This window comes from Drosophila grimshawi, unplaced genomic scaffold, assembly GCF_018153295.1.
Source record: "Drosophila grimshawi isolate 15287-2541.00 unplaced genomic scaffold, ASM1815329v1 contig_1377, whole genome shotgun sequence".
Taxonomy (NCBI): domain Eukaryota; kingdom Metazoa; phylum Arthropoda; class Insecta; order Diptera; family Drosophilidae; genus Drosophila; species Drosophila grimshawi.
This window is the reverse complement of record NW_025062900.1, coordinates 18,644,575-18,761,648: the sequence shown is the minus strand read 5'-3', so window position 1 is coordinate 18,761,648 and position 117,074 is coordinate 18,644,575. Positions and strand designations below refer to the sequence as shown.

The 117,074-nt window shown below is 39.2% G+C and overlaps 21 protein-coding genes across 34 annotated transcripts; 13 read left to right on the top strand and 8 right to left on the bottom strand.

The window, feature by feature from the left end:
* Window positions 1-1,014: 1,014 nt before the first annotated feature.
* On the bottom strand, window positions 1,015-22,625 carry LOC6566667 (trafficking kinesin-binding protein milt). 4 transcript variants are annotated; one of them, XM_032739619.1, is made up of 6 exons: window positions 22,597-22,625; window positions 19,324-19,620; window positions 19,047-19,256; window positions 5,962-6,240; window positions 4,142-5,738; window positions 1,015-3,713 (listed from the first exon to the last, which is right to left on the bottom strand). In XM_032739619.1, the coding sequence occupies exons 2-6, from the start codon at window positions 19,487-19,489 to the stop codon at window positions 2,591-2,593; spliced, it is 3,375 nt and encodes a 1,124-aa protein (XP_032595510.1). In that variant the 5' UTR covers window positions 19,490-19,620; window positions 22,597-22,625; the 3' UTR covers window positions 1,015-2,590. The 4 variants fall into 4 exon arrangements, with proteins under 4 accessions (XP_032595510.1, XP_032595509.1, XP_032595511.1 ...); XM_032739618.1 differs by lacking the exons at window positions 19,047-19,256; window positions 19,324-19,620; window positions 22,597-22,625 and adding an exon at window positions 12,607-13,397; XM_032739620.1 differs by lacking the exons at window positions 19,047-19,256; window positions 19,324-19,620; window positions 22,597-22,625 and adding an exon at window positions 7,937-8,015.
* Window positions 22,626-23,153: 528 nt separating this feature from the next.
* On the bottom strand, window positions 23,154-29,702 carry LOC6566637 (RNA-binding protein 39). Of its 2 annotated transcripts, XM_032739228.1 has the most exons (6): window positions 29,615-29,644; window positions 29,423-29,537; window positions 26,821-26,984; window positions 25,531-25,950; window positions 24,303-24,912; window positions 23,186-24,242 (listed from the first exon to the last, which is right to left on the bottom strand). In XM_032739228.1, exons 2-6 carry the CDS (start codon window positions 29,474-29,476, stop codon window positions 23,604-23,606), a joined length of 1,887 nt encoding a protein of 628 aa, XP_032595119.1. In that variant the 5' UTR covers window positions 29,477-29,537; window positions 29,615-29,644; the 3' UTR covers window positions 23,186-23,603. The 2 variants fall into 2 exon arrangements, with proteins under 2 accessions (XP_001992854.1, XP_032595119.1); XM_001992818.2 differs by having other exon boundaries at window positions 23,154-24,242; window positions 29,423-29,702.
* Window positions 29,703-30,007: 305 nt separating this feature from the next.
* LOC6566636 (ras-related protein Rab-30) lies at window positions 30,008-31,703 on the top strand. Of its 3 annotated transcripts, none has more exons than XM_032739236.1 (2): window positions 30,008-30,187; window positions 30,548-31,703. In XM_032739236.1, exon 2 carries the CDS (start codon window positions 30,574-30,576, stop codon window positions 31,252-31,254), a length of 681 nt encoding a protein of 226 aa, XP_032595127.1. In that variant the 5' UTR covers window positions 30,008-30,187; window positions 30,548-30,573; the 3' UTR covers window positions 31,255-31,703. The 3 variants fall into 3 exon arrangements, with proteins under 3 accessions (XP_032595127.1, XP_001992853.1, XP_032595128.1); XM_001992817.2 differs by having other exon boundaries at window positions 30,024-30,283; window positions 30,548-31,489; XM_032739237.1 differs by lacking the exon at window positions 30,008-30,187 and adding an exon at window positions 30,353-30,482 and having other exon boundaries at window positions 30,548-31,489.
* Window positions 31,704-32,027: 324 nt separating this feature from the next.
* LOC6566635 (guanine nucleotide-binding protein subunit alpha homolog) lies at window positions 32,028-36,030 on the bottom strand. The gene is made up of 6 exons (XM_001992816.2): window positions 35,531-36,030; window positions 33,974-34,112; window positions 33,707-33,912; window positions 33,205-33,336; window positions 32,992-33,131; window positions 32,028-32,923 (listed from the first exon to the last, which is right to left on the bottom strand). The coding sequence occupies exons 1-6, from the start codon at window positions 35,915-35,917 to the stop codon at window positions 32,563-32,565; spliced, it is 1,365 nt and encodes a 454-aa protein (XP_001992852.1). The 5' UTR covers window positions 35,918-36,030; the 3' UTR covers window positions 32,028-32,562.
* A 574-nt stretch (window positions 36,031-36,604) lies between these two features.
* Window positions 36,605-38,473, top strand: LOC6566634. 2 transcript variants are annotated; one of them, XM_001992815.2, is made up of 4 exons: window positions 36,605-36,854; window positions 37,149-37,637; window positions 37,770-37,983; window positions 38,105-38,473. In XM_001992815.2, exons 1-4 carry the CDS (start codon window positions 36,770-36,772, stop codon window positions 38,316-38,318), a joined length of 1,002 nt encoding a protein of 333 aa, XP_001992851.1. In that variant the 5' UTR covers window positions 36,605-36,769; the 3' UTR covers window positions 38,319-38,473. The 2 variants fall into 2 exon arrangements, with proteins under 2 accessions (XP_001992851.1, XP_032595039.1); XM_032739148.1 differs by lacking the exon at window positions 37,770-37,983.
* A 717-nt stretch (window positions 38,474-39,190) lies between these two features.
* LOC6566633 (monocarboxylate transporter 13) lies at window positions 39,191-49,831 on the bottom strand. The gene is made up of 5 exons (XM_001992814.3): window positions 49,452-49,831; window positions 45,066-45,171; window positions 42,660-42,890; window positions 42,471-42,597; window positions 39,191-41,256 (listed from the first exon to the last, which is right to left on the bottom strand). The coding sequence occupies exons 2-5, from the start codon at window positions 45,166-45,168 to the stop codon at window positions 39,723-39,725; spliced, it is 1,995 nt and encodes a 664-aa protein (XP_001992850.1). The 5' UTR covers window positions 45,169-45,171; window positions 49,452-49,831; the 3' UTR covers window positions 39,191-39,722.
* Window positions 49,832-50,414: 583 nt separating this feature from the next.
* On the bottom strand, window positions 50,415-62,231 carry LOC6566632 (protein lev-9). Of its 3 annotated transcripts, XM_032739460.2 has the most exons (17): window positions 61,972-62,228; window positions 61,074-61,376; window positions 60,831-61,010; window positions 60,576-60,767; window positions 59,179-59,355; window positions 58,467-58,649; window positions 56,636-57,429; window positions 56,570-56,572; window positions 55,880-56,087; window positions 54,781-55,637; window positions 54,603-54,710; window positions 53,682-54,013; window positions 53,477-53,622; window positions 52,628-52,742; window positions 52,445-52,563; window positions 52,213-52,372; window positions 50,415-51,549 (listed from the first exon to the last, which is right to left on the bottom strand). In XM_032739460.2, the coding sequence occupies exons 1-17, from the start codon at window positions 62,021-62,023 to the stop codon at window positions 50,619-50,621; spliced, it is 4,860 nt and encodes a 1,619-aa protein (XP_032595351.1). In that variant the 5' UTR covers window positions 62,024-62,228; the 3' UTR covers window positions 50,415-50,618. The 3 variants fall into 3 exon arrangements, with proteins under 3 accessions (XP_032595351.1, XP_001992849.1, XP_032595352.1); XM_001992813.3 differs by lacking the exon at window positions 56,570-56,572; XM_032739461.1 differs by lacking the exons at window positions 50,415-51,549; window positions 52,213-52,372; window positions 52,445-52,563; ... (7 more) ...; window positions 56,636-57,429; window positions 58,467-58,649 and adding an exon at window positions 58,786-59,098 and having other exon boundaries at window positions 61,972-62,231.
* Window positions 62,232-62,846: 615 nt separating this feature from the next.
* Window positions 62,847-72,016, top strand: LOC6566631. Its single transcript, XM_001992812.3, has 10 exons — window positions 62,847-63,195; window positions 65,424-65,576; window positions 65,644-65,873; window positions 65,941-67,237; window positions 68,200-68,305; window positions 68,364-69,181; window positions 69,239-69,956; window positions 70,019-70,209; window positions 71,003-71,478; window positions 71,547-72,016. Exons 2-10 carry the CDS (start codon window positions 65,506-65,508, stop codon window positions 71,765-71,767), a joined length of 4,128 nt encoding a protein of 1,375 aa, XP_001992848.1. The 5' UTR covers window positions 62,847-63,195; window positions 65,424-65,505; the 3' UTR covers window positions 71,768-72,016.
* Window positions 72,017-72,024: 8 nt separating this feature from the next.
* LOC6566620 (dolichol-phosphate mannosyltransferase subunit 1) lies at window positions 72,025-73,012 on the bottom strand. Its single transcript, XM_001992811.3, has 3 exons — window positions 72,844-73,012; window positions 72,570-72,780; window positions 72,025-72,499 (listed from the first exon to the last, which is right to left on the bottom strand). The coding sequence occupies exons 1-3, from the start codon at window positions 72,945-72,947 to the stop codon at window positions 72,089-72,091; spliced, it is 726 nt and encodes a 241-aa protein (XP_001992847.1). The 5' UTR covers window positions 72,948-73,012; the 3' UTR covers window positions 72,025-72,088.
* A 224-nt stretch (window positions 73,013-73,236) lies between these two features.
* LOC6566618 (centrosomal protein of 104 kDa) lies at window positions 73,237-80,490 on the top strand. Of its 2 annotated transcripts, none has more exons than XM_032739349.2 (8): window positions 73,237-73,416; window positions 76,056-76,223; window positions 76,277-77,324; window positions 78,433-78,571; window positions 78,648-79,636; window positions 79,695-79,840; window positions 79,903-80,004; window positions 80,063-80,490. In XM_032739349.2, exons 1-8 carry the CDS (start codon window positions 73,377-73,379, stop codon window positions 80,197-80,199), a joined length of 2,769 nt encoding a protein of 922 aa, XP_032595240.1. In that variant the 5' UTR covers window positions 73,237-73,376; the 3' UTR covers window positions 80,200-80,490. The 2 variants fall into 2 exon arrangements, with proteins under 2 accessions (XP_032595240.1, XP_001992845.1); XM_001992809.3 differs by having other exon boundaries at window positions 73,238-73,416; window positions 78,457-78,571.
* On the bottom strand, window positions 73,913-75,795 carry LOC6566619 (transmembrane reductase CYB561D2). The gene is made up of 3 exons (XM_001992810.2): window positions 75,554-75,795; window positions 74,488-74,680; window positions 73,913-74,416 (listed from the first exon to the last, which is right to left on the bottom strand). Exons 1-3 carry the CDS (start codon window positions 75,728-75,730, stop codon window positions 74,094-74,096), a joined length of 693 nt encoding a protein of 230 aa, XP_001992846.1. The 5' UTR covers window positions 75,731-75,795; the 3' UTR covers window positions 73,913-74,093.
* A 231-nt stretch (window positions 80,491-80,721) lies between the features above and the next one.
* On the top strand, window positions 80,722-85,206 carry LOC6566617 (ethanolaminephosphotransferase 1). 3 transcript variants are annotated; one of them, XM_032739478.2, is made up of 6 exons: window positions 80,722-80,789; window positions 81,080-81,207; window positions 81,325-81,393; window positions 81,465-82,087; window positions 82,152-82,332; window positions 84,344-84,824. In XM_032739478.2, exons 2-6 carry the CDS (start codon window positions 81,127-81,129, stop codon window positions 84,653-84,655), a joined length of 1,266 nt encoding a protein of 421 aa, XP_032595369.1. In that variant the 5' UTR covers window positions 80,722-80,789; window positions 81,080-81,126; the 3' UTR covers window positions 84,656-84,824. The 3 variants fall into 3 exon arrangements, with proteins under 3 accessions (XP_032595369.1, XP_001992844.2, XP_032595370.1); XM_001992808.3 differs by having other exon boundaries at window positions 80,763-80,789; window positions 81,087-81,207; XM_032739479.2 differs by lacking the exon at window positions 80,722-80,789 and adding an exon at window positions 80,844-80,955 and having other exon boundaries at window positions 84,344-85,206.
* On the top strand, window positions 83,217-84,022 carry LOC116805715. Its single transcript, XM_032739481.1, has one exon. It carries the CDS (start codon window positions 83,353-83,355, stop codon window positions 83,797-83,799), a length of 447 nt encoding a protein of 148 aa, XP_032595372.1. The 5' UTR covers window positions 83,217-83,352; the 3' UTR covers window positions 83,800-84,022.
* A 998-nt stretch (window positions 85,207-86,204) lies between the features above and the next one.
* Window positions 86,205-88,176, top strand: LOC6566616 (uncharacterized protein DDB_G0283357). Its single transcript, XM_032739445.1, has one exon. The coding sequence runs from the start codon at window positions 86,609-86,611 to the stop codon at window positions 88,040-88,042; it is 1,434 nt and encodes a 477-aa protein (XP_032595336.1). The 5' UTR covers window positions 86,205-86,608; the 3' UTR covers window positions 88,043-88,176.
* A 2,090-nt stretch (window positions 88,177-90,266) lies between these two features.
* Window positions 90,267-90,773, top strand: LOC6566615. Its single transcript, XM_043214421.1, has 3 exons — window positions 90,267-90,610; window positions 90,674-90,692; window positions 90,767-90,773. Exons 1-3 carry the CDS (start codon window positions 90,331-90,333, stop codon window positions 90,771-90,773), a joined length of 306 nt encoding a protein of 101 aa, XP_043070356.1. The 5' UTR covers window positions 90,267-90,330.
* A 484-nt stretch (window positions 90,774-91,257) lies between these two features.
* Window positions 91,258-95,714, top strand: LOC6566614 (protein ref(2)P). The gene is made up of 3 exons (XM_001992805.3): window positions 91,258-91,710; window positions 92,969-94,705; window positions 95,282-95,714. Exons 1-3 carry the CDS (start codon window positions 91,527-91,529, stop codon window positions 95,428-95,430), a joined length of 2,070 nt encoding a protein of 689 aa, XP_001992841.2. The 5' UTR covers window positions 91,258-91,526; the 3' UTR covers window positions 95,431-95,714.
* LOC6566524 lies at window positions 95,703-97,297 on the bottom strand. Its single transcript, XM_043214502.1, has 4 exons — window positions 97,126-97,297; window positions 96,591-97,021; window positions 96,305-96,527; window positions 95,703-96,241 (listed from the first exon to the last, which is right to left on the bottom strand). The coding sequence occupies exons 2-4, from the start codon at window positions 96,882-96,884 to the stop codon at window positions 95,943-95,945; spliced, it is 816 nt and encodes a 271-aa protein (XP_043070437.1). The 5' UTR covers window positions 96,885-97,021; window positions 97,126-97,297; the 3' UTR covers window positions 95,703-95,942.
* A 646-nt stretch (window positions 97,298-97,943) lies between these two features.
* Window positions 97,944-107,133, top strand: LOC6566523 (CD109 antigen). Of its 2 annotated transcripts, XM_032739624.2 has the most exons (8): window positions 97,944-98,069; window positions 100,332-100,404; window positions 101,687-102,352; window positions 102,428-102,854; window positions 102,923-103,248; window positions 103,317-103,870; window positions 104,601-106,735; window positions 106,808-107,133. In XM_032739624.2, the coding sequence occupies exons 2-8, from the start codon at window positions 100,379-100,381 to the stop codon at window positions 107,042-107,044; spliced, it is 4,371 nt and encodes a 1,456-aa protein (XP_032595515.2). In that variant the 5' UTR covers window positions 97,944-98,069; window positions 100,332-100,378; the 3' UTR covers window positions 107,045-107,133. The 2 variants fall into 2 exon arrangements, with proteins under 2 accessions (XP_032595515.2, XP_001992839.2); XM_001992803.3 differs by lacking the exon at window positions 97,944-98,069 and having other exon boundaries at window positions 100,162-100,404.
* Window positions 107,134-109,573: 2,440 nt separating this feature from the next.
* LOC6566522 lies at window positions 109,574-110,345 on the top strand. The gene has a single exon (XM_001992802.2). It carries the CDS (start codon window positions 109,625-109,627, stop codon window positions 110,291-110,293), a length of 669 nt encoding a protein of 222 aa, XP_001992838.1. The 5' UTR covers window positions 109,574-109,624; the 3' UTR covers window positions 110,294-110,345.
* Window positions 110,346-111,836: 1,491 nt separating this feature from the next.
* On the top strand, window positions 111,837-113,597 carry LOC6571112 (transmembrane reductase CYB561D2). Its single transcript, XM_043214485.1, has 3 exons — window positions 111,837-112,521; window positions 112,590-112,782; window positions 113,100-113,597. Exons 1-3 carry the CDS (start codon window positions 112,186-112,188, stop codon window positions 113,408-113,410), a joined length of 840 nt encoding a protein of 279 aa, XP_043070420.1. The 5' UTR covers window positions 111,837-112,185; the 3' UTR covers window positions 113,411-113,597.
* Window positions 113,598-115,407: 1,810 nt separating this feature from the next.
* LOC6571111 (transmembrane reductase CYB561D2) lies at window positions 115,408-116,568 on the top strand. The gene is made up of 3 exons (XM_001997281.3): window positions 115,408-115,601; window positions 115,666-115,858; window positions 116,058-116,568. The coding sequence occupies exons 1-3, from the start codon at window positions 115,425-115,427 to the stop codon at window positions 116,366-116,368; spliced, it is 681 nt and encodes a 226-aa protein (XP_001997317.2). The 5' UTR covers window positions 115,408-115,424; the 3' UTR covers window positions 116,369-116,568.
* The last annotated feature ends 506 nt before the right edge of the window (window positions 116,569-117,074 follow it).

The following is a 117,074-nucleotide window of genomic DNA, read 5'->3' as shown; positions in this document are numbered from 1 at the left end:
TAGCAACTATCTTAAGCCGATTGCCGATTACCAATTACCGATTTAATGTTATTTTTTTTACCATCGCTTACTGCTGCTGTGAACTACTCGGATTTTATATTGCCAACTTTCTTTTATGTTCTAAATGATGGCATAATGGTAATGCTCCTATAAATACGTTTTTCCTTATTTCTCTGTAAAATACTAAGCTCAGCTGGATAACTATTTATATAAATCTAATTATTATTATTATTATTATAATTAAAGCATATACAATATATACATTATTCAATAACTACAGTGCATATAAATTTTTACATTAATGACTACATACATTTAAATTAAATATATATGCAGCAGTTGCAATACAAATACAACACAAAACAGCAAATATATATATATATATATATATATATATATACGTACATACATATATATATATATGTATAAACATAGGAACAAACAAAAAAAAACACACTGAAGAAAATTGAGAAAATGAACATGAAACAAAATGAAACAAACCTTATATAACAAATTTAACAAATTATAGTGAGGATAAAGCAGAAATTAAACAATTAAATGCTTACAATTAATTTATCCAATATTGAATTGTAATTTTTTAAAATGTTAGTCATTACAATGAAATAAAAACGATATATAAAAAATCAAACAAATTTGTATTAAATGCCCAATCACGAAATATTCATTTAGTGCTGCCAACGATTTTCAGAAAAAGGAAACAGTCGCCGCGAACATAACCGATCAGCACTGCCAACGCACAGTGACTAAATCCACTCTTTAAGCCCGTCGCTAAATAAATAATTCCTGCCCATGGCAAGTCTCCAAATTATTGCCCATGCCCACACCATTGATAAGGCTCGCTCTTTGCAGTCGGAGAGTACTCAAATCTTGTACGAGGAACCAGCGCAGATTCCGCTCATTATTTTGTATCTATGAGTAACAATTGTGGAGACTTCTTCAACATACTCCTTGCCATTTTGTTAGCCTTTGCCAAATTGAAAATTACGAAATCAATTAGAATTTAACGATGTTCTCTTTATTTGTTGCATATGTAAATAAATATATGTATTGATAATAATTACAACTAATAACTTTTACATTTGTTGTGGGCACACACTCGATTAGCACTGATGCCAGTTTTTTTTCTTCTATTTTTTGTTGTTTTTTGTGTACATAATTACTTATTACATACTGTAAACCTAAATTCTCAAAGCGTGTACAATTTCGTCAATATATGTTGCTTTTCATTTTATAATATTCATTTCGATAGTGATATATGTATGTGTCTTCAAAGTCAAAAATGTCTAATAATGCAAAATATATTTCAAATGTATTGTTCGTTTTTTTCTTTTCTTTTTGCCTTTTTTAATTGCGCACGTTTCGTTTGAGAAGCACGTTGACAGAAGGCAGACGCTGTTAGCTAACGGTGATTTGGTAACATGTGTTGCGAACTGTGTTCTGTTAGTTAACAGCGCCGCTAACCAACATCCAAATGTAAATGGGGTAGTTGGATTTTTGTTGTTTTTGTCGAAATAAAATAAAAACTAGCATAGCTTCTAAGTAAATGTTTGTTAAATTTGGTTCAGTGCACTCTATTTAGGAGCTATGCATTGAACAAAATATGGGCCGCATAGCCAAACGAGTGCCGAGCCGAGTAAGTAGAGACTAGAAACAAATGGTTTAGTTTCGGATATAGTATTCCCTCCTATTTGTATGGCTGAGCACCGAAAAAAAAGAACACAAAAGCGTTTTAGAATATATAATGCAAGCAGTTGAAAGTTTCCTCAATTTTGTGATATATATACGTACGTAGGTATAAAGAGTGTGTGGAAAGCAAAAACCTAAACGATATATACAATGTGTAAAAAAATATATGTTCCCTTTTGCAAATCCACCATTCAATTCAGTTTAATTATCTTATATACATTCCGCACCTCCTTGAAATGAAGTAAAAATCAAAATTAATTAATTACTCTACGCATCGTTTAAGTAAACACACATATATATGGAAATAAATACAAAATTGGCAAAAATAATTATAATAGTACATTATTTGAGTAAATAAAAATAAAAATAGCTGCTGCTGCTGCCTTTGAACTGTTTTTTTTTCTCTCACAACAACTGTTCTGTTGGCCTAATTGGCCGCCGTTGCAAAAGCCAAAAAAACCAAGTGAATTTCATTAATAATAACTACTAAATTTAAACGTTTTACTACAAGTATTTACAAATCACAGCTACAAACACTAAGTCAGGCGGGCGGGCCAGTGTTGCATAACATCGTCGTTAAAACAAGCAAGTGTTGCAAATTGGCGACGGCAGCGAGGCGGTGACTAACAAAAGAATACCCCTTTTCTTTACTTGCTCCAGCGTGTATATGATATATATATATATATATGTATATATAATGTAGAACTAAATAAAAAATAGTATATCGCTTAAGGCTGATTTGTTTGCTGGCGGCTTTGCTTTGCTTTGCGTTGCTTTGTTTGCTTCAATGAAATCAGAGTGCGTCGCGCGCTAATCTTTATCTAGTTCTCTCGCCTAGGTGTGTGTGGGTGTGTGTTGTTGTGTGTGTGTTTGTGTGTTACGCTTACAGCCAGCCGCCCTTGCGGCCAAACAACAAGGAACTAACGGAACCCACAAAACTCTGCGTAATGCTCGGCGCTGCCGCCTTTGATTCATTATCGCTGCTCATCCTGCCGGCAGCTGTTGAGCTGCTGCCGGTGTCCGTCGCCACCTTGCCCAGATCGGGTCGCACACGTCCACCTAATCCTCCGCTACCAGCACCAGCAATGGTGCCCAGATCGGGTCGTTGTGCGGCGAGGCCATTCTTTAAATTGCGTCGCGACTTTTGTCGCTGCATTTGCTTCAAGCGCGTTTCACTCGCACTCGCACCATTCGCAGCTGAGGAGGAGGTCGAGCCACTGACTCCAGTTGCTCCAGCTGGGGGCTTGGACACCACTTTCGTTGTTGTCTTCGACTTGAGTTGGATCACAATGCCCTGATCATCGCTATCCTCGCTGTTGTATGCGCTGCTTGTTGCACTGCTGTTGCTGACTGCAGCAGCAGCGACGCCTCCGTCTCCTCCCTTTCCACCCAGCACTGTTGGAGCTGGTGATTTGAGGCCACGATGGAGTACGCCCTTGATTTGTGCGCGATCAAAGTGAATGTCATCCACGATGCTATTGCTGCTCGTGTGCAAGCTCTGCAGACTGTCGCCGGATGAGGAGCCACAGCTGCTCAGCTGGGACAGGGGCGAACTGCTCCGATTGGCGATGCCGGCGCCCCGGCCACGCTGTGCACTGATTATGTTCTCCAGTCCGATGCTCTCCACCTTCTCGATCAGGTTGAGCGAGCGCAGCGCTCGTCGCTCCAGCTGTGACAGCATCACCTTCTGCTGATGCTGCTGCTTGGTCAGCGTCCGCTGCAACTGCTGATCACTTGGTCCGACCAATTTGCGCCGTATCAAATCGGCGCCCGATGAGAGCAGACCGAACAGTGGCTCGGGGGATTGGCCTCGTGGCGGAGAACCCTCGGGACTGTTGCAGGGCGTCACCGTCGGCGAATAGTTGGGACCGGCGGGCGTGTTCAGAGCACTGGGCGTAACCGCCTTGATGCCGCGCTCATTCAGCATGCCAGCGAGTCCAAGATTCACCGAGAACGTCGAGCAGGAGTTCTTGCGAGACATTCCAGCGCGTGGCGTCGCGGGACAACTGTGGAAAGAAGGTTAGGATTAATATTAATTGATATGATATAAATATAAATATAATTAATTACGTCATAATTATAAGTATTTAATATATAATCCGTAATAAATACGTAATTGATTTATATTTACAAATATAAATGCAATATATAATATATACTTAACTATTTATATATAAACCATAAATACATAATATATTTAGTAAATAATATAAATATATACATATAATTATATATATAAATATATATTATATATTTAATTAATTAATTAATATAAATAAATGTAATTAATTTATAATTATAAATATAAATACATATTTCATAAATTTACAATTACAAATATAAATATTTAATAAATTGAATTCATTCATTATTATAAACATAATTCTTCTTAACTTATTGTAAATATAAATATATAATAATATTTCAGACGTACCTTGGCTGTCTTGATGTCGATGTGGAGGCCATGCGTGAGGACATCTGCGATTGGGAGAGGAAGGACAGATCGTTGACGAACCCATCGTCGGGATGCATGACCATGCTGTTCGTGTAGGTGTAGGTGCAGCCGGGCGCTTCGAATTGTTTGCCCAGACCAAGTTCCTCGCTGACATCCTCCTCGACGTCGGACAGCGTGTACACCTGCATGCCCAGATCGTCGAGGCCACGTCCGCCACGTATTGTCACACCTGGTCGCTCCTCGAGCAGGCCGCTGAGCGTTGGCGTCGCGAGGCGCGACCAGTGGTGCAGTGTCTGTGACCCCTCCATGGGTTTCACGATCTGCAATTTCTCTGGCAGACGCCACTGATGCGTCGTCGTCGCTGCCAGACCCGAGGAGCCCATCGAACCCACCGACATAATGCTATCCGGCGTACGCACGCCCATCGGCAAACCTGTCGCACCCAATCCGCAGCCACGCGTGTGCTGCTGCTGGGGCTCGTCGTAGTTGTAGGTGCCGATTGGCGCATACGAGAGCATGGCACGGCGGGCCAAGACCTCGGCGGGCGTCAATCGCTTGAGTGCCGCCTCCAGCTCCTTCGCACCTGGTGCGCCAGGTACACCCGATGGCTGTGCGGGATAAACGTCGTCCGATTGCGCCGAGTTCAGACTCTCATTCGATAGCGTCTTGAGGCCCAGGGATTGGCTGCTGCCACCGCTGGCGCCGCGATAATACGAGCCAGCTGGATACGCCATCGAGGCCATGCGCGGACCGGAGGCACTGCTCATGGACATGGCGCCCAGTTGGGTCATCGACACATTGCCACTGTCCATGTAGTTGCCACCCTTGGTGGCACAGCGAACCGTGTCAAAGGCACGCTTATATGGCGGCGGACCATAGATGCTACTGGCTGCCATCATGTTGCCACCACCCGGCAGCTGCGGCAGATGGGACATCATGCGTCCAATGCGATCCGCACAGCGTTGGCTATCACCCGAAATGCCCGAGTCGAGGCTGTTCTCCGAGTACAGCGATGACTCCATCAACTCCGATTGCAACGATTCGATGGCGACACAAGCCGCAGCACCATTTGTGCCCAGACCGCCGAGGAAGGAGCTGCGTGCCTGGGGCTGTGTGCGTTTCCTCTGCTGCTTCAGTTGATCCTGAGCGGAGTGAAGCAGGGCCAGGACCTCCTCGTAGCGCTGCTTGAACTCAACCAGCTCGAGAGCGAGCGCATTCTGATTCTCCTTGGTCACGTGCAGCAGCGACAGATGCTCATCGTTGTCCTGCGTCAACTGATGCAATCGCATCTCAGCCTCCGCCAGACGAGCCGTCAAACTGATAATCTGTTCGTGCTGCAGGCGATTCTCTTCCCGTTGTCGCTCCAGCTCCAGACTAATGTTGTCATACTGTGAATTGGCATCGTTCAGCTGCGCACTGATGTCCGCCATCAGTCGCCGTTCGTGCTCCTCCACCTCATCGGTCTGGTGGGCCAGTTGGGTGGCCTCGCACTTCAGCGATTTGTTCTCATCCAGCAGAGAGTTGACCTTCTTCTGCAGCAGATCCAGCGTTATCGACTTGGACATCGTTGGCGTATCTAATTGTTACGAGAAGTTGATCATTATTATTCGCTTATAGTTCGTTAATATAGTTTAAAAATCGTACTAAATTTTAGTAAATCGTTAAATTATTTCTAAAGCCTAAAAACTATTCTTAATATTTATTAATTGTTTCTAAAATCAAGAACAATTTTCCATTTTGTAAGGCGATTTACACAAATTTAGCTGATTTTTTTCCGAGTGTAGCTGATGCTGACTTACCCCCATCGGTGCCATCGTCTGCATCGTTGGTTAGCACCGAAATCAGTTCATTTTTCTTGTGCAGCTCGTGCAGTAGCTGGGAGCGATCATCGTTGGAGGATTTGAGATCTGTTTCCAGATCACTGACACGCGCCTCGAGTGCATTATTTTGGGTGAGCAGCTCCTTGCCAATTTGCACCGTCAGCTCCAAGTCCTTCTCCTTCTCCTCGAGCAGACGCGTCACGGCTTCAATGTCATCGTAGGCGCGAGTCATCTGGCTAACACGGTTACCACATAGAACTGCAAAGGATAAAAAAGAAAGAACTTTAAAATAAATATATACACATAATAAATCAATTTAAAATTAATACACATAAATAAAGATCAACTCTAAACTATCGATTTGAAGTCTATCGTTTATCGGGCTGCAAAGGGAGCGCCATTCACAGGCTTTAAATATCAACATTTCATTTAGTTTGGCAACGCTGCCCGATCATTACGTAATTGCAAATACCCTAAGAATACCTTCCATGAGTAATTGCTCATTTTGCTGCTCGCGCTCTCCTGCTAAGCCAAAGGCTGCTAGCAGACTGAATTCTTGTTGCGCTGGCGTCGCTGCTGCCGTTGACGCCGCTGTTGTTGCTGCAGCTGCTGAGAGTTCGAGTTCATCTTCGTATTCAAGTTCATCGTCTATGATGCAGAAGAAGTCGTCGTCATGCCAACTGCCCGTCGCTTTCGTTTGGCATGCAGCAAATGCACATTCCTCCATTTCTATTGTTGCTGCATCAATGGAATCCACAGCATCCACTTGATGAGAGCTGCGGCTGCTGCTGCTGCTGCTCTTCTTGGTGGTTAAAAATCGATGCAGACTGCTGCTGCCGGCAGCAGCCGTCTCCGTCTCTCTCTCCATTGCCTCTTTCTCCTTCTCCTTCTCTCTCACCATCTCTGCTGTTCCTTCGGCATTGTTTACGTGCGTCATGTTTTACCGTATTTTATTTGTTTCTTTTATTGCTGACTCTTGCCTTAGTCACGCTGCATTTTTCGCATTTTGCGCATTGATTTGAAAATTGTTTGCGTGTAGTTGCTGCTTGTGTTCTTGAGTATCTTATTTGCTAGCGTATTATGTAATAAACAATTTCATTGTAAAATTCGCTGTCAAGGCACTCGGATTGTTTTGCATTATTTTGGTGGTGTGTGCAACACTTATTCTCTGGTGGTTGTTATTTTTTAATTAGCAGCTTTTCCTTGTGGTCTGTGGTTGATGTTTTCTCTCTCCACATGTGTCACATGAGTTGTATTTTTTCAAAATAATTACGTTTTGCCATTACTCTTTGTATAAAAATGATTTGAAACAAAAACTATATATAGGCGGCAAAACACTTAAATTAATTGCTAAATTAATGCGAATTGTCTGAACTCAGCAGAGCAACTGAAAAGTGTGAAATGACAATTGCTGTTTTCGCTCTCATTGGCGTCGTCTCTCTCTCTCGCTCTCTCTTCCTCTCTCCTTTACTCGATTATTTGCCACCCACTTTGCCGTGCTGAGCGTGCGCAATAAAGATCTGGTTTTGCGACAGACCCAGCATAAAAACCTAGCTTTGAACTTCTAAACAAGTATTTCCGATATATTTTTAGCCATGAGCGAGCCACGCTGCTCTGCTCTGCTTTAAATAAAAACTCTCAATCTCAATTTCAAAGCCACTTCTTGCAAGCGCGACGCACACACACACACTGACACCAACATTAACAGCAGCTCAGCAGCAGCAGCGCGATTGGCGTCGACACAACAGAGCAGCAGCAGCGCAGCAGGCTGCAGGCTAAAACTGCAGCAGCAGCATCGCAAAAGTAAAAGGCGAGTAGTGAAAGGAAAAGGAGCAATAGAAATGTTTTTTTTTGTTGTAGCTGCCGGTTCGACGGGAAATTCAAGCCACAAATACACACATTTACATATGTATAGACATATATATGTACAAATGCACAAATGGGCATAACTCACGTGTCGAAAATATCCAAACAGATTTTGGCTGCACAAATAACTTTGACGAGCGTTTCACTTCACTGATTATTGGCAGTAGCAACAACTACAGCTAATAATCAAAACAAATGCCACAAGGTTTTGTGGCCAGTCCAAAGGTTGTGAGACATTAACATTTAAAAATTCAATTCTAAAGTAAAAACACAAAAAAAGAGTCAGCTGGGCAGCAAACGGCGCTCCAAACTCGTGACGGAGCAGAACAACGTAGTCAGTCACACACGCACACACACATACTTGCAGACTCACGAAAATACACACAGCTCACCACTAGTTGTAGCTGTTGTTGGACGGGAGGGTTTTTATAATTTTTTGCTTGCAATTTGATATTGAGAAACAGCGCACAATTGCTTTTGTACGTATTGTATTTAGAAAATATATAGCAGTATAGTTGTTTTAAATTCTCGTTTACATTTTGACAATATATTTTGAGTTAAATTTCACATTCACAATTGGCACTGAAATTGTGTAATTTGCAGATTAGCAGCAGATACAAGACGAACGATGAGTGAATTTTATTTGCTGTCAGTTTTTGTTGCTGTAGTGGAATCCACCACCAAAGTTGGCATCCACATACAAAAGAGAGAGCTTGTTATTGCTCTGTTATGAAGCAGCTCTGTTAAATTGGTATTCATTTAACAGTGTGAGAGACTAAACGGCATTGCCAGCATTGAGAAATTGAACGCTCACAATACCCTAACAGACTGTTTATTATTTTATCATGAAGTAGATCAGTCTACACATGTCATTATATATATCTAAGACTTGTTCTATGCAAACACATTAAATTGTATTGCTATACGCTAAATATCTCTGTCAACAAACTAAGTTTATTTTATTATAGAGCAGAGTATAAAAGGGTATAAAGGGGTATTCAATGTGCGGCACTCTGAAGTTTAGTTGTTACTTCAGATATCTGAGACTGCATTATAACACTAATGCTAACGAAGCGCGTAAATAAGCTCTAATTGTTTATTTAACTGCCATATATCATTTTTTCATATCGTATTCACATTTTATTACTTCTTCACGATGCATATAAAAGCAAGCAGAAAAACCGGAACGAGCGTCCCTAAAACTAAACAGAAATCCCATTCATGTTCAGGAAGATGGAAGACCTAATACCTTTGCGGGTATTTTTCCGGGTATTCGGATGTCTGGCAACAGGGATAACCAATTTCCCTAGAAGCGGTCCTTCAAATAAAATCCAGGTAGATGTTTGACTCAAGTTTAAATGTACGCGGGAGATTTAAAATGCTCCGGAAAACGAAGAGCAGAATGTGAGAGATTAAAGTTCGTTTTGGCCTTTTGACAGTTTGATCTGGTAAATATATATAATAATATATTTCTGCTAAATTCTTGTGAACAAAATTAGTTTATGTCTTCAATTCTCACAGTCCAGTCGAATATTCTGTGATGAAATTTTAATGGTAATCAGTTGAACTTTTATACTTTTATTTGATCTTGTTCTTTTGACCGTTTGACCTGCTAAATAAATAATTAATCTGCTAAATTCTTGTTTGCCCAAATAAAAATAAAACGTTTATATGAAATTAGTTCAGGCCTGCGATTCTTACTTAATCTTATTCTTACTTACAATCAGATGAACTTTAATATTTTTATTTCTTAACAATTTGTTTAATAACAAATCAAAATAAAACTATGGAATTAGTCAAAATCTGCGTTTACTGCGACTACTTTATAATGTAATAACATGTTTAATCAGTTGTATTTTTTTTTATTATTTTCATTTGTTCAATCTTTAACTGTGTAAATGCAATTATCATTAGTTTCTTGTAAAATCAGATTGCCCTGAGAACCCATACTGACTCAGTTTTTCCGCTGCATAAAAAAGTCAGCAATTTTTTTTTTCTAAATTAAAAAAGTCGATTTATAGCAAGTTAAATGTCTTAATTATAGTCGATCATTAAGCTACACATTTAATGACTCTTTTTTTTTACTTTTTACGCCAAATAGAACTGATTCCCAGACACAAAGGGTTTTTCGCATTTTATTGCGAATAGATCTTAAATGAACCGCTGCAGTACTTGAACATTAGTCGTAATAATCAGCAAGTCACGGCATCGATAAGGTCGAAAAGTACAACTAAGATAAACGCAGCAAAATGCATTACAAGCCATGCAATTTAAGGAATAAATGCCTATCACTGTGTAAATATCATGTGACTTGGGGGGCCCTTAATAGTTTTTTCAATGTAACTTGCGAAAAGCTGTGAAACACAGTTGGCATAGTATATTTTTATATATATGAATATATATACAGAATATACATATGCCATTCAAACAGTAATCCATAATGATTTGTGCAAATATCAACAAAACTTAGCGGCGATATCTAATGAATGCAGAACAACAACAAATACAAAGTCTAGAAAATTTTAACAATTAATAAAATTGAAGAAAAAAAATAAAAGCAATGGCAAAAATGGATGTCGTGCTGTTTCACACGTCGACCATAACAAAGAAAATAGCGAAAAGCAAACAAATCAACAAAACAAACTTCAAATTATTGAGAAAACAATAATCGTCTGGTTGAGTAAATTTAATACCGATCGAATCGATAAGATAAATTAGAACTTATCAAGTCCATGTTAAATTTTGCACAAGCAAATGCAACGAGGCAAGGGATGGGACAGGGGGCATGGTGGGGGAGAAAGATTAGGGGGTTTTGCTGCACTTCACTTCAAGTGGGGCACAACAAACAAAACAGCTGCGGTCAACATAATACGTCTGCTGCTCGATAAAATATAAAATCTTAAATGTTGAATCTTTGTATAATTCTAATTTATTGATAATCCCTTTTCATATTCTCTTTGATTTTTTCACACCTTTTTTTTAGATTACCTATTCATTTTATATATTTTCTGTTTTCGGCTCTTTTAGCTAAGTATCTCAAATTTTTATTGCTTTATATAGTTTATTTACATTTCATTGAGTAGAATAATACAAAAATAACTTATCCGCCTTTTTAAGAGCATTCCAAATAAAAGCTTATCAATTTATGGTGATTTAATTAGGCTTTTTAAGGACAAAGCAATATTAAACAATTTCAATCCGAAGCAAAATCCCATTTCGCACACCAAAAATTGTTTAAAATTACTCATGGAAGATCTTAATATTGTCAAAAATATTTGTCGGGATAATTTATTAAAATTACTCGCTCGAATTTCAAGAAAATCAAAACTATTAAATAAATGAATGAAATAAAAAAAGTTAAAAGTTTGCCAAGAAACATTCGATTCTCCCACAGTTGGACGAAAGATAAATAATAAGCACTTATAATAATAAATACAACAAAAAGAAAACAATTAACATGTCAAAGTGTCTATGTTAACTTCCATGTACTAGTGCTATTATTTTGACCTCAACTGTATAAAAAAGGCAATCACAGTTTGACGAATTTTTAAATATATTTATAACCTATAAACTATAATAAATATTTACCGCTAAAAAGAATGTGATATAGATGGAAATATGTAGAATGTTTGTTTAGCTAATAAACATTAGAAATAATAAACATTAGAAAATAGTAACTACTATTAATATTTTTGAATTCAATATTCTTGAAGAAGTTCGCTCAATTTCCACCACTTTTTATTGTTCAGCAATATATATTAAATGGCTTCAAAAATTTAATTCAAAGCGCGGCTAAAATTTAGTTTCAGCTTTTCTAATTTTTTAAAATTGAGATCAATTTTGTGAAGTGCATTAATTTTACGGCAAAATAGTTGAACGAATCAGCAAAAAAAGTACAAAAGTTAAATTTGTTGCAGTGTTCTCAAATATCAACGCGATTCGGGCAAACTGCTCTAGAAAGTATGTCTACAAATGCGCTAAGCACTAATTCTTAAGTGGCTATTTCGAATTTTAGTCAACAACTTTTCTCTTTTTAATGTGTGTCTAATTTTGTGGAATGAATTTGCAGCAGTATTAAACAAAATTATTCACTTATTATTATCGCGGTGATTGTTTAAATATTTATATATAGCAAGAACAAAATTACCCACTTTTATGCGGTTTTACTTGCACAATAAAATATAGAAAAATCTGTTTAATGTAATTTTTGCATTATTTAAAGTAATTGTTTTGTTGAGTTTTTGAATACACTCATTTATTTAAAATATTTTTGGGGAAATAAAAGCTCTCAAAAAATGGGTTCTTGCTATAATAGGAGAAATATTTTCTTTATGATTTTTATTTCCATGACAATGTAGAAAAATTATTTTACGAATATTTATTGGAAGTATTTGGTTTGTGAAGTTTGTCATTATTAAAATATTCACAAATGACAAGAGGATAAACGCCTTTTTGATCCAAAAATTAGTTTATACATTTTATTTACCCCATTTACCTAAGTTTTCCAACACTGCATATTATTAAAAAATTCAAGCATGTCAAGAAAAGTATAAACATGTTTTTTTGTAGAAAAATCAGTTCAAAAATAAATGACAATGACCCTAATGAGCTTTAATTGCAAATTTAAAGATTTCAACACATTTTTGTGCGCTTTTATTTGCACAAAATGATACAAAAATCAGTTAATAGTTAATGGCAATAAATGATTGATTTCCACACCTTTTCATAATTATTTGTTGCAGAATGTGTGTTGCTTACCTTTGTTGGTCAACAGACTGCGCACAACTTTCAGACAATTCCGGCCATCGACATTCTTGGAAGCATAGTACATGAGCTCCCACGAGTTAGCCTTGTCCAGCAACTCTGGGGGCAGCTCAAAATTGGGTCCATCCGCCGCAATGGCGCCCGTGATGGGACTTGGCACAGGTGTGGCCGTATTTGAGTGGGACTCTGGCTGCCCCTTGGCGGCAAAGTCATGCAAGAGGGCGAGTAGCGGTGCCGATGCCGTTGTCTCCACGCTGGACGACACCTTCAACTGCTGCACAATGATGCGCATGCGCTCAACGGCCTCCAGTTCGAGTTCGAGGCGTGTCGGTGCCGGTCCCGTGCCATGGACAATCGCCGACATCATGGAGGAGCAGCAACTGCTATCCAGACTCGAATCGACTGATTTATCCAATTGCTGCAGTTTCTCTGCAGTCCGCTGGCAATTGTTCTCCAGCTGCTGACCAAGCAGTTTGTACGTGTTCTCAAAGTGTTTGCTGGCATTCGACGGCTTCTGGCTGATGGTGGTCAGCGAGTCCGCTGTGGAATTGGAGCTGCAGTTGGACATGAGGGAGTTGAGGGAACTGCTGCTTACACTGTTCGCTATGCTGTGCGTGGTGCTGTTCAACAAGTGCAGCGCATCCTCGCCAGCGATAAAATGGTGTGTGTAATCATCATCAGTGTCTTCCGGTTCCACGGGCAGCTCATTGATGATGGGCAGCATTGTCGTAGCTGGACTTGTTGTTGTTGTTGTTATTGTTGTTAGCTTGACATTTTGTTGTTGTTGTAGATTGTTTTTTAGTGCATTGTGTGGCATTTTGTTGCTGTTGTTTTTGGATGCAAGCGCATTGTTTGTTTTATATGTTAATCACCAGATTTGCACTCGCTACTCTTGCACTTTATTTATTTACGGGCCTGCAAGTAGTTTTGAGTGTGAATGTCAAAAGCATACTGACACGGCCAGTGTTGGCAAACACACGCACACAACTGTCCTGCAGCCAGTAAACTTAATGCGCATTTAGCGGCTTATTAATGTTTTTATGACACACACAAAAATATTATCTTTATAGTCACACTTATCGTTGGTCTATTTTTATTTCATATGACTTATGCAACCCGAAAAGAAAACAAAAAAAGTAATATATCTATTTGAAAAACACAATGGCAAATAGTTAATTGCTAATTTCAAATACAACATCACTTCAAAAATTCAAACATTAACATACAATGCAATGTGAAAAACAGATTTACATGTATATAAGATAAATTTCAAAAGAGCAAAAGAAAAAAAAACGTTAGACAACTTTACACAAAAGAGTGGACCAAACAACTGACTTGGAAATGCGATGCTAGGAAAATGTCGAGCCCAAAAGAAACAAGTTTATAGTTTTAGCCAGCTTCAAATAACAAAACTGTATATATATATACATATATATAAGATGCGCCTTTCCACCCATTCATCCACTCTAATCTGTATTTGTATTTATACATGTTGACGATCACGTAGCTGTTTTTTCTTTCCTATTATGTGTGTGGGCTGCGTAGAACACAGAGGAGAGCAGAGGATGTCAAAATGACCATGGGTTGGGTTGGGTTTGGTTTTTCTTTTTCTTTTGTGTGTGGCATGTTGAATTAAGGAGGAAATGATGCAACATTAAGTTAACAGCAAGTGCTGAAGGCTGCTTGCTTCAACAGCTTCAGCTTCAGTTTCAGCTTCAGCCTCTTCTGCTGAGCTTAATAACTATCAGATCATAATTTATGGTCTCTGGCACAGAGTGAAAGAAAATTGAGCTGAGCTAGAAATAAATAACCGTTAGCTGCTTGTGCCAAATCAACGGCTCAAATCAGTTGAGAGATGACCAGCATAAAATGCAATAAAATTCAAGGCAAAATCAAGCGCTATTTACAAGATATAATTCGTACAAATAATGGACTGTAAATAGACTGACTAAAATCCCATAAGATCGTTATAAGACCGCAATTAACAACTAAGAAGACTCCAGTCAAGACTAGACTAGCTGGCCTAGGAGATACCCTGATGATCCAACAGTCGCATTATAACTTATCATCGAATAAGATTTAATTGACAATTGAAATATATAATATATAAAATACAACCTAAACTTTTCTTTAAAAAAAAATCCCCCATTAGAATGCTCTAATCGTGACAGATCAATTAGGAAATACCCTGTCTTATTTGACTGCAATATCTAATATCTAATATCTTATAGCCTTTTTACCTACGTTTAACGCGTTCAGGGTATATACAAAAAACAACTGTGCAAAAAACCATTAACAATCGATAAAGTTAATTTAAAAACATTTTTGTGTCACGTGCTAACAAGCTTTAATGTTTAAAATAAACGTATTTTTAACAACTTTCTGAACTGACTTGGAAAATTATAAAAAAAAACCTAAAGTGACAAATATTTGAATAAGGAAATTAAATACTTGTTTCAAGAAAACATTTCTTAATCATTGCGCCAGGTAAAGCTAACTTTATATAATCAAGAAACTTAAAATGAGATCTAACCTTTAGCAATTTCAATATTTTTACGATTTTGACTAAAACACGTATGATATCATACAAAGTATATATGTATATAATTTGATTAAATAATATAAGCTTGTGGTTTGAGTGTAGAAAATATCTATATGCATAACACATTTGATAATAAACAATAAGCAATAATAATATAGTACATAATCAACAGCCACTGTTAAGAAAGAAACTTGAATGAATCAACACAAGTCAGTTTGATTAATGTGCGTTGAAAGTTTAAGCGAAACTACAGGCAATTAGAAATACCCTACAAAAATTTAAAAACATAAAATTTTTCGCTGTGATAAATTAAAAATAAATTTACATTTGAAAAAAACTAGTTACGAGAATTCTTAAAGAAAAGCTAGCTAAAAAAGAGTACTCGATAAGGAATGAAATATTTATTTGAAGGGCATAGAGAAATTCAGCGACTCGGCAAGCAAAAGACATCAGAAATTGGTGAGAGGTTCATCGACATGCATAAAGCGTAGAGCCCTCATATAATAATAATAATATATTCATATGTATGCATTTTTATGAGTCAGACTTTAAAGGTAAGCATCGGCAATAAATCGGCACACACACACACACACGCACAGCACAACAAAAGTGGGTAAGTGTTGGTAGAAATTCAGCTATCTGTTAAGATAATAAAGCTTGTGACAAAATGTGTGAGAGAGTTAAGAATCGCTAATTGACTGATTGACAAAAACTATTGGCGTACATAATTACATAAGACAGGTAAATAAATAAGGCAACACACACACACACACTGGCAAGAAGCAAATATATACAAAACAACAACAATAAATATGGAAGAAAAAATGCCAATCAATGGCGCACACGCGAAAATGAAATGGAAACGGTAAAAACGCCGCTGCTAAATAAGACAAATTTTGTAGTTTTATTTTGTTGATTTTTTTTGTTTTTCCTTTTTTTTTTTTTTTTTGGTTCACATCAACTTTCACAAAAAAGTAGTCTTACTGGGGAATTAATTATGGCAAAAGTAGTTGGGCGCAATTAAATACTTCTACATTTGGTCAAAAACTTCAACTGCATTACAGCACTGGACACTATTAAGGAAGTTCACTGTAGGATAATCGCATACGATATTCAATTTGTAAACGTTTCACGCTCCATTCTTCTCTGCTGCACTAATTGTGGCCCGCAATGTGAATGTCCTAATCAATAGGCCAGTGACATAGACGTAGTGCGAAAAGAAGAAAGAAAGAAAAAGACAAACACAAACAAGCCGTTGCAGTGTTGCGAAATGACGTAATTAAACTATGTCACTTGCTGTGTTTCTTTGTTTGTCTGTGTTTTTGGCCGCGGACATAATCCGTTTACACACACAAACACACAAATATATATACAGGCAGGCGGACACACTCATGACACAAATTTTGTTTGCCATTTTATGCATTGTTTTTTGTACGCCGGCAGCAGCTTAACACCAATCAACCAATGTGGGTCTGGGGGGAAATGATCTGCAATTTGACGTGCCTAATAGCCTACAACAACGACGACGACAACAACGACAATTTGTATTGCGGTTTATTCTCCGCTTGATGAGTAACGAACGGAACGCGTTTTTATTGCTTCAAGATAAACTCACACGCGCAGGTGACATGAGATTGTCGTCTGATTGATGCGGTACACGGAAGAGCAGCGCAACAATCGCTGATAATAAACGACAACTGGACAGAGCATAGCCGGTATGCAAGAACTGGAACTTGAATTGGAACTGGATAAGCGGCATTTCCAGCTAGCGCAACGGTAAATAGTAAAATGCAAAAGCAAACAAACGAACAAACAGCTGTGGGAATATTTAAAATTGTCTATCGAACAACGGACAGACGCTAAATTCCAATGGAAGACGAAGACGACGCGTTCTTATCAATAACAGTGAAGAATGTGTGACAGAGAGAGACAGACATCGACCTAACAGCGAATTAACAGCCAACGGACAGGCACATGGAAAAACGATTATGTAAAGAGCAACAGCAGCAGCAATAAATGGGAATGAAAACAAGAACAAACTAAGAAGTGACGGACAAACAAACAGACAGCCGATTGGCCCTGCCCATGGCCATGCCCTATAATGGGTTACAACTCCTACACACACACATGCATTAGTGTCGACCCCATTCATTAAATGTTTACACACTCGAGCAACAAATTTATTTCTTAATAATTCAAAAAAGAAACACACACAAAAACACACCCATTTATACAAGCTCACATATACATATATATATATTATTGTTGCTGTGTGAGTGCGTTTAGTTGTCCTAAAAATAAATTCAGTTGTATGACGCCAGGCGAAAAAGCACTTGGAGAAATTCCAAATTCAGCTGTTTTGTTTTTTTTTTTGCACAGATGAATAATAGTCGGATAAGTAATAATGATTTTCGTCGATTGCGTTTCGCTTATGATTTTTGCCATACATATTTCTTTGGTTTTTCTTTCTTTTTTGTGTGATATTGCCAATTATGATTTATTTATAATTATTATTTTTAATTTTTTTTTTGTGGGGCACGCGCACAATTTCTTTGCTTTACTTTTTTTGGTTCAATGTCGACGTGTGTATATTTATAATTTACATATTAAATATACGTTTGTTTTTGGCACTATTCATTTGTTTGTTGCGGCGCGCCGCCTTCGCTCGGCAAAGACTTTCAAATGCACGCAGACCGACGACGCACGCGGAATGAGAATAGCCAATAGCAATTCCCGCACACAACCGGCAACGAAAGCTTCAAATAAAAATATAACAGCTGTGCGCCGTGTGAATGTCAGCGCAGCTGTTTGTGTGAATGGCAATAGCAGCTGTCTTGTGTCAGCAGTGTGACCGTAGCTAGGCCACATTAACAGAGTCGTTTGGAGTTAACAGAATATTTACAATATTTGATAATCAATTTGGCTAGACTGAATAAAGTAGCACTTTCATTGTGCAGACAAAGATATTTTACGTTTGCTGTATATTGCTTTTTAAGCAACATACCAAAACCAAATTTGTGTTAAATTTAAACAGCCGCTATCAGTGTGGCCAGTTTTATCAATAATGCGAGTGAGCAACAAGTTTTGAATTATGAAACAAAATACTGCGCTGCCAATTTGGCGCGCTTTTGAAATTCCTTTATCCAAAAATGTTTATATAATACTTTTTAAGAATATATAAATATAATATGTATATACATACATATATATATACGTATATATATTATATGCTTAAATACTAGTGGTCACTTTCACAAGCTGCTGACAATTGACAACAAACTACATATTCATAAAAATATAAAAAATGTTCTTTGCAAAGACTGCAAGGAAACATAAATAATACTTTGTCACAAGTCTATTGGCGTCAAGAAGAATGATCCACAAAGTGTGAATAAGAATACATATAGAATGTATTTTTATCTGCCTTTTGCGTTTCGCAGATAAAAGAAAATTGCGTTTTTTATGTCTCTAACAATTTTTCGAACATCTTTAAAAATGAATAAAACAAATTAGATATATAAATATATGCAAAGAACAAGTTGATGCCAAACATTTTTCAATACTTTTCTGTCATAAGTTGTGGAATACACACACGAGTACTTATTGTATAACCAAGGCAATTGTTTTAGAAATACACATTACTAATATACATATATATAAATATATATATATATATACATACATCTGTTTTGTACGTGCACACAATTATAATTGAGCAATTAAGAAAGGGGAGGAAGTTAACACATTAATGTGTGAGCAATATGTCTATTGGGCAATATTCGAATATAAATTTACTAAGCTTATCACTCAAGTTGTGTAAAAAAAACACTGACGTCATTAGTCTATTTAAAGGGTCACTTAGTCTAGTAGACAGTTGGAAAGGGGTACTCACGAAAATAGTTCAGGCACTCTCTAGTCTGTTCCTTGGTCAATCCGAGACCCTCGACGGGTATATGCAACGCTGGCGCCGGCACAAACCAATCCTCATTCGCATAGCCCGTAAAATCGGTGAGAAAATCATTTCGCACTTTATATTTGGGTATCTGTTCCTCCAGCAACGAAAATATCTCCACCTCGGGCAAGTGCTCGCTGCTGCACAGATCTATAAACGATATATGGTATATTAAATATGAACAATTACAATAAATATGGGGCCACAAGTAGCTCACCCGTTAGGCAACCGGCGTCGGCTGTTTGCGGTTTGCTGCTTGCCACCGTCGTTTGTTGCATGATTTGCTTTGTTTGCTCTTTGGGCAAATATTTCCTGAGCGTCTCCCGCGCCGAGAGGCTGAGCGGTGAAGCGCCCCCATTGCCCCCAGATGTTGCGGATAACATCAACACTTCTTAATTTGTGTATTTTTCTATATTCTTCTGTAGTTTTTAATTATATTTTTTTTTTTTGTTTGTTGATACTGGTTCAATTAGCGCTGTCCAGCTCTGGCTACAGTGTCTAGTTTGTTGTTTGCCTGCAAATAGATGGAAACGTAAACGGGGCTTTGTTAATTGACTCAAACTCGAACCCACATGAAACCAATAAGCAGCTGGCACCAAGCAGCTAACAGCTAAAGTTAGCAGTTGCTTACTCGTTTTGTTTGCTTTTTTTCAAATTATTATTATGGAAGCGCTTATCTCTGGGCCCCCGCCGATAAAGTCAACGACAACTTGGTGATTATTAATACTATAAATATTGGTAAACGTCAAAGGATTTTCGCGTTAATTTATCACAAAACTAAATTCGCGCATAGAGTGGTAAGGGTAGTCAGAGGGGGAGGGGGGTTGTCCCGTTCTTATCACTATATTATTACATTCAACTAACGTTTTCCAAATTTGTATTTCCAATTTCAATCGATTATTACGTTAGTGTCGTTCTAGCGTAAAATATTTACTATTGTTAATCCATGCTGATGATATTTGTTTTATTTTTAATTAATTGTGTAGAGATTTTAAAACCAATTTCTATGATTTTGTGAATAACAACAATATGCTCAATCAAGTTCGACTTTTCTAGTTTCCACGTAAAAAAAGACCTTTATTAAAAGCGTTGCTTGCAGCACGTCGCGCAAGCGTCAACTGATTTTTCTTTGCCAGCTTTTCGATTGTTGTTAAGTGGAGGAGGAGTCTGCGTAGCAAGCAGCATTAGCTGCTGAGTCATGCGCTCAAAAAAAGAGAACTCCGCATTGAGTGATAATTGTTGCTGTTTAAAGTTTGTGTACATTAACTTAAGAGCACGAAAGACCAAAGAGATGGCCAAAAGCATACGCAGAAACAGACAGACGACAGACTACGTGCCGAATGCGGCGTAAACGTCTGCAGCAGCTCGTAAGCGAAGCGCGTGTGGCTCGCAATTGATAATAATGCACGACGAAGGGGAGACAGAGACAGAGAGAGAGACAGGAAGAGAGAGAAACAAAAGACAACATGTAATTAAACAATAAACAAAACAAATGCGAAATTGAAAGAAAAGCGATGTGATACTGCCGATTCCAAGATAATTAAACTGAAGTTGAACTGAATCACTTCGAATCAGTTCAATTGAACTGATTCTATTTCTAACCAATCGTTAAGCAAATGCAATATGGAAAACAAAACAAGTTGAAAACTATAGCAAATTTATTTATTGATGTGCATGTTTATAATAAGAATGTTTTCGATTTATAGCGCTGTTATAAGAAAGGTATCCGTTGATCTATCTCACTGAATTTCCAAGAAAATTACTGGAGTGGAACTGAATCATTAAGAATAAGTTCAATTGAACTAATGTTCTAACAGAACAATTGAACCGACTGTAACAATTAATTATCGTAGAGTTTATTTATAATAATATGTAAAAGTATAGCAAATTGTAGTCATAATAATTATACCAATGTTTTGAAGATATATTCATTAGCGCTGTTAAAAAAAAAGTGATATTTTCATCTACCTCACTGAATCAGATTGGAGTAGAACTGAATCGTTAAGAATAAGTTGGACTGAACTAATAATCAGACAGCACAATTGAACTGATTATAAAATGTAAAACTGTAGCAAATTTGTTTATTGCTGTATATAATTATAATAAGAATATTTTCAATAGCTGCGTAAAAAAAGAACTGCTGATCTACTTTACCGAATTGAACGAAAAAGTGCAACTCTAAAGTTGACGACGCTGACGCACAAAGGCCGCGAATTGGAAGCATGTGACGGTGACGACAATGCCCACCCCTCCACCAAACCAAAACCGCCACAAGTGAAAGCAGAGGTATTCCCTGACCGTCGTTAGGCCGTCGCTTTGATCAAGAACAAAGGTTTTATTTTTATTGTCGGTTGCGATAACAGCACACGAATATTGGTGAATTGCCTTGCGCTATCGCCGCCAAATGCTGCACATCTGCATTGCGTAACAGAGGAGGACAAGTGACAACAACAACTAGAAAATCTAAAAGTGAATGGAAGCCGGCGGCGATGAGCAATTAACATTTCTTGCTGTTTGTCGCTGTTATTTTCGTTACATTGTACAACACTCTCACTCGACGGGCACGCGAATGTGTGTGTGTGCTTGAATCATTTTCGCATTTAATTTTCTAGCTTGGTTACGTTTCGCACTCTCCACTTTCCACTGTCCTCAACTGTTCACAGCAGTTCACGGTCCACTGTCCACTGTCACTGTTAAGCGCGCGTTGCCAGACCCCTGCTGCTCGACGCGAAACTGAATGGATGGCATAATGCTCTAAAATAAATTTGGAAGCCAAAACGAGAGGCAGCAGCAGCGTTGGCAACGCTTGCCAAAAGAAAAAAATGCACACACACAAAAGCAAAAAGGAAACAAATTTGTTAAAGTTTCGTTTGTCATTCATTTGTTGGCGTCAGATTTTAGTTCTTAAATTGTTTTGCCATTTTGTTTTTGTTGTTGTTTGCCTTTCTTTTCGGGCTATTTTCACGATGTACTCAATTTTTTGGCATACGCACAACGAACGTATTTACCGTTCACTTATATAAGCAGCGACGCCGACGTCGTCGTTGTCAGTGGGGCAGGGTCATTAGACGACACCATTGTAATTTGTCAAATAAAATGAATTTATTTGATATACATATGTATATGTTCCGCATGCATTGCATGAATCAGCTGCTCAAGAATTAGCTTGGAGTTGGGGAAGGGCGCAAGATGGGGGATGCTGCTGATTCGTAGGGGAGGTCAAAAACGAGATGCGTGGGCGCAGGAATCTAGTGTGCGTAAATCCCTGTGTGTGTGTTGTGTTTGGTTGATTATAAAACACTATCATTTGCTGAACAACACTCGCGCACTCATTCATCAGCATGAATGTTTCTCATATTTCATAATGCTTTTTCTGCGCGTTTGTTTTTTTTTTGTTTTGGAAAATTTAACCTTAAACTGATTGCGCGAATTATTGAATTTTCATTTGCCGTATGTTGTTGTTGTTTTTTGATGATGGAATGGTACCCACTTTTGTTGTAGTTGTGCATGTGTGTTTGCCATTTTATTTGGATGTGTTGTGGCTGCTGCTTTCACACACACAATAAAATCGAAACAAAAACCACATGCCCTTTTTTCCACTTTGCACGAGCGCGCGTCAATTGTCAAATGCAATATGTTTGGTTGAGATAAAAAGAAAATACTTCTGGTGTTTGGGTGTGCGTGAAGTCACATCGAATTTAAAACTAAAGAAAATAAAATGCTCGTCCAAATAAATTGGTTTTTTCTTTTTTGCAGCTGCAGCCAACTTCTTGCGCACACTGAAGATGGACAACCAAGCGATTGTCACCTGACAACTTTTATCGATGTATCGGGGTTTGTTTGGTGGTAACTTCCGATTTTTGGGAAATATCGATTGACTATATACCGATATTTCAAGTATTTAGCGCTTTCAATTTATTTTGCTTGTTAAAAATTCTTAATATATTAATACACAGATTAATCAAATATGTGCACATTGCCTCTTATGGATATATTAAAAATTCCTTGCCCTGCTAGTAATTGAAAAATCAAAATTTTTGAATCGGATTTTTATTTTTGATGTTTTTTTTTGTCTACAAAATATGTTTCTTTTGTTGTTTACATAGCATTTTACATTTGTAAATATGTAGCGCTGTCTAAATTATTTACGCATTAAAAAAAGGAAAAAATATATAAATTGATAAGTTGGGAGGTTTTTTTCGCAAATAGTTTTGAGTTAAAATCCAAATGATTTTTGTTTTGTTTTTGGCGTGTTAGGAATGCCTAATTATATGATATATATGTATATATATCTTTAATTGTAATGTAATTGTATTTGGATGTGCCCCATTTTTCATTCAGCTTGCGGACCATTTACATAAAATTCGGAGTCTTTCAAAAAAATGTTACAATTATGACAAAATTAAATTGTTTTTGTTTAACGAATAATAACAATATATATTTTGATGCTGATGCTCGATATCGCATCAATCATCCATCCACCAACTATGAGCTCCATTAATCGTCGGTGTTCTTGCGCGTGGATGCAATCAAGTCGACGGCACTGATTGCATCCGGAAACATGGAGTGATAGTTGATGAGGGGCACATACGCCGCCGTTATGACACGTCCGGCAAACCAACGTCCGTGAAGCGAGTTCACAGCCAACACAGCCGTCGCCGTGCTAGGACACTTAACGTAAACGGTGCCCGTTGCCGAGACGGTGTCCACGTGTATGTGCAACACGCCGCCATGTTTAGTGCACTCTTCAAGCACATCGTCGCGCACCTCAGTGTCCCAGGTGGGATTCGTTTCGGTGCGCGGATCAAACATATTGGACAGTATAAAGCACTGTGTCGCTATCGATGGTGTCTGCTGTTCATGTTGCATCGGCGCCGGTTGAGGTGCCGTCGCCAGCAGCGCATTCGCTGCAGCTTGGGGCACAGCCAGACCCGCACCCTCGGCAAGTTTAAACATGAGCTGCAATCGTCCCGTAGCGCCGAGATCAATGCCACTTCGATCCATTTCATCAGTGTCCAGCGAGCTGGTGTTCATGTCCAGCCGTTCGGTCACATTGCCCACCTTCATGGGACGACCGGCGAGCTCAAAACCATTCAATTGTTCCAGTGCCTTCTTGGCATCGTCAGCATTGTGATACTACAAAGAACATATATAACATTTAATACATAGATTTATAATCATATATGGCGTACATACCGTTATAAAGCCATAGCCCTTGGAGCGACCCGTCTCATTGTCCATGATCAGCTGGATGACATCGATTTTGCCAAAGGGCTCAAAGATGCCGCGCAACATGTCCTCGGTGATGTTGAAGTGGAGCGAACCCACATAGAGGCGCATGGGACCCGTATGCAACTTGGGTTGGAACGGTGGCGGTGCACTCTGCAAACGATTCTTCTCGGCCTGGGTATGTTGCACCATGATCGGTACACCCAACAACCGCTGGCCGGATAAGCCCAGGGCAAGAGCAACAGATTCGGGATCCTCGAACTCAATGTAGGCGATGCCCTTGAAGCGTTTAGTCTTGTTGCACGTTATCAGTCGAACATCTCGCACCTTGCCCACGCTGGAGAAGAACTCCTCAAGGTCGCGGGCGCGTACACGTTGCGACAGTTGAATGCAGAAAACGGTGCGTGCATCACGCTCCTCGGGACTCAGCTCGGTGGGCGGTGTACGATCCCCGACGCCATTCGGCGGTGATCTGCCACTGCCAGTGCCACCACCTCCACCGCCACCATTACCACCGCCACCGCCACGTCCACGTCCGCCATATGATCGCGGTGAGTAGCTGGTGCGACGGCGACTGCTGCAGATGATAAAAATAAAAACGATTATTACAAGATTAACCTGTAGTCGACTACGAAATACCCTGCACCCAGGTGCTAAATATATTTTCTAGTTTTATTGACAAATTTCCCTCTGCTCTGCTCTAATTTTTTAAAGCCGACAAGGAAATGAAGAGTAAAAAAAAATCGTATTAAAACAAGTCCGAACTGAAATCACATTTTCCACTATAATTTGGATGCTACTCAGCCGATCATAAAGACATATAGGCAATTGATCAAGTTGATCAATAAAATGCCATTATAAATATATAAATTAGAAGCCTTTAAAATTATGTCAAAATATATATCCGAGTCGAAAATATATGTCGATATTGGAGAAACGAAAGCTGTTATCGATAAATTATAGACGACAAACTATATTCCAGATTCCAAGTTCTTACAGCCTCGGACAGAAGGACGAACTGATGGAAATACCTATATGAACTCGGTTGTTGATGCTGATCAAGAAGATATATATAATTTATGTGGACGGAGCTGCTTCCGTCTGTCTCTTACATACATTTGCAAAAAACCATTATAATATTGTAAAATTTTCAATGGGTTTACAGGGTATTCAAATTCTCAATATCTTCACTTACTTGGTGTCTCTGGAACGCGAGTGACTGCGTCGACGTTCGCGTATTGGACTGATGCGTGGCTTGCGCTGCGTGTCGCGAGAGCGACTGCGTCGACGTCTGTCCCGGGAACGACTGCGTTTGCGTTCCAGGTTGCTTGTCTTGCTGCTGCCGCGACGATCTCGTGAGGGATGATCCCGATGCGATTCGCTGCGTCCGCTGGCGCGTCTGCTGCTGCTCTCATCGCTGGGACGGTGTTCGTCGCGCGAGCGACTGCTGCGTTTGCCATCGCGATGGTTATAGCGATGTTCGCGCTGTTCCCGTTCCCTATCCCTGTCCTTGTCCCCCCTGTCCCTGTCCTTGTCGCGATAGTTACTGCGCTCCTTTTCGCGTTCCCGATCCTTGGAGCGTCTGTGTTTAGCATCACGCGATCCGCTGCGACTGCTGTGTGTATTGTAAAATGGAAAGAATGTTGTAAAACGTATTTTTTTTAAAAGCTATTTTCGTTAATTTCCCAGCAGCGAACTACTGAATTAGTTCTTATTACAGAATGCATACAATGTAATTGACTACCAACTAATGCTCTTTTATGCTGCGACACAATCTTGTCTTATTACATATTTCTTATATGTGTTGATTTCTTATCGGTTTCATTATCTCTTTTAATTATTGCGCAAGCGCAACTTTGCTTCTTTTTTTTTTTTTGCTATATAAAATGTATATTTATGTTCATATTGAAAGTCCAAAAATAAGTCAGCAAATTGTATATATTGTAAACGTTACATATTTTGAATATATAGAACTACATTTCGAATATACACATCTGGACAGTAAAATAGATATGACGCTTCATCTTCTATCCTTGGCGCTGTAGTGATGTTCTTGACTCATTTAATATTTTTCGATAGCTCAGTTAAGCGTTTATTTACTGAGTATATGCAAATATTACCCTTAGCAAAAAAAAATCAATAGAAAAATGAAAGTTTTCTTAATTTTATGCCGCTCGCGCCTCATTCACTGGCCAGCTCAATTTGAACTTTTAACAAAGAAATTAGCCAGAGACTCCTGACATTCATGGAGAAACAATTTCAGCTACCAATTGAAAATTAATATATTGTATATTGAACATGATATTTCTTATATTTTTTTTACACCTATTTTAATGTCCAGGAGTGTAGATTCCGACCCATCACATTGTGCATATGAAAACTGTGAATAGTACGCACTACGAATTGCATTCTGTCTTTCGCTGCTGGGTTGTTAATGAAACTGGAAACTTTTGACCGATTAATTTGAGGAGTGAAATGGACTTACCGTGATCGGTGACTGCGCTTTTTGCTGCCATTCGAGGAGCGAGTACCGTTTTCCCTATTCGCATAGCGTTGTTCATCTTCATCGTTGTCATCGTGTCCGGCGCTCTCACTGCCGCCGCTGCTGCGACCGCGTCCTCCACGTCCCGTGCTGCCCGCACTGACGTTCTACAGATACAGGGTGTGTGGTTTTTTGGTATTTTGGTTGGTTGTGGTTGATTTTGTTTTTGGGTTGTGGACATGGGAGAGTTTTGGAATTCGCAAGCAATAATATGTTGTACATATATATAGAATTTTTGGATTTCAATTTGTGAACATTGAGAGTGACACACAGACAAACACACACACACAGAGATATAGATAGAAAGTGATAGAGAGAGAGAGAGAGAGAGACACACACGCACACAAACAGAGCGTTTGGTTTTTCGTTGTTGGATTCGCACACGTTACGGTTAACGGTTGTTTTTCATTGATGTTGTCGTTGTCGGTTGTTGTTGTTGGTTGGTTGTTGTTGTAGTTGTTGTTGTATTCATTTTACAAATTTGTTTAGATATTTTTTGATTTTCATATTTTTTTTGGGGGGTATTTGTTTTTTTTTTTTTTGAATAAGAGAAAGCAAATCAAAGTAAATTAGTTAAATTTTTTGGTATCTGCAAGTATATAAAATAGAAATGCTTAAGTCAACAATGATCGTCTTACAGATCATTGCCAATTTATAGCAATAGAGCAGTAGTAGTAATATAAAAGTGATACATATGCGATTAGTAGACCTATATAGTAGTTGTAGTACACTCATATATATATATATATATATATATATATATATATATATATATAAATGATATATTATATATAGTACCTATACTGGATAGGAGTAGTTGGCTGTACCACACACAAAGTAAGAACAGTTGTAAGCAGTTCACGGCGAAATGTCTCCATACTCAAATTATGCAATTATTCTCTTCCTTTCGTTTTTTTTTTTTTTTGGGTATAGTTATTGGCTAGTTTGGTTGGGTTGGTTGCTCTTTTGGTTTGGCCTTTTTCTTTCTTTTTTGTTTTTGGTTTTGGTTTGACTATTTTGCGGACACCTCAGATCGCAGGCGCTCTCTCGTCTATATATGGACATATATACATATACATATAGATATAAGTTAGAGTTATATATATAATTGTTGTGTAGTGAGAAATAGTTTAAAGTTTTGCTTATTACGTTTTTTTGAATTTGATAAGTGGTTTTTGTATTCATTTTTATATTTGGGCATTTTTTTTTGCTTTTTGGTTTTTTCAGACTCGACTCCTGAAAGAGCAGTGAAGTGGACTTGTGAGACTTTCTTTCTTTCATTCTTGTCTGTCTGTGAGTAGTGAGAGTAGTAGTTGTGCTGCCTGCTGCCCCAGACAATAGGTAGAAGAGTTTATCTGAAATTTAGTGCACGTTCAGTTTTCATTGATTGATTTTTTTTTTATTTTTTGGTATGGAGAAAAAAACAGAAACAAATCATACAGAAAACAATAAATGCCTAGATATGTTTTGGTTTTATTTTTTTTGTTTTTAGTTTCTTTTTTTTACGCAGTTTCTGGCACATTCAAAACTTACCAAATGGTCTCCAGCTTTTTGTGTTTAGAATGACCAAAACAATCACTAGCAACAATATTGAGCTTATACGATTTCTGCAAAGACATTTCACCCTTAAGAATTATTCTCGCTTTTTTCTTTGAATTATTTGCGTTGTTTTTTTTTTTTTTTGGTAGTGTGATATTTTTTTAAATATATTTTTTATTCATTTGCACATTTTGCATAGAAAGAGACAGAGAAAGAGAGATAGACGGAAAGGAGAGCAACCATATCAAATGTCATTTTCCATTTAGAGAACAAATTTTTACAAAGTGAGGCAAAGCTTGAATAATGTTCCCAAGTGCATTTGAAATTCAATATGCTCTTCCATCAACTGCAAATCAATTTCAATACACACACACACACATACTTACAGACACACACATACATCTTCCATCATATTTACTGTTAAATACTTTAATTTAATTTTAAACCTATTTAAACATTGTTTATCTCTTACACTTTGAAAAGATTAGATAAACTGAAACGTTTAAGTAACGAGCCCCATTTGATTTGCCGGAATAAACTATACAAAAAAAATGTCTCATGTCTCACACACACACACACAGATGGGTGGCGTCTAGTATAAAAAAAAAACAGAGGTGTTTAAGAAACACCGGCCGACTTTTGCCCTATGCGTTTGTCGATAGTCGATTGCATTGCATGGGAAATTGGGTTAAAAATCGATTCGAGACAGCCACTTTGCATGCAGTGCTCACACACACACACGCACCTACACACACAAAGGTGACCAATGTGTGTACGTGCATGTGTTTGTGTGTATGCTTGTGTCTGCAGACTTTAAAAAAAAATACATACATACATAAATACGTACGTACATAATACACACGGCGCGCTTGTGGGTGTCTATTTAGAAGAGAAGTATACAAACATTCATATAAATAATAAATATACCGTTGTTACAATGATAACTTATTGTTTTGTACAAACCGTTTGCTCTTAAATTATATGCAATCAAATTTGATGCACTTACGTTTTTTTGATACGGCGCTTCCAGCATTGCTTCGACATCAAAGTCCTCGGCCATGTTGAATTGTTGTTGGAACAGCGGGGGGAAGGGGGAAGTGTCGCCCTTAGTCTAGTTTTGTCTAGCACGGTTTGAAGAAACCAAAATTGTTGTTGTTGTTGTTGGTATGCACACAGCACAACTCGATGGCTCACTTACGAACTTTCTTTTCAATTCTTTTTGTTTGGCAAATACAATTTTCCTTAATTTTTTTTGTTGAGATTTTTTCCACAGCGTGGCCGACTATATTGTGTTGCTGCAGGGTTGATAATTATCGTACATCGATACTCACACAAGTATCGATACTTCTAAGCTCACATTAAACCAAAATAAAGGGCAAATAAATAATGTACCGCATATAAATACATACATACACATTTAAATATCGTATATACAATTTATTTCACACTTGAATCAATATTATTGCCGTTTCAATATTTGCTCAATATTTGCACAGCTTGCATGCTGGCTCACTTCAATGGCGTTGCCAGATCGTTGCCAGATTAATCGATTTGTTTATATTTACATATACGCAGCGAAATTTTGGCTTTTGCGATTTTTTTTGTTGTCGTTGGCATGCAATTGACGTATTAAATTCATAATTCGTAACGTGTGCCGTAAAATTGATTGAATGGCGCTAAGGAATAAACAAGACGAGCTAATTCGAAGCAAACATTGCTGGCAAATCTAATTGTTGAGTCATCATCACCAATAACAGCAGCGTCTCGACAAGTAAGCAAAAGACCAAGTGCTGCAGCAGCCTCGGAGGCGACGGCAACGGTAACGTTTACCGTTAGACCGCATACGTAGCTTGCGTGTGTGCTACAGGTGAGGGTAGGGGAGGGGGCAATTGCGTAAACTATATTTAATTGCGTGCTGTGTGTGTGTGTTTGCTTGTGTTTGTGTGTGGCTTAAGCTGCATCTGCGGGTGAAACTTCCCCACTCTCGGGTCTAGACTCCACAAAACCATCCCCCATTACACACACACACACATACAATTCGCTTACGCTACGCGTCGCTGACTAAGGTGTGTCGAAATTAACTAGCTATAAAAAAAAACGATGTATACTAAAGTGTAATTTTTCCACACAGGCTGACGAGTCTCTCACTCGCTTCAAATGGAGGACTATAAATTCCTATTCAAAATTGTGCTCGTTGGCAATGCGGGCGTTGGCAAAACATGCCTCGTGCGTCGCTTCACTCAGGGCTTGTTTCCACCCGGCCAGGGTGCCACAATTGGTGTCGATTTCATGATCAAGACCGTTGAGGTCGAGGGCGAGAAGATAAAGCTGCAAATTTGGGATACTGCCGGACAGGAGCGTTTCCGTTCGATCACACAAAGTTACTACAGATCGGCCCATGCGCTGATCCTTGTCTATGACATTAGCTGCCAGCCCACGTTCGATTGTTTGCCCGACTGGCTGCGTGAGATCCAGGAGTATGCGAACTCAAAGGTCCTCAAGATACTGGTCGGCAACAAGACGGATCGTGATGATCGTGAAATACCCACCCAAATCGGTGAGGAGTTTGCCAAACAACATGATATGTACTTCCTGGAAACGTCCGCCAAAGAGGCTGAGAACGTGGAACGATTGTTCTATGAGATTGCCGCCGAGCTGATTGGTCAGGCGCGCAGCAAGGATGGGAGCAGTGCTGCTGCAGCGGCGGCTGCACAGCGTCAGTCCGAGGGTAGCGGCTCCATTGGCCTGGGCAGCTTTAGTGCCAAAGCAGCGCAGAGCAATTGCTGCGGGGGCAGCAGCAGCAGCAACACTAATCCCAACACTAGTCAAGCCGGCTGAGCGATGACACACACGGGGAAACAGGGACAACTGGCAGCTGATATGCAACTGATTGACTAAAAGGATGCTAAAGATTTGTGTTAAAAAAAAACTCCATTGGATGTGTAGTTCTTAGTACGCCTCATGATTTTCTTATTTAGTATTATCTGTTATTGATCTGTAACTGGATCGGGATATGCAATGCGAGCATCACAAGTTTATGCTTTAATTTAATGCACATTTTTATGTATTAATTGTATATTTTTAAATGCATTTATATATATACATATATATATATTTTTACAAATGCGTATTTATTATAATTTTTTGAGCAATACTTACTTTATTAAGGCGATTTTATGACATTCCAAAAATTAAACACATATGTAGTTGAATATGAGATAACGTCAAAGATAAAAATAACTCACTTTGTAATTAAATGAATTAAATAAAGTTTTAAATGTGAATGTGAAACTGACTCAGGCAAAAGCTGTTCTATTTTTGGGAATGGGCCAGAGTGAACAATTATTCTATTATTTAAACAATAAATATAGTATAAATGTTTTTTGTTTATTTTATTTGTTTTTTTTCATTTATTAAATATTGGTATCCTTTAATTGGTACATTTGTCGTTTGCTGACTTTTCTCTAGGAGAAAATTTCATGCTTAATATTAAGCTCTCTTTTCATTTTGTATAAACTACAATATGTATATGCTTTCGACATTCAACTCTAAAAAAATATATAGGTGTATATATATATATTGTGTGTATATATAAATAGATATGTATGTGCATGTATTGGCTAGATATATATAGGTATATATATATTGTAAATATCCTTGTATAGTGTCATAGTAGCAAAAGGGCATAAGTATAATAATAATAATATTAATAATAATGATATGAAAATATGTAGCTGCTGTTAGTTTTTTTTTGGGTAGCATTAAAGTCTGTTGTTAGCGGGCCACACACGAACACATACACAATAAATTATATACATTTATGCATAAATAAAATACATAATAATACATGTAAATGCTAAAAATTAATATATATATATATGCTTGTATATATATAATAATTTCATTTAATACAAAATTTATGAATAATTAAACCATTTTAAAAAGTTAACAACAAATTTGGGGTCGGCCCTTCACAAAATTTAACATTCCTGACAGCCTGGCACTTTCGTTTTGTTCATATATATATATGGTATATATATATTCATGTAAATATTTGTATGGTAGACAGTGTTTGCCAGAGCTGGCGCGAGATTCGTGTGTGTTTGTGGATTGTGATCAGGATGATGATGGCTACTGGGGATGCGGCTACTGCAGCATCAGAGCATTTAAATTGCGCTGCAGTATCGTATCCTTCACCGAATTGAACACCACGTTGATGTTGCGCGTGTCTATGGCAGTGGTAAAGTGATGATAGATCCGGCTGGTGCTGCTCGTGCGTCGCACACTCATAAACATTTGCAGCATGAAGTTCTGGACGTCGAGCAGCAAGTGCGGATTGCCACTGAATTGTGGATAGTACCAGCGTATATCAGTCTCTGGATTGTGTACTTTCTGTTCGAGCAAATCGGTCTTGTTCAAGAACAATATTATCGAAATGCCTCTGAAGGTATTGTTGTTCACAATGGTATCAAAAATATTCTTGGACTCCTCCAGACGATTCGTTTTCCTTGAAATTAAAAAGCATTAATCAATATCATACATACATAGTATATAGTTTGTTATTAAAATACTCACCTATCTTCGGCAAGCACCTGATCAAACTCCGAGCTGGACACTAGGAATATAATCGATGTGACTGAGGTATCAAAGCATCTGGTCCACTTTTGGCGCTGTGTGCGCTGACCGCCCACATCGACAAACACAAATGGAATGTTCTGTTACAAAATCAAAGTATGCAACTCAATTAATATGCACAATTTTAATTGTATCTCCATGGCAGAAACTTACCTGTACTTTGACACAAAACTCGTAGACACCTTTGGTTGCTCGCCGACAGTGCAGTATATCTTTGTGTGTGGGCACATAATCCGGTTTCGCCAGCCGCTCGATTTCATCTAGAAAATAGCTGACCGAATCGCTCTGTAAGGTGTAAAGTAAACAAATGTGATAAGGGGTATGCATCAAAATATATATAAATCGAAAAGCTGTAAATATACACTTCTTTTAGTCAAAAGAGTACATTAGTAACAAGATATGCAGATACTTTTATATGTAAATTTACATTTACATTTGTACTCAATATACAAAAATAAACGTATAGAAAACTTTTCCATAGATATATAAAAAAAGACTTTTCTATATGGTTCAATAGCTTCTAGCTTAAGCTATAATCTTTTTAAACAACAATTACTTTGATTCGAATAATATTGTCCAACAATTTGGCACAATAAATCACAAATTCAATACTTTCAATAATTCTGTTAAATTATACAAATTTTGCTATGCTTACAATTTGAAATTCGCGTCGTCGCTCGTAGGCGCGCCTTATGCCCCGATCCTGCCACAGTCGCCTAATGAGCGGGGCATATTCAACGAATCTGGTTGCCTCTATTGCATTGCATTCCATTAATTTGGCATCGTTGGCATCCTGTTCGCGTCCATCGTTGCCCCACGAGATGTCCAACTTTTCGCGTGCATCGAGGAGGACTTGCATACCTGCATAGAAATTGCATTAGTTGCGTTATCTACATATATATTTATATGGTTTATTACATACCTCGTATAACATTTTGGTATATCACATATTGGTACTCGCGCTGCAGTTCCGGATCGAAATTGACGCCGTGTATGATGCGCATCTGTTTGAGGAACGTTGACTTGCCCGACTCGCCAGCGCCCAGGAGCAACAGTTTCACCTATTGAGTCAGACAATTGGTGAGTGTGTGAATGTATCATCAAAGAGTATTGCATTAAGTACGTGCGAAATTGAAACCTTGACCGACAAAGACCAACAAAAATAATAATAAAAATAAAAAAAAAACACACGCAACGCACAAGAAACAACTGCAACAAAGACGCTGTTAATTGAATGCCTTTTTGTGTGAACAAGATTTTTGTATGCCCTTCAAGTGGCTATTATAATTTGGGCGTGAAATGTGTTAATCACACTTCAAGTGGATATTTCTTCGAAGCCATATTAACCATCAGTCGATGCTATATTTATACTTATATCCATATGCAAGAAGCCTTTCAAGTGCTCTGTTATGATTACAATAGACTTTGTCATATAACTAATTCAGAGTCATCTATTTCGAATTCTTTTAATTAAAGTCTTAATTTTAAAAGTTTTATCTCGTGAATAACATTTTCTATTTTTTTGTTGTCTTTTTGGTTTTTTTCTCTGAGTTTTGCGGAATTCATGCAACAAATTTTGAACTATTTTTCATTTAAATACACCCACAAATCTTATTTTATTTCTTATGATTTTTTTTATGTAAATTTGAATATTTTATTTTATTTGTAATTGAATTAAATTCATTTTTATTTTTTGTATTTCTCAAATATTAGTCGACATTAAATAAATAAATATAGATATAAAATATATATTTTTTTGGGAGCCGCGACGAGTTAGTCATGTCTTTCTGTCTGTTTATCTGTTTGCTTCTGTGGGTACTTTTTAGCTTTTAAAATGAGTAACAAAATAAATATTTTTTGTGCGCCAGGTTTAAGCTGTTCTGTAAGGACATATTTTTCATCAGATAAACTTTCGATTTCACATTAAATATTGATGTATTCGAGTCAAGATAAACTGTCGAAGGTATAATAACCATTTGTATATATAAGACTATTTTTTTTATCAACCGAGTCACGATAAACTGTCTGCCTACCTGTTTATTTGTGTGGATTAACTAACTAAATATATATTTATTTAGGCCAGTTTTACTCTCTACTGCAAGTGTATGCAATTTTCGGCTTGCTGATCTTTCTTGTATTTGTTGCTGCTGTTGTTGCAATGATTGCCTAAATGATGCAACAATAAAAACCCAGAGCCAGAGCCATAGCCAGCGCCAAGCCCAATAACAACAAAAGCAACAATAACGAAAAGTGAAAATTCGTCTGATGTTTCATTTGTTTGCCTGGGCGGCCCATGCGGGCCACAAACAACCGGATGAATGTTGTGCGTGTGCTGTGTGAGTGTGTGTGTTGCTCTCTCTCTCTCTCTCTATCTCGCTCTCCAAGCAAATTAATACTAATTACTTAATTAAACGGAATGTGACTGTTGCTGCCCCCAACCACAAATGATAAAAAAAAGAGAAGCTAAAGCTTTGCTTACCTGCCGTCGAAACGTGTGCTTCTCCTTCTCCAAGAAGCGATCGATCTCTTTGGATTTGTAGCGTTGCTCCAGCTCCTCGGGCGTACTGCGCAGCCGCACCAGATGTGTCAGAAAATTGCCGCAGCAGCGCATGCAAGCAAATCTCGAGGTTTGCAGACGGCTGCCCTGTCGTCGCAAACGTTCCGCGCCATCGGAGATGAGGCCGGCACGACCAGCGGCGCCCGGATGTGACTGCTGTTGATGGTGCTCCTCCATGAGGTGCGTCAGGGTTCCGGTGCGTGTGTCGTTGTTGCTGCTGTTGTTGTTGCTGCTCCTGTTGCTGCTGTTGGTCACCGATGTTGTTTGGTTGCCGATGTGTGTTAACGTGGTCAACGTATTTCTGGACATGGTTGCGACTGTGACTGCGATTGCGACAACAGACAGCCAACGCCTGACGTGCGCACTTTCTACACACGCACACACACACGCACGCAGACTCACTCAGTCTCACACACACACACAGACGCGCGCTTTGAGTTGTTGATATTGTTGTTGTTGTTGCTGCTGTTGATTGTCTCCCGTTTGGGTGTTGATGCTATGTTATTGTTCTAGTTGCACACACATGCACACACTTGCACGCACACACACACACACACACGCTAAAATTAGCCTAGTCGCGGGTTTTTTTTTATTGTTTTGGCCAAATCATATCTTGACCACAAAAACAGCAGCACCGCGCTCTTCCCCTCTGTGTGTTGTTCAGCGCGTGCATTGTACAAGCTCACAATAACAACAACAATAACAACGACATCTGCTTGTTCGTGTTGTTGATGACAAAGTGTTGAGCACTCCTTTATTACGCGTCGCCTTCTTTTTCTCGTATTGGCAAATTTTGTAAATAAATTCGCATTTTCACTCCCAAAAACTGAATGAGTAGAGTTGTATTTACGATGTTGCACTATCGATATTTTTGCGGTCTAACTATATCGATGTTTTCGATGCGATGAACAGATCTGCACTTGCAGACAGCTGATTACTTGATATGCAGCAGTCGCTTTATAACTAAACATATCGATATTTTTTGTAAGCGATACGCAACCCTGCCTTTGTCGACAGCTGATGACATACTAAAAACAACCACGCAGTTGTAACAAAACCCCAGCCACTGTTTATATTATTTTGCACTGTCGCGGTGAGGTTGTCAATTGAATTATTGTTGCGTTGCTTCACAGTCGAAATTGTATTTTGTGTATTGAAAACATGTTTATTAATACAAGCAAAGCGTCTTTGCTGCGTGCAGCTGTGCGTCTACCCGGTGGTATGCAGTACCTCAAGAATTACGCAGGTAAATTCGAACAAATTGCCGGGTTATTGAAGGTCAGCAAGTTTAAATTGATTAAAATCAGTTTACTGCTGACTGGCGATATGTCTGCAGATAACATAACCAAGCGCAAAGAATAACGTAATTGAATTCAATTTACACGCAATAAGCAATTGTCTGCCACACTGTGCCGTATATAGGGCACATATGTATTGCTTTAAATATATTTATATATAGAATGGAATTTGCACCCAATTCATCTGCGCATTATATTTGCTTTGCGAATATATAAATTAATTCTATTCTCATCTCATGTAGCCATTCAACCGTTTCACACAAGCACCAACGCCTTGAACTACGTAGCCTCGGCGCCCGCTCTGCCCCTGCCCCATAATGTGGATGCCGCTGAGACGACACGCTTCTCTCCGCAACGCGCCCGCGACATGTCCGACAATATAATGGCATTGTCGCATGCACCCATCTCCATGATTGACATCACCACGGATAATAGCCAGAGTGCTGCTGCCTTTGTTGACTCCTCTGTGGCCGCGGATCCACATGTGCAGTCATATGATTGCTTGGGCGCCGTCAGCCTAAACGCTGTGATGCAGAGCAATGTGCCGACACCGTTCGGCGGCATGCACAAATTCACGCATCTGAACATGCCCGGCGGTCAGTGGTCGCAGGAGTACAAGTTCACCTCACAGAATATGCAGAGCTCCCATTATCGGGCGCTGCGCGACAGTACACGGACCGATTGGGTGACCTACGATCAGAATGCCACAATCACTGCTGGCACTGGCCAAGGTGAGCTGTTGTTTTGTTTGTTGCATTGCTAACCGTGCACTTGTTGCATGCCCGGCGTATGCGCATGGGCCTTAACACGCATGCCACACTCATAGTGTATATACATATACATATATAGTATATCATACGCAGGCTGGCGTCGTTGCTACAGCACACAAGCAAAGCCATCAACCCAAGACACAGCAACAGCGACAGCATCACCTCCTACTCCTCCTCCAACCTCCGAGAACTTGAGCAAGAAGGAGCAATTGAAGCGGGCCTTTAAGGAGTATGGCGCCACCATTATCGTATTTCATGTGGGCATCTCACTGCTGTCGCTGGGTGGCTTCTACGTGCTCATCTCCAGGTAGGACAAGCTAACCCAATACATGCGCTTATTCGAATTTACATCCATTTACTAATGGCTACAATTAATTAATAATTACTGTTTGATAATTAGACTAATGCATTTGCTTTGATTTTTGCAGCGGCATAGACATGATGCCCGTTATGGAGTTCCTTGGCATTGAGGCGTCGGCATTCGCCGAAAAAATCGCTGTGGGCAGCACCTTTGTCACCGCCTATGCTGTTCACAAAGTATTTGCTCCACTCCGGATTAGCATCACGCTGGGCTCGACACCATTTATTGTCCGCACACTGCGCGCCAGGGGATTCCTCAAACCAAAAATTAAAAGCAGCTAGTGCTCTATATCACGAACGCATATCAATTATATATTATTTAACCCCCACAATTATTACCTATATATATATATACTGTATTAGATTAGACAACTCGGTATTGGAAACGACTCGAAAGATTTGTGCTTGATAATACATACATTATAATCGAAATAATATTCGAATCACGTGTTCTATATAAAATACGATTATGCCATATCATTTATTCTGTGTAAGTATATTGTTGCTAGGTAATCAAATATGTTTTGCCAGTCATCTGATAACATTATAGTAATGTTTTACTTAGATCTTAAAGAAATATCGGCGTTGATATAGTTAAATTGCTTGAAGCAGAAATGTTCTGTATATAATGTATATATATTTCCAAAAACAGCATTTCGATTGCTTTATGTTATAGTTTTATCGCAATATTAATCAGCTTTGTTAAAATTTTAGAAATAGAAAAATCTGAAGCTGAGTTTATTTAAACAAAACAAAATATTTTCCTATTTTTAGTCGAATGATGGCTTTAAATTTAGCCCAATGGATATTAAATTTGCCAATATGTTGGATACATAGAAAAATCTGAAGCTGCGTTAACTTAAACGAAAAGAATGTTTAATACAAGAAATAAAAGAAATATTTTCATGTTGGTAGTCCAGTGTGAGCTATATGATATAGTAATCCATCAGAATTGCCTCAAGCCAATAGTAATTTGAATATAGTTTTGTTAGACACTAAATCAAAGAAAGTTGTGACTTTCTTAATTAAATGGCAATTCATAATAAATTTAACTATTTGCCAAACATAATTTTTTTTTTACAGCACTTGGAAAAAGGATTGCCCAGTTTTTGAAATTTCCCAACCAGTTTTGCAAATAAAAAGGTTCAGTTTTTTTTTTCAATTTCAGTTTTTACTGCTTTTTTTGTTTAGATTTTTTTTTTCTTCAGCATATTTATAGAAAAAATATTTTCATTTCTTATGTTTTTTGTTTTTTCACTGCTACACACATTTTTCATTTTTGTTATTGGGCTTAAGCTATAAATTGATTTTAAGTAAACAATAATTGTAATAAGTATACAATGTAATAATTAAGACTTAACAGTTAGACACAAAAGAAAAATAGCTAATGGAAGAAACAAATTAACAATTTCCAAAAAAATTTTCCAATGCCATTTTATGTCCACTTTTCTACAACGCGTCAACTGTCTCCATCTCGCCAAACTGATTTATCCCCCCATAATCCCCCGACATTCAATTCATATCTCAATCTTCTATATATAAATATATATATATGTATATATATCTACTACTCGTCCACCGTCTCTGTTTGTACGCATTTAAAGCCTAACAACTAATTGTAATTGTACGTGGTGTGTTGTGAAGCATTCGAAAGCCGGCTTGATTTTAATTTGTTATGATTTGACTTTAATAGCCATCGACGGCTTCCTCGTCGAGTTGGGCTTCCAATTTCTCCTCCTCTTTGGCTTTGCGTCGGATAATCCAGGGCATAAATGCCCACAGACTGGAGCCGGCGAGCAGTGTCAAGCCGAGCGCATGAAACAGCGGATTATAATCGTTGACCGCCTCCGTCCAATAATTGCACAGCGGTGGACCCACCAGCTGCAATATGCCGTTGATAAACAGACTGATGCCATAGGATGAGGTGAGACGCTCAGTGCCCAGCATATCGGCCATAATGACAGCGGTGATGCCCACATAAATGCCCGAAGCGAGTCCGAAGAGGGCGCACCAAAAGCAGACGCCACCATAGCTATAAGCGAAGGGTAGCAGCGCCAGCGATATGCCCGATACAGATAGACCACCGACAAAATACCATGTCTTTGGTATGAAACCCATGTCGGAGAGTGCCGAGCCGCCAATGCGTCCAATTAGATCCGTGGTGGAGACGACGGACAACAGATACGCAGACAGCGATTTGTCAAAGTCTCGAGCTAATCCAAATGCGGGCAGCAAAATGATGAAATTCGTATAGCTGATGGCATTCGTGGAGTTCGAGATGAGTATGACCAAATACATGGGATCCTTGAACAGGCTCAGATCAAAGAATTTACTACGCTCTCGCGGCAGTGCCTTGCCGCCCTTCGTTTCATCCGTGGCGCCACCATCCAGGGCACCGGACTCATTGCCGCCGCCGGCACCGGCTGCAGTTGTGCCGGCGGAACGCAACGATAAATGCGACGAGAACTCTTTGGGCTGGAAGGAGAGCGTGCTGCCGTGATACGGTGTGCTGATATACAGGAAACTGCTGGTTGATGGCGAACGCTTGGACAGACGATTCCGCGAGCTATTCCGCATGGCCAGCTTATTGGAACTGGACCGGCCCTCGGGCACCGCATACAGCGATGACTGCGAATTCAGCTGGCCCGGCGTAAAGGTCTGATTGCGTTGTGGCAATCGGACCGGTGTGCTAATCTTGCGAGCACGCGGCTGAAATTCATCGCCCGGCTTCGCATAGCTCTGGACAACAGCAGCGGACGCGCTGCGTACAAACTGCTGCTTGTCATCATCGTCGTCCGGCAGATACAACGGCGATGGTGGCGAATTGTAGGCAAGCATCTGTTTACCACCCGCCGTCTGCTCGGCGGTCTCATCGACATTCTCAAACTTCATCACAATGCCAATGTCCTCCTCCTCGGGTATATCCTCCAAAGCTTGACGTGCACGCGGCACACGCACCATATGCTGCTCCACTGGCTCATAGAACAGCGCACCCACCAGCACATTCAACGTGACGCCGCCCATAATCAGGCACGAGCCACGATAGCCATACATCTCCAGCAGCCAGCGCAACACCGGCGGCAATATAATCGAGCCGATGGCACTGCCCGAGATGCACAGCCCATTGGCCAGGCCACGCAGCTTCACAAAGTACGACGTGACAATGTACACCGTCGGCGGAAAGGAGAGGCCAGCTCCAATGCCAACCAGAACGCCATAGCTGCAAATGAGAGAGACAAAAGCGGTCTTAATAAAAATCTATTGTAAGCTGTGATTTCAATCTTAAAAGTCGAGAAAGACTGGGACTGGGAGATACCTGAACACATCTGTTAAATATATAGTTTCTTAGTTTGGCAATTTCTCTGATTTCCCAAATACATGCACAAATGCTGCATCAATTTTGCATTTCAATTTAAATTGTGAATTTACTTTAATCTATTTTTTACTTTATGTATTTCTCTAGGTCGATTGATATTAAGCGACTTTAAATATATAAAATATAACCTTTGCAGCTAAATTATATTTCATACAAAATTCTCAGTACAAACATTTTGAGACTTCAAGCTCTTAATAATTTACCTTTAAATATTAATTCAAGCAGAATTTACTTCAATTTGGAATAATTTTCAATTGCATTACAAAACAAACACTGAAGTTCGTTATTATTTATTGTTATTTTTTGATTAAAACAATTTAATTTAAATATGGTATTTATTTTGTATAATATCCGATATATCTGAAATATTTTGGATCACGTCAAGATGCAACATAATGAATAGATGTAGAAATGTTCTAAAAACGCAAATGTTTTCAAATGTAATCAATTCGAAATTTTATTTTTCTTTGTCATAAAATAAAAAATTATAATTTCTACTTTTATATATGGCTGCGAAACTAATATATATATATATATATATATATAGGATATATAGACAAATATATATGTATCTAAAAAAAAACTTCGTTAAAATTTACTTTGAATTCTATATATTTTTATTTATTTTTCCAATTTACATTTAAAAAGCAGATTTATTAAATTTGATTTTTGTCATTTAATTTAAATAAATTTTATTTTATGATATTAGCATAAAGATTAAATTTAATCGAGTTCAACTAATATTTGTTTTTTGTGTCGATTGATATTAATTGATATTAAGTAAATAAATAAAACCTTTTAGGATTGTAAATAATTTAGTCGCTGAATAACGCATAAATTATATATGTATTTGAACTCAAAACATTTATAACAAATATTTTCGATGTTTATTTTTTTGATTAAATCGGTTGTAAATGTCAGAGTGAAAACGGGTTTCTAGCTAACTGGTTAAACAATCAACTGTTTTGTTTATCTTTTTGAACTCGAACTGAACTGTGCTTAATTATTAATTAGCTGACAAATAAAACAATACTGACTAATAATGGGGTGTTGATTACCTGATGTACAAATAGCCAACGGATGAGGCCCAATAGGATAGGATCATGCCCAAGGAGGCGGAGAGGGCGCCGATCAATGTTACCGTACGGTAGGAATACTTAACGGACAGAATACTCGAAATAGGTCCTAAAACGGAAAATAATGTAAATGATTTCATAATGGATATTTCAGGGGCACTCCCCACTTACCCAGTGAACTGTAGAGGAAGTAACATAATGCCGGTATCCAGGAGGCCTGCGTCTGTGTCGTCTCGAACGCCTGCAGGAACTCAATGAAGAGCACACCGAAACTCTTTATGGTGCCGGGGATGAGTATGTTCGTCAGGCAGGCACCAAACAGGACTAACCAACCCCAGCCGCCATCAGGCGGCACCAGATCATATTCGCTGCTATCCTCCTTATTCTTATTCAGCAGGCTAACTGCGTTGACAATAGATAATATAACAAGAGTAGAACATTTTATTACTCAGGTGAAAAAATCAACTAACTAACTATTAATAATTCATTCTCAAAGCAGCTGACAACTGCGAGCAGCACTAAAAAAAATGTGCAAAATTGCCGTTGTTCATTTTAATTATTTTGGTTTCATGGTCTTGGTGAGATCATCAGCGATCAACATTTTGAGTATTATTTTTTTTATTATTATTTTTACAATAATATTATTAATATAGTGTTGGCTATAATTGTTTTCGATGCAGAAATTTGTGTTTATAACAGGGTATCACAGCAGAATACGAATACGAATCGGAACCGAATATTAACCGATTGAAATTCAGCATCGGAATCGGCAACATAATCAAAATTTAAAATTGGTTTTTCGACCCAAATGGCGGAACTGATGTTAATTGTCACGCTAAGAGCGAATCGGAAACAAACCATCGTAGCGGAACATTAGATGTGAATGTATCTGGATTCAAGCGGATATACGAGAACTTGTACTCCCAATTTGAAGTCTCCGAGAGGGGAGAGAGGCAGATCATTAGATCGACTAGCTGCTGATCCTAGATCAAGAAGGGAGCCGGAGATGTATCAATCTTTTCTGGAAGAAGAGGGGGAAACAAGAAAACTTGCTGAAACTTCAGTTTCATTATACGTTCAAAGAACCGAGAACCGAGCCATGTGGATATATTTGTCAAATATAGATTTGTTTTCTCAAATGTTATCAGAATATTCGCAAGTCAAACGTTCACAAATATTTGTTCAAAATTGGAATTTCCGCAATTCATGACACAAAGTACCCCTCGAAATCTTGCAAATATTTATTATTTTCCTAATTAATATTTAAATATTCTATTTTATTTTACTTTTTATTTAACGTATTTGCTATATTTTGCATTTTGCTGTATATCAATAAATAAATGCCAGTAGCGTAACGCAAAAATTAAGATAACAAATACGTAATCAAATATAATAAAAGAAAGTTTGGAAAAATACCGAAATATTAAACGGAATTTGTATGAGAATCGGAAAAACCTAAATTTGATAACCTGATACATAATAATATAGCGAAGAACTTTCGTAAAGCGAACGAATTTTTGGGATTTTGTATTTGTACACATAAATTCAAAATTAAGACTACTTGGAGAAGTTGTCAAGCAGACAGCCAAAATCTAGGGTATTTATACATGGCCACAGTGTACAGTTTCGCAATGACACCCAATGAATTGCAAATATCGGTATGCGATTTTCAATTCTGATAAATAAAGTTTGCAAAAAAAAAAAAACCGAGATTATTATTGTGATAACGTCAACAGCAACTAAAACAGCAACAGAAACTTTGTAATTCCCATGGCCTGTTTGACATGTGTGACGAGATTAAGTTGAAGGTAATAACACCTCAAGTGTTTGGCAAATGCTTATGAGCAGTCAGCTGATTATTTATATTTAAAGTATGCACAGCAGCGTCTTTTGGGGTCTACTATATCGGAGTCTAAATTTAGAATATAATGCATATAACTTTGTATGTTTCTTATCGCCGATACTTTCACCCTTTGCTCCACGCACACACTAAACGGAGGTGTCTGCAGCCAAATGTGAATAACTGATAGCCGGCAAAACGTGTCACAGCTTGAACGGCTGGCTATCTACGTCAACGTTGCGGGGCCTGTTTATTATTTTACTGTTTGTTGTTGTTGTTTCTGTTAATTGTGATATGGACAATCAAAGATAATTGTATTGAAGAAGGAAGCATGGATTGTAATTCATTTAGTTTGTTAGTTAGTTTCACAAATCAGATGACACAATGAGTAAGTGGAATCGATTAGCCATTGTTTTTATATTTATTTATTTAACCAGTCAAGCGCATTCGGCTATAGGTATTTTCTGCTAATTACGAGCGTGACTGTACTCAAAATGCACTTACTGCAAATGATTTAACTGTACTACGCTGCTACTGTGCTACTGTTCTATAGTGACATTGAGCATTGATTTAATGGGCTTAACAGCAAATAGTTTTTCATTTGCTGTTGTGATTGATTAAGGTTATGTGTCCCATCAATCAGTATAACAAATTGTACTACACAAATTGATGGCAGACATGTACAGGCAAGCTCATTTGGCTCTTATATATCGTTCAATAATTTTTGGTTTACTGACCTGTTTTATCACTATTTTCTTTTGTTGTTGTTCCATTTAATTTATGCTCTTTGCTGTTTGCTTTATTTGCATTTTGTGTACTTATTACTTTTTCCTTATGCATGGTCTGTAAGAAGAAGAAGAATGTGAAAAGAGAGAGAGAAAGAGAGAACAATTTTGTGATTTTGTTGTTGTTCTTGTTATTTGTGCTTTGTTCTGTATTGATCATTAAGTTCTTTGCTGTTGTTTCTAATTGAGATATTTACGACGTTTAATTTTTTTCGGCGAGAGAATCTCTATTCTATGTGTGTGTGTTGTGTGCATCTTGTATGTGTATTGAAACATGCAAGAAACAAAAGTGAACGGGGGAGAGAGCGAGAGAGGGTTGGCGGCATTCCAAGAAAGAGATAAAGCAGGAAATGTTCCATACGCATAGCTTTTCTATATTTGGGATCAAGTATATGAAGAAATGTTTATATATAATATGTGTGTGTGTGACGCATTTTTCGTGGCTTTTAATCTCGGTTTTTAGACCAAAATAATTGCATGCTAAATGCTCGAACATGTTCCGTCATTAGTACAATTTCTCGACCATAGAATCGGCAATCGTCATCGACAAAACCGTCGCACAGCTGTTGATAAACGGTACAAAATTCAATTCGATTAGCAGTCTGCAAAACTATCAACGAAAAAAATAAGGGCGTTGCCATTCATTGCAATGCAATCCTACTCCTATCGTCGAACCACACTATCACTAACCCAATCCCCGCCACCAACACTCTATGCAGCTGTGTGAGCAAAGCGTACTATTTTCTCACAGCAATAAAGCAATGACTCATCATTCACAGCGAGGATCATTCGAGTAAGAGAGAGGGAGAGACACATTTATTTTCCCCACTTCGCAGAATTTTTGTAAGTGTGTGTAAATATATATTTTCTGTGTTTTTTTTTGCGCCGTTGCTTGTCGCTAAATGAATGATGAAAAACCTATTTCAGATTGGATCTCATGACGTCATTATCTATGGTTGAAAAACAAAACAAAAGAATTGTGGGGAATTTTTTGTGAGCTGTACGAAAAAATCTAAAGATCATTAAGGGCAAAAGAAAAGTGCGAAAATTTAAAAGGTTATTTAGCACACATAGTTGAGATGGTGGGGATTTTCCTTAAATTGATTGAAATTTATTATATACTTGTATTGAAAAGTTATTTCTGTGTTTTTTTCTTATTTTTTTCACAGATCGTTGAATAAATATGTATGTATATATAAATATGTGTGTGTATTTATCGAGTGTGTGGAATATTTTTATGGAATTGAGAACGACGCAATCAGCTCGTTTGTTGGCCCCACCGAAGTTTGAAGGTCGTTTCCTGTACAGTTATATTAAACAGCAATTTTTTGTTTGTTTTGTTTTTTTTTTTTTGTGTTGCCTCAAAGCAATATTACAAATTTCAATTCAATTGGGAACCACAAATTGAAATGTATTGACAACAATTACGAATGCTTCACTTATATACATATTTTATATGCAATCAAACATGACATCTATATTATTGTTGTTGTTGTGCCAGTTGAGACTCGATTGTGTCCAGAATGATCTTTTGGAGCAGTGCTCAATTATATGAATTGTTTAACATTCAAGTCACTTACAAGCAAATATAACACACAAAAACAGAATGAAACAACTGTTATGCTCAATAAACAGTATAACCCTGCTCTTAAAACTTAACTGGCGGAAATCGATAATTGTTTTGTTTTTTGTTTTCTTTACATTTGACATCAAGCGACTGTTATTGACTTTGAAATTTTTTGTATCCTTCGCTCATTTCTCATGCTCGCTCATCGAAAATCGATAATCGTTGCATATTTATAGTACTTTCATTAAATATTTATTATTGTATATGTCTAACACTGGGGTAGCTATAAATCATGTAGTAATAGTTTAAACTACTGAGAATTGCAACAGATGTGTTGTGTTGTGTCCAATGCAACGGTAATTTGAGCGAACAATAAATACAATACAAACAATTATCGAAAGTCAACCTTACGAAATGGCAATGACGAATTTTGTTATTGTTATTATTTGCTGTTGTGCTCAATTGCTCGATTGGGATGTGGGCATTATACTTGTTGCTTATTGCTGATAAGGAAACTGTTTTGTTTTTTGTTTATTTGTTAGCTAATGCTGTCACAATCAAGCAACACAATTTTTGTATAACAGACAGACAACAATTAGATAAAATGCTGATAAGATCTGGTCAAGGAGCTGTCCATGAAATATATTTTGTTTTTGTTTCTAGTTTTTCTGAATGTCAATTTTCAATGAACAGCTGATTGGCGGTCTGTTTACATTTTGACAGCTGTCGCATGTGTTGTGTGGAAATTGAATTTAGTTAAATGCTTGTCTTTTTTTTGTCACTTAAAAAAAGAACAGTAAAAATAGCAGCAGATAGTTAACAATTTGGCAAGTCCATCAATTTATATAAAGTTAAGTGTAGCGACACTAACTAATTTTCCATTTTAATTTGTAGTTTCTTCAATAACAAATTGCTGTTATTATCTACTGTATTTGATGCAAAAACAAACGGGTCGTAGATAACCCGTAACCATAGATAAAACATTGCGGTCTTTTAAAAAAATTCCAAGAATGTTCATTAAATGCCGATTACATAAGCATTAAGAGGGGTCTTCAAACCGTTGTTGAGACAGGTCATAAATATGAGCTGCGATATTCGAGCTGAATATTTCGAGTTAAATGCAGGTAGCACGAACAAAGCCGTAGACATGACGGCGACAATGAGTCGGCGCATCTTTTGTCTATTTGCCAAATGAATAATATTAAATGCGTGGGCCGAGTGAGTGAGCAGGAAATGCGCACTGCATGCAAACTGTTATCGATAACATACCAGATACGCACGCACACAGTCAATTAACAAACAACATGCATGCAGGCATGTCAAACACAATTGTGTTTATATTAACAGCTGTTAAGCACAGTGCATTGGCCCCACGCCAGCTGCCGTACGACCGAACAATAAACAAAGCGCAGCCAAAGAAAAAAGAGAACAAAAGATGTGTCAAGCCAAATAATGAACGCGAAGATGTAGACGCAGCGCAAAAGTCAGTGCGCTCTGCTGTAAATTAATGATCTCTAGCACGCACGCAATCTCTCCCCCTCTGCCTCTCTCTATCTTTCACTTTGCGTTTTGCACCATTCCCCAATTGTGTGATCGATTTGCTATCGTCAGCACAATCTATGGATTATCTCAAACGGTAGTCTGGAAAGGGGCATATAAAAATGGTTTTAATATTTATTTTTAGTTGGTTTCCATAAGCAATATCGCACCCCAAACTATAAAAAACAATCCGCCTTAGCAGCAATAACATTATAATAAAGCAATATCGCCTGAGCGTGGAATAAAATAAGTACAAAATAATTTTAAAAAAATAAACAGATTAATTTAGCACGAAGTCTTATTTGCTCTCACACAGTGTTGCGATTTTTTATCTCCAATTCCGTCGGCTGTCGATGCCGCGACAAGTAAAACAATTAGACATTGTTTTGTGTTGTTGTTGTCTTTTTTAGGTTCAGCAGGCAACATTGACCCAATTTAAATGTAACAACAACAATTCACTTTAAGGCGCACGCAAAGAGCAAAAACAAAAGTATTGCTATTGAGTGAGATAAACAGGCGAGCAGAAACCAACAACAACAGCAGCAAAAACCAGCAATAAAAGCAAAAGCAAAAAAATGAACAACAGAAAAGCGGCCCCCACTAACACACTGACATTTATGTTGGCGACGCCGACGCCAACGCCAAACGCCACTGTTGCGCGCGTGTCGGGGCCTGCGTGCTTCACAGACATACATATGCAGTAACAGAGTAAGAGCAGCGCGCCAGAAAAAACTGTTACGTGTGCGTGGAGGCGGGGGGTAGTCAACACACTGGCATTGACTAGTAATAACAGAACAGCAACAGTATCAGCAGCAGCAAGGAGAACAACATGCCTATCACTGATTTCCTTTTCACACCATGAGCAAGGTATCGGTATCGTTATCACATCGTCATTGACGCCCACAAATTAAAAATCTTGAACAGCACTAACAATAACAATATGGAGAGGAAAAACAGTGCAAAACAACACAAAAGCTTTTCATTTCGTTCTTCCTCTTTGTCGTTATATTGCTGCTGTTATTTGTTGTTGTTGTAGTTCATCGCCCTTGAATCGTTTGCTGGCTGCTGCCAAAAGGGGCCGGGGCCTGTGTAAGGGGCTTGGGCAAGGTAATGTTATTTTTTTCTCTTTGCCTTGTGTCGTCGTTTATTATTGTTGTTGTTGTCGTTGTAGTTGGGTATGCGTCAGCTGTTCTTTTTTTGTGCAATTTTAATTTACTTCTTTAAGTACTTACCTTAAATTTAATTGTTTAGCTATGTAAATTCGTCCAGAGCAGGCGGGACACAAACACACACACATACACACGTTCACACACTCACACACACTTACACGACACTCACACTCACACACTGATGCACGTTTTTTGCACGTTTTATAATGAGTGATTTTGTTGTTGTTGTGTTTTTATTATTGGTTTTTGGCTGTTACATGACATTGGGTCAGCTTTGTTGCAATTTATAAAAATTAATTAATGAATGTAAATTAAGAACACTATGTACACAATTATAGACGTATTTTGTACGAAATATATATATACATATATATACAAAAACAAAACGCGAAAAACGAAAGGTTCCCGTCGTCGTCGTCTTTCACGCGCACACCACCCACACGACGTGCCACACTCTCGAACGTGGAAAAACAAATGAACGCAAGTCCGCTCGCGTCTCTTTAATCGGAGAGCGGTTCCGTTCCAAACTGAACTAGTTGCGCTGAACGAACGACAAACAATAATAATATTTTGTGTGTGTGTGTGTGTGTGTGACGAAAACAGGTTTGTCATTGTACGCATACATGTAATATCAATAATAAACGCAATGTTTTCCTATTTAAAAAGTGGGCGGTATATTTGAATTTTACCATCAATTTGGTTGATATTGCTTATATTCATGTGTATTAATATTTTTTTAAAATTTAAATATTTAAATTCAAAATTTTAATATTCATTTTGAATATACGAAATATATTTCAAATGATAAAATTTTGCAAATAAAATTGTCAATTATTTTATAATTGTGTTCATATTTTAGTGTAAGAATTCAATGTAAGTAACATGTTAAACGTTCTTCAACCGAAAAAATGTTAAATTGCTGTTATACTCAAAATGGCTCAGCAGCTAAAGTTAAGCATTCAAATAAAATCGATATATCGATGCGCAACTGACTTATTTTTGGCGCCAAATGATGTTGCAGTTTGTTTTTAATATTTGATTGAACATTTATTAATAGTAAAATGACGACAATTACAATTATTATTGAATCGCAAGAATGTCAGTAGTATTAGTAGTAGTATACGTGTGTGTCTGTCTGTTTGTTGAATGTGCATTAGTTCGTAGTACATATGTATTAGTATCACTTTGATTTTAAATTCAAACTTAAAAAAATGTGTGGGGCCAACGCAATCAACCCATGGTGCCCAGATGTTTGTTAGTATTGACGCCGCCGGCGGGTGCATCATTAGTGACACAAGTTGGAATGGCACTCGACCATTTGCCGTTCTTCATGCACTTGAGGACCTTGGAGCCGCGCAGATCTAGGCCGGCGTCGCAGGTGAAGGTGATGCTTTCACCGATGGCATAGTAGAATTTAACGGAGGACATGCGACCGCTGATGGCGGTGCCGGGATACGAGCAGGCCTGCACACACTTGGGCAAACCGCCCGACCAGCGTCCGTTATCCTGACAGGCAATTATTGGCTGACCTTGCATCATGTATTCCGGGTTGCAATTGAATTGGACCACATCGCCGGCACGATACGGTGCCGAGCCCTGGGCGTAACCGTTTTGCGGTGCGCCCGGATTATCGCATTGCACTTCGACACAGGTGGGAAACGGTGTCGCCCATTCGCCCGTAGGCAAACAGATCGCCTCCGTTGGTCCGCGCAATCCGTAACCCGTGGAGCAGGAGAATGCCGCTCGTCCGCCCACCTCACGCGACAGCACCGAGACGCGCGGCGAGCTCACATTGTTCGCCATCAGCGGTATATCGCCGCACTCCACGCTCTCGCAAACCGGCAACAGTGCGCTCCAATTGCCACTGGGCAAGCAAAACAGCTCCGATGCGCCAATCAACGAGTTGCCATTCGAACAGGACAACAGCACGCGTGTGCTCAGCTTCGTATCGTTGGTGTTGACAATCAGGCCCCGTCTTATCGGTATTTCGGGACAGTTGATTGCCTTCACCACTACTTCAACGGCATGCTCATGCCGAGCCGGTGTCATGCACGAATACGAGCCGGAATCCTCGGCAACAGCATCGAATACACTCAGGCGATATTCCAATGTTGAATCGCGTCCCTCATCCGCCTCGGTTACCCAGCCCTCCGTATAGTTTCTGTCGTTCCATTGACGATTCATGTAAATATGTATTAGAAATTGGCATTAGTTTTGGGTATAGTCGTACTTTGCTATAGTGAACATTTACGTTTAAACAAGGCTTTCTGCACTTGGAAAAAAAACCAACTTCAATTTAGAAAATCGCCCCGAATATTAGAAAGGTTTTTTGATCGTTTGAAATAGTTTTTAAATAAAAAAAATATATTTTCCTTATAATAAATAAGGTTTACTCTAAATCGACGAACCCTAATCGCATAGAACTTTTTTATTATTAGGAAATGCATTTCTAAACATTAGAATTGCAAACCCTGATTCTTCGAAAAAATCAGAAAATAATAATGAAATTTGCTGTCGAAACAGCTATATTAGAATTTAGCTAAAATATATTTATATGAATTTATAGATTGTGTAAAATATTTGTAAATGTGAAAACTTAAAATGTAAAAAATCTATTTAGAAAGAATCACATTAGAAATTGGATATATTTTCATCACTGTAATTAAGAAATGCAAACCGTGTTTTTTAGCCATAATTTACTTTCTGAATCGAAAGGTGATTAACACTTGGCCAAATGCTAAAATTCAGATTGAGTTTTTTTCTGTGTGTAATCCCGTTGTTTACTATAGCAAATTGGGACTGTGTTTGTATTGGTGTTACCCACTTGTAGGAATGGCTAACATTCCACTTGGGATTGCCGAAGCGTCGCATCCACAGGCATTCCATGTGCACCGTGGTGCCCGGATAGACAATCAGTTTGCCATTATTGCTCTGGGCAATAGGTCCGTTCTGGTGTCGAAACAGAATTGTGGGCGCCTTCTCCACTGCGATGATGGGTTGGATGAAGTTAGAGGAAAGACATTAGGATTGGAACGGGTACATCACATTGTACCTACTCGCATAGTCATTCTCCTGATTGAGTCCCGAGCACACGGGCTTCGTGTTCGTCCACTCCGAGTGGATGCAGGTCCGATCATGACTGCCAGTCATCGAGAACTTGCCAATGTCGACGCATCTGGAAGAGTTTAGGGTTTTGTGGGGGATTGGAGAGAACGCCCATATATAAGATTCTCATTCACCTGGATATGATTGTTGCGCCGGGCGGAAATTCCACAATATCCTCTCGTATTTCCAGATCATTGTAAAAGCTGACCACATTCGGTTCGTTGTTCTTGAATAAACAGGTGCCATTTTCTATGAAATATTTTAGAATATTAATTTTAACAAGACTTATATGGGACTAATAAATATTAAACGGCTATGCTCGGGTAATAGTTTCTCTTTTGTTTGCTTTTTGCTTCTCTGATTTACAGCTTAGGTTTGATATAATCTAGGTGAAATATGAGAAAGTTATTTGAAACCAAACCAAATAAAATCTAACTTGGAAAAATAAAAAATCCACCTAAATAGATTAGTTTCGATTAAAAAAATCACTGCTAAAATCATGATAATTATCTGATCTATATTAATATACTGGATAAGCACTGTCTCTCATTTCACTGATTAATTACTTGATACTTGAAACTCAATTGGACAAAAATCTAAAGTGCAACTTAGGGATTAAGTTTTCCAAATATTTTCCCTAGTTTTGTGTGTAATTCTCCGAAATATAACTGATATCGGTTAAGTTTTATAAATTATAATAATAATAATATAGATAAACCCATTCAACCGCGATTCTAGAAGCGTCTTGTTTCACTAATTGATTAAGCCAATCGAAGAAAAATATCACGCTTTAAAAAACAAAATGATTTCATAGAATAGTTTTTGCAAATATTTTCCATATTTTTTAAAATAATGGTTATTTTTTTAGGCGACTTTTGGTAAATAATAATAGAATTCCAATTAAATTAAATTTTTCACTAAAATCAGTTCAATTTTTGATCAAGGTCTGATATCTAGTATTATATTGGATAATCCAATCCTACCGCAATTGTAGGAGCGTCCAATCCACTGTCCATTGTCGCAGATGATGCGCCAGGTTTGGCGATCGCCGGCCGCATTGGGAATGCAATTGAAGAAGATCTCTGTGCCGCTGTCGTAGGCGCCATCAATTTCCGCATGATCGGGATTCCTGGAGAGTAACGTTCCGCTTAAAAGATGACTTGCTAATCTCTCAGATGAGACACTCACTTGTAAACCAAGGCACCGTCTGTCAGGCTGGGATGACCGCACATCTTCAGATCGTCGCCATGCTCATCGGTGCCGTTGTCATGATGCTGATGATGCTCGTCCAGCTCATTGTGTTCGAGCCTGCTCCGTACGCTGGTTGTGGGCGTGGGTGTGGGCGTGGCATGCTCCAGCTCCTGGCGCGACTTGCGCAAACCCGACTCGCAGGGTATGCTGGGTGGCGTCAGGTTGCCTTTGTGGCAGGACATCTCAATGGGATTCGCATTCGTGGAGAGCTCACAGCGCACGTTCACCGTGCTTCCATGTCCAATGGTCAGACCAGCTCGATAACCGCCCTGCGAATGGAGTGATTCAAAGTGTACAATTTAGCGGTCAACAAATTGAAAATCTCTGATTCTCTAAGCTGTTCGAGAAGTATTGGAATTAGATTAGATTAAGTATTACAATAGCTAGAAATCATATTCGGACTTTAAGAAAACCTTTTACAAATTATATACATAAATAAACTTCCAAAAATGGAAAAGTCTGATTCCCAAAGGGGAATATAATCGCAAATATTTAAAATATTTGGAAAAATATTCTTCCACAATACATTTTTCAAAAGGATGAATGTGTTATGCATAATTTTTGAAATAAAATCATTCCTAAGTTTGATATACGTATTACATATTTTCCCTAAAGAAATAATCATTGCCTCAAGGATTTTAGCCTTACAGAAAAATATATCTGAAAAATTGTATTTGATTTAATAAAGAATCCTTCGAGAGATAACTAGGTAAATTATTATAATATCTCGTATTTAATGTATAAAAACTTTTAATTGTGTAAGTTTCATCAAAATAGAACCTGAAAATAACTACTATAAATAAATATTAAAGGAAATTGAAATCATTATCGAGCGATGACTGTGAAAGGCCGACTTACATCGTAGATGATGCCCGGAATGTTTGGCAGGGTGCATGGTACCGAGGTGCATTCCGAGAAGGCGTTAACCGACCAGGAGCCATGTGCGCAACGCAACTGAGCAGATCCCTGGATTGGATGATGGTAAACAGGATGACAGATTAGGGGCAGCAGTTTAGAGCCAACTCAGCAAACTCACCTGGGCGTTGAAGCCATCCTCGCATTCCAGTGTGATAAACTCATTGGATTGGACCTCCTCGTAGGTGGAGAGTGGCGTCAAGGAGGGTTTGTCGCTCAGCTGCTTGGTATGCGGCTCCACCTTGTAATACTGGCCGTGCTCGACGGCTGGCACCAGACACGGTGCCGACATACACTTGGGTACATCCGGCTTCCAGATGCCACGGATGCAACGTGCCGTCGCATTCTCGCCCTTGATGTTGAGCTTGAAGCCCGCATTGCATTCCAGTTGGAGCATAATGCCCACAGAGTTGCGGCCCGGCGCCTTGCCCGGCCGTATTGTAGTTATGTTGGCAAACGAATCCCAGTCGAGATCTTCACAGGGTCCGCGCAATCGTTTGCCGTTACCCGCTGCCGCCTTGCCAGCATCGCCGCCATCGCTGCTGTCCACGTCCGCATCTCCGCCGGAAACGATGCTGGAGCTGCGTTTGCGACGACGTCGCATAATCTGCGATTGCAGCTGCTCGATGAGATCACGTGACGCTGCTGACCCACCGAATCTCTGCTCCAACTGGCCACGACTATGCGCATGTGACTTCTGCTTCAGATGGGGCAGGACCAAGGCATTACCACGTTGCTCATCATCCAAGTCAGCTAAGTGCCGTCTTATCGGCTCCGGGTTGTTGGGCTGAATGTACCTGCGTCCTTCCGACACATTGATCTGCTTGTAGCGTCGCTTTTGACCCAGCATCTTGCGCACATAGCGCTGATAGCGCTCCTTGATATTCTGATAGTACTTCGAGTAGGCCAAGTCCAGATCGGACGGACTCAGGTTGAGATTGGCGCTGCGCTTGACACGCTCGTGATCCAATTTCCCAGCTGTTAAAAAAATACAAGCTCAGCATAAAAATATAAAGAATTCTTTTCTTAAGTCAAGTACAAATTTTGTCAATTTTTATAGATCTTTAAATGTTTAAATTTAAGTCTGTTTCCAGCTATGCCAAAATGGAATTTGAGTTATAAATAAAGAATTGCATTTAATACAATTTTACTCTGCAGACTTAGAAATTACAGGATGTTTCACATAGGCAACCAAGACTGTACTTTCGCTGGCAACTCACCCGCTTGTGCGAATTCCTTGTGCTCCGACAACTGTCGTTGAAGTTCCCGTTGACGTCGCAGCAGATAAATGGAGCGCAGTTGCCGCAGTTGCAAGGAGCGACGTCGGCGACGATTCCAGCGCAGACGAGGATGTTGACCGAGGAGACATTGTGGCAGATCCAATGGACGCCACTTGCCACCCACACAGGTGGCGCCTGGCGGACCCACCTACAAAGCAACCAAAACTGATAACCACACTCGGAAAAAAAATCGAACTGAACTTTTAAAAATTATCCTAAAAAACTGGAAAGTTTTCCTTCTTTATGATAATAAATTTTAAATAAAAGCAAACAAACTTCTAATGATTATAAAGGCATTTTTATATAAATATTTAAAAATGCAAATCATAAATCTTAAAAGACATAAAAAAAAACTTTATAAAATTCAGAAACCAGTAATGAAATTTACTTTCTCTGTTTTTATATTACACTTTAAGTAAGTTTTTTCAAATAAAATCTCAAATGTTTTTATGAAGTATTAAAGAACCAATGCTTATAATAATAATAATATAAGTAACAAAGAAGCCAATGTTAAAGTTACTTATGTAAAACTTATGAAAAAAAACACACCGAATATTTTAGAAAATCTTAAATTTAAAAAAAATGTTCATTGAAATTTAGAAAAGGAAAAAAATTGGTTTTCATAAATACTTTCTGAAAAATAAAATAATTCTTGATAATTTGAGTGAGAGAGAAAGAGTTGAATGAGTTGATTACCTCCAGGACGTAGCCCTTGTCGCAGTCGTACATGATCTGCTTGTTGTTGACAATCTTCTTCACATACGGCCTGTAGTCGTAGAGTCCCATGTTGCCCACGAGGAGTACCTTCCCGTTGGGTATGTAGCCGGGGAAGGAGCAGAAGACCTCATCACATTTGGGTGTTTCACCCGTCCAATTGCCAAACGAGCAGGTGAGCACATAATCATGTGGATCTGTGACATCCTTGCCCTCGGGACTGACCAGCTTGAAGCCATCCTTGCACTTGAATCTCGCCTTCATGCCGTGCTCGGTCTTCGGTGCCATCACCATGCCATGCTTCGGTGGCCGCGGCATACTCTTGCAACGGGCGGGCACACAACGGGGTATGATGCTCCAGGTGCCATTATTACAGGTCGGCGGACTCAGTAGGGACACTGGGAACTCATAGTTCTCATCGCACTTCACCTCCAGCGCTGTGCCGTGCTTAACCTTCTCCACTCCGCCCACGATTTGGGTGGGCGATTGCGTAGTGGTTGTGCTTGTCGCCGTGACAATTGTGGTGCCATTCTCATCGACACTAATCTCAATGGGTATGACAAAGCCCTGCGATATGGTGGGCACCACACATGGTGCTAAACACTCCGGCAGCGCATTGCGCCACCTGCCATCGATCTGGCAGACACTCGAGCCCAGCCCGTTGATCAACATTTCCGGCTGACAGCGGAAGATGATGCTGGCACCCAGGCCTGTGCCCGCCTCGATATTCTCAATCCAGCCATTATAAAGCACTCCGGGATGTCCACAGTTGATTTCTGCAAATTAAATCTTATGTCAATTCCCAGTATTGCTTAAAATATTACAAAGTACAAAGTAGCCTGATTTCCAACACGATTTTCAGAATCTGTTTACAAACCTGTCTGAACTAACCAATAATAATTTAATTTCTTATTATAAAACAAATTTAACTGCTGTTTTATAAAGTAAACATAATAATCGTTGGTTCTAGTAAATAATTTTTTAATAACGATTTTCTACAATTTTCGTAAAATATTTCAAGTTGCCACAAATTGTAGTTGATTGCATTTGGAAAACCTCTTTCCAAACGTTTTCAAACTAGGCAAATAATCAATTTAATTTCCAAAATGGTTTTTGAAACTCTAATTATGTTAAAAGTCGAACTGGTAATTGTTAAAGTATATAAAATATCAAGAAAGAATAGCTAGCATTTTACAGACTGAAATTAAAGTGGCGTCATCTAACTTTCAACATAAATTGAACGATTGATATAGTAGTCTATATGATATAGTACTCTTATCCTTCTACAAATTATAGTTATTTGATATAGTGATGCGATTTCATAGTTTTGTTTAATAAATGCAAATTTTAGTCATCTTTCGCTCGATTGTTCCTATGACAGCTATATGATATATTAGACTGATTTTACTGATTAAATGATTTAATAAAAATGTGAGCAACATTATAATACGCAATTATAAGTCGTATATCGCTCCAAAAAAAGTTATTCACACAATAACTCTTCCTCGACCAATCGTTCCTATGGTATCTATATGCTTTAATCATCCAATCTGGCAGAGTTCGACATCTGAACAACCTGCAGCAGAACAATAAGTAAACTGTTATCAAAGTAGCTTAAAACTGAGTCACTAATTCGCATTGAAACTGACAGAAAGTCGGACAAAGCTATACCGACTCGGCTGGTGATGCTGATCGGGAATATATATACATATATATTTTTTAATTGGGGTTGGAGACGTCTCCTTCAATTATTTTTTAGTGAATCACCTGCTGCTGGCAATTTTCTAAATGCTAGCACATATTTATGACTTACCCTTGCAGCTGGGCACAGTGCCGCTCCACTTGGCGCTCGCACCACAGCGGCTGGAGCTCTCGCCGACCAGGGTGTAGCCGTAGCGACACTCGTAGCTGACCACCGAGTTGTAGGCCAGAGTGGTGTAGGTGGCTTTGCCATTCTTGGGATTCTCGGGTGTGGGACACACGACGGAGGTGACCACTAAAGAAGAGATACGTTAAGGGGAGGTGAGGTGATTAGGGGTGGTTTGGGGGGTAGTTGGAAAGCTACCACAAATCTTTAAGAAAACGACTTTCATTCAGGAGGAGCACCGCCAAACAAATAAAACAACTTTTAGTTTTGGTTTTTGTTTTTGTTTTATTTTTTTCTTAAGATTTGTGGTAACTTTTATTTATTCAATAAACATTTAGTGGTAATATGGCCAACAACAACTTTTGCATAAAATTTGAACAATTGGTTTTATTTTGTTTTGGAATGCAGAACAATATTAACAATTGTGGAGTTAGGATCATTGAGCAAACTTGAGCTCGGAACGGTTAGTTTAGTTTAGTTTAGTTTGGTTTGGTTTGGTTTTTGTTGCAACGGAAATTCAAAATTTGGCTCGCTTTAAGACAACGATGCTTGGGTGGTAGTTACATTTGCGCTATCCGCTTTGGGATTGGATAAATTATAAAGACACATAATAAGCACATAAATACTAAGCTCTACAATCGATTGCAATTATACTCACAAACACAAGTGGGCAGCTCCTTGGGCGTCCAGGAGCCATCCGATTGACAGTAGCGCTCATGTTTGCCAACCAGCTCGTAACCAGTGCCACAATTGTAGGTGATCTTGCAACCATAGGTGTAGCATTCTCCGGCATGCCAGCCATATGCCGGATCGGGAGGCTGACCGCAGGAGCGAGCTGAGAAAAGTTTACAAAAGTTTGGCTATAAATATTTATTTAAAAACTAAGTTCACAAAATGTATATTAAACTAACTACATAATATTGAGAATTTTAAGTTTTGCATTTATTATGTTTAAGCAAAAATAATAACATTTTTTTAAAATAATATTTATGCTTTCACTTCTATTTGCATCTTAATTTTATTTAACTCACTTGCAACTAACCTTTTAAGTGAATAAATAAATAAATAATTTAATGTTTGATAATCTCTTTTAATAATCAAAGTATGTTTTAAAAACATATGTTAACTATTTAATGCAGTGTTCTTAAAGCAAGAATTTATTGTCAATGCTTGAGTCAATATAAATGATATAAAAGATACGAATTTAATTATAAAAAGAGGAAATCAATCAATAAATTAATCATTCTCTTAATTGTCATTTGATGTTTGTATTTCAAAACGTTGATATAAATTAATTAAATAATATTAAATAAATCAAATTCGAGTGCTCTTATTTTTTATTTTCAATTTTCTACCGTTTAGTTTGCAATTTTAATTTTAATTAAATTTGTTGTTTTAATTTATATTTTTCTTAAATTTGTGCTCTGTTTTTAGTCAAGATTACATAGCAAATATGTAATCTTCATTAGACTTCTATCATCTGCACTATATATAATCTATGATCAATATTTCTAAATAATATACTTAATATTAATATTTTATATTTTAGTCAATATAAATGTAACTCATTTTGAGAGCATTCTTTAAGCAATTGATATAAAATGTTAGCAACATTTTGTTTTTAATAAAATTAATTAAATAATTACTTGGCAGTTATTTAATTAAAAATCATATTTATAATTGATATGAATTATAATTAAAAGCATGGCAAAAACAAATTAAATAATAAATAGAAAGCTTCGATATTTAGGTCTTTATTTATTGTCGTCTGCTACAAATACTTAAAATAAAAATAAATTACATTAAACTTAATTTAATACTGATGTCTTTTGAATTTAAATGGGGAAAAAATCAAAATAAAATCGAGTATTTATGCAATGCACATTTAAAAAACAATTTTAAATCATTTAAATTAATTAATAATTATATTTATGCTTATGGAATTGAAATTAAAAAATAAACAAGTTCAAAACATTTTTATTAATTTTTGGATAAATTTCCGGGGCTAACAGTGATCGTGAGTGGACTTTCCATTACGGTTTCCATTACACTTACGTTCACATTGTATATCCGGTCCGTACCAGCTGGCCTGGTTATCGATGGCCAGGCACTTGGCACGCGGAAACCCATTGGTCACATAACCTGTGTGGCAATGATACTGCACCGTGGAGTCCAAATCGAAGGTTTCCTGTTCCGGCAAAGCCGAATTGCGGGCATGCTCAATCTGCGGCGGCTTCAGGCAGTAGACTGCAATGGAGCAAAATCCATCGGATAACTATATATATTGGCCAGAGATAGAGGCAAACTTACTGTTCTGCTTGCAGGCGGGCTCGGCGCCGGCCCAGTTGCCATCAGCCTGGCAGAGTCGACTCTGGAGTCCAACCACATGATAGCCGTGCGGACAGGCGTACGAAGCCCGAGCGCCAAAGTGCCGTCCGGCTACAGTCACCTGACCCAGACTGGGCTGGGCAAGTTCCGGGCATTCGCGATCTATGCCCGAGAACAATTGAGAATTCAAATAGCTAAATGGATGGGGGTTAGTTGAATGCTTACCCGGCTTGATGCAGGAATTGCCACAGACGCCATCGCATAGGCATTTCTTCTTCTTACTCTTGCAATCCTCATCGGAGGAGCATTTGCGCAAACACTTCTGGCCCAGCAACGTGGCCTGCTCCTCATCCCGTGGACACTCCGTTGAGGGTGAATTGCGTGGATTCTTATAGACACGCCCATCATCATCGGACTCTAATGATTCATCGCCCTCATCCCAATCATCATCATCATCATCCTGTTGCGGTATCTCTGTGGTGCTCGATGACGCACTGGACACGGTGGTGACCGTGGGCACGGAAATGACTTAAATATTTTCCATTTTATAGAGAAATAGAAAAATGTTTTTTAGAAATGCATTAACTGAAAAAGATGCTGAGCTGTCCTTGATAACTAAACTAAGCTATTTTCTTTACAAAATTCTAAAGGAATTTTTTTTCTAAGTGTAATCAGCTGTCATCCCAAAGCCAGCCAGAGTCCCTCCTCCCACACCCAACTTCATTTGCCATTATTTGCACATTTGTTTTGATTCTCGCTTCGCACACTCAAACAGTTGTTGGTGGGGTGGGGGGTTGGATGGGGGCTGCTCGACTCACACACAAAAACATTGACCCATTTGTGTTGACGTCTGCTCCACATGCCAGCCAGCCAGCCAGCCAGCCAATCCACTCAGAGTCAGTCAGTTAGTCAGTCAGTCAGTTGGTCGTTTGCTGTCCATGCAGCATTTGGAGCCTGCGCAGTTGATCAGTTGCTTATATAACACCAGCCAGCATATATACATTTTTCAGTTTTGCAAACAAGATTTTCATTGTTTGATTTTTTTTAGCCACAACTGACTTAAACAAAATTAAGTAACAACTATGCATGCAATTATTAAAATGCTTTGCTTGCACTCAATCACCTTTGTAGACGAGTATTGTCGTCACCAGAAACTGCAGCAGCAGTCGATTCATTTTGAGTGCAGTGTATTTCAAAATTGTTGTTTGTCCAGTTGGGTTTGCTTTATTATTTGTATTAGCTTTACATCTGTAGCATTTTGTATTTTGTATTTTTACTAATTCTTTTTTGTATATATTTTTTATTTTTTTGCTTCTGCTTTTGCGAATTTTTTGAGACGGAGTTGGGTATTTGCAAACTGCACGCTTTGGCGGAACAACACGAAATGCAATCCAGCTGCTGGAATTTTTGGTCCTTTTGCTCATCTTGCTCTTGCTCTTGCTTGTGACAGTTACCATTGCAGAGATACAGAGAGAGAGAGAGTGAGAGAGAGAACGAGAGCTCAGCATCACGCATTTTGACAGGCACAGGATGCGATTGGATGCTTCTCAGCGGGGTTGTGTCCACGCTAAATGCGTACAAATATCCCAAAAGGTTTTTTTTAAGGGAATGCAAAAATATAGCAACAATTTTAATTGATTTTATTTGGCTAAGTAAGTTTTCTATGTGTTCTGGCAGTTCCTTAATAACAAATAAAATGGTAATTTTCTGCCATTTTTAACGGTCGCATTCGAAAGTGTTGTTGGTTTTTTCTTTTACTTTCTACTACAGTTTTCCTCAGCGGCGTGCAGCCCTCGCCAAGAACTTGGGAGAGCATGAAAGCTTTCGCTTGAAGCTTTCGCCAAACGCTGCGTTGTTGTCGTGAAATTTTCCAACTCTCGCAGGCAGAACGACGCACGGCACGGAGCCCAACGCACAATACGGGAAAAACTATCCGAAAAACGCGCACAAGCCAAAACGAAAAGAAAAAAATAGACAGACACACACACAAAAAAAAGGCAGCAAAAAATAAAAAAATAACGTACACAATATTTTTTTGTTTTTTATTGTAGACGAAAATGTCTTGGTGCAAATGTGTTAAAGTAAAACGTTTTGATTAAGCAATTAATTGAGTGTGTTGCGGCTGCTGCTGTTGGCTGTGCATAAAAAAAAAGCCAAGAAAAGAAAAGAAAAGACAAAACAACAACAAATAACGGCAAGTGCAAGTGCAGTGGGTGGAAATGTTTTAAATTCGTTCGTCGCTTTGGGTTCGGTTCGGGTGGCAGCGGTTAGCGGTTAGCGGGCAGCGGGCAGCGAACGGTGCAAGGGGTGTGTGCGGGGCACGCGTGCGAAAAGCGCGTAAAGAAAAGTAAGTGTCAGAATTTGTGTATTAAAATAAATCAAATAACCAACTAAGCGATGCATACACACACACACAAGTACACCCCCCCCCCCCCCCCACACACACACATAATCGAGCACACACACACACATAAATGCGAGCAGTGTAAGTGGCATATGCGCAAAAAAAAAAGAAGAAAAAAAATAGAAACATTATTATTAAAGGAATGCTTTGACACATTAATTGCTATTGAGAAATTTCGAAAGCAGCGAAAAAATGTGCGACAAATGCGCGACAATATGTCGAACCAAATGAAATCAAAAAAAAAAGAAATAAATAAATTCAAAATACATACATATATTATATATGCAGCTGTATGTATGTATGTATGTACATGATGTAGATACATATGTATGTATAATTGAGTTTATTTATAGAGCAAAACGAAAAAAGCAACAACAGAACCAAAACCAAAAAAAAAGCGTAGCGCGATTGAAAATATTTTGATATCCAATAAATATTTAACAAAAAATAAAAAAAAATAACGAAATGGAATAAGATGTTTGAGACCTTTGCATTCGACTGGGGTGTATAGAGAAAGGGTGAGGAGATTGGAGGGGAGGTGGGGGACAGCAGCCGTTTGCGCGTCAACAATTTTCAAGCGTGTACACAAAAATCCAGAAAGCCAAGACCAGAACAGACCAACAAACCAACCACCCACCGAGGCGGCCACTTGATTAACGCCAATGCCAATTCAAACGCAGGAAAATCTCTATAAAAGTTCACCAGAGAGCATGCGTTCAGCGAGCTTTTACTCGCTCTCTCTCTCTCTCTCTGCACTCTATCTCTCTCTCTGACGCTCTCCCTCTCCCTCCCTCACTTTTCAAACAGGACGAGCATTTTCTCATTTTGTTTTTGTCATTGACCTGTTGTGGATTCAAATGTATTCCGAAGCAAATGTGACACAAATATTCCAAGTACATGTTTAATATTTAAATAGACTTGTTTCTGCTTGTCAAATTTGTAAGTGTTTTTTGTTGTTGTTGTTGTTCTTAATATTAACGAATTAACTACTGGAATTGAGAGCCACCTCCACTTTCGAGTGTGTGTGTGTGTGTGTCTGTCTGTGTGTGTTTTTATGTGTACCTGGCGTAAAATTCAAGCCTAGGCAATTTCCGTGCACAGCCAGCAGTTAATCGATATGGGGGCACTCCAAGTGCCCCAAGCAAACATAATATACAAGAGAGATACACTCTGCATATGAAGCAGACGCTTAACACCAAGGTTATTCCACAGCACAGCCTACATTTGGCATTTCCTTGAACATCATCTACTGCGGCAGACTTTTTGGTTGCTTGCCTCGGCAAGCTTAGCATTCACTTAAAGTGCCACTCGACGTTGCTGTTTTCTCTCCAACTACTTGGTAAAATCTCTTAAGCATCTCATCTGCCTGGCTAAAATATATTTGGGTAAAACAGTATGTAACAGGCAGCGGTAAGAGATAAGGAATCCAAATCCAAGATCAAGTCGATCTCTGAGACTATAAAAGCCAGAGTCTTACAGATTGGTATGGAAGTACTCATGTATCATGCGATACTCCAGTTTATTTAATTTTAACGATAAATGCATCATTCTAATGTATATAGCATTCTAATTTATCAGAAATATACTACCAATATTATATATAATAATAATATATACAAACTTCGCTCAAATGTGAATATTTCACTAAAAGTCGCTTAAGAAACGCAGATTTTGTTAACATAAACTTATTTTCATATTGAAGAAACTACTATGAACAAGTCTAATGTGTATTTTACAGCTGTGTGCAGGGTATCTACTAGTCGAGCCGACGTGCCTAACTGATAAATGTTTGCCTTTAAGAAAATAAGAATTTCAAATGCAATTACAACTTTGTTGCTTCTTTAACTATACAAAAAACCTCTCTTATTGTCTAAACAATTTGCAAGTTAGTATTTTATTTGCTTATATTGCGATTTTATCTATAATTTTCTAGTTCCCATCAGCTTTTAATTGTGTAAACTGGAAAATGTTAGATAAAATCAGCATTGGTCTACAGGGAAAAAACATTCTTAATAACTCTAAGGACTTTTAATTATTTATTTAATGTTAGCTAATATCAAAAGTACTAAAAGTAAAAATCAATGAAAATAAACTAAAAACATTAACTAAAACGGACATTTTTATAATTCATGCACAAAACTTATTCAGTTTATTAATTTTCTTCATTTCAGGACACTAGACGTCAATTTGAAGTTAACAAAACTTGAACCAAAACCACTAAACTTTAATTAAAAAAGAAAAATAAAATTAAAAATGGGCAACGTGTGCAGCTCCGGGCAAAAGAAGAAAAAGGACAAGGACAGCGGTTCCGAGAAATCAGATGAGTAAGTCGAAAAACCCCTCAAAAATCGCATAAAAACAAAAAAACTATATTTAAAACTCAATGCATAGTTCCCCACCTTATGAGGAGGCCAGTGGCGATAAGAAGGACACACTGCTTCCCAGCAGCACCAAGGCTAATGACATCAATGAGAAGCGAGCACCGCTGGCCGATGTGGAGGCGCTGCCGGACACAACCCAGCTGAGTGACACAAATGGCCAACAGCAGCAACAGCAGCAGCAGCAGCAGCAGTCACAACTAAATCAGACAACACAGTCCAAGTCCAATGCACTGGAGAAGGGTGAGCATTTAAAGAGAGCGAGAGTTCTTGAACTGAGATTAATCCATATTCCGTAACCATATTGCAGACTCCAACAGCACCACACCGCAGGGGGCGCAGGCGCCTAGCGATGTGTCAACTTCTAGTCCGGCACTGGGTAATCTGTGCATGCTGCAGGGCAAACCGCCGCCCGGCCGTAAGATTGAACGGGACAAGAAGATTGTCATCTATATACTGGCGGACAACAGCACCGAGTACAAGAAGCACAAGCGTGTCATCTACAGTCTGTACAAACATTTCAAGAGCAAGTGCCAAAGCAAGGGATTCGATTTCATCATTGCTGATGTGCATGACAGCGATACGTTGGCAAAGGATGCAACATCAGCGGCATCGGCGTTGCTGGAGCAAACGAATGGCAATGCCAAGAAGGATTTCTCTCGGCTGCAGGAGGTTAAGCGCTGGACGCAAACACCGCTCGAGGCACAGGGTGGCCACGAGGAGGCAGCCAATTGTCTGTGCGAGATAACGCGCCACGTTGCCTCCGCCTATATCATACCGGTGCTCTTCCTTGGCTCCACACTGGGCACACCCATGTTGCCGCTGACGATCGAGAGTCAGGACTTTACCTCGGTGCTGAGTGCGGCCAGTGATGCCGAGAAACTGTTGCTGGAGAAATGGTATACCATCGATAATTCGTATCAGCCGATGTGCCATCGTCTCTACACCCAGCAGATCGATCCGTATTCCACCCAGGTCAATGGGGAGTTAAATGAACTGCTTGCCGTGCTGTTGCGTTTATTCTCGGATGATGTCAAGGACTCGTATCTGACCACTGTTGTCGAGCAGGAGATTAACAATACGGTCCTCATGAGTCAGGAGCTGGCCAAACGTTGCATTTGGATACAGACCGGTGCGCATTACTCCCGGGCACCGGACAATGCCACCCAGCTGGAGCTGGAGGTGTTGCGTCGCATCACACGCATCTATGCCGAGCTCAAGAGTCAGCTGTGCGAGAAGAATCTGATTCGCATGTTGCCCACCATGAACATCCTGGACGATGAACTGTCCGCGGTGATTGAGAGTCTGCTGGACAAATCGCTGGCGGGCATCTTTGAGGAGCATCAGCAGAAGAGCATACCCAACAACACGCTGGGCGTGGATCGTGTGCTGCTCGAGGAGCTCCAACTGATTGGACACTATTCCAAGCTGCTCGCCCAAAACTCGGCCAATTTCGACATCATGAACGATGTGAAGCGCTATATTCGAGATGCCACCACTCAGCCACTGATTGTCTCTGGTGCAAGGGGGTGTGGCAAGAGTGTGCTCGTCTCCAAGATCATGGAGAACGTGCATCGATGGAAGCCAGAGGCTCAACTGGTACTCAGGTGAGTAGCGATTACTCAGACTTTTAGAGCAGAAACGAAATCGTCAATTCAACATTTCCATTATCATTATCATTATTTCCAATAAGTCCAATGAAATATATTTAAATATCATAAAATTATTATTTTAATTTAAATATAAGAAAGGAAATCAGAAATTCGAAATTTTCATTATAATTATCATCATTATCAATAATCATCATCATTTCCATTAATTTCACTAGAATATATTTAAATATTATGTAATTATTTTAATTTAAATATAATAGTAGAAATATTTAAATATTTTAAAGGTATTAATAATAATTAATATTTTGAGCTGTGGGACTTTAATTAAATATTTGGAATTGTTAAACTTAAATATTTTCTAGGTCCTGAGTGGGATTTTTATGTGTTGGGATCAGTTTACATATTAATAACTCCATTTTTTTATTATTTATATTTTACATGTCATATTAGTTTTTACATTTTAAAGATTAATTGTTGATTTTAATTGTAAACCAATTATTTTTAGTTTATTTAATTTTTTAATATTCTATACTTCTATTTAAATTGTATCCTTTGGATATGCCATATCTATTGTTATAAAAATTGTTTTGGTCAAATAAATGAAGTCTTACTCGTAATGCTTAAATATATAGTCTAAGAAATTTGTAAAGAGTAAAATATAGTTTTGCTAACTTTGTGAAATTAGAAATTTCTAATTTTGAAAGAAACTTCCAATTAAATATAATTATATCGTAATGAAAAGGATAAGTACTAATCCATAACAGAAGAGATGTAAACTTCTTTGAAGTAATCCTTTAAGAAAAATTCAAGAACAGAACATTTTAATCCAATTTATTTGATTAGAGAGAAAGTTAACCAGTTTAAAGTACTGCTAAAATATAAATAGAAAATTAATAGTAAAAATAAGTTCTAAAATGATAATTCCTAAATGAAATTTTTCGTTTTTATTTGTATAGATATGCCAATTTGAGCGCACGCTCCTCGGACTTGACATCGCTGCTGGGTTCCATTGCCAATCAGATGTCGGTGCTGGAAACAGGCCAACAGTGCCATGTGCTCCACGTAAGTAGCCTGATTATATGGATTGATGTACTACAAGTCTAACTTAAATCTCGTATAGACACTGGAAGCTTATGCTGGCGTCATACGGGAGATCTTGGGCAGGCAGCAGCGCTTCTTTGTGCTGATCATTGACGGATTGGATGAGCTGCAGCGGGATGCGGCACTGGATTGGCTGCCACTGCAGCTGGGCAGCTGCGGCAAGCTGATTTTGACAGTCAGCGAGATGGAGGATGAGGATGCCGCCAACGCCGGCGCTGACGGTGACGAATCCTTTGATATGCTAGCCGCGCTGGCGCAGCTGGGCATTCCACCACGCTGCTTCCTGCGGCTGCGCCAATTCACCGAACGCCAGTGGCACGATATACTCAGCTCCGGTGGCGGTGATTTCTATGCGGCCAATGGTGCCCTCAAGCTGCCCGACGATTGGAAATCGCTGCATGGCAAGACACCCTATCATGCCAAGTCGCTGTGGTGGCTGGCCTGGTTGGGGCATGTGGCACAGCCGATAAGCGAGATTGGTGACATCTCCAGCAAGATACTGCAGGTGCTGGAGAGTAAATTTGCGGCGGATCAAGTGGAACTGTTGCTACTCATCGTGCGGTTGTCGCCGTGGGGCATCCGTGAGAGCGATTGCCTGGGCGTATTTCAAAAGATCACACAACTGGAGGCGCAGGTCGTCTTCAAGATCTGGTCCAAGTTCTGCTGGCTGATGGGACCAATGCTTTTAGGTCTTAAGAATATTAGGATAGCGGACAGAAGCTTCGGACGCGCCGTCCTGGCGAGGTATGCGCAGAAGCAGTGGCTGGTACATGAAGCGCTGCGCGACTACTTCGACCGGCAGGACAGCGAGTTCAAGGGTAGCGCGACGGCCAAAACGTAAGTCCAAGCCCATCATTCCAGCTTCCATCCTAATCCTTGCCTCTATTTTTTTAGCTACAACTACCAGAAGTACTTAAAACTGCCTTATCATCATTTCTGTGCTGTTATCGAGGATAAGCCGGCGCCGCACAAAATCGACATACTCTTCAATTGCTTCTATTTTACGGATCTGCAGTGGATAGCGAACAAGGTGCATGCAACGGGACCGGAGCATCTAATGCACGACATCCTCCATGCCGAATGGTTGGCGGGCCTCAATGGATCCAATGGCTATGTGCATATCAATTTTCTAAAGCACTTCCTTGTGCGTTATCTGCACGAGCTGAGCTACGATGGCCAGCAATTCTATACGCTTATGAAGTACTATCTGAAGTCGCGCTTCAAGGACGCTTCAACGCTCAAGGATGATGAGAAGATACGATCGTGGTGGGAGCACACCAATGAACTGGAATTCGCCTTCCTCGAGATACTCAACGCCGATCTGGATGCCACCGACACTGACACTGCTACTAATGCTACTGATGACAATGGCAAACCATTGGTCCGAGGCTATGATGTGCTGATGAATCTGCCGCAGCCGGGCTGCTATGTGGCATCATTGTGCACGGAACGTGCGGAGATTTGCATCTGGGATGTGAAGAACTGTTGTCGCATCCGTGAACTCCAGGGCATACAGCAGCCGACGGCCATGTGTCCAGTGGGTAACTATGAGGCAGCTGTGCTCTGTCGTCGCGAAATACGTGTCATTAATCTGGACGAGGGCAAGTTCAAGGTGAGGCTCTCAACTAGACTACTAAAGGACATATCAATATTACCTATCGATTTATGGCACAGGTCACACTGAAGGGCGTAATGAACCAGAAGATGCCCTACTTTGGTCTGCACGATCAGAATCACTTGGTTTGTCTGTCGCGCAATCGCATGTATGTCAATCTCATGAATCTGGAGTCGGGCGATTGTGTGACCACCTTCAAGGCGGGCGAGGATCGTTTCCTCAACTCGCTGCTCGTCTCGGGCGATGGACGGTGAGTATACTGAATTTATTTAGGTTTACATTAGAGTATTACAGATTAAAGTAGCATATATCTTAGGGGTTTCCCTAGGTTAGTTTTGTTGACGATTGACAGACTGAAACAAAAACGATAATTCTGCTAACTGCGCTAGATTGATCAGAATAAATATATATATATATATATAGATAGAATATATGTAGATTGGTTAGAAACGTTGCTTAATCTCTGCCTGGCAAGTGCCGGAGAGGAGCACAAGAAGTGTTCAGGAGATTTCCCTTTGTGCAACAGAGATTACACAGTTCTCTCTTCTACTATGTTTCGTATTTATCTTGGGACAGGTTTGGCGTTAAATTTGCTGCTCTTTATAAGTAGATTACAGGTAGCCAGGCGTATACATAGACCTACCTTATCTGGGAGGAGGGGTAGAGTAGTCTATATCCTGCAGCTGATAAGGCACCCACATCAGGTTAATTAAAAGCTGCTTTGTCAACTCGTTTAGAGATTTGATATCTAATCGCTAATCGATTTGGTAGCAGCTTGGCTATTTATATACATATATTGACATTGCACGGCATCGTTGAATTTGGAGCTCTTTAGGCAAGTCAATCCCTCGATTTCAATCAGAAATAATAGCTTAATATCACTTCCGATTGATATATACGTCATTGCTTCGGAAGACTAAAATATATCTGTATATATTTAATTGCTCAGAGAAAACGCCTGCGTCTATTTGGCTGTTTAGATTTGAGCCATCTGTGAAGAAGATCGATTTCTTATTTCTAATTATTGGTCATCAATTTTGCAGCATTCTCGTTTGCGGCGATGAGACACAGAAGCCGTTCCCGTTGCTCGTCTGGCATTTATCGCAACGGAAGCTGCTCTACGATCTGCGAATTCCGCATCATGATTTCGTCACATCGCTATCGGCGATCACACACGAGGGCTCCTACGTGTGCGTGGTGGCCAAGGAGCTGAACGAGCCGAGTACGCCAAATTTCATTGTTGTCTACGATCTGCAGAGCGGCACTCTCTTCAAGAAATGGAAGCCCACCTGCAACACGGTTGCCCTGGCCATATCCCAATTGAATGCGTGCGTCATTGCCGGTCTGGAGGATGCCAAGATTATGATATGGGATCTAGTCACCGGCAATTGCAAATGCACACTCATTGGCCACAATGCACCAGTCACCTTCTTGAAGTTGGATCCGTTGGGCAAGGTGCTGATGTCGTATGACAAGGAAGGGCGCGACACAGCCATACGCATGTGGGAGTTGAGCACAGGTAAGCAGAAACCCACAAAAAATCCAAGTGGCATTTTCACTCAATTTCGTTTGTTTTTGCCAAATCAGCCAAATCGCTGGCCGTTTTCAAGCCACCGGCACAGATCAGCACCTGCGAGATACTGCCAAGTGGTGCGTTTGCTGTGCTCGCTCTCAAGGATCGCAATGATCTGTTGACGCTGGCGCTGAAGAACTATGCCGGCAACAGTGCCAACGCCTTGGAGGATGACTGCGGCACCTTGTACGGCAATCCCGACAACCAGCACAAAGTCTTCAACTTGAGTAATTAAATGGAATGAATCAATTAACTTTAGATATCATTATTCAAATTAAAACATACACTTATGATAAATGACAAAACCAAAAACCAAAATACCAAAAAAAAAACCCAATTATAATTCTGAATTATAGTATACTAAAAATATCACAAGAACAAAAGCAAGAACTTCTCATGCATAAATTCATTAGACGTATTATTCTTTAAAACACTTACCAGATGTACAAAATGCTAAACAAACACACAAAACAAAAAAACAATCTTTACAAATTAAAAATTCATTAAGTCATTTAGATTTATTGCTGTCTGTTTGTTGGATGTTGTCTATAATCGTTTAGGTGGTGGCAAATAGATATAGTAGATTCTTGGCAAACTGAACGATTTCGGTGCCGCCCAGCTTGGAGGTGCCATAAATGCGATCCACAAACGTGATGGGCACCTCGGCAATACTGAAATTGTGCTGGCGAGCACGGATAAGCATCTCCATTTGGAAGACATAGCCCTTGGACACACAGCTTGCGATGCACTGCTCCAGCACCTGTTTCTTGTACAGCCGAAATGACCCAGTCAAATCACTGGCATTGGGTCGCAACAGCACCTGGGTCAGATAGTTGGCACCGCGTGAGATGAGCTTGCGCTTGAAATCCCAGCCATAAACGCCACCATTGCCGGCATATCGTGTGCCCGAAACTATATCATAATCACCCTTCTGCTGCAGCTCAATGAACTCGGGTATGAACTTAGGCTATACGAAAATATATCAATCAAGTATATCAATCATTCAATCATTGGGCACGTCAGAAATCAATGCTCACATGATGACTCAAGTCGGCATCGATGATAATGATAAAGTCACCGGTGGCATGCTTAATGCCATGCACATAGGCGGTGCCCAGGCCCAGTTTGGCAGCGCGTGGCCGCAAAACGATTCGCTCCTCGCCATATATCCGCTGCAGATCCTTGGCCACGTCCAATGTGCCATCAGGACTGCCGTCATCGATGACAATCACCTCGTAATTGTAGCCACTAAAAAAAGAGCAAGTTTCAACTATCAATTGCACGAATAGCGTGACTAGTGACAAAACTCACCTGGCTTTCATGTATTTCACAATTAGCCAGATGATAATTGGCAAATTGTCCTTTTCATTGTATGTGGGCAGCAAAATGCTGTATTTATGGCTATTTGTTGGCATTTTGTTTTGCTTATTCCACTGAGAGTTGCATCGAACTGTTGGATCGAACAGCGAACCGGCAGACTAGCTCATTCAGTTCGCTCAATAATCGTTTGTGGGGTGTTGCCCAACACCAAATTTAAAACAGCTGTTTCTCGATATCGTCGACTTGTTCGATTGAACAGCGAACAAGTAGTCCAGTTCATTCAGCTCGCTCGATAATCGTTTGGGGGGATGTTGCCCAGCACCGTTTATCAAGCAGCTGTTACTCGATATCGATAACAATTGAATGCAATCGCTGCAACTGTGCAAACGCGTTTACGGCGTGGGCCGCTTATTAAATCGGGTTAGTTTTTTAGTTTGTGCATCAAGCATTTGAGGCTGCCAACGGCAACAAGAAATATAATTGTTGTGTACTCGTTAAGTTGTGTGGTAGTGTGCCTCCTCGCAATGGCCAAGAAAATACCATTTAATGTGGTATTTGCATCAGGTAAACAAACGCAGCCAAACCAGACGCAGACAGACGACCATTTATTACTTTACTTCTTTCGTTTTTGTTTAACGATATTTATTTGAATTTTTCTTTTTGTCTTAATTTTGTTTTTTAGTTACCGTTATCGCTGGTGTTTAGTTGAGCGCCGAGCAACGCGCGCTATTTGATGTGCACTTGAGAAATCGATAAGAATACGCATACGCCCAGTGCGACGCTAAATTAAACAACATTTGTACACACAAAGTAAACTTGAGTTGCGACCGACTGTAAATGCATGGCAATTAATTTAATCACTTCACTATATACATTAATATTACATAAATCTAGTCAATGGTTTTCCTGCATTATATTTACCTTAAGAAGATAATCATAAAAATTGTCTTTCTACCTGAATGTTTATCATTACCTCAAAATCTCTGCAGCATTCATCATTATTCTAAGGACAGATTGATGCTTTTTATAACTCTGGCGTCTGCACAAATATCCAATTAAATATTCAGACAACGAGTATTTATTTTGGCATCCAGCCAAGCGCAGCAAATTTACGGTTTAAATTACTTTTTCGTTCCGCTTTACAAAGTTTCTTCTGCATTTTTTTTATTGTACCCCTACTCGGTGACAGTCTATTGTAGCCTCTAAACCTCCACCATTTTTGAAACGATACCCTACTTTTTTTACGTGGAATTGCGTTTTTGTCGTCTGTATTTGAGTTTTGTTAGCAGCGAAGTGACGGGTCCAATAATGGTCAGCAAGTAGACCAATACGGTGGTCAACATCATGGCTGGAATGAATTCATTATCCACAAAGCGGGTAAAAAATCTCGAACTGTAGCCTAGAAAAATGGCGCTCATGCCCAGCGTAAAGGTGAGGATCCCATAGAAATTGTGACGATAGCGCAGCTCCGAGGGCGGCATCACCTTCACCACCAAGTTGGGTTGGAAAAAGTTCACCAAGCCACCAACAACGCTAGCAGCACAGCCAAAAGCAGCAGCCACACCTGCAAGTCAAAACAAATTATTATTGTTATGACATTGCCCAGTGAAGCGTATAATTTATGCGCACACGCACCAAATCTCCCATGCCAGGTGTCCAGGTGTACGTCCTTCTGCGAGAACTTGCCCAAGGCACCCAGCAACACCATCGAGCCGCCGACCAACTGCAGCACGCCATGGTAACGGGATTTGTTCTTGTGCGATATCCAACGTGTCAACGGATTCAGTTTGTAGTGCGACATCAATGCCTGGGCAATTAGCACATGATACTGTAAATCAAAAAAAGCAACAAAAAATAAAATATAGGTGTAAAGGTCAGCAATGATAACAACAAATTCCATATTTAACAGCGTGATATGATAACGATGACAACGGTCTTTATTTGAACTCTACTAGTAATTTGTGTTAGCAGTTTTTAAAGGTTTTTTTTTTAATAGATTAAGGTCAGCACAGCAACGATAACAAGTTAACAGTGCGATGATGTGGTTTTCTTTAATTTGTTTTTCAAATAGTTTTAAAGAGTGCTTAAATGGAACTCTGGGAAATTGAAATTGAAGCACAAACGAAAAGTGTAATTTGAATCAATAATTTGTGTATTTAGGTACATTATTGCATTATAATTTTCACATCAAAGATAACAACAAATTCGTTATTTAACATTGCGATATGATAACGATGATGTGGTCTTTCTTAATCAGCTTTAACGAGTGCTTAAATGGAAGTCTAGGAAACTTAAAATTTCAGCTAGCAGAAATGGAAAGTTTAATTTGAATCAATATTTATATATTGATTTTAAATGGTGACATATTTAATTATCACAGTTTATTCGTTATTTCACAATGAGATATGATAACGATGATGTGGTTATTATTTTTTAACTGGCTTTTAACTTTGTTAAACTTCAAATTTGAACTAGCAACAATAATTATAATCATAATTAGAAAATTTAATGAATGACAGACTTCATTATTTACGTGAATTGTTTGCTTATTCATTAATATTCGAATAATTTTGTGTACATATATCAATGAGAGTTATTTGCAAAGTGTACATTTGTACCTACGCACATACATGCATACAATTACGTGCATATACAAACATACACTGACACACAGATATGAATTGAGTTATTCGTTACTTACACCAATGCCCGTCATAAACATATGCATCGCCGTATCCTGAAAGTCCAAGCTACGAGCGAGCACAAAGAAGAATGCGGCTACCAAAAAGATCAGTATATGATTTATGCTGTTCAATATGCTCTGGATTTGCAGCCAGGCCGATGGCGGTGAAGCTGTTGAGCTCTTATCTTGCGGCATCTTTAGCAAGCTATGTGCTATGTGACTAATTCAACAAATAATTAGAATTTAACCGTGCTTCGTTGCGCTACAGTTACAAATTTCGACTAAACTTGTTTTGCGTCGGTAGCCTATTTAATATACAAAGGGAGAGAGAGAGAGAGAGAGCGGCCACGTAATCGTTATTTCTCTAATTCTAATTCGTCTCTGTTTTGTTTTTGTTACTGCTTCATTGAACATCTGATGCCGCACTTGATTTTTGTTTATGTGTTGAGCACACCGCTTACCAACACTGTTTGCAATCAGCCGGCAACTGGTTAATTTTTGTTATTTTGTAATTTTGCAGATGAAGACGCCAGCTTCCCGGCCAGCGAGCTAAATACACATGGACCAACGGTGCATGGCTGGCGCAGTGCTGTGGATAGTGGATTGGGCACACATGACATAATCTTGCGTTTCCAACAACCGGCTCGTATCTATCGCATCCAACTCCTGGCCCACCAGTATCTGATACGTAAGTTTCGCTCTTTTCCAATGAATATCAGCTCATTCATCATTCGTTTGCAGCCGAGAAAGTGGAGCTCTGGCTGCACTATTCGCCCAAGTCCATGCCCAGCACACCGTCCTCGCAGTACTTTGATTTTCTTGGCTTTGTCGCGCTCGCCGATAATGCAAACACCAATCACAAATCCCGTGAACTGCAGAGCGTTACGGTGAATCCCCGGCGTGGCACACATCTCAAGCTGCGTCTGATAGGCGCCCATTGTAATGAGCACAGCAAGGGCAGCGAACAGATTTCACTGATGGCCGTGAATGTGCTCGGGGAGGAACTGGAACCGGCGGCCCTCAACAATGGCGAGGAGCAACTGGCAACGGGCAGCGAGATTACACCGCCAATTGATACGGCGACCGGTGAACTGGCACTCGCCTCCATATGTGATGATCTCCTCTTCTCCATGTATGTCGAGGAGTCGATTGTGCAGCACATTCGTGAGCTGGAGCAGCGCAAGCTGCTGGCTGTGAGCTCGGAACGCTTTGAGTATGCCCGCAAGCTGAAGCTTTGCATGACGGCACTGCGAACGGCGGGCGAGCGTCTGGGTCGATATGCCCTAGCCAAGCGACAGGCTGTCCAACAGGAGGATTTCAGTGCAGCCCGCTTGCGCAAGGAGCAGATCGAAATGTATCGCACGTGTGTGCTGAAGCAGCTACAGGTGCAGCAGCTGCTCGAGGCGGAGGGTCCGCTCAGCCAGAACGATCAGAGCTGTGAGATCTATGCCGGTGGCAAACCTAATCTGCCCCTCGCACCCAGTCTACAGGATGTGGCTCATGCTCTCGCCGAGGCGGTCGACAACAGTCCAAAGCGTACTCCGGTGGACAAGTTACCCATGGAGACAGTTGGCAATGACGCGGTCGCTGGCGTTGTCGCCTCAACTGCTGCACTGCATTTGCATGCCAAGTCACACGATGAGTTGCCACAATCTCCGCGTCTGCCGATGGCATCGCGTCACAGTTCGCCCATGTCCAGTCGTCAGGGATCGCTGAGGCGACGCAACAAGAGCGCGCCACGCAACTCCTACGAGGATTACGAGGAGCGAGCGATTCCCACGCTAAGGCAGTAAGTTTTGTCAATATGCATAGTGGAATAGAGATGGGCTCGTGTCTGATTGAAGCACGAAAAAGTTGACTCAAAACATTATTTTCTTTACTATATTCTATATTTATATTTATTAGTCGTTTAATAGTTTTTTCTTTTTCAATACATTTTGTTGCATTCTAATTTAAGGCCTGCTTAGAAGTAAGCAAAATGTCTGTGACGGAATTGGAATATATTTTGTTTGTGGAACCTAAAAATATAAATGTCTGCCGAGAGTCTAAAGATTAATTGATTTTTTTTACGGCTGTATAATTAGACTTTTTCATTAAATAATTTTTTAAAAATACTTTTTTCTTTGATAATTTACTACTACTACTATGACGCAGATAATTGTCGTTTAGAATAAATCAAATTTCATTATCCCGATAGCGTCTCGAACAGCTGTTCACAGAATCCACAAAGGTCAACAGTGAGTTAACATTGTGGATTTTAGTTTTGCGGTCGTCAGAATTCCGCAGCGAAATATTTCGCAACCTGTTTGACACAGTTATTTTGATATAGAGTTTTTCATTATCGAGAGTGTTTTTTGATTCATAAATTGGACTTAAAGTTACAAAAATAAGACAAATTTCGCGACTAGTTTTACGCTATTTTTATGATGTGTTAATTATAGTTACTTATTTATTTTGTAAACAGGATTTTATTGTACATAATTGTTTTTAATTTAATTAGTCGTTTAAATGATTTTGGTTTTTTATTTTCATTTATGTATTTAAAATTCTAAGTTATTTTTAATACACACATTTCGTGCTAAGCCTTTTGAATTCGTGACACGACACGCGCCCATCTCTAAGTGCAATCAAATGTGTAGCTACGATGTTGTCGTCGAATAGTACTAACATACATTGAGCATGATGCCGCATGATGGATATGACAGCGATAAATGACACGATAACACAACATAAAATATAATCGATTGTTTTTTCTTAAAACCCAAAACACTAACCGTTAATTTGTCGTCGTCGTTGTATTTTTGATGCATACATTTTATATTTCATTTCATTTCTCTCTATATACGGCGTATGTAAACGTTGTCCGTTGTTCCGTTCAAAAACAAAAACTGTATTAGCTCAAATACTAATGAATTTTTAAGGGAGTGCCAGGGCAATGCACTGCTCGAAGCGGACCCAAATCGCAGCCGCTCGCGTCTCAATGATCGCGAGCGTCGCCAGGCAGCGCTGCCCATCCTGGTCTTTGGCAGTGAGATGGTAAGCTGCGCTCCAACTCCCACTTTCACTCCTTGAAATCTAAATTAATTATCTTACGCTCCCTCTCCCTGTTCAGGTTGAGCAATTCTACTCGCGTCAATTTCAGGATCGCGAGGATGGCCTCATGCGTCTGCGCAACTTTCTCAAGGAGCAGGACGGCCTTGCGGAGCTGCCCAGCAATGAGCATGCGGCCAGTCCCAATAAGGTGGCACGCAGCGCCGCCTTGCTGCTGCATCGTGCTGTACGCGATGCCGTCTACTCGGTGTTTAGTCAGGCGACGGAGGCGGTGCGTGTCCTGTTCCTTGAATATGTGCCGGGCCGTGTGTCGCCCAGCGAGGTGGCCCGTTGTGTGGATCGTCTGTTGCCCGAACTGTTGGCCAAATCGGGTGATCCATCGGCCCGGCTGCATACGCTCGCCCAGCACACCATACTCAGCATTGCCGCCTGTCCGCAGGTCGCAGAACAGCATCTCGTCGCGCCGGCACTCTCGCGCAGCGTCGGCTCCGGCACCCATCAACGGCTGGCGATGAGTCGTCTGCAGATGCTGGAGCAGCTGGTGCACACGCAGGGCATTAGCACCGATAAGCACAGTGGGCTGACGTGTCGAGCACTGTCCGATTGCGGCTGCTCGGGCATCCATCATCCGGCGGAACCGGTGCGCAAGGTGGCCGAACGCATTTTGGTGCTGGTCTACAAGGTGAATCCGCGTCTGGTGCGCAAACAGTTGCCACCGGATGATGATATTACGCGCCGCAATCTGCTCTATCGTCAGTTGTTCACGGAGTTCGATAAGCTCGATTTGGAGCGCAAACAGGAACTGCTGGAGGTCAACAAATATACGGATGGCGCCGCACACAGTTCCTGCAGCAATGGCACCGATTTTCTACAGCCCACAACGAGCAGCAGCAGCAGCAAAAGTGGCACTGCCGGCGACAATGGATTCGTCAGCTGCAATGGCAAACAGCAGTACAATGAGCAACTGAAGCGTTCCATGCTCTCCGCCTCAAATTCGCGCAAAGGATCCGCCTCCAACTCGGAGTCAACGGAGGAGACAACGCCCAAAATGTATGTCAGACGCTTAACTCAGTCATTTGCCCATTCGTAATTCCATTTATTCTGATAGCAATTGTCCGTTTTGTGGCTGGTGTTGTGCTGGCGGGGATGCCAGCCAATTGGATCGGCATTATTGGAAAACGTGCCCGTTTCTCACCAAGTGCCCACAATGCAGCCAGGTGCTCGAAGTAGCCGCCCTCAACTATCATTTAACGAGTAAGACTTTCATTTATATTCATATGCATGTGAATTATTACAATTTGCGTTGATTTCTCTAGCGGAATGCGAGGCAAAGGATAGCTATGTGATGTGCGCCCGCTGCACGGAGTCAGTGCACAAGCAGCTCTACGAACTCCATCAAATGGAAGACTTTTGTCGTGGTATGCCCAATAACTCTCTCCTATAATAAAGCACAATTTATTTATTCAATTCTCTCAGAACTCAAAACGGGCGCCGCTCGTTGTCCGCTGTGCCATGATGATGTGCATCTGCCCTTGGATGGTGGCTGGAAAATGCATCTGTTGGCCGCTGGCGGCTGTCCAGGCAATATACGTAAACGCAACTTGAAGAAATAATAAAACGAATACAATACAAAATTACGTAGTTGAAAGCTGCCTAGAGTCATCAAATAATCATCAACTATATATGCTATTTGCTAGCATAATTTAAATGAATTTTTGTTATATTCCTCCTTTGTTACGCGACTTGGTTAATGCCAGCATTATTTACGAATTCTATTTTGTTACACTTTATACGAGTATATAAGTTTTTTTGTACGCAATGTGATTTGTTAACTATACACATAACACGAATTTCCAAACGTCCTACAATAATAATAATAAAGCCCATCAAGAATTTCAATTAAACCGCCAAACTATTGGATACAATACATAATTCCTTCGTGTTTTTCAGCACTGTTAGCTGTGGCGCATTTCAGTCGAGATGGCAGCCCTGTTGCAAATAAGTGTTAACATTGGTCGAGACACTTAATTGGGCTTTAACACGCAAAAGCCATTAATTAACTCGTGAATTTTATGCAGCTAAAATTAAATTAATGTATTAAAAAAAACCAACCCAAGGATACAATCGTTAAAGCAAAACAGAAAAAGGTGAATGTGTGTTGCAAAACAACCCCCAATTGCAGCCCAGCTGAGTGTGTCCATGTGTAAGTGTGCGTGTGTTGTGTGTGTCTGTTTGGCTGAATCGAGAAAAAAAACAGCCGGCAAAGTTAGTTTTGCATTGGAAAATAACAGCAAACTGTGCACGCTTCAAAGTTGTTGTCAATTAATACGTGTTGTTCGCAAAAGTGGCCAACTCACAACAACATAAAAGTAATTAACTAGCACTGGCAATTAACGTAAAGGCCGCTATCAATTGTCAATTGAGCAACAAGAAGTCGACTGTTATTTTCCCCCTCACTCCACACTTGTAATAAATTATATTTCATATACTAAGAATAAAGGAAGCACGTGCGTTAAACACGCCACATCAAAGAAGAAAAGATGAAAATGCAACGTGTACGAGAATTGCTGGACTACAAATACCTGAGAAGGGAGCAAATCAATGGCTTTGACAATTACAAGGTAAGCGAAACGTTTGTTGTGCATATTAAAAAGTGTTGTTCATAAATAAAACACAAAACAATCGTTCTCTCTCTTTTACTCTGTGTCTCTCTCTCTCTCTATCTTACACACATGCAGTATAGTGCGATAGACACCTCGCCTCTTAGCCAATATGTAATGCATCCATTTTGGAATTGGCTGGTTAAGGTGAGTGTTTTGTTGTTGTTGTTCGAAAATCAATAATAATAAATAATTTGAAATTGATAAATGCACTTTAGTTCTTCCCGCGCTGGTTTGCGCCCAATCTGATGACCTTCCTTGGCTTCCTGTTTAGTGTGATGAATCTAGTGTTTCTCTCCTATTACGATTGGAATTTCAAGGCCAGTTCGGGTGAGGTGGGCACAACACCTATACCCAAATGGGTTTGGCTCAGCTGTGCATTTAATATATTCATTGCGTATACCCTGGATGGGATCGATGGGAAGCAGGCGCGTCGTATTGGGCTATCGGGGCCATTGGGCGAACTGTTCGATCATGGTTTGGACTCGTACACGGCAATGCTGATACCCACGTGTCTGTACAGCATCTTCGGGCGGAGCAATGTGTATTCGGTGCGTCCGATGCGCATGTATTATGTCTGCATGACGGTCTATTTCAATTTCTTCGTATCGCACTGGGAGAAATACAATACGGGCGTATTGTATTTACCCTGGGGCTATGATCTCAGCATGTGGGGCAGCACTGCCATGTACTTGGTCACCTGGTGGATGGGCTTCGAAAGTTGGAAATTTGAATTGCCGCTGGGCAGCTGGGGTTCGCTGCCCCTGGGCAATGTGATGGAGGCGGTGCTGCATATCAGTGCCATGGCCAATCTGCCCCTGGTTGTTATCAATGTCTACAAGTAAGTCGCTCCAAAATATTCTCCACACCCAACATACTAATTATACTTATTTTGATGATTACAGTTCGTATGCTCAGCGCACGGGGCGTTTGTTATCATTTACGGAGGCGATACGGCCGATGTGGCCCTTTGTGGCATACTTTGTGCTGCTGCTCACCTGGCCCCTGCTCTCGCCCAATGACATCATGGAAAGGGATCCGCGCGCCATGTTCATGTTAAGCGGCACCATCTTCTCCAATGTCAGCGTAAGTTTCTCAACGCCAAAAAATCAGGGGAACTTTTCTATTTAATTCTTGCAATTTATTCTCGATTTGCCATTGAGCTATCATTATCATTATTATCATTACAATCTCAATTTACCTTACCCACCTTCCTGTAGTACAATTCAATTTGCTATCGGCTCATGACTCACTCTAGATATGAAGTGTCAAGTTTTATTAGTCACTTAAGAGAGCAATTATATGTATGCGTATTGTTTGGCTAATAAACAACATATTTCAAAGCGGCAGGCCTAACAGATAACGCGTGTATAAGAAGTGTCGTATACTAATATTAGAAATGTGCCAAAAAAATAGATAGCGTTCTCAGAAATCCGCTTTGCTTGGGGCAAGGTCGATGCCGATAATATATAATCACACGTTGGTCTGTGTTTTAAACTAAATTTGAAGACGGAAAGCTTTTCAACGCAATATTCTTTTGTTATAATTATATTTCATTTGGCCAGCTAAACAATTTAAACCAAAATGAATTTAGGTTCTGATTTTGATTATGGTGCGAAGAGTATACAAAATGTAAATAATTCGGTATTTTTTCCAATATTTTTTTTTAAGTTCCGATACGATCTGTTCGATTAATATTTGATTTTATTTTACAAATTTATGACCTAGCAATAAGTACTAAGCAGATGCATCTTAACGAGTATGAAACTAGTCCTTCTACTCGAAATATCAATTCGTTTATTTTGGTTTTTCATAAATGTTGAATTCGGTTTCTAATTCCGATTCTGACTTTCAATCGGTTAACGTGCATTTTCGATTCCAATTCCGGCATGACCCACTGATTTATACTCCTGCAAATTTCAAAACAAAATTCAAATAAACTCGACAAAGGCTTTGCATTTCATGGCAATCGACAGACAAGAAAGCTATGAAAGTATTTTTCTGCCCATCATTTCGAAGTCTCATTCGATTTATTCGTTTCGACAGACACTTCAAAAGTAGAAAACACATTTCCAAAAGTGCAAAAACCAAACACATTCTTCAATAATGCCACCATTTTGCTGTGGCGGAAGACGTTGTGCCGCCGATATACGCCGTAGACAGGAGGTCGATGGTGGATTGGAAGATGAGCAAACGGGAACAACTGCATCCTCACCAATAACAGTGTCGAGTGCCGAGTATCCGCTGACACTCAAGTTCTATGCCCGACACGATTGGCCGTATTTTAATTGCACGGATGAGGATGTACGTCGTATGCGTGAAGTGCTCGATAAGAAGGGAGCAGCTGAGGATGCCACCACAGAAGGGGATGCGCCCAAGAGATATGTGCCCAAGCATGCCACAGCGCAGCCAATGACTGAGAATCAAATCTATGGCTGGTATCAGCATCGGGCCTATCGCTATTTGAAAAAGGATCGCGGCATCTTCGTCTTTCCACGTGAAGGTGATCCACTGATTAAAGTAATTCAAGCCTCCAAGTGGATAGGTCGTTAAATGACTAGGAGCAGTTTGTGGCAAGTTATCTGAATCACCGGAGGAAACCTGCTCAAAATAATAGTCATGCAACAATTGCTCTGAATTAAATTACTAGATTTTTCAACTTAACTCAAATTCCTAGAAATACTAACAACAATTTTCTGAGTTCGTTTCAAAAAATTTAATCGAAATCATTGTCTAGAAAATATTACACAATAAAAGAAGCAATTTAACAATAAAGAATAAGGAAATTTTTAACTGCTATAAGCAAAAGCGATTTTACTTATATTGTATTAAAAAAATATTGCTTATTCTTATTACTTAGTTAAAAATGAATTAAATATTTTTATATATTCGTATTTTTAATGTCGACCAATATCAGGCAAGATAAAAAAATAACACAAAGTACAAAACAAATTATAATAAAATTAATATACAAATTTAATTTATATATTATATATGAATCTTAAGTGGTGTGAGAATCATTTATATATATATAATCATTTATACATAATATAGCCAGCATTTGAAACTAATTTAATAACGTTTGCATTACTTGCAGTGCCGATTGATCGTCTCCCAAATGTCGGTGACACGTTGCGAGGCCTGGCACTGGCAGACGCCCATGTTTGCGTTGTCGATTCTGGCCAGCTTCTGGCTGCCGGTGCTGGAGCGTCCAGTGGTCTACATGCTGCTGATTGTGACGACGCTGACGCACTGGCATTATGGCGCCAGCGTGGTGAATCAGATGTGTGAACACTTCAACCGTGTCTGCTTCACCGTCCACAAGCGGATGCCGACACTGGACATTAAAAGCCCGGCGAACCAGCAGGAACGCAAGGAGGAGCCGCAAACATCACGCAAACTGGATTAGGCAATTTTTGTTTCTCTTAGTTTGTTTTGTTCATCTTTGGGGTTTGTCGTTTGTCAGATATTAGTTTGCTTAAAGGCTAGCGCTTCATTTCAAACAAATCGCTCAGGTAGCAAGGATCATCATCCTTAAGGCAACACACACACACACACACATACAAGCAAACTATCCGAAGAGTATTTTTACATATTTAAATTAGTTGTAGCTATAATTTTTGAAAACAAAACTTTGCAAATTGTTTGGGTATTTAATCTGAATTATTCGAATGTTTGTTTCCATGACAATTTTGGACCTCTCTCTATATATATATATCATCCAGTGAAATATATAAATCATTGACTTCATTTCACTTTAAAATCTTTCCTTCCATTTTAGATCATACACACATTTTTTAAAGACTTGATTTAGCCCAAAAAAAAAGAAAAAGACGCTCGCTTCCTCTACTCTATTATATAATCAATTTAGTTATAGTCCGTATTCAATGCCAGTGTTTTTAGTGTTCATGTGTCGTAATTTTTCAATGATGCTAGATATATATGTATTTATGTATATATATATATATATATATGTATGATAATAGCATACTTTAGATGTGCTTAATTTATTTGTATTATTTTTAAAATGTTCTATTTTAGAAAAAGAAGAAAAAAACTCAAAATGAAAAGAAACTTCAATGGTGACACGTGTTTAACTAAGATAACCGCCAAGACCTCTTATTATTTAAACGCATACTGTGTAATTATTATTTACAAAACAACTTAATGCAACACATAAATGTTTACTTTACTACTTATTGTTATATGCTTAGTTATTGTACATGGATAACTGTGAATGTCGCTTCCCCCTCCATCCCTCAAGTTGTGCAAAAAAAGACAACAACATCAACAGCAAAAGACAACAATTTTGAATAATAAATTATATTTTCAGAAATGCAAATTACAATCGGAGCTAACCGTTTTTTTAAAATAACTTTTTAATGAGTCCGCTGCCCAAAACGTGTTTCTTATCACAATTACGGATTCGGACCGAAACATTTTAATGAAGTTGAAATTTATTAATTCCCTTTCTTAATTTTAAATTTGTAATTTAAATTGAAATTTGTAGTTTTTCGAATTAAAATTTATTAATTCGTTTTCAATGTTTGTTACTTAAATTTGGATTTTTTATTTTATAAGCTCGTTAACTAAATTTTAATTTAAAAATAAAAAAATACTCCATAAATTCATTAATTTTCTGCTAGAATTCAAAGATTTTTGAAGACAAAATTATATTTATTAAAATTGATTAATTCCTTTTTTTAATGTTAAATATTTAAGTTTGTATTTGATTGATTATTTCTTTTTTGTAACTTAAATTTTAACTTTTTGAACTAGTTTTCTACATTTTATTTTCAAAATAAAAAATACGCCATAAATTCAATAATTAGCAACTAGATTGAAAGCCTTCCCAAAATGATTATCAGCCGATCTTATTGATAATACCCGTTTGCTTGCTGCGCCCAATTCGATTAGATTATATATTTGGAGTAAGGTTAGATTAAAAATGCACATATAAATGACACCGGATATCTAATAGGGATCACACGACAGTCATCAGGGTTTGCACAGCTGTCAACAAATGCAATCATCGATCAATCTGAATACGTGCTCCATCGATTAGCTTGTGTCTACGCAATAAAATGCTTCCTCATTGCCTAATTGGTGTGAAAATCTAATTCACGTTCCACTGTGCGCAGCGAGAACCCAAAAGTTGCGCAGCAATATTATTTTTTTTCTATAATAACAGTTAAGCAGTAGCGCGGGTGGCAGCGACGTCGACGTAGGCAAGCCACGCAACCGAAATGGGCACAGCAAACGAATAAATAAAAGCAACACAAAGGACAGCAACAACAACAACAACGGCCAAAAACCAGAATGAGAATCAAAAGAAAGCAACAAAGCAGCGACGCAGCAGAATATGAAAGTTGCGCATGCGCTGGCGTCGACGTCAATTTTAAGGCTGGCGTTGCTCACCTCAAATCAGTTGCAAGCGAGAAGCGCGTGCGTTAAGAACATAGAACTAAATCGAGCGGTTGTTGTTGGTACTTTTTTTTGGAAAATGCTTACGCAGACTTTCACGCTGCCGACGCTATTGCTGCTGCTGCTGCTGCAATTGGCGTCAGCGTCAAAGCCAGCGCCCCAAACGGAAGCGATGCACGGCTTCAGTCAAAGTTCGAGTTCGATTTCGAATTCGAATTTGAATTCGATTGCTAATGCGAATTTGAATTCGTTTGCGAATGGGAATTCAAATTCGATTGCGAATGGGCATTCGAACTCGATTGCGAATGGGAATTCGAACTCGATTGCGAATAATGAGGCAACAGAAGCTGTTACAGTGGCTACAGTGAAGCCAGAAATGCAGGATGTAGTGCGTCGCCGCGTGATTACCTACGATCAACGGCAGGAGGGACAATACAATATACGCGCCGATCTCGATAACTTTATGATTGTGTTAATACCATCTGGTGTGAAGGAGGGCTACAGTCTACTCGAAATGCTGGCCACATCCACGTTGCATGGCGCTGACAAAACTAGAAGCGGTAGCGGCGGCAGCAGCAGCCGCAGCAGGACCAGCAACAAGCGTCAACATGCCCAGGCCGCGGCACTGAAATCCTTCTATGAGCACCAGCAACTGCAACAGCAACAACAACTCCAGCATCAGCCAATCTCTCCATCGGCTCTGCCGGATTTCATTGAGGGACGCACCCCCTACCATGTGGACATCTCGTCGGCCAACGAGGAGTTGCAGTTGCAGCCACGTTTGCAGCGGCAGCAGGTGGATGTGTTGCCGCCACAACTGGTTCCCATGCCGCAGTTGATCAGACCGTATCATCTGGAGGCGGAACCGGAACTAATACAGGCACTGCCACCAGCATCCGGTGGGGTGAACAATAGTGGAAGCAGCTCCTCCTCCTCCTCCTCCGCCAATCCGGCTGCTGCCGCGCAATATTATCGCAATTCGCGATCGCTGCTGGGCAACAGTTTCGTAGATAATAATCAACTAGCTGGCAGCGATTCCTTGGGTTCCACATCCACTTCCAATGCCCGATCGATCAGTGTGCCCCTGTATCGGAGTGATGCAGTGCAGCACAGCAATGTTCTCTATCCGCCGATCGATGTGCCCGGCTATATTGTAAAGGAGGCAGAGTCGCGCAACTGGCATCTGGATGAGGAGCCGACACCGATCCTAATGCCCCGAGCCGATCAGCTGGATGCGGAAGTCCTCAGCTTTGAGCTGCTCGGCGATGCTTTGGCCGAATCGAAGACTCTGCTCCGGGATGGATTGGCCCGCTGTGCGCCCGGGCAGCGACGAGATAGCTATGGCGCCTGTCGCCAGATCGCGGGCTACTGAGACTGAGCATCATTTTTGAATCCATTCGATTTTAGGCTACTTCATCATAACAAATACTACTCTTTTTAATCGCAATGCATTTCGATTTAAGATTTACACAATAAAAATCTACATATAACTTTTGATTAATTCAAATTGGGCCGACAAAGCATTTGCATATTAATGGGAAATTGAACAGACCAATCGGAGGGGAATTTGTTGATGGGCAAGCGGAAGCCAGAGCGAAAGAGAGAGAGAGAGAGGGAGGGAGAGGAATTACATTTGAAGGATAAGCACAGGCGAGATCAAGTGGGCGAAAAATATAGGAAAGAAAACAGTTGCAAATGCTTTGACTAAGGTTGGAGTAAGAGAGAGAGAGAAAGAGAGAGACAGAGAGAGAGAGAGAGAGAGAGAGAGAGAGAGAGAGAGAGCTAAATGTATGTGTTTTTGTATAATGGATTTGATGCGCTGAAGGACAGGTCAAGTATACAGGGAAATAGCGGGAGAGAGAAGCAGCTAAATCTGTGATGATGCGCTGAAGGATAAATCAAGTCTAAATTAATGGGGGGGCGGGTGTAAGGGGGAAGAAAATAACATTTACAATTGCTTTGACTAAGGCCAGTCACCATTAAATTTGCTACGTTGCAATTTTCAATTGCAAACCAGTTTTTTTTAATCACTACACGATAAAAGATAGAGGGAAAAAAAATATTGTGGTTTGGAAATGGAATTTAAAGTTTCTGATAGTAGCAGCACCATCTTCCTGTGGGAATAGGCGCATTCCTCTTAGCTGATCGCTGGCCTTGGTCATTGACCCTGGCCACCAATTGCTGAACAACTGAAAAACTCAACACACAACTCACAAAACAAACGGCGAGACGCCGTTAATACTTACAATAAACAATAACAATAATAACAGCAGCAGTAACAACAACAACAACATGCCAAGTTCGGAGCGTATTACGAGCCCAGTAATTAGAACGTCTCCAACAATGACACGTATTTTTTCTCAGTTTTTTTCTCCAACTAAATTTTGGGTTAATGGGCTAAGCAAGTTTGCACATATAATTAAGCATCAATTCAAGTGCGACTTACTCGACACATTTCTTGAATAGTTTCCATAATTCTGCCAGGGAAGCATTGGAGCTTATCTTTAGGGTGGACCTAAGAAATTATTGCATGTGGTGATGATATATTATAATTTGAATATAGTAATCAGATTCAATTATGAAGGTACATATAACATTTTGATGTTTATCTATCGCTTATCTTTATCGTAAATCTTTAAAATATTTCAACCGGTATATTTCTAGCGAACACGCTTGAATAATTACCATAGTTCTGACAGGGAAGCATTACAATTGCGCTTTGCGATGGACCTAAATAAGGTACGCTTTTAATTAGGCCTTAAAAGCCGTAAAAATGTATTAGTGATTCTACATATATTAGAATCCTAAGACAATATTATCAGGTCCAATTTTTTATCTATCGCTTATCTTATGTTTAGGTTCCTTTTTTTAATTTTTCCTTACTCTTAACTATATTTTAAATATTAAAAAAAAAACTTTTTCTAATTGAAAAATGTAGTTTTTTGTGTTACATGTAAAATATAAATATTTGTCTAACTCTTATCAATCATATCTGAAATATTATTAAAAATTTTTGCAGTTGTATCAAAATTATCTTTACTTTATATATATATTTTTTTTTATATATATAATGGTATCATGGACGAACTCAAGATAGGCTTAGTTTCAGTTGATTTGCATTGCTTCATTACAGGTTGCTCTCAGATGACTTTTGATGCGTATCACAATGCGGAAGACTTTTGGCCATTGAACTGCACTCTGCTATATGCATATCTGTTCCATTCTATTCACATAAATCGGGTTAAAATGAGTATATATACATATATCTATTTTTTTATATATATTTTGGTATCATGGACGAACTCAAGATGAGCTCAGTTGCAGACCGCATAGTGGATGTGCATTGCTTCATTACAGGTTGTGGTCAATGGCAGCTCTCAGATGAATCTTGATGCGCATCACAATGCGGAAGTCTTTCGGCCATTGAACTGCACTCTGCTGTATCTATATCTATTCCATTCTATTCACATAAATCGGGTTTTGTTTTTTGTTTCATCTTGGCTGATGGGGAAAGGCTCATCTAGTGGTGTTCTGTTGCCCAGAATGGCAGCGGGTTCATTCGTTGCCCGCTGTCCGACGGCAACGGTCGGGTCCTGTTGAACGCCAATAAGAAGCGAAAAAAACGAAAATAGAAAAAACTCGTAGAACACGAAACGAAGAATGTGCAAATTCACGAATCATTTGTTCGTCTTGCTGCTGTTGCATGTTGTTGGCCAGGCAGTGCCGAAGCCGTTGAATACGCGCAGCCTTGCCACCGATTTTGTTGGGAAGCTCTACGATGACGACTATGACGATGATGGCTATCAGGTGGATGAGCGGTACTACGATCAGCGGCAACAGGGTAACCAGAATTGGAAGGTGTCACTCGACGACTTCGTCATCAGTTTGCCCAACAGTGAGGGTTCGTCATGGATGGAAATACTTGGCGCGGAATATTTAGGTAAGCACGCAAAATCAACATTTAAAACAATTACAATATATAGATACGACTATTACCTTTTAGATTATGCACTGGCAGTTAAGTCAACGACTCGAAAGCCAGCCAGAAGCTTTCAAATGTTGACTGAAAATAATGCATCGCAAAATAATGTAACAGAAAATAATGCAACGGATGCGGCAACGGCACACGTTATAAGTATACCAGCACCCAAAAAGGATATCGAGAGCCGACAACAGGACAATGATGAACTGCTCAATTCACCTCGGTATATATATATATCTATATAAATTATAGCTAAAGCATCAGTCAAATATATAATAATTACTTTTATTTTTGCAGCAATAAATTGCATATGTTCCAGCTGCTGCAAAAATTGCGACGCACGTACAATTGACAGCATATTTAATTTGAGATATAATTCATTTCACGCATACATTTAACTTGTAATTTTTCATGGCAAATAAATTTTTGAAAAATAGCGCCAACTTAATTGAATTTTTGTGGCTACCAGGGCTGACACACGATAATTGTCAAGCAGACCGTCATTTACCAACACTGTCGGGGCAGCTCTAAAACTACCGATTTCGATTAATCGGTTAATAGTGAAGACCAGCTTGGCATTACTTTTCATGTATTTTTTTTACTTATCATTCAGAAACAATCCACTGGTGCGACCGACAGTGATTTGACAATATTTTCGGAGAATATTCAAGAACCTTCGTGTGCCAGGCACAATTTATATAAAAGCCGAACCTGCGGCCATATTGCGCTTGTACACGAACTGCAAACGAATACGACGCAGTAGACAAACGCAACACACAAATTGCGAAATAAAAATAGAATATTTTCAATTGAAACAAAATTACACAAAAAGTAAATAATTTCTACAAAGTGTAAAGAGCTGAAAATTTGCAATATGTCGGAGAAATTTCTGAAAATCACCTATAACATTGTGGATGCAGGAGCAGCGGGCGCAACGCGGAAGCTGAATACATACATTCTATTGCCGGAATTTCAAATAGATGTCCAAGAGGCAATTAAAAGTTTCCTGTTCGAGGATAGCAAACTGCCTGAGTTCAAGTTCAGGACATATTGGATAGGTAAGTAAATATACATAAATTTATAGTGTTTGATGATATAATGGTCAAATCAGAACATGAAATCAATGCAGGTGCAAGTGTGCAAATATATATATATGTGTGTGTGCCTGAGTGTTGTTTATATGTGCATCAATTGGCATAGACAAAGGCGTCTATCTGCAAATATATCTGTGTGTGCGAAGTAAATTTTGCAACTGTTAACTATTGTGAATGCATACACTCATATATATACACATGTATATATAATGGGCTCCTCCATTTGCCCATTGTGATTCACAATATTAATGCGTATCATTTTGAATAGAATCAGAATCGATAACAAAAACTATATGCCAAAAAAGAAAATCCATCAAATGAATGATTCACTCGATATACCACACACATATTTAATTATGTTTGTATACTGCTGATAACGTAAATCAACCAGTTTTATATTTATATATAACTTAACAAAAGAACTCAACTTTCGACTTATAAAAACTATATATAATATGATGAAATTAAAATAGATATATTATAAATATATAAGAACCATGAAGATAACTTTAATATCGAGCAACAAGTTCTAATATAAGTAAACAGACTATATATATATATATACATGCCTCTATATTTACTGATCAGACATATTTATATATATGCATATACGTTATGGGGTATCTGTCAAGTCTCTTTATCAATGCGTTACAAGCTTCACCACATATAGAAAAACTCATTTGTCTAATTTACACAGTTGCGAAAATAATAATATTAACATTTTCAAAAGTGTACCTTTTAAATTTATAAATTTAAAGAACTTATAAAAACGTTTTAGGAAGCAAACGCAAATTCTTAAAAAAAGAAGGAGAAGAAAAAGCTAGAAAATAAACGAAGAATAATATCACCACTTTTGATATGTGCAAATTATAAATAAACGAGTTCTATAAAATTCCGTAAAAGGTGTTATTATTTTTTTGCTACTTTTTCAAATGAGAAAAGAAAAGAATGCCAGGAGGAATTCCACTAATTTGTTAGGTGGAATACCAAAAACAATATATATAGAAAATCAGCACTTGAAAAAATTGCAAATTTGTTTTTCATTAATAACTTAAAAATATTCGAGTGGTCTTATTATTTCTTACGCAACTGTATACTAGATAGAAACTGGTTCTATTTGTAGTCTTTTTGCTCGACGAAGAAAGAAAGAAAACCTACAAAATTCATTATATATTTATGTATATATGAATAATATATTATTATTTTCCATTTCGCAATTTAGATAACGATGGTGATGAAATCGAGATCGCCAACATGTCTGACTATATTATTTTCAAGGAGAAATGTGCGGACAATATGCGTATTCAAGTTGCGTCCGAGATATGCTCCTCGTCGGATTCCGCCGAGCCGAAGATAGCTCAAGCTACTCCCGAAAATGTTGATGATCCCACCAATTTCATCATACACGACGGGGTCGAGTGCGATTCGTGCAATTTAGCGCCAATCATTGGTTTCCGCTACAAGTGCGTGCAGTGTCCCAATTTTGATCTGTGCCAGAGCTGCGAGCGAGCACACAAGCATCCCAATCATATGATGGTCCGCATGCCCAACAACAATGGACCCAGTGTCATCGATGCCTGGATGTGTGGCCCAGGTTCGCATCATCGTCGCTCGCATCGTCGCTTCCGGGGTCAATGCCCCTTTTCGGATTTGACTGTGGATGCTGACGCTGAGACGCCAACTGGCTCATCTCCAGGTGCTGCTCCAGCTGCTAATGGGCCCAAGGAGAGTCGTCGCGATCGCAGACATGCACGTCGCCATGGCGCTGGCAGTGGCAGTGGCGGCGTCTTCTCCCAATTTATGGAAATGATGATGAATTTGCCGGAGAGCAACACAACTCCAACGACGTCGGCGGCTGCACCAGCCACAGCTACAGCTCCTCCGAAGGAGCAGCCAGTTGAGCAGACAACTGCTGAGACTAAATCACAAAATGCAAAAGAGGAGGCATTTGTTGTTCAGGATGAAACCGTTACCGAGGAACCCGTCGCTGCTCCGCGCAGCCCCAAGGAGGAACCCAAACTACAGGCAACATCTGCTCCAGCTCCCGCCGCTGCTGCTCCCACTCAAGCTGCTGGTAGCAGCACACCAACCACACCCGTCATTAGCCTGGAGAACTTGGCCCAGATGGTCAATCCCGAGTATGTGCGGGCCGGCATCGAGATCTTGAACAACTTTAGCGAAATGTTTGCAAAAATGATTGATCCTAGCGAGGCAGCTGCCTTTGGTTGTGCAGAAACATCGATGGCATCCTCCACATCCAGTGGCTCAACAGCTTCGCAAAAGACAGAAGCTGGCGCAGAGACCACAGCAGCAGCAGCTGAAACTTCTTCAGCTCCAGTTACAGTTGCAGCTCCAGTGTCGGTTGCAGCTTCAGTGTCGGTTGCAGCTCCAGTTGCTGTTCCAGCTCCTGTTCCTGTTCCAGTTCCAGTTGCAATTCCAACTCTAGTTGCAGTACCGACTCCAATTACAGTTCCAACTCCAGTTGCAGTTACAGATCCAACTCCAGCTATCCCGACTCCAACTTCAAATGACGATGCCGAGAAGCAGCGCAGCCGATCAGAGAGCTTGGGTCAGGATTGGCAAATGATTGACAACACGGCAACGCTAACTGACAACGTTTCCAGCGCGGATGTGTTGATCAATTTGAACAATAACGACAACAGCACCATTACAACAACAGCACCGGCAGCAGTTGCTGCGGATATTGTTTCACCAACTCACGACTATGTCCAGTTGGGTGAGATGCTGCGCCAACATGTCAACGAGGAAGAGCAGCAGCTGCTACATCAACAGCAACAACAACAGCAGCGCGAGCAGAGCACGGCTCACACTCAAACATCGCAGGTGAATACGGTGAGCACCTCGACTTCAACAATGGATGGGGTAGCCCCAACAGCAGCTAATCCTCCCCCCACAGCTGTTGCCGAGGAGTGGCGTTCAGTGCTCGTCTACCATCACGGTGAGTAGCACTGAGCAACATCAAATAGCATACAAAGCTAAATTAAAATAGTTCTTGAAAATTCAAACTTATCTTGTTCAAGCTGCTAATAGCATCGATAGCGATCGATAACGATATCGATATCGTATGTTAACTTGCAAAGCTATGTGACTGATGTTAACCTGTTACATTACTAGTGGCCTGTTCATGGTGTCGCTGTACAAGGTGGCGATATAAGTTATGTTGAGATACTAGATTTAACAGCTGTTAAGTTTAACAGGTCTCATAGTTCTTAGCGTCAGTTGAAATCATAGTTGCAATGAACCGTATCCTTATTAGGTTTTTGTTTTTGTTAGTATTATGGATGGCTCTAGTCAAATTAATTTAATTTCTTCAATATTTAATTACTTCAATGCAAATATATATAAAGAGAAGAAACCAAACTGCACTGCGACTGCTTAACAGGCATATGTTAAAAGGAGACGCATAATCGCCGCCTTATATAGTTCATCATGATTTTACGCCACTAGTAGCCTCTTACATTAATTGTGTAAAATGGCTTGTAACATTTTTTTAACATTCCCATTTTTTCCGTAGATGAACGCATTAATGCCGCCGTACACGCAATGATGGCGATGGGTTTCAGCAATGAAGGCGCCTGGCTGACGCAGCTGTTGGAGTCTGTGGAGGGCAACATACCAGCTGCATTGGACATAATGCACACATCGCAAAGTGGTCGCAATTGATCCTTGTTGTCGTATATCTATCATTTAGTTAACTTTAATATTCACAATATTCTATATTAGCAGCCTTAGGCATAATTATGCCAAGTTGTTTCTTATATGTTTGTTTTACTCTTGGTGAATTGTTTCCAATTATTTTACCGAACGAAAGATACGTGAATATATATCTATGTTTAATCTAAAATATATGTATCTATGTATGTATAAACCGTAATTATTCAAAACTATATTATCCACTGGTGTATTAAACCAAAAAAAAAAAACAATAAAAACAATTATAATCAAAATTAAATCGTTTTTTATTCTTGATGAATTGATTCCATTTATTTTACCGAGCGAAAGATACATGAATAATTATCTATGTATAATCTAAAGAATGTATAAGCCTTAAATATTCAAAACTATATTATTCAATGGTATATCGTGCATTAAACATAAAACAATAAAAATGAAAATTGAAATATCGACAACAGCCCAATTAGACAAGAAAAAAAGTAAAAATAAAACTGTTTATATCAATCGCCGAATTGTCTGGCAATTAACGCGACAATTTCGCGAGTGAATCTCCTAAATTCGTAATTAATTGTCGTAATGGTAACAATAAATGTAAACAGTTTGAACAGCCGAACGTGGCGGGCTTTCCACTGACGTTGTGCAAAACCCGTATTATAGCTAAACATCTGTGATGCCATCAGTGTTGCAAAACTGCCGAGAGAGCAGAAGCGATGCACCAGCTGCAGCCATTTGAATGTGTAGAAATAGAGCGGCAAACCGCTAAGAACACTGCCCAGCAGCAGCACACAACCAACAATGCCTATGTATGAGAGAAGATATGTAAATAAACTGTATGTGTCGAGTTCACTTCTCACTCTCTCACCAAAGAATCCATGATTACTGCGAAAGTGTTTTACAGTTGCCGTTGGTTCTTCGCGCTTGCGTTCCAGCTTTTGTAACGTTTTAATGGCGACACCGCCAACACCAATGCCAAATGCGAGCAGGCCAAAAGCACTGTGGAGCAAATCCAAATTAAAAATGCCCAGCCACAATTCCAGGACTCGACTGTGACGCACCAAAAGCGCCTCGCCCAGGCAGAAGACAAACTGTGCAAAATAAAAAATTGACAAAATAAGAAATAAATTTTAGGCTGCTTGCACACAACTTACAGCCACTGTGCAGTAGAAGGCATGTCCCGCTGTATGCACCATTTTCAGGGCTAAACATTTGCGCACAATGATCACAGTGATGCCAGCGAGCAAAATGTGCGAAATTACCGCGCAAAAGCCAAAATAAATCATTGCCGCGGAGGGATCCACAAGTAGACGAGTTTTTGTGCCAATGGATGAATTAGTGCTTTTGATACGATCCACAACGGATTCCACATAGTCCAGCAGATTTGTGCTCTCGCAAACATCGCGCAAAGCCGAAGAACTGCAACCCTGTAGCACACTCGTCGCCATCTTTTTGTTCTACTTTATTACAGTTATTGATTTTTTTTTATCTACGAAAAACGTGCACATTCAGCAGGCAGATAAGTTTCAGGAGCCGTTAATTCTACATGCAACTGCGCGCTTTGGATGCCAGAGAGCATTTGAAGCTGTTCAAAAGGGAGAACTTCATGTTATGTTTATGTGTGTGTGCAAAAACAAAAAACTTTCAAAACAAATGGAGCATGACTCAGCGGTTTTACACGTGCTTCACCTTGGGGCGTAAAAGGCGGCAGCTGATCGCCAATCGCGGCATTGGTAATCTTTCACTTGCACACACACACTCATAAATATATACATATGCATTCATCATGTTATTTTCGGCGCATTCGAAACCGGTTCTCTTTAATTAGTCGTGCATTCCGACTGGCAGCAGTCAGCTGACTAAGAACAAGAGCGTTTTGCGTTATGAGTCATATCATTAAATGTTATGAAATAACAGCGCAAAGCAACAGGTCGATAAAGGCACAGCCGAAAGCGAACGTCAAAAAGCTAAAAGTTACGCCAGATGCTGATCTCTTTTAGGGTAGTTAAGTGTTTAATAGGAGTGAATTTTGGTTATCAGTTTGTTTTGTTGTAAATATATAGAAACAGAAAAATACATTTTCTATACAATTTTTCATTTTTTAAGTAAAACTATTTTTTTTAGACTTAATATAATAATTTTTGTAATTTAATTAATTACTATTTCTTATTACATTAATAATAATACCATTATTATTCGATAACTGACCCGCGCAATCCAATTGACTTTCTTAGCGCATATACTCTCACTGGAAAATCCAAAAGGGGATTTACATATCTAGCAAAGACGACGCAATTTCGTTTCTTGCATGACAATGTGAAATACAAAACACAGAAACTGTTCAACAAATGACGTCATTTGAGTGAAAAATTCCCTTGTACATAAAAATAGCAAGATAAAAACAACACTAAGGCAAACGCACGTAAACCATACGCGTACACACGCGAAAGAGAGTAGGTGGTGGTAAGCAAAGAGTGACGGAGAGAACAGCGTTCACCGTTCAGTTAACAGCTGTCATTCATATCGTTCGCCGGCTCTGTTCAATTGGCACTCCCGATCAAAGCGCTCACTTAACTTGAGTGTCTCATAAATAAAACAAAAAGCATTTTCAACTCCACAACAAAGAGCTGCAAGTAAGAAAAAAATAAAAATAAACAAATAAATTTGTAAACATTGCACGAACAAACACCATAAAGCGACACAGATTTCGCGGTTCCAAGAAAATCATTTTCGGAATTTCCCAGTCACCAATACTTCGCCAATTATTATCTAGGAAAATCTATATACATATACATATATATATATATGTATGTATGTGTGTGCGTGCCTGTGTGTGTGTATGTGTATAGAATACGTCATGGCCAATTGGAAAACAGGAAAAACTTGATAAATCAATGTACCATATTTAATTTTATTCGCATGTGATAAAAATAAAATCTTTAATGAACACTAAACATTTCACAATTAAAGTGCTAAGCACTGATTCAACTTATCAGCAGCAACAAAAAAAACAGAGCGAGAACGTTGCCGTGCTTAACCGACTGCGAAATACTCTGGTACCAATATGTAATCTGTTAACAGGTGCAAATACTTAAGGGAGGCTCCTAGTAATGTATTCTCCAAGTTTACCTTTTGGCGACTTCATCTTACAAATTGTGAAGATATGCGCATTTCAGATGTGTAATGCCAAAGTTCCTGGGTGCGGCGAGTGTGGGCTGGGTCTAAAAATGTATATGCCGATATTTGAAGGAAGCTACCAGCAAGCTATCTTCTTAGTTTGGTGACTCTATCTTTAAAATTGTGGGAGTAATATCGTGGGCGTGTCCATATATCTTGTGGGTTCCTTAAGACGGTTTCCAGTAATATACTTAGCAAATTTGATGGCTCTAACTCAAAAACTGAGGGGAAAATATAGTCGTTTCCGACTTGTATGGCCGGGGGCCTGGGGGCGTCGGAGGTGGGCGTGTCATATGCCGATCTTTGAACGAAAACATACCAACCAAATTTGGAGAGTGTAGTCTTCCAATAGTAGAAGATATGTGGCATTATCGATTTTCGATTATTGTTTTTATTGATTTCCTAGTTACCTAGTGGACGTAGCACGGCAGTTTGTCTGACGCGGGCACAGACTAGTATTTGTTCCAAGTTAGAAGTCTATCTTTAAGACAAGTGTCTATCTTTCATACTGTCGCACGGACGGACAGACAGCATGACAAAACCAATATGCCCTGGATACATTCGGTATCAGAGTAAACAAACAAAAGCAGCAAAAAAAACCCGCATTGAATTAGAAAATATAATTAGCCACTTGGTACAATATGATTATTCGGCATCGAATTTAAAAATATAATTAGCCATTTGGAACAATATGTTCATTGCGATTTTAGCTTATGACATGCATTGAATTAATTTGTTTTGACTCACATTATTACATAATGTAGCCATACTTATCTTGATCTAAAAATAAGAGTTAAAAAAAACATCAGATATGTCAAGCGAAATCATTTATCATGTTTTTTGTGAAAATATGATGAAACTAATTAAAAGCTGACTATATAAGTACAAAAAATCGAATATTCTGTGAATTTTTAAGAAATATTCATACAAAGATATTCACATATTTATTTACGATTATTATTTATTAAATAGCGTGCATTTTATTATTATTGATTTGATGCTCTTTTGAGGCAACCTTAATCAATATATTTTACTATTTTTATTTACTTTATTAAAAAGTTGCGAAATTTACAAGTCTAATTAATTAAAAGATTATTTGCTCTAGAGCAGCTTATTATTTTTTAACATAGCTTATAAAAATCAGACCTCCTAGTAAGTTGTCATTTCATAATAAGTACATTAAATTGGCGATAAGATTTCCGGCAACTATAGTGTGTTTTTAATAGCATGTTTTTAATAGTGTGTTTTTTCCGTCTGCTTAATTAGTTTGTTAAAATAACACACACCTATTTGCACACACACACACACACACTCACATTCATGAAATCCATAAATCTGGTCATCCACGTAGTCTTCTTCAATTTCTTGTTCAATTTAATTATCATCGAGTATTTTTTTTTTATTATTCTTATTGTACATGCACAAATACACATATACATATTGCCGGCGTCGCAGTCGGCGTCGAAGCGAACGTTTAGACTGGTCTAGCCGACGCACACATACACACAGGGATACTTATAAACAAATCCCGTGTGTCACCGGCTCAACCAGTCGCAGCTCAGCTCTGAGCCCGGTAGGTTGTGTGGCATCGCTTGCTTGAGCTTTTCCCCCAACCGCATTTTATATTTGTTCACAAGTCGCTATTCAATTACAAGTTTTTGCTATTTTCTCGTTTACTCCCCGTTAACTAAAACCAAAAAACAAAATGCGACGCTTAGACGCTTTTGGTGTCATCGCTAGTGCGGTTCTGGTGCTCCTATTACAAATGGCCGAACCAGTCAAATGCGAAGGGTAAGTACACAAATTCACTACAATTTTAAATACACATATAGTTATATAAATATATAAAATGCCAAAATATACATTCAACTGCCTCGGCTAGTGACCTTTAGTTTAAACTCATAAATATGTCGGGGCTATTGTCAAAAATAATAATTCATTTTATTAAATTCAATTAAATTCATTAATTTTAGTTCTCAAATAATCGATACAAAGTTAATTACTTATATCTCCGTTATATTCCATTAAATGTATACTAGAACTGCATTATTCAGTTCGTTGTCAAGGAAAACAAATAGAAACGAGATCTTATATAAAAGTCGCCTTTGTTAAAGCGTATCTCTATATAATATAGCTCAGATTTTGAGTTTACTTAACGCTTATTTGCTATGCATATTTGCTTATCTCATTACAACCCTTTTTTTACTTTTTAAATGTCTCTTTTTTATACATATATTTTCGTTTAGTTAACATTATTTTTTCGAGTGTTATTTTTAATAAAAAATTCACATTTATCGCTTCTTAAGTACTTTTGCATGTTTATCAATTTTTTTTAAGTGTTTCTACCCTGAACAAACCCGTTTATTATTTATTATTATTTGCTTATACAATTTCTAGGTAATTTTGAGTTGTTAAATTATTTTCCATTGCCAATAGCAATTAGTTACTTTTTAAGGCTGTGAGAGTTTTGGAATTTCTAAACCTAATCCAACCTTTTCTAGCAAGATCAGCTATTCTATATATGCATACTATTTTTGTGTATTGAATAAACCTTTGTAGTTTATTTCTCTTGGTCAAATAGAAGCCAGTCAAAGTGCTTTGAACCTCGCTTCGAATGAGCCAAAATACAAAAAAAATGTCTTCATCGGTTTGCATTTTTGTTGCCTTTTTACATAACTCTCTCGCAACTCTGAGCCGGTTTCGACAGAATCAGGTTCTGGGAATATTTACCTTAGCAAATTGAATACCAACAAAAAAATAATGAAATAAATAAGTTTAATTAGGTATGGAGCCTTGGGCAACACCAAAATCTAAAATTAAGACGAACTGATAAAGCAGCCAGCAACAAAAATATATATTTTTAATAAATAATGAGGTATGTAGATTAAACAGAGCCCACCTCTGTGAAATATTAAAAGTCAAAGGTTAAACAAATAGAAAAACAAATGCTAATGATTGACCCAGTATTTAAATATATATGTCTATATAGATAATGAAATCAATGTCGACCTATGCTGATTATTTTTAATTAAGTAACAAACTATTTTTTTTTGTGTTTTGTTTTTTGGTGCAGTCAATACACCATTGTTGGCCCGGGAACCATACACTCGAATCGCGACTACAATGTTGCTGTGGCTGTGCACCATACCAAGGAGCCGGTTACGTTGAAGGTTGGGATTACGGGTCCGTCGTACAATGACACCCAAACGGTTGAGTTGGCCAACGCTGATGAGCCCAAGCAGATCACCTTTAAGCTGCCCCCGTTGGTGTCGGGTGACTATAACCTAACCGCCGAGGGTGTGTCCGGGCTGGATTTTAAAAACTCCACGAAACTCAACTGGGAGAAATTCCGGCCGTATGTGACACTGCAAACGGACAAGGGCAAATATAAACCTGGCGATATAATCAATTATCGCGTCCTCTTCCTGGACGAGAATCTGAGGCCGACGGATGCCGATGATGAAGTTGTTGTATGGTTCGAGGATTCAAAAAAAAATCGCATTAAGGAACTGAAGCACATCAAGACCCGCACCGGTGTCTATACGGGCAAATTTGAATTGTCCGATTTCGCCACATTGGGCTCGTGGACACTGACCACTCAGAACGGGAATCCCTTTGAGAATGAGCGCGCCTACTTCAATGTGGAGAAATATGTGCTGCCTAAGTACATCGTGAAAATGGATGCCACACAGCAGGTGTCTGTCCGGGATGGCGACATGCAGGTGGTAATCAAGGCCAAGTAAGTAGGACACTGACTTTCTCCTCCGCCCAAATAGAAATTGTATCTTTATCTGTCTGGTCTGTCTGGTCACAGTTATACATACGGCAAACCGGTTAATGGGAAAGTTGTGCTCAATCTGCACACGGATGAGTCGAGCACTTGGAGCAATGTGGATGGCAAAACTGTGCGCACAGACACACCGGGACATGCAATTATTCGTTCCGCTGACATGGTCAATGGCAAGGCCAAGTTTGATATTAATGTTAAGGAATTTGCCAGCTATTTGCCGCACAAGACATCATCGACATATGCCCAGATCCTGGCCACCGTTGAGGAGGAATTTACGGGTGTTCAGCTCAATGAAACGTCTGGCACGCAAATATTCCCCTATCGCTATGAAATGTACTGTGCGGACTATCAGAGCTGCTACTCCTTTAAGCCGGACCAGGAGCACCAGATGATCTTTAAGATAAGCCTAGTGGATGGCACACTGCTCCAGGACACTAAGACGCCGGTGAAGGTGAGGCAGACATTAGGCACACATTCAATTCACGTATAACTAGCTAATCATTTAATCCAATTGCATAGGTCAAGTTCACAGAGGGCATTCGTCGCAGCCATTACGGTGACGAATCGGAATTGCCAAAAATTGAGAATAAAACCCTGGAATTCGAGAGCCATCTAAATGAGTCCAGTCTAGCTGTCTTTAATTTGGTGCTGCCCGATCTGCCGGACATGGAGAACTACACCCGTTACTACACCATCCAGCTAGAGTTTGAGGACGAACAGCGTCAATTGTACACAACCTATCCGTATAGGGAGCCCAAGAAGGTTGAGAAAACTCCCGACGAAATCGAGAAGGCAAGTGAATGGTTCAACCTCGACGTACAACGTCCCAACAAGGACATTTGGGGGTATGTAGCTGTGTTTGTGTTTTCCCAATCCAAAATGATTTCTATCTCAATTATCCACACATTTGCAGTCTCACAATCGGTCAGGAATATCAGGTGACCCTCAACTCGAGTCGTCCGCTCAAATACTTTGTGTACAACATCATCGGACGTGGCAATGTTCTGCACACAGAACGCGTTGTGCTCAGTGAACCAAAAACCGTGTATAATATTAGTATGACGCCGTCATTCTATACGACACCCTATGGCAAGATGTATGTCTACTATGTGGATGACACTGGCGAATTTCGTTATGCCGAGACAACATTCCATGTGATTGTCAAGTTGCAGAATCAAATTAATATCACCGCACCCGCCGAGGTTAAGCCCGGCGCCGAGGTTGAGCTGGAGATTAGGACAGCACCAATGTCATTCGTTGGCCTAATGGCCGTCGATCAGAGTGTTCTGCTCTTGGGCAGCAACAATGATATCAGCAAAAATTCATTTTCATGGCGCCTCAGTCGCTACAGTACCTATACAGCCTGGCAGGGTGGCTATTCTTACTATCCGGGCGAACGCAGCGGCGTTGTCACCATGACCAATGCCAACTTCTTCTATGATCGCACTCCACCCAAATATGGTATAGGTAAGTAAAAAACAGTTAAGAGAGCGAGAGAGAATCAATAGGATGATCTACAGCAAAAAATCCTATGAAACGATTATGGGGTTGAAGATCTAGTTGGAAATGTCTAGTTAGATGGAATATGAATGGATACTCATAGGCCTACCCAAAGTACTGGATTTTTCAATAGAAATAGAAGATCGCAACTAATCCGACACAGAAGGAAGGAAGTCTGTTTTTAGAAAGGAAGAGAATGATTTCAGGCGTTCCGATGATGTTCATAAGAAACATAAGATTAAAAACAATGTAGATCTTAAATAGATTTGCCGACGAAAACGTTAAGTGTTATTGGGATCAGAGACTTCCTTAGATATAGTGAAGAGATTACCTACTGTATTCGTATTATAGAATGGATCTGTCAGGTTAAAAAGGATCACAGAATTCCTCAGTCATACTGAGGAGACCACATAAGTATTCATTTTTTAAAATAGATTTGACGTGGAATACATAAAGTTACAAATTTGTATTAAGATCAGAGAATTCCTTACATATAGTGAATACAGTATTCAGACCTGTCGGCTTAAAAATGATCAGAGAATTGCTTACAATCGGACAACAAAGATGCGTCGCAATATCCTTAGAACTCCTCTGTCCTAATGGCCTACAACATATACTATGAAATATGCCAACTACTCCCTCATTGATTTACTTTTAGCCATTTGATTCATTAATGCTATTTCTATTAAATTTGCAGGCTTTCAGTCAATCGCCCATCGCAAGACAGCAATGGTAGCGAGTGATGGTCTGCAAACAACCGCTGCGGCTTTTGGTGCTGCACCTGCAGCTCATTTCGCTGAGTCAGGTGTTGGTGTTGGTAGTGCTGGTACTGCTGCTAATGCTCCTGTCGTGCGCAAGAACTTTGTGGAGACCTGGATATTCGACGATATCGAGAATACCAAGACAGAAATCTTCAAATGGGTGAAGAAAATACCGGATACAATTACAAGCTGGGTGGTGACAGCATTTGCCGTGCATCCGGAGAAGGGTTTGGCCGTCACCGACGATCAGCTTAAAATCAAAACGTTCCAGCCGTTCTTTGTGTCCGTCCGTCTGCCGTATTCTGTGAAACGTGGCGAGGTAATCAATGTGCCCGCTCTCGTCTTCAACTATCTGCCCAAGAACCTTGATGTGGAGGTCTCGCTGGACAACGAGGACAACGAATACGATTTTGTGGATATCTCAAACGAGGTGATTGGCGAACAGAAGCGTTCCCAAACGGTGCGTGTGGAAGCCAATTCGGCAGCCGGTGTAAATTTCCTGCTGCGTCCAAAGATCATTGGCAGCATACTGTTGAAGTTTACGGCAATTTCACCGCTGGCCGGCGATGCTATCCACAAGACGCTCAAGGTAGTGCCCGAGGGCGTCACCGAGTATCGGAATCGTGCCTTCTTCGTCAATCTGAAGGATGTGCACGAGCATAAGGACACCATCGAGCTGGACTTGCCCGATGATATTGTGCCCGATTCGCAGCATGTTGAATTCGGTTTCGTTGGCGATCTGCTCGGTCCGGTCGTCAAGAATATGGAACATTTGCTCCGTTTGCCTAGCGGCTGCGGTGAACAGACAATGTCCGCAATGGTGCCCAACTATCTAGTCCATGACTATCTGAACAGCCTGAATAAGCTAACGCCCGAACTGGAGAAACGCATCAAGCGCAATTTGGAGCAGGGCTATCAGCGTATGTTCCACTATCGTCATGACGATGGCAGCTACAGTTCCTTTGGTCCTGGCAAGTGGCGCGAGGAGGATCCGGAACGCAATGGCTCCACCTGGCTGACAGCGTATGTGCTGAGCTCCTTTGCCCAGATGAAGAATATCATCAAGGTGGACGACAACCAACTGGACAGCAGCTATCAATTCCTCATCAATCATCAGGCGGAGAATGGCAGCTTCTTTGAGAATGGCGAGTATTTCTATACCTCGCAGAGTTCCAGGTTGTCCATGACGGCCAATGTGCTATTGGCTTTGATGGAGCAACCGAAACCTAATCAGACAGCCATCGATAAGGCTGTAGCCTATCTGAGTGCCGAGACAAATGCGGTGAATACGAAGGAGGAACTATTGCCCCGGGCAATTGCCACGTATGCCCTGCAGAAGGTGAAGGCTGCCGATGCTGGCAAGCATGTGGCCACACTGAAGGCACTGGCCAAGACCGAGGACGATCGCACCTGGTGGGCCGAGGATGATCAAAAGGTGCGTTTCGGCAAATGTGACCGCTGGTGTTACTGGATTTTCAGTCGCGACATCGAGATCACCTCATATGCCCTGCTCGCACTGCTCGAAACGGAGCAAGAGACGCCAGCCTCGGTGCTGAATTCGATACGCTGGCTGGTGGCGCAACGGAATAGTTATGGTGGCTTCTCCTCCACACAGGACACCATTGCTGGCCTCCGGGCACTCATTAAGTTCGCTAAAAAGTCCGGCTATGAGCCGGCCAGATGGGAAGTGTCCATCTCCAATCAGGGTCTGCGCGAGAAAACGGAAAAACTTCAACTGAACGCTGACAATGATTTGCTGCTGCAAACCGTCGAATTCCCGCAGGGCACCAAGTCGCTGTCGTATGAGGCCAAGGGTACTGGTGCCGCTCTGCTGCAGATCGCCTACCAGTACAATATAATTGAGAAGGATCCAAAGCCGAGCTTCAGGATTGAAACGATCATCAAGCCAGAATCGCCGCCATCCAAACTGGAGTTGAGCGTGTGCGTTGAGTATGTCGAGGAGGGCAAGGCCAAGGCATCCAATATGGCCATATTGGAGGTGTCCTTGCCATCCGGTTTCACGGTCGACGAGGACAGCTTCAAGGAAATTCAAGCAGTTAAGGGCGTCCGGGTAGGTCCACAACTACAGTTACTTCTCTTCGAGCTCAGCTAATCCGGCTCCCTCTTTCATGATTGCTTTCAGCTGGTTGAGACCAAAAATGATGACTCTATGGTGGTCATCTACTTTGAGAGCCTGGCCAAGGGCGAAGTCACCTGTCTGCCCATCGAGGCCTTGAAGACCCATTCCGTTGCCAATCAGAAGCCTGCCCCGATTGTCCTTTACGATTACTACGATACGAACAAGAAGGCCACCGAATATTACCAAATCGAGTCCAAGCTGTGCGACATTTGTGAAGGCTCCGATTGTCCAAAGTGCTGAGAGCAGGATCCAATCTTAAATAGTTCTATATGCTTATATATGCAAACGAAATAAAAAAAAATTAACTTTTGTGATTATTTAATGTAAAATTGATGTATCCCTAAAAGCTGCTCTCTTCGCCTATATCCAACCGAATTTAATAACTGCAGTCTTCAATTGTGGAAGACATGTGGCTTTATCGATTTGCGACTATCGATTTGTATCGATTTCCTAGCCTCTTAGTGGACGTAGCACTCCAAGTTTTTTTGTGTGATTTGCATTGTTTAATTTTTCTAAATTTTATACAAAAATATGCCTTTCATTATAATTGAAAATATTTAAAAAAATATATATAAATAATGGCCATATTTTTGGCGTTGAAGGCAAGCCTTTCTTTTATAACTTCAATTATTTCTAAGAACGAGAAAATTTTTGCACTAAAAATTGCACTACTTATTATGGGGAAAATATTATTATAGAATACGATTTGATTTGATTATGGACAGCATAGTTTTGTAATACAAGTGTTGAAGGGAATAAGGTAGAAAATTCTTAGCACTCCTGATCGGAACTGCAAAACTAAATTGACAGATTAAATTACAATTAAAATATTTTATTTGACCACCTATTTATTTGTGTTAAAAGATTAAACACAGTACGGATCTAAGATCAGAACGAGAAAAAAGAATTATTAGTAAACGTCTTCTACGGTGAGTGGGTAATCCAATATTATTATTCCAGTTAAGAACCCGCAGATCAATTAAAAAAAATTGTTCTTGTGGAGATTATATTCTATTCTGCTGAACGTTGTAATTGTGAGAATAGAAATACGAATAAACATTAAAATTATAAAAACTATTTTTGTATGTTTTAAACAACAGCCCGATCAAAAAATATAAATATTTGTCGGAAATTCAGGAAGATTTTCTTGGATTTCCAAAAAGAACTCCACAAGAGTATTTTGCCTTAAAAAAATCCAAATCGGATTTAGATATGTATGTAAAAAATAATAATATTTTCTTATCAAAAAAAAATATCACATTTAGCATTATCAGAAACACGTCTTATGTTCTATGTATTTCTGAGAATTGAAAATGGTGAGAAGTACGTGGATGTCACTGGTTTCCTTCAGCGTATTCATTCATATCATTTTGCAGTAGTAAAATTGGACACAGTTGGGTATTTGGGTCTAATACAGAATAAGTACCCGATGACTTGGCTAACACGTTCATTATCATAGTACGTGCAGTTTTGCAAATTGATAAGGTTTTAACACTCTGAACTATTTGACCAAAAATAGCATTAATATTAAAAAGTAAGTGCTCGCAGTTGAACAAGTCCCTGATAGCTGTCGATGACGATGTGGCTTTCTAATCGAAACAACAACCGGAACAAAAACTCAATGCACTTAGACCCAGAAGAGCCAACGTGCTAACGGACACAAAATGGATAGGTTTCCTCGAGTGATGCAATTAAAGATTTCAGCAAATACATTTCTACTGACCAAACATTCCAAACGTATTGTATACGTTCGCGATAATATAATTATACAAATTGTAATCCTCTGAGACCCATGCAATCGATTTGTAAGCTCCATTTTACTGATAGTCGAACCCATAGATATGAGTGCTTGACTAAGTACTACCCTCTACACAGCTTCAATAAAAGAAAAACTATTCATTGTGGATAAGAAAGCAGTCCTTAAATTAACACTAGAAATAATTTTTATATTTTTTTTATATAATCTCTTTCAATTAATTTATTTGAGGTATAAAATAATCCATGAATTAAAACTAGAATCATTTGATTTTTATTTTTTTAAATTAGCCCTTAAGTTAACATCACAAATATATATTTTTTCTGTCAATAATTTATTTCAACAGACAACATTTAAGAGCAGAAAATGTTTCTAAGATGTACACCGGAAATATTTTGTACTCTTTAGGAAACAATTTATTTCAATAAATTTCTTATAAGTTGAAAATAATTTAAAATAGTATATTAATATAAAATATAATGAAAATAGGAACAACATACAAAACTAGTTCACTTGTCTTAACTGCAGATAAGGACTTGCTACATTATAGGAAAATCTTATTTTACAAATTTACAAACTTTATAAAAATGCAGAAAGGTAAAAATTGTACTCGTTTATATACATATGCAACCTCAAATTGCAATAACCCTTTGCTAATCATTTTTAATGGGTACACACTATAAATACGTTTGGCAGTGCATAAAGTGTCATCAAATTAGTTGTCTGTTTCTTGCACGTAGTAGCTGTTCTCAATCAGATAGTAAAAGCAGTTAACAAAGTTAAAAGGACCTCCCAAATTGCATCCTCGACGAATAAATAATAAAAAGTGTAATTGAATATAAAGTTAAAGGACCTCTAAAATAACATCCTGTGAAAAGCAAAGCAGTCCATACGAACCTCACTCAATAAATTAAAGAAAAACTTTAATAACTGAACAAGGATCAGTTCAACATTAAACATATTAAAATAATTCAATAATTCAGTAGACAAATGCATAAAAAGAAGTGCTCGAATAAATAAATATAATACAAACGTATAAAATATAAATATAAAATAAAATCACAATGACATCAAAGAAACCCCAGACGACGAGTCCTCTCCAGCATATTGAGGCCGGTTTGAATGTGCTGAATCAGCTGTGCATCGGCTTCGTCACGTTTTGGATCAGCTGGAGCTGCCTAAGGACGGGTCTGAGTCAGATTAGTCTGCACGTCTGGTTGGTCTCCTTTGGATTCATATTCGTCATGGCCGAGGCTTCGATGTGCTTCTACGATGGCAACTGGCTAACGCTGCGCTACACTCGCAAGCAGAAGACGGCCATCCATGTGGTGCTCCAGATCGTCGGGGGCGGCATGGGTGTGGCCGGGTGCCTTGTCCAGCTAATACGGGATGACTGGTCAATTGGCGTAACGATCCATTCACGTTTGGGATTCGCAGCGTTTGTTCTGTGCCTCATCTCACTGCTGAGTGGCATTGTCGCTGTGCTGGCAAGGAGTCTATCGAAGCTGTTCTCCCCGCTGGCCAACAAAACGTTTCACGTCCTACTCAGCCTGGCCACGTATGTGATTGCCTCGCTGGCACAGTATTACGGTTACACACAGACCAAGATATTCCGCGGTCAAGGAGCAGATTTTGTTATACTCATGCAAGTTGCCACCCTGCTGGCCATGGTCTTAACCAGCATCGCACCGATCAAGTCGCTATATCAAAAATGTATTAGTTTCTGCGGTTAAAGCAGTGCACAAAAATCGTTCAGTTCCTATTTATATTTAAGATTCATTTAAGCTAGTTAAAAATCAAATAAATGCTAGTTATAAATCAAATAAAATCGAAATTATTGACATAAAATTATTATCAAAAAGATCTTAAATTATTTATAAATTGGCTGATGGCAAAATGAGTATCCGATTTGTAATTTAAAGTTGAGATGTGCTGGGTGGCAGCTGCAGCCTCCACCCCTGCCTCCATCTGCTTTCCCCTGCGTCCACTTCTGTCCTGAGATTCCAGACCGGATTCTCGCCAGAGAATTAAGAAAAGAGCGCTAACAACTCCATTTAAAGTTTGCTTATAACTTTACTTTGTTCTCATTTGCTGCTTTTGACCAAAACTGGATGCTCTCTTAACTTGTTTTCGCTAATATGCTGCAAACAATTTGCCAAGCTGGAAATCGAGTAATGCCAGTTTTTCCAGGAAGAAAAAATGCGCAAACATTTCAGTGTGTACACATTTTCTATTATTTTCTCAATACCCAATAAAGTTCCATAAGCTTTTTATATCATTTATTAATTGTGGGCTGGTGTATTTAATTTTTCACACCATAAAAACTTTTCTTTTAATTTAGGGACAAGCAAATATATACTTTTTTTGGTGTCCCTTCTGCGACCTTCATATAAAGGCCAAATAATAACGTTAATATTTGCAATGCAAATCGAAAAAATACCAGTATTTTTCAGCTATTGCTCTATAATGCTGGCTCTGTATTTGCACAGCTTCCCCTGAGGAATATAATATGCCAAGCAATAAAGATGCATAGTTATATACTTATGTATGTAGCTGTATATATGTACAGAAATATTAGTTTTTATTTTGCGGTTTGTGGTTGGCAATGCCAGATGCATGCAATACACATACTTGTAAGCGTACACTGAAAGAAATAATCAAGTATACCACATGTTATTCTTCTGAGATTCGAATATAAAATCTAATCATCTATATAATGATGGGACTGTAAGTGGGAGGAGGCGGTGGGTACCCATTCTGGAATATATTATTTCAAGTACAATTTAAGTACGTACTCTGAAATTTCAAGCATCTCAGCAAATTTAAGTACTGAATTATTTACAAATATTTAAATAGTAAGATATATAAGCAAACATTTAAAAACTATCATCAAATAGCTCACAAAACAATTTTTGTTTATCAATTTGAGCCCAGTAAACTGGTTTTGGAGTCCAAGGCCTAGTTTATTAATCGTTAATAAGAATAATAATGTTTGGTACTTATAGCAAAGTAGAAATTTGCAAATGAATGCTTTAAAACTATAAATTTATATTGTTTGATGTACTTGTTTTCATATGAAGTAGTTTCGGTTTTTATTTTATTGAGCATGTTTAACTGTGGTAAAATTATCTTACTAAACTTCTACTTATTATAAATATTGGACCATTTTACATTTGAATACACTCAGATTTACTCCTTTTGTTCCCTTTTGCTCAGTGTACACTTCCAAATGCACATTTAACGCTTTGTTCCCCGTAAGTGTTGTTTATTGAGATTAGTTTAATTACTGTCGGCATCCCAAACAGTCAATGGGCGTTTCAACAAATCACACTTTTTAAAACATATATATATATATATATACATATATAGATTGGAATTTATACTACAGTGAATACGATGTAGTTACTAATAGTATGCCAATAAATTGATAGTAAAAACTACCAGACAATAGTTAACAGCTAATAAGCGCAATTATCAGTCGGCCAAGAAAACGTATTGTTATAAATTAAACACGAAAAGAACATTACTGCCACACACACACACACACACTCACACAAGCACTCACACACACACACGCACAAAGTGAGCTGATAAACGCCGCGAAGCGTGTAAGTTGTTCGGTACGATGACAGAGCATCTGCCGTCGGTCAGCAGTAGCCAGCAGAGAGTCGTCGACTACGGCAGCACGACGACGAGAGCGGTTTCAAGAGCATACCCCTCTCCGGATCCCGCACAGCGTACAGCCTCGTTTGTGTTCGTCAACGAGTCTCCATTTTATGCGAGAATGTCGCACAATTCAGTGCATGGGGATTCCCAGTCGGAACCGTTGCAGCGATTGGAATTCTTTTTGAATGTGTTAAACCAGATGTGCATTGGTTTCATAACCATCTATATATCGTATCTGACACTGCGCACGGGCCTCGCGGGCACCGGACTGCACGCCTGGCTAGTTACCATTGGTGTAGGTTCAATCTCCTCTAGAAATGTATTACCATTTGCATTTGATGTAATCAATTGGTGTGTTGGCAGTTCTCCTTCTTCATGGCCGAGGGTGTTATGGTCCACTATGGCGGCAATGTGCTAACCAACAGTTACAAGCGTTCCACAAAAACAACAATCCATTGGATACTCATGATCCTGGGCGGTGGCTGTGGCGCCGCCGGGGCTCTCATAAAAATGATTCAAAAGGGATTTCTACTCAAGTCCACGCATGGCAAATTAGGTGAGTTGTAGAAGCAGTAGTAGTAGTACACTCAGAAAAAAAATCGCTCTCAAATTTAGAAAATATAAAAATCTATAAACACGCCTACATATAAGAAAATATTTTTCTAAGAATAAGAAACATCTGCCCTAAATTGACAATTCCAAAAGTAAAGTATTTTATTTTAAATTTTTTCTAAATATTTTCTACTATTAAAAAGTTTTAGAATTCAGAAACAAATAATGAAATTCAGTGTTATTATCTTTCTCTGAGTGTACTTCACATGCTACATACATATGTAAATAATCAAATTAATTTGATATTCCCTCCCGCTGCAGGCTTGACTGCCTTCATACTCTGCCTCTTGGCCATGAGTTCCGGTTTGGCTGCTCTCTGTTCGATGCGGGTTAAAAAACTGATCACGCCCCTGCTAAACAAAGCATTCCACAATTTCCTGGGAGTCGCCTGCTTTGTTGTTGCATTGGTCACCCAGTATTACGGATACCAGACGGGTTATTTTACGAAACGTGCCGAAGCGGATCTCCAAGTCTTGATGAAGTGTTTAACACTCATCTCATTGCTCCTTTCCAGCATTGGTCCACTGAAATCACTCTACGTTCGAGTGAAAACTATTTCAAAGCAGCTATAAATAAGATGCTTTCGCTTTAGCTGTAAATATGTATAAATAATACAAATGGATAAGGTATTAAGTGATTGTCTGCTGAGCTCACCTTATCACTCTACTCGAGTGTTATATTTAATACGCTCCTAAATAATTTTAAATGTTGTGAAAACCCCAATAAAACAAAACCGCATTTCGGAATCCCCCACATAAAAAATGCCTTTGAATTTTTCCCATCGTTTTCGCATAGTCAGAGCGAAATTATAGATAAGAATTCGTCACGTACATGTCATATGAATTATAATACTGATTCGCATTTGACACTATCAGGTAGGTCAATAGATAATTGTAACATCAAAATTTTGATCCACATGTGAAGTTTTTAACTAAATGAGTCGTATCGAAATATGGTAATCAAAATGATAATAATAAAAATGTAATGAATTTTGATTTATGGAAGTCATTTTAATTTTGTCTGTTTGTTTCAATGCAAATAACTTACTAACGTCAATATTTGACTCCATTGAAGATGGATAATGATGAGCATTAGATAACTATATCATATAAAACTATATTCTAAGCAAATCACAGCTTATTTAAATCGGCTTCAATATGTTGAAGAGTATACTCGATTTGGTGATCTTTCTGTTGTAATTATGGATGACCTGGAAGTTCTGATGAAACCCATATAGCTCCACTGATGTCTGTAGAACACGCCTTTGTCTTTAAGAAAAAAAAGTACTCGACAATCTAAATTTGTCGATTTAATTAAAAATAACAAGAGTCATTTTCGATAAGCGAGCTTCTATTAAAGTCAAAAATGAGCGTTTAGTTTTAGTGTTTTTAGATTAGGCCTTAATGTATTTAAAAATGTTTTATATGAAATACTTATATGAACATTTAATTCTTGAACTAAATATGGAATAAATAAGAGTTTTATTTGAAAATACTTTGTTTAATGTTTTATTTAAACGATTTTGAAAGATGCTCTCTATACATCAAGAAAGGATGGGATTAAAATTATTTAGCAGACGGAATAACTTTACTTACATTTACAATAAATGAAAAAATGAATAAATGTTTCCTGTATGACTCACACCAAACCCTACCTCCTACATCCCTGGATTATTTGTATATTTTAGCCAAATGATAGGCATGAAACTTGGCACTCTTCAGCATTGACAGGAATTTAAATTATTTCATTTTAGATGACTGCCTAAAAGTATGCAATATTTTTCACTATGTGCACCAACCGTGGACCTCAAGTCCCACAACCAAACAGAAAATTTCATATTTATTGAACGATCTATAGAAATTAAATCGGTTAACTTTTCCATTTCGATTTCCTCCCCTCCTAGTGAACGTAGCACCCCAATTTTGATACTTGGCACTCTTCAGCATTGACAGGAATTTAAATTATTTCGTTGTAGCTTTCAGCCTAAAAATATGCCATGATTTTTCAAAATGTGCACCAACCGTGGACCTCAAGTCCCACAACCAAACAGAAAATTTCATATTTATTGAACGATTTATAGAAATTAAATCGGTTAACTTTCCCATTTCGATTTCCTACCTTCCTAGTGAACGTAGCACTCCAATTTTGATACTTGGCACTCTTCAGCATTGACAGGAATTTAAATTATTTCGTTTTAGCTTTCAGCCTAAAAATATGCCATGATTTTTCAAAATGTGCACCAACCGTGGACCTCACGTCCCACAATCAAACAGAAAATTTCATATTTATTGAACGATCTATAGAAATTAAATAGCTTAACTTTCCCATTTCGATTTTCTACCTTCCTCTAATTTTGACACTTTGTCTGACGCGTGCACAGACCAGTTTATGTTCCAAGTTTCAAGGCTCAAGCTTTAAGGACATTGACAGACATTGCACAAAACCAATATACTCGGAATACCTTCGTTATATAAATCAGAATGAGTTAAATATTACTCAACTAGTTCGATATACAACCCAAATAATATTACGCTAAATTAGAATTCAATTTATGCACATTTTAGATCAAGCTTCGCTCTTGCGAGAATGTCGCAGAGTTCAGTGCATGAGGAATCCCCGTTGGAGCCGTTGCAGCAATTGGAACGCGTTTTGAATGTGTTGAATCAGATGTGCATCGGATTCATAACCATCTGTATATCGTATCTGACACTGCGCACGGGCCTCGAGGGCACCGGATTGCATGTCTGGCTGGTCACCATTGGAGTAGGTTGAATCCTCTAGCAGGAGTTGATTATTTCTATTAATATTAAGGATGTGTCTGTGGCAGTTCTCCTTCTTCATGGCCGAGGGTGTTATGGTCCACTATGGCGGCAATGTGCTAACCAACAGTTACAAGCGTTCCACAAAAACAACAATCCATTGGATACTCATGATCCTGGGCGGTGGCTGTGGCGCCGCCGGGGCTCTAATCAAAATGATTCAAAATGGGTTTCTGCTCAAATCCACGCATGGCATATTGGGTGAGTTGTAGAAGCAGTAGTAGTAGTACACTCAGAAAAAAATGCTCTCTCTTTCACATTAAGTTATACAAATGGCCATCATTAATAATAATGGCATAATGTAAGAAAATCTTCAATGTACGCACACAGAAATCATCCCCCTAGAATTTAGACACATTTGTAAATAATCAAATAAATTTGTTATTCCCTCCCGCTGCAGGCTTGACTGCCTTCATACTCTGCCTCTTGGCCATGAGTTCCGGTTTGGCTGCTCTCTGTTCGATGCGGGTTAAAAAACTGATCACGCCCCTGCTAAACAAAGCATTCCACAATTTCCTGGGAGTCGCCTGCTTTGTTGTTGCATTGGTCACCCAGTATTACGGTTACCAGACGGGTTATTTTACGAACCGTGCCGAAGCGGATCTCCAAGTCTTGATGAAGTGTTTAACACTCATCTCATTGCTCCTTTCCAGCTTTGGCCCCCTGAAATCACTCTATATTCGAGTGAAAACTATTTCAAAGCAGCTATAAATAAGATGCTTTCGCCATAGCTTTAAGTATGACTGTATGTTTGATCCATAAATGAAGTGTTTACTGTACTCATGAACAAGTCAGAATGAATGACTTGTAAGCTCTGACGGAATCCAGAGGGCTTTCCACTGTGCTCCACTGATAACTGTGGAACTCACCTATCTTTAAGAAACACTATGTTGACAACCTAAATTTAATTAAATATAAGACTCAATTTCGATAAGCGAGCTTCTATTAAAGTCAAGCATGAGCGTTTAGTTTTAGTGTTTTTAGATTAGACCGCAATATATTTCGACATCTGTACATAATATATATATATTTTTTTTTTCGCTTTAAAGATGCTGTAATCACTGTACTATGTACTACAATGTATAAATTTAACTCGTGAATGTTTTTCTTACATGCCTTTAATATTACCTCTACCGCTAAATTCGTTATTGAAATATGACACTAATAAGTTTTTTATTTTGAGAATAGACTTTGTGATGCTTTATTAAAACGATTTTGAAAGCAAGGATGGGATTAAAATTATATATCGGATGGAAAAGCTTTATCGACAAATGACAAATTAATAAATGTTTCCTGGATGACTCACACATATTACCTCCACCACAACTCCAATACAAACCTGCTTTTACACAAAACTTGCCCCTGGATAATTTTAATGTTTTGGCCAAATGAAACTCGTCACTCTTCAGAATTGACT

Excerpts from the sequence above, each read along its gene's own strand:
- LOC6566524 (XM_043214502.1), bottom strand. The coding sequence starts at position 96,884 with ATGGCGACGAGTGTGCTACAGGGTTGCAGTTCTTCGGCTTTGCGCGAT. Across the intron at positions 96,528-96,590 it reads CCTTCTACTGCACAGTGGCT|TTTGTCTTCTGCCTGGGCGA; the intron begins GTAAGTTGTGTG and ends TATTTTGCACAG. Across the intron at positions 96,242-96,304 it reads CAGTAATCATGGATTCTTTG|GCATTGTTGGTTGTGTGCTG; the intron begins GTGAGAGAGTGA and ends TCTCATACATAG.
- LOC6571111 (XM_001997281.3), top strand. The coding sequence starts at position 115,425 with ATGTCGCAGAGTTCAGTGCATGAGGAATCCCCGTTGGAGCCGTTGCAG. Across the intron at positions 115,602-115,665 it reads TCTGGCTGGTCACCATTGGA|TTCTCCTTCTTCATGGCCGA; the intron begins GTAGGTTGAATC and ends TGTCTGTGGCAG. Across the intron at positions 115,859-116,057 it reads ATCCACGCATGGCATATTGG|GCTTGACTGCCTTCATACTC; the intron begins GTGAGTTGTAGA and ends CTCCCGCTGCAG.
- LOC6571112 (XM_043214485.1), top strand. The coding sequence starts at position 112,186 with ATGACAGAGCATCTGCCGTCGGTCAGCAGTAGCCAGCAGAGAGTCGTC. Across the intron at positions 112,522-112,589 it reads CCTGGCTAGTTACCATTGGT|TTCTCCTTCTTCATGGCCGA; the intron begins GTAGGTTCAATC and ends GTGTGTTGGCAG. Across the intron at positions 112,783-113,099 it reads GTCCACGCATGGCAAATTAG|GCTTGACTGCCTTCATACTC; the intron begins GTGAGTTGTAGA and ends CTCCCGCTGCAG.
- LOC6566633 (XM_001992814.3), bottom strand. The coding sequence starts at position 45,168 with ATGCATAAGGAAAAAGTAATAAGTACACAAAATGCAAATAAAGCAAAC. Across the intron at positions 42,891-45,065 it reads AGAAAATAGTGATAAAACAG|TTAGCCTGCTGAATAAGAAT; the intron begins GTCAGTAAACCA and ends TTGTCAACGCAG. Across the intron at positions 41,257-42,470 it reads GTTGGCTATTTGTACATCAG|CTATGGCGTTCTGGTTGGCA; the intron begins GTAATCAACACC and ends TCTCATTTGCAG.
- LOC6566616 (XM_032739445.1), top strand. The coding sequence starts at position 86,609 with ATGAAAGTTGCGCATGCGCTGGCGTCGACGTCAATTTTAAGGCTGGCG.
- LOC6566634 (XM_001992815.2), top strand. The coding sequence starts at position 36,770 with ATGTTTATTAATACAAGCAAAGCGTCTTTGCTGCGTGCAGCTGTGCGT. Across the intron at positions 36,855-37,148 it reads GTACCTCAAGAATTACGCAG|CCATTCAACCGTTTCACACA; the intron begins GTAAATTCGAAC and ends CATCTCATGTAG. Across the intron at positions 37,638-37,769 it reads CACTGCTGGCACTGGCCAAG|GCTGGCGTCGTTGCTACAGC; the intron begins GTGAGCTGTTGT and ends TATCATACGCAG.
- LOC6566636 (XM_032739236.1), top strand. The coding sequence starts at position 30,574 with ATGGAGGACTATAAATTCCTATTCAAAATTGTGCTCGTTGGCAATGCG.
- LOC6566522 (XM_001992802.2), top strand. The coding sequence starts at position 109,625 with ATGACATCAAAGAAACCCCAGACGACGAGTCCTCTCCAGCATATTGAG.
- LOC6566614 (XM_001992805.3), top strand. The coding sequence starts at position 91,527 with ATGTCGGAGAAATTTCTGAAAATCACCTATAACATTGTGGATGCAGGA. Across the intron at positions 91,711-92,968 it reads GTTCAGGACATATTGGATAG|ATAACGATGGTGATGAAATC; the intron begins GTAAGTAAATAT and ends TTCGCAATTTAG. Across the intron at positions 94,706-95,281 it reads AGTGCTCGTCTACCATCACG|ATGAACGCATTAATGCCGCC; the intron begins GTGAGTAGCACT and ends TTTTTTCCGTAG.
- LOC6566523 (XM_001992803.3), top strand. The coding sequence starts at position 100,319 with ATGCGACGCTTAGACGCTTTTGGTGTCATCGCTAGTGCGGTTCTGGTG. Across the intron at positions 100,405-101,686 it reads GAACCAGTCAAATGCGAAGG|TCAATACACCATTGTTGGCC; the intron begins GTAAGTACACAA and ends TTTTTGGTGCAG. Across the intron at positions 102,353-102,427 it reads CAGGTGGTAATCAAGGCCAA|TTATACATACGGCAAACCGG; the intron begins GTAAGTAGGACA and ends GTCTGGTCACAG.
- LOC6566635 (XM_001992816.2), bottom strand. The coding sequence starts at position 35,917 with ATGTCCAGAAATACGTTGACCACGTTAACACACATCGGCAACCAAACA. Across the intron at positions 34,113-35,530 it reads AGCACACGTTTCGACGGCAG|GTGAAACTGTTGCTCCTGGG; the intron begins GTAAGCAAAGCT and ends CTGACTCAATAG. Across the intron at positions 32,924-32,991 it reads CAGGTGCTTGCCGAAGATAG|GAAAACGAATCGTCTGGAGG; the intron begins GTGAGTATTTTA and ends TTTAATTTCAAG.
- LOC6566618 (XM_032739349.2), top strand. The coding sequence starts at position 73,377 with ATGGCCAAGAAAATACCATTTAATGTGGTATTTGCATCAG. Across the intron at positions 76,224-76,276 it reads GGCCCACCAGTATCTGATAC|CCGAGAAAGTGGAGCTCTGG; the intron begins GTAAGTTTCGCT and ends ATTCGTTTGCAG. Across the intron at positions 79,637-79,694 it reads GAGGAGACAACGCCCAAAAT|CAATTGTCCGTTTTGTGGCT; the intron begins GTATGTCAGACG and ends TTATTCTGATAG.
- LOC6566615 (XM_043214421.1), top strand. The coding sequence starts at position 90,331 with ATGTGCAAATTCACGAATCATTTGTTCGTCTTGCTGCTGTTGCATGTT.
- LOC6566619 (XM_001992810.2), bottom strand. The coding sequence starts at position 75,730 with ATGCCGCAAGATAAGAGCTCAACAGCTTCACCGCCATCGGCCTGGCTG. Across the intron at positions 74,681-75,553 it reads TGTTTATGACGGGCATTGGT|TATCATGTGCTAATTGCCCA; the intron begins GTAAGTAACGAA and ends TTTGATTTACAG. Across the intron at positions 74,417-74,487 it reads CACCTGGCATGGGAGATTTG|GTGTGGCTGCTGCTTTTGGC; the intron begins GTGCGTGTGCGC and ends TTTGACTTGCAG.
- LOC6566632 (XM_032739460.2), bottom strand. The coding sequence starts at position 62,023 with ATGAATCGACTGCTGCTGCAGTTTCTGGTGACGACAATACTCGTCTAC. Across the intron at positions 57,430-58,466 it reads CACTGTGCCCAGCTGCAAGG|AAATCAACTGTGGACATCCC; the intron begins GTAAGTCATAAA and ends TTTAATTTGCAG. Across the intron at positions 53,623-53,681 it reads GACGGTGCCTTGGTTTACAA|GAATCCCGATCATGCGGAAA; the intron begins GTGAGTGTCTCA and ends GTTACTCTCCAG.
- LOC6566637 (XM_001992818.2), bottom strand. The coding sequence starts at position 29,476 with ATGGCCGAGGACTTTGATGTCGAAGCAATGCTGGAAGCGCCGTATCAA. Across the intron at positions 26,985-29,422 it reads AAGCGCCGTATCAAAAAAAC|AACGTCAGTGCGGGCAGCAC; the intron begins GTAAGTGCATCA and ends CTGTATCTGTAG. Across the intron at positions 24,243-24,302 it reads AGGGCTATGGCTTTATAACG|TATCACAATGCTGACGATGC; the intron begins GTATGTACGCCA and ends TGTTCTTTGTAG.
- LOC6566617 (XM_032739479.2), top strand. The coding sequence starts at position 81,127 with ATGAAAATGCAACGTGTACGAGAATTGCTGGACTACAAATACCTGAGA. Across the intron at positions 81,208-81,324 it reads ATGGCTTTGACAATTACAAG|TATAGTGCGATAGACACCTC; the intron begins GTAAGCGAAACG and ends ACACACATGCAG. Across the intron at positions 82,333-84,343 it reads CCATCTTCTCCAATGTCAGC|TGCCGATTGATCGTCTCCCA; the intron begins GTAAGTTTCTCA and ends CATTACTTGCAG.
- LOC6566667 (XM_032739618.1), bottom strand. The coding sequence starts at position 13,336 with ATGCTGCCCATCATCAATGAGCTGCCCGTGGAACCGGAAGACACTGAT. Across the intron at positions 6,241-12,606 it reads CAGTCTGTTGACCAACAAAG|TTCTATGTGGTAACCGTGTT; the intron begins GTAAGCAACACA and ends TATCCTTTGCAG. Across the intron at positions 5,739-5,961 it reads AGACGATGGCACCGATGGGG|ATACGCCAACGATGTCCAAG; the intron begins GTAAGTCAGCAT and ends CGTAACAATTAG.
- LOC6566620 (XM_001992811.3), bottom strand. The coding sequence starts at position 72,947 with ATGCCAACAAATAGCCATAAATACAGCATTTTGCTGCCCACATACAAT. Across the intron at positions 72,781-72,843 it reads GTGAAATACATGAAAGCCAG|TGGCTACAATTACGAGGTGA; the intron begins GTGAGTTTTGTC and ends CTCTTTTTTTAG. Across the intron at positions 72,500-72,569 it reads ATGCCGACTTGAGTCATCAT|CCTAAGTTCATACCCGAGTT; the intron begins GTGAGCATTGAT and ends ATTTTCGTATAG.
- LOC116805715 (XM_032739481.1), top strand. The coding sequence starts at position 83,353 with ATGCCACCATTTTGCTGTGGCGGAAGACGTTGTGCCGCCGATATACGC.
- LOC6566631 (XM_001992812.3), top strand. The coding sequence starts at position 65,506 with ATGGGCAACGTGTGCAGCTCCGGGCAAAAGAAGAAAAAGGACAAGGAC. Across the intron at positions 65,577-65,643 it reads GGTTCCGAGAAATCAGATGA|TTCCCCACCTTATGAGGAGG; the intron begins GTAAGTCGAAAA and ends CTCAATGCATAG. Across the intron at positions 69,182-69,238 it reads GGTAGCGCGACGGCCAAAAC|CTACAACTACCAGAAGTACT; the intron begins GTAAGTCCAAGC and ends CTATTTTTTTAG.